Source organism: Meriones unguiculatus, chromosome 10 (genome assembly GCF_030254825.1).
Source record: "Meriones unguiculatus strain TT.TT164.6M chromosome 10, Bangor_MerUng_6.1, whole genome shotgun sequence".
NCBI lineage: Eukaryota > Metazoa > Chordata > Mammalia > Rodentia > Muridae > Meriones > Meriones unguiculatus.
Window position 1 is genome coordinate 89,752,968 of NC_083358.1, and position 114,002 is coordinate 89,866,969.

At 40.1% G+C, this 114,002-nt stretch overlaps 2 protein-coding genes and 1 pseudogene across 4 annotated transcripts; 2 read left to right on the plus strand and 1 right to left on the minus strand.

Annotated features, from left to right (window-relative positions):
- Positions 1-15,737: 15,737 nt before the first annotated feature.
- On the minus strand, positions 15,738-36,321 carry Extl2 (exostosin like glycosyltransferase 2). 3 transcript variants are annotated; one of them, XM_021642717.2, is made up of 5 exons: positions 35,909-36,321; positions 33,054-33,128; positions 22,462-22,889; positions 21,426-21,496; positions 15,738-17,700 (listed from the first exon to the last, which is right to left on the minus strand). In XM_021642717.2, the coding sequence occupies exons 2-5, from the start codon at positions 33,056-33,058 to the stop codon at positions 17,215-17,217; spliced, it is 990 nt and encodes a 329-aa protein (XP_021498392.1). In that variant the 5' UTR covers positions 33,059-33,128; positions 35,909-36,321; the 3' UTR covers positions 15,738-17,214. The 3 variants fall into 3 exon arrangements, with proteins under 3 accessions (XP_021498392.1, XP_021498394.1, XP_021498393.1); XM_021642719.2 differs by lacking the exon at positions 35,909-36,321 and adding an exon at positions 35,795-35,846; XM_021642718.2 differs by lacking the exon at positions 35,909-36,321 and adding an exon at positions 35,207-35,392.
- Positions 36,322-36,353: 32 nt separating this feature from the next.
- Slc30a7 (solute carrier family 30 member 7) lies at positions 36,354-106,261 on the plus strand. Its single transcript, XM_021642703.2, has 11 exons — positions 36,354-36,625; positions 36,838-36,939; positions 47,801-47,914; positions 51,343-51,430; positions 52,063-52,189; positions 58,286-58,423; positions 65,137-65,187; positions 68,036-68,171; positions 90,886-90,976; positions 93,193-93,342; positions 100,559-106,261. The coding sequence occupies exons 1-11, from the start codon at positions 36,546-36,548 to the stop codon at positions 100,604-100,606; spliced, it is 1,125 nt and encodes a 374-aa protein (XP_021498378.1). The 5' UTR covers positions 36,354-36,545; the 3' UTR covers positions 100,607-106,261.
- LOC110551867 (biorientation of chromosomes in cell division protein 1-like) lies at positions 52,866-58,279 on the plus strand (annotated as a pseudogene).
- Positions 106,262-114,002: the final 7,741 nt, after the last annotated feature.

A 114,002-nucleotide genomic window follows, 5' to 3' on the forward strand; every position in this document is an offset into this window, starting at 1 on the left:
AACTGAATCACAAAGTGATGAGGGCCTCCTCTCATGATTGCTAAAGAGGCATGGATGAGAAACACTACAGAGAAGGAAATGCCCACAACTGGGTAGAAAGCAAGATGAATGAACAGGAATAATGAACTCCATGCTCTGTGGTGCCTCAGAGATCATGTTGCCAGTGACAGCACAGAGGCGGTGAACTAGACGAGATAGGATAATTTGATATTCCTCACGTAGAGTGGACATGACAATGAAACAGGGCAACAGCAGTATGGTGCTTTTGCAAAATTGCATAGAGACATTCTGATAAGCATATTTAAATGTAAAATATTCCAGTCATAAGTGAATCCCCATAGCATGTCATATGCCACATGTCATTATGTAACCAAGTAATAGAAATACCTTTTGGTATAAAGTAGGACAAGGAAATCAAGACAATTTCTCTCCCTGAAAGTTGCCAATAAACTTACCACAGCTCTTGTCCTTTCCTATTTCAGACTGGTCTGTGCTCTATACATCCACAAATTAAGAAAAAACACCTGTGCATTTCACTTGGTGGTAAAGAGGTAAAAGTCTTTCTTCCTATTGGTGGCAATGTCTAGTTGAGACAAACCATCCTAATGATGTTTTAAGTAAGTTTTGATTCTACGTCTTAAAAATGTGAACAATAGAACTATAGAAATGAAATCTATAAAAGTCCAAGGGACAGACAGAACCAAAGAGACATATTTTAATTTAATATAAAAAGCACTTTCTAAAAATGTGAACTACCCATAAATGGAAAAAAGCTAAGTGTATTCCCTCTTCTGGAAATATTGTAGCAGTAGCTCAACTCTGTAGAGATTCTATATATAGAATTCTGACTTGGGGCTTAGGACTGAGAGACCTCCATAGCAATTTTTCTATTATCTTCCTCTCGTGTATCTTGGGTAAGGAGAAAGCTTGCAAGAATACCAATCGTGTTCACGTACTCATGCAAGCAGGGGTTGGCGGTTTTTAATCAGACACTGAGGATGTAACAGTGCACAGCCTGACCCAATCTTTTATGACTTTGCAGATAATAAGAGACACAGGCAGCAGGGTAATAAACACTGTTTATACAGATAAACACTGCAACCCTTAACAGTATAAACAGTATAAACACAGTGTTTATACTGTACTTGGGTAGCATATAGCTCAACCTTAAGGAGTCACAGAAGACTTTAGGGAATAGATGACATATAATCTGAAACATCAGCTATTATACTGCATCTGATTGATGAAGACGGAGAGACTTCAGCCATTGTAATCCACTTATATGTTCGATCTTTACCATCAGAACACAAGACTACTGACAGAATATGAAGCTTAGGAGCAGGGCTTTCTATGTGACAAAATAAACTACATTCTCAAAACTGTATTTCAGGTTTTTAGAAAAATCTAGCTCCACTTGCATTCAAATATTCCTTTTCAAAATTTAAGTGCAAACAAAATCTTTATGCATAAGATAAAGTATTCATGACCTCCTCCCATATATCTTTGACACTGAATCTTAGCTAAGAGAAAAAATGTTTTGGAAGTGGATATGGGAAACAAAATTATAAAGGCAGTACTGAAAATCTCTACCAAGTGTACCTGTTCCAGAACTTTCTCTTCTTTGTTTGTTTCTTTGTCTGTTCCCTTCTTTTGTTGTTGTTGTTTCTGAGACAGGGTTACTTTGTGTAGCTTTGGCTGTCCTGGACTTTTTTTTTTTTTTTTTTTGTAGACTGTTTTGTAATTTGGCCTCAAACTCACAAAGATCTGCCTGCCTCTGCCTCCCCGGGTGTTGGAATTACAGGTGTGTGCCACTGCGCCTTGCTCAGATCCTACTCTCTTATATACCATTCTTTCAGTAATTATTTCTGATCGTTCCCTCCTATTGTAGTTCTCCCAAGTCAATGGGAAAGCAATAAGACTCTCAAAAAGGGTCTTAAGAATAAATTAAACTTATCTGTTGTGTAAAGTTTAGCTATAAGTATACATGTAAGAATACTAAAAAAAATCAACAGTCTGATATTAGCAATGTACTAAATAAGAGGGTACATTGTGATCAAGCTGGATCACTTCACAAGTGCAAAGTGGGGACGGAGAGATGGCTCAACGGTTAAAGGCTAGGCTCACAACCAAAACTATAAGAATGCATAGCTTATAACACTTTGGAAAATTCTAGAATGCTACTAATCCAGAGGAAAGATTAAAGGAAGTAAATCTTGTATTTTTTTTTCTTGGAAACTCGGTATTACCCCAAAGAGTATTTGCTAAGAAGAAAGAAAAAGTTCCTAAGTTTGCACTAAGGTTTACTCAGAAAACATAGTTTCTTTTAAAAACAATTTGAAGATTGTCAACCTTTGAGGGTCATATTTTAGTCAGTTTTTAAAAATCAATTATCATTGTAAATAAATGAACAAATGTCCAGCAAATTTAAAGTTCTCAAGATCACCACATTTTCTAATGAAGACAAAAGAAGATGTTCTGAGAATGGCTGCTGACTTCTCCTTTCAGTCATTGTTACCGCTGCAATGTTCAGTCACTGCTCAAGCTGGAACCACAGGAGTCAAAACCAGATAGATCATACTACCAATCAGCACATGGCAAGATCATGACAAGGTCAAAACCAGCCTGAGCTGCACAGTCAACTTAAAGTTGATCAGTCTGGGCTACACGGCAAGACCTATCTTTAAAGAAAGTAGGAGTCCACAGTCAACCTGTCAACAAGGCCACCTTCCAATCTACATGCAGTAACTGCTTCTTTCATCTTCCACCACTGCCGATGTGTGTGTCTCTTTAGAGTGCACGATGCCAGCAGCATTCACATTGCACTAGCTGTGAAAACCAAAATGTCTTCAAACATTGTCAAATGCTTTCTGGGAAGTTAGAAGGCACTGAGTCACCCCATCTCTCTGAGATTATTGCCCATCACTTTATTAGTCTTCTTGCTCCATTTTTACTTTTCTATAATTCACACCCCGTATGGTAGTCAGAATAATCTTCTTGAGGTGTGCAAGAACCCTGAAGGGACATAGCTAACCAAGTTCAGTGCTAATATTTGTCTCTTGGGAGAAAGAATGTGTGTGATAACAAGATGCATACATTTGAGCTCAAGAGCATCAGAAACTCGGAGAAACAAAAAAGCATACAGCTTTGGGGTGGGACAACAGAATATCACCCTTGTCCTGGCTCAGTCCTTTAAGAGCCCTGAGGCCTTAAACAAGCTTACACCCTTCTTGGGCTTCAGTTTCTATATGTATATAATAGGCATAATCATTCCTACCCCCGGGCTGATGGGAGGATTAAATAAGACAACATGTTAAAAATCCCGCATTGTGCCTGACATTAATGTAAGCAACGAGTGATTGGCAGCTATTAAAAATGACTAAGGCGGTAATTGTAAAGTTGAGAAAAGAGGGTAAATCTCTGAGATCTTAAAACTAAGCAGACTTTAAAAACTGATAACTTTATGTTTGGGACTAAGGAAAAAGTGAAGTTCAACTTTTAGATTCTTGACACTGGCAGCTTTGTAGGTAAAAGGGCACAAACACTGTGAACTTCCTGAAAAAGAAGAAAAGAGGGAGAGGTCTCTATGGCAGAAGGAAATCTCTTCTGCTTCCAACCTTAATAGTTCTTCCCATCATCCTGTCTTCCTTCCATCTCACAGAACACAACCTTGTGTCCATAGACCTTCTCAAGTGATACACAGGTCAAATTTAAAGCTCTATTTCAACAGAAAAACTACAACTTTAACTTCACCGAACTAAATCTAGTGTTATTACCAACTGCCAATTTATATAAAAAGAAAAGAAAACTATGGAAGCTAACAGTGCCTATGATATAAAAATTACATTTTGGGCTTGGTGAGATGTCTTAGTAGGGGAAAGCACTTGTCAAACCCTGATGCCCTGTGCTAGTTCCCCAGGACCTACAGGGCTGAAAGACAGAACACATTCTCCCAACTTGTTCTCTTACTTGGACGTGTTTGTTATGCTATGTGCAGGCCCCTCAAATAATATATTTAAGCTATAAAAAACATTTTATATTAATTTGAATTCTCCACACATTTCTCCAAATGGCACTTCGATGAAATGTTAATATTCTATGTATTTCTGGAGTAAGCATCGTTTTAAGGAGTCTCTAGACATCTCCAAATGTATCTGGCAGGAAAAGGCTGAGACTTCCTGCTGGTTCATTACCTGAATCAGACATATGTTTCACTCTATTGATTTGTTGTTGTTTCTGTGTACTCTACCTGTGAGTCGCAACTGTCACCCTGCATTCCTCCAAGGCACACACACACGTGACTTTGTTTTTCAATTGTCCTGACTACTCTTTGAACCCTTTACTTTTCTCCTGGTCTTATGATGTTAGATTGGTTCAAGTACTGTCCACTCACTTGTCCACCATCAACAAACATTACCGAGCAGGGTGTACAATGCTGAACGCCTTGCCATTTAGCACTGACCACTAGCAGCACTTTCTCACTTGAGGGTTATGTTGGAAAGGAAGAGGCTTGGATGGAAATAACCAGACAACATGTAAGTCACTTTGCTCAGGATAAAGCTTTATGGCATGTGCATTCAAAAGATTCACTTGAAGGTAATGTTGAAAAGAAAGGAAATCCCATTAAATGACAGAGTTTGCCAAGATTGGGTAAGCAATATTTGTAAAGCTGATCCTGCATTTTCTAACAGTCTTTGAAACATTTAAAAAAAAAGTGCAAAGCACATTTTGTTCTCTATCTTGATAGATTTAGTATACTTGGTTGGGGAACAGGTGGAATAGGATATTTTCAGTCCTTCAATCACTCATGTAAAGGTATGATGTTGATAATGACATAATGTACAAATATTAGGCAAACATTCAGTTTGAAAGCATTTTGTTATGAGTTGTTGGTTTTTCATAAATTAATACATGACACCTGCTGGCTGATTGTGGAATTTACTTAGCTTATTGAAGTGAAATTTGTGATTCTTACATATACAGTGAGATCCATCAATTGCAAATGTAAAATTCTACATGTTTTGATCAGTATAAATAGCTACACAGCCACAATCATAATCAGGATTAAGAATAGTCCTATCCCTAGAAAGGGGGGCAGGGACTGTCTCTTTTTTTTTTTTAATTTATTTATTTTTATCAATTACAGTTTATTCACTTTGTATCCCAACTGTAGCCCCCTCCCTCATTCCCTCTCAATCTCACTCTCCCTTCCTCTTTTCCTCCCATGCCCTTCCCCAAGTGCACTGGTAGGGAAGGTCCTTCTCCTCATCCCTCTGACCCCAGCCTATCAGGTCTAATCAAGACTGGCTGCATTGTCCTCCTCCATGGCTAGTAAGGCTGCTACCCACTTGGAGGGGGGAATGATCAAAGAGCCACCCCCTGAGTTCATGTCAGAGACAGTCCCAGGGAACCCACTTGGATACTGAACTGCCATGGGCCACATCTGTGCAGGGGTTCTAGATTATCTCCATGTATGGTCCCGGGTTGGAGCATCAGTCTCAGAAAAGACCCCTGGGCCCAGATCCTTTGGTTCTGCTGCTCTCCTTGTGGAGCTCCTGTCCCCTCCAGGTCTTTCTATCTCCCACTTCTTTCATAAGATTCCTTGCACTCTGCCCAAAGTTTGGCTATGAGTCTCAGCATCTGCTTTGATACCCTGCAGGATAGAGTCTTTCAGAGGCCCTCTGTGGTAGGCTCCTTTCCTGTTTCCTGTTTTCTCCCTCTTCTAATGTCCGTTCCATTTGCCTTTCTGAGTGAGGATTGATCATCTTACCCAGGGTCCTCCTTCTTGCTTAGCTTCTTTAGGTGTACAGATTTTAGTGTGTTGATCCTATATTGTATGTCTAATATCCACTTATAAGTGAGTCTATCCCATGTGTGTCTTTCTGCTTCTGGGATACCTCACACAGGATGATCTTTTCCAGTTCCCACCATTTGCCTGCAAATTTCATGATTTCCTTGTTTTTAATAGCTGAGTAGTATTCCATTGTGTAAATGTACACAATTTCTGCATCCAGGCCTCAGTTGAGGGACATCTGGATTATTTCCAGGTTCTGGCTTTTACGAATAAAGCTGCTACGAACATGGTTGAGCAAATGTCCTTGTTGTATACTTGAACATATTTTGGAAATATGCCTAGGAGTGCTATAGCTGGATCTTAGGGTACACTATTCCTTATTGTCTGAGAAAGCACCAGATTGATTTCCAAAGTGGTTGTACAAGTTTACATTCCCACCAGCAATGGAGGAGGGTTCCCCTTTCTCCACATCCTCTCTAGCATGTGTTGTCACTTGAGTTTTTGATCTTAGCTATACTGATGGATGTGAGGTGAAATCTCAGGGTCGTTTTGATTTGTATTTTCCTGATGACTAAGGACATTGAGCATTTCTCTAAGTGTTTCTCTGCCATTTGATATTCCTCTATTGAGAATTCTTTGTTTAGCTCCATACCCCATTTTTTAATTGAATTACTTGGTTTGTTGGTGTTTAACTTCTTGAATTCTTTGTATATTCTGGATATTACAGGGGCTGTTTCTGACATGAACTTAATGGCTGGCTCTTTGATCACCTCCCCCTTGGAGGTGCAGCCTCACCAGGCCACAGAGGAAGAGAATGCAGTCAGCTCTGATGTGACCTGATAGGTTAGGGTCAGAGAGAAGGGGAGGAGGACCTGCCCTGTCAGGTGACTAGGGAAAGGGCATAGGGGGAGAAGAGGGAGGGATGGTGGGACTAGGAGGAGATGAGGGAGGGGGCTACAGTGGGAATACAAAGTTAATAAATTGTAATTAATTAATTAATTAAAAAAGAATAATCCTATCATCTCCCATAGTTTCTGTCTTTGGGAGCAGGTGAGAGCTGATTTGCTTTCTCTTCCAATTGTGTTATATTTTCTAAAATGTCATGTGCATGAAATCATACGGTGTGTAGCCTTTTGCATCTGACTTCTTTCCTTTAACTTAATGCTTTGCAGATTCAGCCTTGTTGTTGCAAATATCAGTAGTTTGCTCTTTTTTATTCTAAGTAACCTTTACAAAGTGAATGAATCACAATGTGTTTTTCCTTTAATAGATAATAGAAATTTGGGCTATTTTCAGTGTACTATTCCCCCACTACCCCTATGTGTGTGTGTGTGTGTGTGTGTGTGTGTGTGTGTACACTTTTAAACTTGGCATGTCATATTTATAAAGCACAGTGTTGTGTTTCAATACATTTAAACAAAGTGTATTGATCAGAGCATGACAATTGCCCTGTCTATTATTTCTGGCATTAGCTGTCGCCTTGTAATGGAAGTATTTAAGATTCTCTCTACTAAATATCTTGAAATGTACAATTAGCTGTTTTCCCACCACAGTTATTTTACTGGGCCACAGAACACTGGAAATTATTCAGCAGAACTTATTCTACCCAACAGAGCTTCTGTACTAGCTAAACTCTCTCTTTATTCTTTCCTCCCCAAACTTTCTTCATCTCTAGTGGCACTGTCTATTGTATAGAAAATTGATTTTTAGTACACATATGTGAAAGTGAGAGCATGTGGTATGTGTCGTTCTGTGCCTGACATATTTACTCAACAAAATGTTCTTCAGGCCTATCCATGCTGAAAATTATGCTTTTCATTCCATTTGTGTCTAAATAGTATTTCAGCATGAAAAATAACACATTTCCTTTACCCATTCATCTGCCAATGGACACTTGGAATGATTCCACAGCTTAGCTATTCTTGGTAGGATAGTATTTCCATAACCAAGGGAGGGCAGATGCCTCTTCAAACACACTGGTTTAATTTTCTTTAGTTATCCACCCAGTGGCAGGGGAACTATGCCCTGAGATAGCTCTGTTTCTAGCTTATTTGAGGGGAACTATACTGTGCTCCACGAAAGCCACATTAATTGCATTCCCACTAAAGTACTAAGAGTAAAGTACTCTTGTCTCCTCATTAAGATTTATCTTGGGGTGTGTGTTATTATAACAAGCCATTCACCTTTTATTTATTTTTTAACCAGGGTGAGTAGATATCTCACTGTAGCTTTTCTCTCTTAGTGATGTTTAGAAATTTTTCATACATTCACTAGTCATTGGTTATCTTCTTTTGCAAAATGCCTATCAGCTCATTTGCTCTTCTGAAAAATGGGTTGTTTGGAATTTTGTTGTTGAGTTCCTGAGTTTCTCACATCATTTGAATATTAACCTTCTACCTAGCAAATATTTTGGTGACATTTTCCCTCATCCTGTATGTTGCCTTTTCACTCCATGGTAAAAAGATAGAAACGGATTGCTTTTTTTGTTGTGCAAAAGCATTTTTTTTTCAATGCAGTTTATTCAGGAACCTTGAACAATCATCTGACTCTGGGGAAAGCCAGCCCACAGCTTAAATAGCCTCTGGGTAGCCAACCCCAGCGTGCCATGTGGGCAATGCAGATAGGTCCACATACATGGAAGCAAGCCAGATCCTCAGCCTTAGCCAAATGTGGAGTTGTTTGTGACAGAGAGCACTCACCATCGGGAAGGTGGAAGGCAGAAACCAGCTCCATCTTTAAGGCATAGCATTCCGCAGCTCTCCACAGTTCCCCCTTTTTGTTTTAAACACATCAGGCAAGAGTAGAGGTCTGATCTCTGATATTAGAAATAGGGACTTTGTACCGATGTTCATTTAGGTGTCATCCACCCAAAGATCATCAGACCCGTCCGATACCTTTTTCTCAGAGGCGGGACCTGGGGCATCAACCCGCATGCAATCAGACTTGCTCTTCTCTGGGTCGAAAGCGGCTGACTCTGAGTGCAGTGCTTAGCCTCGCATCCTGAGCATAACATTTTAGCTTTTTATGGTATCCAACCATGCTTGGGGAGACTGTCCTGCTTCAATGGCTGTAAAGGCCTGAATGATCATGGCTGCATTACACTGTTGTGAGACTCTAATCTTGCATATACACCACAGGCAAACCAAGAAGACCAACACCAGAAGGCCTGCTAACGCTCCCATGCCCGCCCATTCCTTCAGATGATTCATGGCTGCAGCAATCCATGGTGATAATCATGTGGCTAGTCCTGCGTCCACTCTGGTAGAATTTACTGTGATAATGGCCACTCTCAGCTGCTCCATCGTAGTATCGAATTCTCCAGTCCAATTACCTAAAATATAGCTAGACAATTGTTTAGACAGATTTGCAGCACAGGAAAAATTCTCATGTTGTATGCTAGTGACACAAAGTCCAGCATACTTTCATTGACAGCCCGGTTGAGCCATTTGCCATGCCTCGCTGGGTGCCTGTGCCCGTTGATGCCCCTCACGCTATGACTCTCTTCAGACAGAAAAGGGATCTTGGAACTACAGCCGCCACTGTTACTGCCATCTCATTGGCGGCTGTTGGAGCTACCACCGTGGCATTAGCCATGAGTCATACTGTGCAGACTGCTCAGACCCTGAATAATCTTTTAGCCAATGTAGCTCATACCTTAGATGTTCAAAAAGGAATTAATGCTCAACTAAAAGGAGGCTTGATGGTGTTCAATCAGAGGATTGACCTCGTGCAAAAGCATTTTAGTTCTATAAAATAGTCTCTGTATATACTGTTTGTATTTTTTGAAATATATATATGTGAGATATATTTTGAAAAAAATATGAGATCCCTTTTAGTCTCTTTATTAGTTTATAAAGGCATGTCCATTTTATCTTTTGGTGTTTTTTGTTGTTGTTGTTGTTGTTTGTTTGTTTTTTTAAGACAGGTTCTCACTATGTCACTCTAGCTGGTCTGAAACTCACTATTTAGACCAGGCTGACTCAAAGAGTCATTAACGGAATCATGCCACCATGTCTAACTGAAACATAATGTCTTGGTTTTGTTGATAACCATTTTTTTAACCTCAATATTTTCTATTTACTATGATCTTATTCACTGGCTTCTTTGAGTTTTGGGCTTGATTTTCTCATTGCTTTAGTCATATTGCTAAGATGCTCATTTGTTTTTATTCAGGCGGGATGTGTGAATTTTAAACTAGTGTGTGTTATTGTGATATTTTATCACACAGTAGAATTCTGTGTTTGAACCACGCCTTTGATTTAACTGGGAGAGCTCATTAGTGCATCAATTATATTAATGCATGCTATAGCTTATTTACTATGATCAGCCTAGGCCAGGATTCATTATAACTTAATAACATCTATCCATCTATCTAATCTATCTATCTATTTACTGTGGAATGGGGCATGGACATGTTATGGCAAACAAGTATGGATTAATGAACAATTTTAGGTAGTTTCTCTTTTCCTTCCCTTCTGTTTGTTTCAGGGTTTGAACACAGGTCATCAGGATTAGTGGCAAGCCCCTTTACCAGCTGAGCCAACTCACCTACCCTAACTTAATCTCTCTATAACTTCACTGAAGTGGACCATCTTAAGCAAAAACAGGAACAGTGGGTTCTAATACTGCTAATGAAAAGTTTTGCTAAGTCTCCTGGCAGGCAGTTAAACTGACAGAAAACTTAGTTTATTGGGCTGTGCTGACATCTGCTGGTAAGAACGTCAATTCCTAAAAAATCGTGTTTTATAAGTAGGACCTTACTTTAGTCTTCAAAGCCTGTATTTGCATTCTGGGTTTAATACATTAATGGATGTAAATAGAAATTTTTGATTTTTAGTAAATCTGTGGCACCCCTCTATAGGCACTCCATAAAACAGCAGTTCTCAACCTTCCTAATACTGCCACCCTTTAATACAGTTCCTCATGTTGTGGTGACCCCCAACCATAAAATTATTTTCATTGCTACTTCATAACTGTAATCTTGCTACTGGCCTGAATCATAATGTATATTTCTCTGGTTTTTCGTTGTTCTTAAATGACTCCTGTGAAAGGATTGTTTGGGCCCCAAAGAGGTCGAGAACCCCTGTTATAAACAGAAATGATGTTAAGGAGGTAACCTCTCCCGGTCTCCTTGTCTGTCATAGGAAGTTCCACGCTCAGATACTACGGCTCTGGACTGAGGGGCCTAGGCTGCAATAAGGACCTCAAGTTTCAAGAGAGGGACATCCCTGGGTAGTATTTTCTCTTGCTGGAAAGTAAAACTTGGCTGCTACTGTTTCCGTTTAGGGTAGAGCTTCACATACCCCACGGTAGCCTCAAATTTGCCATGTAGCCAAGAATGACATTGAATTCATGATCCTCCTGTCTCAACTTTCCGTGTGCTGGGAGCGTAGGCGTGTGCTCCCGCACACGGTTTATGCTGTGCTGAGGACTGAACCCTGAGCTTTGTGCATGTCAGGCAAACACTGTACAACTTAATGGCATGTCCAGCACGTGATTGCTGCTTTTTAAGAACGACCGATTCAACACCCTGATTTAGATTCATCAAACTTTACAATGAAAAGAGATTTACTAATTGTTTAGTTTGCTTTTCTCTCTCATAAATGAGGAAGGGTAGAAAAGTTAAATTAAATAATTTAGGTGCCTGAAAGGTTCTATGAAAAAAAAAAACAAAAAAACTCTGATGCTCGCTTTCTGGAATCCTTCACTAGATGTGTATTGCTTACGGTTTAAGTCAAAAAAATTATACATGTAAATATGCTTTAAAAATGTAGATTCAGCTTTTTCCAACTCATTTATGCCAGCTTTCTCAAACTTAAGATGTGTTATTTGAATACTCAGTGTATTGTTTATTAATGTAACATTGCTATCTGGCACTTCCAAAATATGCTCCCCCCCCCCCACCCCAGTCCTTCTCAGAAAAGAAAGCTGTATTTCTTCAGATGTGATAATGGAAAGAGGAATGTGGAGAAGTGGGTAGGGAATAATAAGTCAGAATAAGTCATCACTGGAGATGTCTGTGGCTTCCTGATCAGAGATGTGATCCCTGAATCGCACACTGGATACCTTATCAAACAAGCACATTTCCCCTGGGATTTTTCATTCCAATAGGCATTGTCACACAGGTGACACATTAGAAGGCAACTTACATGTGAGAAAGCAGGCTGTGTAGATAATTAACAACCAAATGGACTCCAAACTGATGCCAAGCAGGATTTTTCCCAGCCGTGTCACTGTCAGATCTGCTCTGCTCATTGGTGAATACTTAGCAACATCACCCTTAACATATCAGCGGTGAGCAGCATGCCTCCAGTTGTAACAAATGAAAGCATTTTTCCCAAATTGCCAGATGTTCCTAGAAACACACACACACACACACACACACACACACACACACACACACACACCAGTCTAGGCTAATCCCTGGTATAAAATAAAGCTGCTTTCTTGTGATTAAAACAAAAGAACTACTTAAAAACATCTCAGTCGGATAGTTAATATTTTCTCCCAGAAATAAACAAAATGCTGAGATACAAAAAGAGGCTCGAGTCACTTTTTGATTAGATCAATGCTCATGGAATCCCTTCTGGAGCCAACCATGATGTACTGGCCTATAATCCCAGTGATCAAGAGGCTGGGCCAGGAAGACCATAATTGAAGGTTAGCCCAGATAATAAATTAAAGACCAGCCTGGACTCCAGAGCAAAAATAAACAAACAAATAAACAAGGACATCCCTTCATTGCAGTGGGCCTATCAAAGTATATTTTGGTATTTGCAGAGGTTTGTTCTCTCTTCTATTCATGCTGCACAGTATGATCTTGATACAACCACACTGCACAAGTAACTTTAAAAACAACCTCCTGGCTGCACCACCCTTTTCCTGCGCTTGTGTTAAAGAACACTTTTGTTCCCATAGCACTGCCAAGTTCCTTCTGGTACACAGCATCCTTCCCAAACAAGTGCACGGTGTAAAATTTCAGAGCTGGTGTTTCATCCTCACACTGCAGGGACGGGAGTTCAAGAGAGTCAGAACCCAATGGAAATGTGTTGGAAAATAATTGGATTTTATGTTGTAAAAAACTTTATGAAAGGAGAATAGGGGTGAATAAAAAGTAGGGTGTGTGTGTGTGTTTATCAGTGGGGAAAACAAAATTGGGAGTCTTAGTAAGACAAAAACTGAGAGAGGGTAGTGAGCTCTGTGTCTATATATCAACCTAGAAATGGTTTTCAGAAGAATTTCTAAAGTTGCCGGAAGCTTCTACAGCCCTTGAACTGTCATTGGACACTTCCTTGTCTGCCTTTTCAGCCTTCTCAACATAAAGGTCTGTGAAAGAGAAGTCTTTAAAATCCTGTAGAACTCATAATATAGGATAATCATGCTAAAATCTATACACCTAAGGAAGCTAATCAAGGAGGACCCTGGGTAAGATGATCAATTTTCATTCAGAAAGGCAAACGGAATGGACATCAGAAGAGGGCGAAAACAGAGAACAGGGCAGGAGCCTACCACAGAAGGCCTCTGAAGGACTCTACCCAGCAGGGTATCAGAGCAGATGCTGAGACACATAGACAAACTTTGGGCAGAGTGCAGAGAATCTTATATAAGAAGGGGGAGATAGAAAGACCTAGAGGTGACAGGAGCTCCACAAGGAGAGCAACAGAACCAAAAAATCTGGGCAAAGGGGTCTTTTGTGAGACTGATACTCCAACCAAGGACCATGCATGAAGATAACCTAGAACCCCGTGCATATATGTAGCCCATGGCAGCTCAGTCTCCACGTGGGTGCCCTAGTAATGGGAACAGGGACTGTCTCTGACATGAACTCATGGGCTGACTCTTTGATCACCTCCACCTGAGGAGGGAGCAGCTTTACCAGGCCACAGAGGAAGACAATGCAGACAGTCCTGATGAGGCCTGATAGACTATGGTCAGATGAAATGGGAGGAGGACCTCCTCTATCATTGGATGGGGAAGGGCATAAAAGTAGAAGAGGGAGGGTTGGAGGGATAAGGAGGGGATGGGGGAGTGGGCTACAGCTGGGATACAAAGTGAATAAACTGTAATTAATAAAAATAAAATAAAAATTAAAAAAATCCTGTAGCACTTAAACATTTTATGTGGAATAAGTAGATGACAGGAAAGTAGAAATGGTGAAGTGGTGAATGCTGATGGGAAACAGGTGTTCTCAGATAGACTATTAATAGTGTCACCATGGCAACACTTCTAAAGGAATCCAGCAGTATGTATCAAAACCCATAGAATGATGAGACGAATACCAGTAAATAGATCCAGGTGTTCAATTTTGTTGGACTCCATTTTAAGGGAAATAATCACAGGATATGCTCAAAGATATGTGTGCAAGGTAGGGTTGTTGATCTATCCATTATTGTACAGTAAGACGGTAGCAAGGGAAATGGGAGCATACTGAGTACAGGATCAGGGTTTACTCACATAGTGAAATAACAAAGAAATAGTGCTATTAAAACATCTGTTCAGGGCTGGCAAGATGTCTCTGTGGGTAAAGGCACTTGCCATAAAGCCTAAGAATCTCAGTTTGATGCCTCTAACACACATGGTGTAAAGAGCTAATTGGCTCTTGAAAAGTCCTATGATCTTCACCTCATACACACACACACACACACACACACACACACACACACACTCACAATGTAAAACAACTCTTCCTTGAAAATTATATTCTTAAAAAAAAACCATATACTCAGAAAAATCTATGGAAATATGAATAAAAACATCACTGTTAGTTGGTAATTTTAAATTATTTCTCCAAAACATATAAGCATTTCTCTCTTAACACATATGTATAAATACATCATACAGACATATATACAAACAGATGTCAGAGGCCATATAGATAGATAGATAGATAGATATGGGGTCTTACTCTGTTGCAGGGCTAATCTTCATAGGAATTCTCTTGTCTCAGCCTTCTGAGTGCTGGGATTACAGATGTGAGCCATCAGATGTGAGTCTTTAATTTCTTTACACTGCTGTGAATATGCCAAAACTGATCGAACGAATATGTCCTGCTTTAATGTTAAGAATATAGACACTTGGCCAGTGTGATGGCTCCTGTCTGTAATATGGGAAACTCAGGCAGGAGAGCCATGAATTTGATGCCAGCCTAGATTATTTAATAATAAAATACTGTTTTCAAAACAAAGAGGGGGTAAAGGTATTTGAAATACAGGAAAATAATGAAAACAAAAACCAATTCACCTGTTCCTGTGGACTGTGACACAGATAACACTCTTGGTATTTCACTTGGTAGATGTTGGGTTTTCTAGCAACATCTTGATCATCTGAAATGGGGACAACTTTGTACTCTATCCAGGCACTTGATCTCTCTTATCCTTTAGAACCAATTCCCAATATAACCATGAATATTTTAATCTATTCTCAGTTTTCCAATTTTGAGGTTATATATAGGCAATCCTTAAGAAAAGTGAAGAAACACAATCACAGTTTAGTGAGGAAACAGGGGCTTGAACTAGTTAAAAATGTGGTATCTAGCAAGCATTTTAGCCCAGAGTCTAATGGCAGAGCCTGCAGACTTCACTCTCTTTCAAGGGTGTAGTTTTGCGCCTTCAGGAGTGATTTTGGATCATGTTGGGCATGAAGACTTATTCATGGAAAGATGGTCTTAGAAGGTCTGGCAGGAGTCTTTCTTTTATAGACCAAAATGTATTTTTGTTGATTGTTTCTCTATATATGAGAGAACATGGTATAATTCCCATGCTATAATGTTATACTGAAACTTTAAAACACCCATGGGAAATCAAATATGGGGATATTTTCCCAACAGAAAACTTAACTCCTGGTGAGTATATCAAGTTCTCAACTTCATGGTGAGTAGTATTGTAGAATATGGGAGACATACATAAAATACCACAAAAGCAGTGTGCTCAGCTATTAACACCGAACATGGGAACAGTTGACGTTTATTTACTTGATAGTGGACTACCAACAGGCAAAACTGTACAGCCAAATTCGGAGAAATTGGACAACTGACATGACTTTTAATGAGGTCAAAGAAAAAAATTAAAAAATATATATGTATGATTGCATTAAGACACACACAGACAACCATTGTTAGACAAACAGACACTGAACTGACAGCAGGAAGATCTTGTAGTAGAACTTCAGCTGTCATTATTCTATTTTCACACCTTTGAGAATGAATGTTTAGGCCTTATATAAAGAGAAGAAGTGATACACAGAGGCCTGGTAGAGTGATCCCTTTTAGTAGTTCCGGTAAAGGGTAAACTAAAAGGATGGAGTGGGCAACAGCAACAGTGGTCACCTGGGTACCTCCCAGCCTTCTCCACGATGGCTCAGTTCTTTTTTTCTTTTTTTTTCCCTCACAACTTGTAATTAAAATTTTGTCATAATGAATAGTGTCTTGGGGCTTAAAGAAAAAAAAATCCCCACAAGTTCTGAGTTCTGGATGCAAACATTACTGTGTAATACAGTTATTAAATACCCACAAGATAACCTATGCTTTAATAATAAAGATCTTTGATACTAAGGTTTTTAATTTCTGCTAGCTTCTACTTAACCATTCTTTCAGAGGTTACTTTAGACATATTTATTAAATACATTCTGTAAAATGTAAGAACTAATGCACATTCTCAAGGTCACACACAGTGACAGATTGCAGGAACACACTCCTTGCTGCATATAGGTTGCATATAAGAAACATGGGCTGCACATTTTAGTGATCCATGCAGTGTAGGCTCACAAAAAAAGAAAGAAAAACCAACAATGATAACAAGCAAACAATGGTCAGCCATGAAAACATACCCTCCCAATCACTTAAAAGCAAAATACCAGCACTGACAGCTTTGTCAAAACCATGCTGGGCACAGTTGATACTGGTTAGAAGGGCCACAAAGGACACTGGCAACCAGAAATTTTCCTGGCTTTTGACATGGGGTTCAGACTAAGCTCTCCTCAAATGGCTTTTCCCTATACGGCAGGCATTAATTAGCTAAAGAAGCATTTCAGGCTTCAAATAAAAACAATCAACCTTCACTGAAAAGCTGAAAATTGTCTCTTTTTGAGTCTCTGGTCCTAGAAGCAGCTTGCTGTAGGTCCTTAAGGCAAATGCCAGGGCTCAAACAAATTGGAGAGCAGTCTCGAGATGTAAACAATAATATCACAACCAAGAAGTTACCCTTGGACAAAGCTTTTCACAAGAAAGCCTAGCTGGGTTACCAGCTAGACTGGCTTCTTGGCTTTTGAAGTTTATGGGTTTTATATACTAGAAGTACTGCATATGCTTTTTTCTATTATAGAGACTTGTGGACTAGATAAAACTTCATGGTGTTGTTCACAAAACAAAAATGTCAGCCACTCAAAAATCTCGCAATGTTTTGGGTTTGTTTTTGTTTGTTTCCTGTTCAGATTTTACTTTTATGGTTGGCGTATGGAAAGCCAAACTGGGAAATCATAATGTTGGAGTATTTTAAGGGCATGCTATTATAGATATTAACAAGCTTATTTATACAGTAAGATCTCTGCAGAAAGTGCTCTGCCCGATGCCACATTCCAGAATAGCCATTGGTTTCTTTCTCCAAACTGACCATGTTTATAGGTTTTACAAATATCCCTGAAGGCTTCCCAGTATGCTTGGTGATGATGAAATTCATAGCAATATCATCACAGTTTTGAGTCTCATCGATCAACGCATGGACGGCTGTTGGCTGTTTCTGAAAGAGTTCAAGGTATTTGCTGTTGAAGAAGGAGGCTCCGATGAGCACCATAGAGTACTGGTCACCATTTCCGAACCCAGGTGTCTGCAGCTCAAAACCTCCATAACTGTAGATACCTGATGATGTAGAGACGTGTTTTCTAGGTACAAATCCTACAATCTGATCAGGAAATTGCTAAAAAGAGGAGGAAAGGAACAATCAAATGTGGACAAAGACAAAAATGCTTACTTATTACCAAGGATGTAGCTGATTCATCAAATTTTCCTTATTCTTTATTTCTACATTTTTCTTATTTTTCACTCTAATTTCCTTCAACTCTAAAAAGCTTCATAACTTTGTTTCCTCATAAATGTGTAGCTTAAATTCCAACACAACTAAAACCTCTCTGAAAAATTGTTACCTTACAAACAGTCTCCTAATTCTAACATCTCATCCAAACAAATTTTAGTCATCAGAGAGTCTAGTTCTTCAAAGTTTGCTGTAAGAAATCTGATTGTGCTGGGCTCGGCGGTAGTGCACACTCATAATCCTAGCACTCGGGGCAGAGGCAGGCAGATCTCAGTGAGTTTGAGGCTAGCCTGGTCTACAGAGTGAGTGCTGGCACAGCCAGGATTACACACAGAGAAACTCTCTCTTGAAAAACTAAAACAAACAAATCCCCCCCCCAACAACAACAAATAAAAAAGAAAAGCTGATCTCATTAATATTATTATAGGATATAAGAGCAAGTGATCATTTTGAAAAGCTATTCTAATCTCTTAAGTATTTATAAAATTATACATCCATAGAACTGATAGTCGCGCCCCCCTGCCCCCAAGATAGGGTTTTTTTGTGTAGCTCTGGCTGTCCTTGAATTCTTTCTGTAGACCAGGCCGACCTGGAACTCAAAGAGATCTGCCTGTCTCTGCTTCCAAAGTTCTGGGATTAACATGTGTGTCACTAATGCCCAACTACAGAACTGATTTTACTGCTTTTCATTGCTGATTTTAATGTTTTTGAAAGTCACTATTGATTTAAACAATGTTATATTTTTTGCCCTCTCAGATTTTTATACTCCCTTTTCAAAAACATGAATTTGAATAAGGAAATACAATATAAATTATGTAATTATTTACATATACATACCTATAAGGTACATGGCAAGATCTTTAAAGAATGGATAGATAGTAGCCAAAATATTCTATGAAAGAAGAACTTACGAAAGGTAAGACAAAAAGAAAAAAAAAGCAAACAAAAGAAAACACTGAACTTACAGGATTGACCGTATAAAAGCTTAATTCATTATTGTGAATAGTGTGAACTTCGCCTGGTTTGAGTTTCACCTATCAAGGCTAGGGCTGTGCACACACACACACAATCTAGGCTGAATGAAATTTTAATTCAAAGGGCGCAAGAGTGTAAGGTGGCTGTGCGCACCGTGAGTGGGCGATTCCCATGCCCTGAGAGGTTAGACGGCTGGAAAGGTCACTGGCTGAGGCAGATGGGGGCACTGAGGATTTTGATAACTGTGTTGCTGGAGGCAGAGAGGATGTTCAGGTGATGGATAGAGGAAAAAGGCTAGTAGGCTCCAAAGATGTACCATTCCACACTCCAGATTCTGAAAAAATCTCACAGGCAAGAGGACAGCAGGGTAAGGCACCAAGGGGACGGGAGTACTGTACATGCATCGGCACAGGTGACTGTCTCTCCATCTTTTTTGAAAACACACCAAATGCCTATAGATTGGGAAAGGATCTTCACCAACCCTATATCTGACAGAGGGTTAATATCCAAAATATATAAAGAACTCAAGAAGTTAAACACCAACAAACCAAGTAATCCAATTAAAAAATGGGGTACGGAGCTAAACAGAGAATTCTCAATAGAGGAATAGTAAATGGAGAAGAACACTTAAAGAAATGCTCAATGTCCTTAGTTGTCACGGAAATGCAAATCAAAACTACCCTGAGATTTCACCTTACATCCATCAGTATAGCTAAGATCAAAAAACTCAAGTGATAACACAGGCTAGAGAGGATGTAGAGAAAGGGGAACCCTCCTCCATTGCTGGTGGGAATGTAAACTTGTACAACCACTTTGGAAATCAATCTGGTGCGTTCTCAGACAATAAGGAATAATGCTTCCTCAAGATCTGGATAGACACATTAAAATCTGTACACGTAAAGAAGCTAAGCAAGAAGGAGGACCCTGGGTAAGATGTTCAATCCTCACTCAGAAAGGCAAATGGGATGGACATTAGAAGAGGGAGAAAACAGAGGACAGGCCCTACCACAGAGGGCCTTGAAAGACTCTACCCAGCAGGGTATCAAAGCACATGCTAAGACTCATAGCCAAACTCTGGGCAAGTGCAGGGAATCTTATAAAAGAAGGGGGAGATAGAAAGACCTGGAGGGGACTAGAGCTCCCCAAGGAGAGCAATAGAACCAAAGGATCTGGGCCCAGGGGTCTTTTCAGAGAATGATACTCCAATCAAGGACCATGCATGAAGATAACCTAGAACCCGTGCATATATGTAGGCCACGGCAGCTCAGTCCCCAAGTGGGTGCCATAGTTCTTTGACATGAACTCATGGCTGGCTTGTCGATCACCTCCCTCTTATGGGAGAGCAGCCTTTCCAGGACACAAAGGAGAACAATGCAGCCAGTCCTGATAAGACCTGATAGGCTAGGGTCAGAGGGAAGGGGAGGAGGACCTCCCCTATCAGTGAACCTGGGGATGGGCATGGGAGGAGATAGGAAGGGAGGGTGGAATTGGGAGGGAATGAGGGAGTGGGCTACAGCTGGGATACAAAGTGAATAAACTATAATTAATAAAAAATTAATCAATTAAAAAAAAACAAAAACTTTTAGCTTGGAAAAAAAAAAAGAAAATACACCAAATTATGAAGAGATGCACACTCATTGCATAGTCAGATACTCCTGATCAATGGACTAAAATGGTTCTTGATATTTTATGAATATAATTTTAAGTACCATTTATAGTTCTTTATACTTTTATTCAAATTGCTATAACCAATCACATTCTTTATATTGTACCTGATCCTATGTTTCTATGCAGGGTAGATTGGTTTTTTTGTTTTTGTTTTTTTAACTCTTAAATAGAAATCCCAGAGCTGAAGACCTTTTTGCCTAAGAAAATTTTATTTACAGGGAAGGAAAAAGCTCTTAAAAAAAAAAAGTACCAAAGGGAAAAAAAAGTACCAAACTGGCAGCTTTTACAAGTCTGGCATTGGCAGAGCACCGGTATTGGCATATACCCTTCATGTCCCATGCTGTTATGCTCTAGGTAGCCTTAGGGAGGACTTACTGCAAATCTGATAATCTATCAAAAGTTTTGCACACAGTTACGGATTCAGGTAATTTGTAATGCAGCTTGTAAAGCTTGGCTATTATCAGTATATGTTCATGGGAGAGCTAGCGAGCAATTTACGCTTGTTCATTCAAGCTGGCACTTAGGGAAAACCAAGCCAAAAGGAACACCTGCCGCTACAGTGACACACATGGAATCATTACCTCAGAATTCCTCTATATGGTCTGAACCAGGATGCAATTTTGTTCAGGTGAGAAATGCTTTCTTTTATAACAAATTTCTTACATTGTTAGTACACAAATGCATTTTTTCATTTGAGACACAAATGGTCTGGGGAAAATTTTTCTGTACTGTAGTCTTGGCTGTACCAGATCATTTCATTGTTTTTGGAAAGCTAATTCTACCCTTTCTTCCTATTACACCCAAATGTTAAGCCAACTTTCATGTTGTCTTAATGGAAACTCTTGACTGGCCTATGGTAATTTCATCTATGTTTTAGCAGACTCCACATTAAACTAAGCTGTCCTGATTAGGTATTACATGGATAAAACTTTATCCATACAGCATCATAAAAGATATAGCAACCTTACCTGCCAAATTGAGAAAGCAAAAACAAGGTCCTGGGCACTAATAAGTGTGTCATCATCAACCATTAACACAGCTGCAATGAAAAGAATAAAGATACATTGAACAGACTGGAAAGAAATAAAAAAAAAATGAGTAAGATATAGTTGTGTCTATACAGACCATCCAAATTGAGTATTTTTGAACCCAATCAGTAAATTAAGGATGTATTTTTAAAGGGTTTTTTGTATTAGGAAAAAAAAATTGTGTCTGAGGGGAAAATATTGTCATTCAGTTATAATCCATCAACCCAGAAACTAATGAAACCTTAAAAAAAGCCAACGTACTTTTAAGAAAATCACACCCTGGGAAGAAAAGAGCAACACAAATACATTAAGTATAAATGTCACTGTGCCGGCTGGCTTTATGTCAACTTTACACAAGGTATGGTCATCTAAGAGGAGGGATCCTCCGTTGAGTAAAGGTCTCCATAAAATCAGGCTGTAGGCAAGCCTGCAGGGCATTTGCTTAATCAGTGATTGACTGGGGAGAGCCAACCCCATTGTGCATGGTTCTAGTCCCTGGGTTGGAACCAAGCTGAGCAAGCCATGGGGAGCAAGCCTGAAAGCAACATCCCTCCATAGCCTTGGCTTCAGCTCCTGCCTATAGATTCCTGTCCTGACTTCTTCAGTGATGAACACTGATGTGGAAGTGTAAGCCAAATGAACCCTTTCCTCCTCACGGTGCATTTGGTCATGGTGTTTCGTCACAGTGACAGCAACCCTGATGAAGACAGTCATTTCATGACTTTTTCTGTGGTGAATAACATACACTGTCTATACTATGCCATATAGCATACCATAGTCCCTTTGTTATCATTACAAGATGTATGGGATTTCCTCCCCCAAGAAGCTTCCTGTTGGAGTCTTGGAAACTGCTTCTTAAGTGTCTCAAAGTGTTTTTGTTTGTTTGTTTGCTTTAATGACAGCTTCCCCAAAAGCCAGAAGTCCACCCAGCGGTCCTCAGGAGCCTTTCCAGACTCAGAGCTGAGCTCTGACTCACCATTGGTTTCTAGTTCAGGGAAGACCTGGAGTCGGTTTCTCATTTTGTTTGCGGTTTGTGGTTTGAAGATGACAGGGACTGGATGAGGCCCTAGAGAATTCCATAACTCCTCTGGTCCCTTCTCTCCCACGTTGTTCCATACCACAATCACTTTGTGCAGGTTCGGTACTGCCTGGTAATGATTCAGGAGTCTTAGTAGGAGGTCTGTTCTGTTGTATGTCTGCATGATGAGAGTGAAGGAGTCCAGGGAGGGCCTGCTCTGGGATTTGATCTCCCTGCGCAGAGTGAGCATTTTGTCTTCTTTGATGTTGGGTAGTAAGTTGGTCAAAGCTCCGGCTACGAGCAGTAACACCAGGATGACCACCAGGGAGAAACGAAGCACTCGAATCCCCATAACTCTCCCCGGGAGTTTGCAGATGTGGCAACACCTGGAGTAGAGATGGGAACCAAATACAGTTCACCATGTTTTAATTAAGCCACTGGTCACTCTTATCAGGGATTTAAGTTGAGTTCTCCATTCTTTTGTAAAGCGATTTAACAGATTAAAAAAAAAGTAGTCTTACATTCTTTTATTCTTTAAAATAATACATTTTTATCATTTTTTTTAGAATATCATACAATGTATTTTGACCATATTTACTTACCATCTCACTCCTCCCCACAGCTCCTCCCAGATCCACCACCATTTCCTTACCCCTTCTTGTCCTCTGTTTATTTTTTTAAATAAGCCACGGAATCTAGTTTGTGCTGACCATATGTGCCTAAGCTTAGATACATCCTCTGGAATGTAGCCCAACTCTTTAAAAAGAAAGAAAGAAAGAAGAATCTGTCTCTCCCTCATCCTGAAGCATCAACTGTCAATAGCTCTCAGGGCTGGGAGCACATGGTACCTCCCATCCATGTTAGAATGTTGATTAGCTTGATATTGTACAGGCAGCAACCACAGTTGCTTTTTTCTTCCTCCTCCTCCTCTTCCTCCTCATTCTCTCCCCACTTCTATTTCCCCTCTACTCTTCCTCCATCTTCTCATTTGACAGTTTAGATGCTCACAAGGATTCAATAACTATTCCAGGACTATTAAACAATTTGAAGAATGGCACTAGGCTTTCCAGCAGTAAAATCTATGTCTAGATGCCAGGTTGCTCATCACTGTGGCCCATGGCCTGTGCCTGTATTCACAGGTTGAAGTAGGTGCTTCTGGTGGTTTGAATGAACATAGCCCCTACAGGCTTATATTTGCATACTTAGTCCTCAGTTGATGAACTATTTGGAAGGATTAGGGGGTGTGAACTTCTTGGAGGAGTGTGTTTTCAGGAAGAGTGGGTTTTCAGGTTTCAAAAGCCCACTCCAGGCCCACTGTCTCTGTCTCTCTCCTTTGCCTCTGTCTCTATCTCTCTCTCAGCCTGCTGTCTACAGAGTTGAGATGTAAACCTCTCAATTACTTCTCCAACACCATGCCTGCTTGCCTGCCACCATGTTCCCTGTCATAATAATGATGGACTAACTCTGAAATTCTAAGCAAGCCCCAATTAAATGCTTTCTTTTGTAAGTGTTGTCTTGGCCATGGTGTCTCTTTACAGCAATGAAACAGTAACGAAGACAGGGCTCTTGTACTTCCAAAGACCACATCTCATAGCACAGATCTCAAGATACGGTGATGCACACTGCAAACCCAGTATTCAAGAGCTTGACACAGGAGGATTGCAAGGTCCAGGCCAGCTTGGGCTTCATTATTTATACTAAGACCTTACTGCAAACAAAAGAAAACAGTCTTTAAGAGCCAGCCATGGAATAGCAGCAGTGACCACAAAACTAGAGAGGATAGCATGGAGACTCACAAGTCAGAAAGTTCTACCTAATCAACCTCTGCAATATACAGATGTGAAGAAAAGGTTAAATCCTACTGTCAGTTTTACAGACTTAGAAATGATTTTATGGCTTCACACATTATCATTTCCAGGATTGCTACCTCCTGCTCTAACACTGAGGTTTTTTAATTCCTGCTTCTGATTCCAGACGATTCATTACTCCACAAACCTCCACTATGCTTTTCAGGCATGTCCTTACATTGTATTTTCTGCAACTGTGTCTTGTATCCACTTTGTCAACGTACAATTTTATTCAGCTTGTCGTAGCTGCTGCCATCTTGATATAACCGCCTTGCCTGCATGGTTTCCCAGTACACCATAAACAGAAAAAAAAAAATAAAACAAAAACAAAAAGAACAACAACAACAACAAAAACCAAAAACCAAAACAAAACAAAAATGAGTGGACTCACCAGGCTTTACTTTTAGTCTCTGCTCTAGGCATGTGCCTGAGTATTTAACAGTATCTCAAGATAAAGCAGGTAGAGTCTAGATAGGTAGGCCATATTAGAACCACCCTGTAAATATACCCTTTTGTGACCCACACTGAGGAGCTCTTGCTGGTGTTTCTGCCACTGAGAACCACACTTCTGTGTCAATTTCCCAATAATTTCTGCATCTGCCTGCATTTCTTCATTTGGCCTCATGGAACTTTGGGGCCAGTCCTCACACACTAGGATCTAGTCTACAAGTACAAAACCCAGACTGGAGAAACAAAGTCCAGAGAAATTTGCTAATGAAAAGACTAGATAAAAAACAAAACAAAACAAAAAACCAACCAGGAATTTCTGGTCAACATTATAAAAGTACCTTCAAGTCAACAAAAGAGATTTCTCAGGGTCAGAAGAAATATGAGGGTCTGGAAGGGAGAGACAGTTCTGTGGATCTTCATCCATTAGTCTTGCAAGCCTGAGGATCTGAGTTTGATCCCTAACACTCCTGTGAAAAGCTGGGTGTGGTGGTGAGCACCTGTAATCCCAGCACTGCCCAGACAGGGGCAGCTGGGTTCTTGGTGATTACTGGCCTGTCAAGCTTAGTGGCTGAATGCCATGTCCCAGTGAGATTCCCCATCTCAAATAATCAGGATGGCTAGAGTTTGAGAAATACACTACATGGTGACCTCTACCCTCCCCATACATGTGTGAGTACACACATGTATACACACAGAGAGAGAGAGAGAAAGAGAGAAAGAAAGAGAGATTATGAAATTATAATTATCCATGTGATTGTTTTGAGACAGGGTCTTGGGATAGCTCATGCTAGTCTTGGGTTATGTAGCACAGGCTAACCTCCAACTTGAGGTAACTTGTCTCCTGGGTGCTAGTACTGCAACTGGACATTATTCTGAGGACTATGATCCATCATCTACCCTCTTTTCACCTGTACTGAAACAATCTCTCTTCCTAGACTACACGGCAAATAGATACTCTCATTTATTGCCCAAGACTGATAAAACATGAAAAAGCTCTAAGGACTTAGGACAGAAAATCAGGCCATGGTTGTTTCATGGGTATGGTACAACATACCAACACTACCATCCTTAATACAGAACTATCTTTATGTGCTGGACTCTGTTTCCTTCCACCTTCTTAGAAAGGTACAGTAGTGTTTAAACACACACACACACACACACACACACACACACACACACAGAGAGAGAGAGAGAGAGAGAGAGAGAGAGAGAGAGAGAGAGAGAGAGAGAAGAACCCATCTAAGGTCTTCATTCACATCTGTGGTTGAGCTCAGGAAACTACAGCTAGGCCAACTGTCCCACAAGTAACCCCTTAGGCTAGTCTAAGCAATCTTTTGTCTGCAAAGAAGACACCTTGCAGGAGTGTTGGGTTAAAACACACCAAGACCTCACTTCATGTCAGGAAGTGTGTTCTGTAATGGTAGAAAAATTTCCCTAGTTCAAGGGCAGAGAGAAATAGCCTTTACACCTTCCTTTTAAGCTTTGGACAATGGAGAACTCAGGGAGGACATACATTCCTGTGACGATGTGCTTAGCCACATTCAGCTTAACTTATCTGTGTATTGTTTTGAGACAGAGTCTCTCTCTACATAGCCCTGACTGACCCTTACTGCACAGTTCTCCAGCCTCACCCTGCCAGGTGCTCTGATTGTAGAAATGCACCATCATGCCTGGCCTTAGAAAGAGCTTATTCATAAGGGCATGCCACAGAAGTCCAGACTTGAAAAGTAGTATTACTTTGACAGAACGATTTCCTGAGAGTTTTCAAGAATATTTGGTTTTGGATTATTTTTTGTAGTTTGTTTTATTAAGAAAAGCAATTTTGTGTTTCGTCCTCATGGGCTCACTCTGAGATATGAATAAAAAAAGTAGCCTCAGCTTTCATTCAATTATTTTTCAAGAAGGGTAATCTAAAGCTTTTGAGCACAATATTTTCATTCCATGCACTTTTTTATTAGAACAACACATGCTACTAAGATAATCAACCAACGATACAGGAATTACTAATCTTGATTCCAAAGGCTTGGAAATCCTTTAAGCACTATATTTAAAAGCAGATGTCATTAAACACATGTACAGTACTGCATGGTCACTTATAAACGCACTCACGGTAAAGCAAGGCTTTACCAGCTGCAGTAAAGGACACCAGGATCATGATCTTGGTACCACGTTAGACGGCTGAATTGAAATGGCATATTGTAAAACTTTGATGCATTTCTACCCACTCACTACCTGTCACTCTAGTCTAGAAAAAGTGTTGGCGATTAATTACTATACATAAGTGTAAACTGTTGACAATGTCAAACACTCCAGAGTGAGTGACAGCTTCCCTTTCATTTATACTTCTAAGTTGGAGTTTATTCCCTGTGCCATCACACAAGTTTTCCCTTTCAAACACCTTCTAATCCCCTGCTTTACCTGTAGCTGAAAGGTTTCAGAAGATCTGAATAATTTATGTCTTTAGAGATAGATCATAAATATTTCATTTGGCATTTATTAAATAATGCACTGCAATTAAATTATGGAAATTTTTAAATTTTCAAACAAAGAGCAAGAGAGGATGGACTTTCTAGACTTCAGTACGAGGGGCACACTCGTACTACTCAGTTCGAGAATAGCTGAAGTCTGTTCACTCTATTGTAAGCCCATTGCAAACCTTGATACACTCTGGAGAAAAAGGTTTTTTTTGTTTTTGTTTTGTTTTGTTTTTCTCTAAGGGAGGATCCTAGCACCTCACCCACAGCTAGCTTATGCTCTGAATGGGACATAAAGGAACACATCAGCAAGATGTAAAGAAATAAGAAGTAAATAATGCTGGGTACCTTATTCTTGCTCTCAAGCCCAATTTTCCTCCTTTATTTTTTTTTTCCGTTTTAAAATCCTGTCTGTGTTTATTTAGTGATATCTGTCTTGCTTAGAAGTGGATCTCATAGTTCCTTTCCCTGCTTCTTTTGAGACAGAGTCTCTCTATGTAACCCTCCTGGACTGAACTCCCTCTGTAGATCAGGCTGGGCTTGAACTCAGATCTACCTGCCTCTGCCTCTGTAGTGCTGGGAAAAAGGTATATACATCACCATATCCAGCTCATAGCTCTCTTCGTCTATGTTTTCTGCTCTCGCTCATCCCCATGACCACACTAGATGAGATATAAATAATAAACCCTGCAAACATCAGCATAAAACAACAAGGTCTTTTTTCTCTTCTTGTCTCTGGAGGAAAAAAAAATCAAGGTTCTTCCAGTGATTATTTCTACCTGCACCTATGCTCACACCTTAGTTTTTTATGGGTAAAGAACACATCCTTTTGGTTATTTTGATAAACTGTTATTCTGCACCAGAGGTTTTTTTTTTGTTTGTTTGTTGTTTTAAGCAGAAATTATTGTACCACCCAGGCAATAGCTGCACAAGTCTGGGGAGATGTTGGGTTGTCACAATGGACAGGGAGATACTATTTGCTATCTAGAGGATAGATGTCAGGGGTGCTGCTAAACATATCACAATGACCAGGATAGCACCTGTTATGGTCAAAGTGCCAAGGTGGAGCAGCTTTGCTCTGTGTTTTAACTGCCTCATAAAAGCCACTTGAATGTGATGAGTAAGACTACTTACTAGTCAGTCCTCTGCTATTTGTTATGCTCAGGCATAATAAGGTACAAAGCTGTCAGAGATGCCCCAAATTTTTGTTTTCTCGAGTCAGGGTTTCTCTGTGTAGTCTTGGCTCTTCTGGACTTGCTTTGTATACCAGGCTGGCCTTGAAATCACAGAGCTCTTCTTGCACCTGTATCCCTGAGTGTTGGGATTACAGGCATATACCACCATGACTAGCTGATGCCCCAATATTTACTCGCCTCCCCACACATTTGGACAGGATCTCAGAGGCATTTAAAGCCAGTTTCTTCTTTCTATAGATCAAGACTTGGGGTCTAGGGAGAGACACTTGCCTAAAAGTCATGCAGCTACATTTGGATACACAGCAGCGGCCACGTAGGCAAGGCAAGCTTTTCTGCATATCGTGACTGTCTACTATGGCATGGCTGTCACTAAAGTACCTGGCAAGAAATGTAAAAATTAATTATCTGTGTATACGAACATTTTTCTAGCTTTAATGAGACGTGAACGTTCCATAAAATGCACCCAGCTAAAGAATACGGTTCTGTGTTCTAACACCCTCACAGGGTTTTGGAAACATCATGACATTTTTGCTGTTGTTGTTTTAAGATGGGGTCTTGCCATGTAGCCCAGGCTGGCCTCAAATTCTCAATCTTGTTGCCTCAGCATCCTGAGTGCTGAAAATGCAGGCAAATGCCAATAAGTCATGTTCATGATTTATTTTTAAAACAGTTTTGGTGCACCAAGGTAACTCAATTTCCATTTATCTCATCCTTCCCCAGCCCCAGAAAACTACAAATTTGCTTTCTCTCTCAATGAATTTACCTATTCTAGTCATTTCAATGAAGGGACTACACAATATATGTTTTTTTTTTTTAATCTTACTCTTTTACTTAGCAAAAATATTTTTAAATTTTATACACAGACATAGGCATCTCTGTTTTTGGTATGTATATGTATGTAATGTGCATATGCATTCTGAATATGTGTGAAAGCCAGAGTCTAACATTGGTGCCTTCCTCAATTACTATCTACTTTCTTAACTGAGGAAGGCTCTCTTGCTGACCCAGGAACCGGCAGATTCAGCTAGTCTAGCTCACCAGCTTGCCTCAGGAACTTGTCTCTGCCTCTGGAGGGTGCACAGGGATTAGTGGGCATGCCATACCTGCCTGGCATTTATGTGGACTCTGGGGATCCTTGCATTTGTACAGCAAGGACTTAAACATTGAATCTTATTCCAGGTTCCCCCATTCTGTTTTTACTGCCAGATAACATTCTGTTTATACAGGTATTTCACATTTTTTCCTATCTGTTCATTAATGGGTGGGCATTTTGGTTGTTTCCATATTTGGGATATTATCAATGTTGTTGCAATGAACATTTGCGTGTAAATGTTTATGCAGACATTTGTTATTTCTCTTGGGTAAATGCTGAGCAGAGAAATTGCTGAGTTATGATGTGAGGAATGTTTAAATTTCTGAAAGTGATTTCTGGAAGATCATTATTAGAATTTTTTAAAATGTGGATATACAGTAAAGTAAGAAAGTAAACAATAGACAGTAAATGATGTGAGTCACGAATCTGTGTATGTAGTTAAACAGGAAGGGAAATCTAAATTATCCAAGACGCACTATTTATCGACCATCCCCAGAAGCAGAACTGCTGAATTCTTTTCTCGGGGCTAGTTTCTTCAGACTGGAATAGCAATAATTATGCAGTGAGAAGCTGTAAACAAATATGCCAAAGTAGAGCAGGAACAAAAAAAAAAAAGTCCTCTGGCTCATCAGGTAGAAACACAGTGAGCAGCTTGGCACCTGACAACGAAGATCTGCCGCTTTTATCTCGATACCACAGATGGTAGAAGAATGGTAACTATTCTGCCATTTCGCTGCGAGTTCTGCCCAATACAGCATAGGCGGTTTCTCTTTAGGCTCATTCTCCAGGATATGTACTTACATAAAAACTGATGATTACAGACTGCAGATGCTCAGAAAAAGGCCTTCATCTGCCAGGCTATAAAACCATCCCAAGGTGGAATGCACAGGTCGATTAAAAACGTGAAGCCATGGAAAACGAGAGTGGGAAGAGACAGCTACCGATTGCTTAGTGGCTTCTGGCCAGGTATATTTCATACAAATAACACTGTCCAAACTGAGGCAGAGGGGCTGGTAACACAGAGCAAGCCGACCTCTGTATTAGCCATTTGCCTACAGAGCACTTCCTTCTGCCCATGTGAGCCAGCTTCTCCTCCTTGAGTCTTCCAAGCATCACCAGCACTGTGCAACTTTCCCTCGCTGCTCTCTATCCTGTGTGCTCCTGTGAACTCCAGGCCTAGAGATAGACCTTGTTTCCAGGTAGTACAACTGTGCCTTCAGCAGAGTGGATTTACCTCTTTATTTTGAGCGGGGAATGGCCCTTCCTCTGCATGAATGGGGAGGTGAGAGGACAACTTGTAGGCATCATCTCTCTCCTTTGTGTGAGTCCTGGGGACTGCCCTCAGGTTGACAGGCTGGTGCTTTTACTTGCTGAACACCTCACTGTTCTACTGTGTGGCATTTTGAGGAAGTCTGTGGCAATCTTAATGAATCATAATAGGATCTGGCTCATTGTTTGAGTTGTGCTGTACCTCCTAATAGCTGAATAGACTGAGGGAATCTGTGTTTAAACTGCCCTAATTTTTGCTATCCCTAAAATGTTAATAGAATAAATACGAATGTAAATTAGGTCCATAAGAGAGCACCCAAGAAATGTTTCCCTACACAAAAGATCTGGGCAGTCACCATCATCAGGTGAGAGACAAAAAGAGAAAAAATGTGACTTTAAGCCCAAACCACACAGACCTCTTTCTTTCTTTCTTTCTTTCTTTCTTTCTTTCTTTCTTTCTTTCTTTCTTTCTAATTTTTTAATTTAATTTTATTTATATACTTATTTATTATAATTTATTCACTTTGTATCCCTACTGCAGCACCCTCCCTTGTCTCCTCCCAGTCCCACCCACAATCCCTCTTCTGTCCCTATGCCCTTTCCCTAGTCCTCTGGTAGGGAAGGACCTCCTTCCCTTCTATCTGACCCTAGCCTATCAGGTCTCATCAAGGCCGGCTGCATCACTTTTGCACACACAATCCATGGTGCTCTCTCCTGTCAACAAACATGTATAGGTTCTTACCATGTGCCCAGCACTGTGGAAAAGAGAGGCAGCCATAGCTCCTGCCCTCACTTAGCTTAGGGATAGCCACACAAGTTGTCAGAGCTCTCCTCCCTCCATGCTATACAACAGTTCCAACTGATAGCATTTCTAGTTTTTGGAGAGAAAAAAAAGTGGGGGGGCATACTTTATTTTGTAAATGGGACATCTGGGACAGATTTTGAAAAATACTTCCTGAACCACAGACTAAGTGGTGGGCCAGAATCAAAGTCCTAACTCTTACTTGAGCCACTTTGTACTCTCCCCCCATCTTGCAGGGTTGGAGGGACATTTTCACAGACTAGAGGAGTATTTCATGTACAGAGGTGATGGAGCCGGGTGTAGGCTCAGTGACAGAGTGCATGCTTGGTGTTTGTGAAGTCACAGATAAACTGGTAAAAACAGACATTACACTTGATCTTGGCCAAAAAGGCCAAGATACTGTGGCACAATCTTAGAAAGACCTCCATCCACTTTAACGAAAGAAAGGAAGGAAGAAACTACAAGTATTGATTTTTATCCTAGAATCTGGACTATGATTTCAGTGAATCCACCTTAAGAGGCATTATGGTATTTTCTAGTAGGTTCTGGTTCTAGCCAGAATTTTCCTTTTTGTTTTTTGAGACAGGATCTTGTATATAGCTAAGACTGGTATTTAATTCACAGTCCTCATGGCTTAGCCTCTCCAGGGTGAGGACTGCTTTCATGCCTGCCAGAACATTTAGTTTCAAGAAAACAGAAACACCAATGTAGAAAATTTGAAGCCAGATATAGTGATGCACACCTTTAATCCAAGCACTTAGAGACAGGGACAGAGGCAGGCGGACATTCTCTGATACTTAAGAGGCCAACTTGGGTAGTCAGGGCTACAGAGTGAGACCCTTGTGTCAACAAAACAGAAAATCGAAACACACAAAGAAAGACAAACTCAGACTAAAATAGTGGTATCAAACCAACGTCATAACCTTATATTTACAATAGCAAGAAAAACAAAAAGAGACCCCCAAGTGTCCGTGGATGAATAAATAATTATCCATTTGGGATGTGTGCAGTATATATGGACAACAAACTTTTATTTTCCAGCCTCAAAAGGGAAGTTAAACTATGTGAAACAAATGCTCACACAAAAAGGACAACTATTATATGTTCTCACTTATATGAGGTATTTAGTACAGCCAAATAGGATGGAGACTCATGTTTGCCCAGGGCTAGAAGCAGGTGGATGAGGCTATCTTTTTAAAAATAATTAATTAATTAATTTGTTCTTCGTAGTGGATATAAAGTTTCAGTTTCACAAGATGAAAAGTTCTGGAGATTAGTTGTGCAACAATATAAAAATGCTTGAGAACTGTAAAAATGATTAAGATGATATATTTTATTATATGTATTTTACCACACACACACACACACACACACACACACACACACACACGCAATAAAGAAACAGAATCTGTTACTTACCTCATTGTGTTATTAATTTTTTATACCAGCATTCCTTAGGGCTTCAGGGCTTGATAGAACCAGGCTCTCTTGGTACTGTTAAAAGATATCAAAGAAATTTTCTATGATGCTTTGAGTGACTTTTAAAAATTGCTATTCTATGCTCTAAAATTTACATTTGCTTAATAAGGCAGACAGTATTTTCTTGTTGGCTGATGTTAACATTGTAGCACTTTGTCTTCAGATCTCTCAGAGGGTCCAGAAACAGAATAACCACAGGTCATCCCAGCTACCTAACAGGGACACACTTGACACCAGAACAAGCACATCATGAAGGGAAGCCAAGGACCACGAATATAGTCTGGATCACTATTCATTTCCTAGAGTCACACGCATCTTTACCCTTAGCCACTGCTATAACTCCTTTACTTTCACTAGCACTTCATAGGACATTAATCTGATGTATCTAACAAACCATGAGTCTAAAATAAGGTGCACATAAATGCCAGCGCGGATTACTGAGGTTGACAGATGGCATCCTTGTCATTCTTGCTGTCTGTTATTGGAAAGGACCTGGACCAAGTGGAATTTCCGTCCTTTAATCCTCTCTGCTTTCAGCTCTCAATCTTCAACCACATCTCACTGCCCCCACATATAGTCACCACAATTAACCAAAAGCAACTAATTGACAACATAGACAAATATTTAAAAGTTCACAATAGAAATACATTACTAAGAATGTTTATTACTGTATCTATTTTATAGTCTTCCCTAGCCATTTCATCTTGCAGTACATAAAGGAGCTATGACTACATGCCTCCCAAGTACCTCATTTGACTGGAGACTTGCTAAGTACCGACACCAAAACAGAGTGGAGGGATCAAAAACATTCTTCTCCGAACTCTTCTTTCTTCATGATAAAAATTGTGGGAGTAAAGGAATGGGTTAGCATACAGAGAAAGGCTCATTGAGCCATAGCTGTCTCTGTTCACTGTTTCAAATTCATCTCATGTCAAGGACCACACAATCCTAAAATGCTGGACTAGGTTGTCTTTACCTCTATCTCCCTCTCTTTACATGAACTTGTCCTCTCCATAAAACTGTTCCAGGAGAAGAACTTTAAGTTATCTCGCTTTATAGTCTCCATACCCAACAACACAGGGCCTGAGGCATCCTGGATAGCCACCAAATGATAACTAAAGAGTCAAATTTTGACATGACAACATACATAGGTTAACGTATACGGGGCAGATACTTTCTTAAGATCACAAAAAGAAGTGAAGCACAGTGGAAACAATTTCTATGCCTGGAATTTCCCCTGATTAAACAGTGTCCTATGTCCTTTATATTGCAAACTAGAATGCCTTTAATGCTGAACTGGCCATTACACTGTCCAGGGCTTAAAGATGTGAAACAGCACTGCCACTTTTAGAAAGAAGATCCCCACGAGAAGATCTCTCTTATCTCTTGGGGGGAGAAATATAGATTTAGGAGCTGATAAACTGATAGAGCTGAAATGAAATTTCTTTAAATCATTTCAGAACTATTCAATAACGGGTAATGTGGCTTTCTCCCTAAACCAGTTAAGCAATTTCAGATTTACAGCAGTGCAAGATGGAATACAGTTATTTCCAAAGGCAGAACAAAAAACACATAGGCTCAAATTTCAGCTGACCTTGATGAAAAGGCTGGAAATCAGTTGCTGAAACTTGATTATTCATATGTACCATCCCTACCACCGTACTGAAATAAAGCAGTCTTGAAGAAGAAAAATCAATTGCAATTTAGCCTTAAACTACCCAGTCTGCAACCAGTTTGGGCTACCCCAGCAATGCAGTAGGGTAAAATTCAAAGACTACACGTAAAGAAAAAAAAAAGTATTCATTACAAAGTAAATGCTACTAAGGAAAACAATGAAATATAACCCAAGATAGGCAAAGACGAAAGACAAATGTCTGTCCTAGAACTTAATATATAGAATCAAGCCGTTTTTACCAGCAGCTTTTAAAGATGAACATTCTTTTTTAATTACAAGATATATATATTTTAAATATATAATACAGAATAAATCCTTCCTACACACAAAGTTCCAATAAAAAGGGCAAAACAGGCATAGATCCCAACTGGAAAATAAAACTAAAAATCAAGGAAAGAGCATTGTACAGTGGTCTCACCTCCAGTGCAGAAGACTGCAGTGGGGACAGCAGGTTTATTTGCAGCTTGGCTAGCACAGAACGGAAGGGGAGCCTACTTTGCCCGCCTCTTTCTCATGTCCTTTCCTAAACCGGTATGCCAACCTCTCTGCTGGTCCAATTGATAACCTGGGAATTGCGCCGCCCGCAAAATGAGTGCCTGGAGCAGGGGACAGTCCCTTGAGTGGCCACCCCTCCCTCCCTTTTGGTGACGCTCCACTTCCTGTTAGGCAAAAAGGCATTCCCGAGAAGCTCGGTTTTGTAGTTTCCAAGCCACCTCTCAAAGCCAGAGCCCTTTTCTCAGTTTCCCCTTCTAGGTAACAACTTTTAATCATTCACGTGACAGGCCAGCTGACCTTGTCTAACCCCCCCGCCACACACACACACACACACACACACACACACACACAAGATCCTATTGTGTGTCATTTTACTAGCCCAGGCCCGCAAGGCTCATCCCCAGCGTCCCTCGCCCTGGTGTTCCAGCCAGCCAGCTTGTGTCTGCACCTAATATGGACCTTAGCGACAGCTACTGTTCCAAGGTGCCCAGGACGCTGAAGGAACACGTACGCGTTTGTCTTCAGGGCTGCAAACAGTTGAGGCTGCCAGGAGAGAAAAAGCACGAAGCGAACCTCAAGGCCATAGTCTCCTTGGCCCTCTTCCTAAAGGACTTCTTTTAAATACCTTTAAGTGTTTCTTTTGCAAGGCACTCAACGAACACGTCCCGCGTGGCGCTCTCCACGGGCGGGGTGCACTCCCTCAGCGTGCACCTCGCGAAGCCATCCTCGCACATCCCGGGCAGCGGCAGCGCAGCACGTGGCCGCCTGGGTGGTGATGCAGCCGCAGGCACGACCCGGAGACGAGGTCCTTAGGGGGTTAACGCTGAAGGGGCCGGCGAGGGCTGCACTGCATCCGGGAACCTTGGTGGTCGGCGATCCGGGTGGCTGACAGCGCAGCCAGCCAAGCCTGCGGAGAGTCTGCCGGGGATCTCCTCCGTGGGCTCAGGAGATGGGACACCCGGCTCCGCTGGTGATCCCCAGGCTTGCAGCCCTGACTTTGCGCAGCCCCCCACAGCCCCGCCTCCTCCCTTCGCAAGCCCCGCCCCCGCCTCCCGCTTTCCCGTCCCAGGACGCGTTGCGCGGTCCGGGCCGGAAGTCCCCGAGTTCCCGGGTGTGTGTGTCTGTCTGTGTCTCGCGGCGGTGCGCCGCCGCGGTCAAGCGCTCAGGGGTCCGCGTCTGAGGCGTCATCGCTGTCACTGCCGCTGCCATACCCGAACCACTTCTAGAAGGACGGAGGCCTGGCCCTTCGCCGGGTGGAGAAGATGTTGCCCCTGTCCATCAAGGATGATGAGTACAAGCCACCCAAATTCAATCTGTTCGGCAAGATCTCAGGCTGGTTCAGGTGCGGGGTGCTGTGTTTGCTGGGAAAGGGCTGCCCGGAAGGAGGAGACAAAGCCGGGAGCTAAGGGTGGCCTGAGGTCCAGGATGGGAACGGCACCCTCCTGCTGAGGTGGAAGGAGCATGTAGACTGGGTGGGTCTTGAAAGGGGAGCTCAACTTCAGGGTCCCAGCCACTTGGCTCCTGAGTGCTTCTAATCACCTGTATCGTGCCCAGGTCCATCCTGTCGGACAAGACATCCCGGAACCTGTTTTTCTTCCTGTGCCTGAACCTCTCTTTCGCTTTTGTGGAACTGCTCTACGGCATCTGGAGCAACTGGTAACCAGAGGGGGAAGATGATTGGGGCGGAAGCACAGGGTGAGGGAGACTAGCCACTATTTGCTTAGTGCCACGTAGCTCCTTACCGGTAGGTTCAGGTCTTACTTACCTTTGCCGCTACCACTTTTGCCCAGTTGCTCTCTCATGCCCTCACCAACGGGGATGAGCTGCATTTCTAAGATCAGGGTCTCTAAGGTACAGCCTCTTTGATTTCCTGCAACTCCATCAGACAGGATTGACAGGCCTCCTCCTCATGTTTTTTTTTTTTTTTTTTTTGGCAGATAGAATTAATCTCTTCTCAAACTGCTTGCCTTAGCTGTGCCTCACAAAAACTGGGAGGATCCTGTTAGCTAACTTCCCCATGGGTGTGGCATTTTTGGGATTTCACCCTTAAGATTCTGAGGGGGCGAAATCTGAACGGCCCTGTTCAATTTGTGATTGTCTTTGAATAGCTTTTGAAGAGGTTTGTGAGGAGACCTTTTGCAAAGCATATGCCATTCTCTTTTACAGTGAAACTGTCTCATGATTTTCCTCTTATCTTTACTGCAGTAGAAAATCTCTCATACTGTTTTCTGAGAGTGCCTCTTGAATTGATGGGTTTTGGTGTCATCACCTTTGAGTTTTTTTGTTTGTTTTCTGGTGATTTAGGTAGAGGAGAGTCCAGTGTGACTAAGAAAATAAAGTCACTAGTATTTAAGTATTTGCTGTGGGTTAACTTCTGGGCTTGTGAAATTGCTCTGCAAATAACAAAATGAGCATACTTCTCAACTGTGTAAACTCCATCTGTAGATTTTATTCTCTACTAAGAGAGGGGCTGTAGTTCAGAGTGCTTGCTGCTCCTGCAGTAGATCAGAGTTTAGTTCTCAGTGCCAGATCTGGTGGCTCACAACCACCTATAACTAGCTTCAGGGCATCTGAACCTCTTGGATCTCACAGGCATGGTACACATGTGGCAGACACAGAGAAACAGACAGACAGGTACACACATTTTTGAATGCATACGCACTCACAGACCTGCACACACAGACGCACACGCACATGGATAAAACAAAATGTTAGAAAGAATCGACTAATGGATGGAGGATATAACTCTCGCAGGCTCTTTGAGGGCAAGTTGTATAGGGTCTTAGATGAACATGTGCCATTTATGGATTTATTTTTTGGTTACTTCTATTAAACTAACTTGGTCTCTCTGTCTTTTAAAACCCATTTTCAGAAAACAAAATGATGGTAGCCTTTGTTCTCTAGCTCTGTTCAGTTTGAACAAAAGTAATCGTTTCAGCAGGTATTGTGACATCTATTCTCTGGTGCACACCTTTGATCCCCACATTCAGGTGGCACTGGCAGGAGAATCTGAGTTCAAGGCCAGCCTCATCTACATAGTTACAGGACAGCCAGGACTAAGAGACCCTGTCTCAAAAAACAAACAAATAAGCAGCAACAACAAAACCCAAAGAACAAATCAAAAGCTTCAGTAAGTAGTAGATTGTAAAGATTATTAGTTTTGTTATTGCTAGGGTTCAAAAGTAAAGTAGACATCATTCAGTTTTGATGTATTTAATAACCATTTCAGTTCCCCTGAGAATAATCTGAATATTTCTAAGGATATCTGATAACAGGATTTTTTTAATCTCATGAAGTTAATAGCCTTCACTGTATCTTAAATGTTGAGAGTACTACAGTGGTAACTTATATTTGAATAGAAATCTTTAATTATGAATATATACTATTTAAAATATATTTAACATTTTCTCTTTCTAAAATGTATCATAATTTTGGCATATGTACTGCTTATTCTATGACTACCTTGTAGCTTACATACACATGATTTACTAGTTGCTTTATAGTGCTACCTACTATATTTCTTTATGACTTTTCATTGGCATAAATCACTTCATGAAATACCTTGTTCTAGGGATTCTTAAGAGTCTGAACCACCTATTTCATGGAAAGTTGGGTGTATAGTACCGTTCTGATCTGTAGAGATCACTATAATTACTAAAATCATCATTGCCCAAGCTGCTTTTCAGCATACATCATTGCAGAAGGAAAACAGTGGTGCATGGCTTGCCCTTAGGTGATTTTTTTCCTTCTGCTTTTGAGTAACTCTCTTGTCCTCAGGTGACATGTTTGTCTGCATCCCGATGGTTTATCCTCTCATTGTCTTGATAAATCCCTCAGACTTGATGTGCAGCTTTGTTGCCTGTTGCGCTGCAGTCATTTATCTTGTACCCATGTACATCAAGCTTTGTATCCACAGTTGCTTATTCCCCAATATTGATTTGTGTCAGTGGATATGAAACATAAATCATTTGGTGCTTGGGAGGATTTAGAAATTTGTTGGAGATTGTAGTATGGCTTAATAGTTCTTGTCTATTGTGTGCTAGCCCCTGGACTCAGTCCCTCGCACTGCCAAATACACACACAGACACAGCGCTGTGAGCCTGTAATTCCAATATTTTGAAGGTGGAGGCAGAAAGATCAGAAGTTAAAAATCATTTTGAGCTACATACTGAATTTCCAAAAGGAGAATTTTTTTTTTTTTAATTTAGATCTTTTCATAATCTGGCTTCCTGTATTATTTGGACACCAAATTTTTCAGGTTTTTTTTTTTTTTTAATTGATCATTTCTTTTTGATATTGGTTTGTTGCTATGCTTATTCCTCACCTAAACCCACTTTGTCTTGGTTGTTTTTGTTTGACTTCATTCTTTAAAAATAAGTTTCAGGTGGTTAAACATGAAATAGCAGTTGTTTTTCCCAACATAAGGGATTAAGCCACGGATAAAACATTCCCCTCACAGAGATGAGTTGCAGCCAATATCAAGTGGTTCTGATTTCATTTTTTCACGGAAGAGCTTGGTTATGCTTAGGCTGTGCATTTGATGGGGAGAAGGTGTTTTCAGTGGAAGCAGAGCTCAGTTTTGTGCGCGTTCCCCCGCTGACTGTCTGTCCCCTTTTGACTAGGCTGTCCTCTACTTAAAGCTCCGTACATGTGCCATGTGTTACAGCACCATAGTCAGGCATCTTGGCACTTGGCACAGAGTAGGGGCTTAATATGCATTTGCTGAATGAAAGAATGAGTGATTGAATGTATGGATTCATCTGTCTATACTACTGACTGCCCTGTCATGGGTAACAAAAACATCAGAAAGCAAAAGTTAGATTTCTTTCTTTGGTTCTTAGAAGTTGGGAGGAAAGTGTAGGAATACTATGTTTATTACTTCCTTCCCATAAAAACACTAAACTGGAAGCCATAGTACGCATGCGGAAGACCTGTACAGACTTGTGTAGGCCTTGTTATTTTTCATTCATTTATTGTTGAGTAACTACATAATCTTAAGGTAATATAAGAACTAAATTTTGGGGCATGCATGGTGGTGCACACCTTTAATCCCAGTACTTGGAAGGCAGAGGCAGGTGGATATCTGAATTTGAGGCCAGCCTGGTTCCCGGATAGCCAGGAACAGACTGTCCTGAAACAGACTGAGTTCCAGGACAGCGAGGGCTACACATAAAAACCCTGTCTTGGAAGGAAAAAAAAAAAGAATGTACTTTTGTATCATGAAGGATATTTTTTTCCAGTCTACAGAAAGAAAAACCCAGTAATTATTTAAACAGACAGTACCTTTTTCCCAAGGTGGTTGGCAGAGCTCCACCTCTCCCTTGCACCAGAATACTTGGAGCATAGAAAGAAAGAGGCAAAAAAAAAAAAAAAAAAAAAAAAAAAAAAAAATGTACATCTTGTCTTATATAGACTTATCTGAGTGCTAACACATAACGCTTTCCCTCACACTTTAATCACATGTTCATGCCTAGAAGCAATGTGGTTTACTAGGTTTACTACAGGAAACCATGTAGATTAAGGCAAGCCAAGGCTTTCGTATTCAGAAAGAAAGCGCATATGCACTGGAGAAAGATGAACCCACTTAACATAGGAAGTCAAGGTGCTCTGTTTTTCTTTTCTTCTTTCCAAAGTGACAGCAAGACTTCCAGCACCTTTTATTTGAGTTGTGTGGTGATTCCCGCCCCCCATATATTCTGGTGTGCGATTATGTTTGGCTTTATGTGTTTTCATGCTCGTCTACTATGCATTTGCATCACCATCTATTTAAGAACTTAATTTCAGTTGTATCATCTACTACAGCTGTTGGAAATAGCTCACATCTTCACACCAGTATTTTCACAGAGAATGAGAAATAGAAGGGTTTCCTATGTATTTATCTACTCATCTGTAGATAAGTGACTTTCACATCATGCCTCTAGGTTCAGAGAGAAAGCCTCATATCATCTGCTCTAAGAGAACATGGTGTTCTTCCATTTCAGGAGAAGAAGTAGTTTTTCAGGTTGGGTTACATTGTACTAAATTACCCTTGGAATATAAGGCAGTGGCAGAGCCCCAGCACCACAAAAATAAATGTAAGTCAATAAGTATTAAAAAGAAGTTAGTTGCTGTAGCCTACAGGATATTTTTTTCCCATTAAGGCGATGTTTTATGTCCATTGAATATATAGAAGACAAATTTGCTGGAAAAAATAGCTTGCTGGGGTTCCTACAAATTATGTGGCTTGCACATCGGCAGTTTCTAGTCTCACAGTCGGGAGTTTCGTAGCCGAGTGCCAGGTGTCTACAGGATCGGTGTTCTCCAAGGAATCCGGGAAATATCTGCTCCACCTTCATTCAGGTGGTTTGCTGGTAATCTTTGACATTTCCTTGGTTGTTGAAGCTTTGTCCTCATCTCTGCCTTATCATCACTTGGTCTCGTGTGTGTGTGTGTGTGTGTGTGTGTGTGTGTGTGTGTGTCTTCCTCCAAATTTCTAGATCTTTTAAATAAATATACCAGTCAGGACCCACTGTGTGTGTGTGTGTGTCTTCCTCCAAATTTCTAGATCTTTTAAATAAATATACCAGTCAGGACCCACTGTGATCTCTTCTTAACCAAGTATATCTGCAGTGAACCTGTCTAAACAAAGTCACATTCTGAGGTAGTGCAGGTCAAACTTTAATACGGGACTTCTGTGAGGAGAGACACAGTCCATGACAGTGTTTTAGTAGAGAGATAGAGAGATATAGATTCATACATAGATAGATACATCTATAGATAAATACATAGATACCTAGACACATAGATAATATATTAATAAACGTTTATCTAGAAAGCATCCTGTTTTTAAAGACTGAATTATGATTGGTTAAAAAGCAACATGTACATTAGGAAATAAAAACACAGCCTGGGCTGATGGCACACCCCCTACTTGCATGTAGGACATCCTGGTTTCTGAAGATGTAGAAGATGTAGACTGCGCGCAGCTATGGGCAAGTCATCATCCTTGCTCGGGTGAGATTTTTGATGGTTTAGTTGTAGTCTTGGGGTCACCCACACTTGAGCAAGTAAGCCCTCACTCATGGTCTGCAATAAATAACTCATTGTTATTTCTTATAATTACCAATAAAGTCATTGGCTCCCCACTTTGGACTTAAGTGGAACTGTACCTTTCTTTGTTGTTGCTGTTTTATAAGGAAAAGTATGTCTCCTCTGGGAAAGTATTTCCCCAACACTTGGCAGAGTTGGCCAGAGATGAGTTTGGGAAGAGTGATGGCATCTTTCTTGCTGAGCTTAAGCTAAGGTGTTTGAGGGTGGTGCAGAAAGAATGCAGTCTGGCTGTTTCTCCAGGAGTTGTATGCCCCATTGCTGTAGCAGCAGTCACAGGTCCTGATTCACTTGATGAGATGGGTAGCTGAGGCCATGTGCCTACCCAGAGGAAACCTGCTTGTATAAACAAGAAAATAATTATAACAGGAAATGGGCATAAGGTTAGCCTCGGATTTGGAAAGGAAAGTTAAAAACAAAAAGAGTTGAAGTGTTGCCTTGCCACTTCTTAGGGCTATGGGGACCAAAGGTAAAGTAGATACACTCAGGTCTGTGGTAAGAGCTCTTCCTCGGATCCAGAACCAGGGGAAGAGTTGAGTAGCAGAGTTAAAACTGAAATGGAAGTGAGAGGTGGTGGATGAGACCCAGTTCCCCAGGCAAGATAGTCCAGTTTCCACCAAGAAAGGTGGCTTCAAGGGTGCTTGGGACTAGAACAGAGCTGTAGTGGCTCTGATGGGACTCACGGTGTCTGCTGCTATGGAAGGAGCTCTTATGGATGCATGGAAACCATGACAGCCATTTCCTTGACTAGGTGGCCAGAGCACTGCTGGGTGAGGAACGCTCTGAGCCCTGTGTTGAAGTGTGGATGCCTTGGTCTTCCGTTCATGGGGTGCATTATTTCTGAGCCTTGGATTTGCATCAATTGGTCTTTCTTTGCCTTTATGCCAGCCCCCAGTGTTTTAATTAATGTAACTCTGATGCTTTTGAAATTGGGAAGTATAAGCCCTCCATCTTTCCTCCTCTCTTTTACGATTATTGTTTTATATAGAACTACTGTTTTCTTATGTGAATTAAATTTTTTAGGTTTATTTATTTTACATCTATGAGTGTTTTGCCCGCATATCTGTGTGTGTACCACGTGCTTGCCTGATAGAGGTCAAAAGAGGGTGTTGGATCCCCTAGAACTGGAGTTATGGGTGGTTATGAGCCACCACGTGGGTGGTGAACCTAGATGCTCTGAGAGAGCAGCAAATGTTTTTAACTGCTGAGATGTCTCCAGCTCCCATGCTTCTTTTAATATGAAGTTTAGGATTGGCCCCACACTCTCTCAGTAGGTAATAAACTGAAAATGTAGCTCATTTGGGCAAGTATTGCTCTCTGAGTTCTTGCTGATGTTTCACATGTACTGAAAATGGTGCACAGATGAGCACTGTCCCTGAACAAAAATGACTCACACCTTCCTGAAGCTTTGCTTAGTTCTGAAATGAAGGTTAAAGAACATTGTTTTGTGGGTGCAGGGTGTAGCTCACTGGGAGAGCATATATTTAGTGTATCTGAAGTATGAGTTCAGTTACAAATACTAAAAAAATTTTTTGTTCTTTCGATTTATAAACATGAAAGTCTTCCCATTTATTTAGGTAAACTAATTTCATCAGTATTTTTGTAGTTTTGAGAGTATATGTTTGGAATTTCTTGAATTTATCCTTTAAAATGTTAATTTTTCTTTTGAGTGCTATTGTAAATGGAAATTTTTTAATTTAATTATTGTTCTTTGTTTTCATGTAGGAATGTAAATTATTTTGATAATTTACATTTATGTTGATAATGTTTATCCAGTAAGATTATTGAGTTAATTTATTAACTCAAACACGGTTTTTTTTTACATATTCTTTTAAGATTTTCAATATTAAGATAATAGCACCTACATATCTATATAGATATATGCATCATTTTATTTTTTTCTACTAATCTTAGGAACTTTGATTTTATTTCCTGCCTTATTGCCTTGTTTAGATTATCTAGTAAAATGATAAATAAGAAGTGAAAAGGGACACTATTGTCATGTTCCTGATCTTTGGGGAAAACAGCTTTTCACTATCAATTAAGTAGTCAGTTAATTTTACCATTGAATGATGATGTCAGCTGTATATTTTTGTAGCTGCCATGCAGAGAGTTAAAGTGATTCTTTGTATTTTGAATTTCTTGTGCATTTTTAAATTTTTAAATTTATTTTTATTATTAATTACAGTTTATTCACTTTGTATCCCAGCTGCAGCCACCTCCCCATCCCCTCCTAATCCCAGCCTCCTTCCCTCTTCTTCTATGCCCCTCCCCCAGTCCAATGATAGGGAGGTTCTCCTTCGCTTCCATCTGATCCTAGTCTATCAGGTCTCCTCAGGAGTGGCTTCATTGTCTTCCTCTATGGACTAGTGAGGCTGCTCCCTGCTTAGGGGGAGGTGATCAAAGAGCCAGCCACTGAGTTCATGTCAGAGACGATCCCTATTCCTATTAGTGGGGAGTCTTGGACACTGAGCTGCTATGAGCTACTTCTGTGCAGGGGTTCTAGGTTATCTCCATGCATGGTCCTTGTTTGTAGTATCAGTCACAGAAAAGATCCCTGTGCCCAGATTTTTTGGTTCTGTTCTTCTCCTGTGGGGCTCCTGTCCCCTCCAGGTCTTTCTATGTCCCCCTTCTTTCATAAGATTCCCTGCACTCTACCCAAAGGTGTTGTGCATTTCTCTCACCAGGGATGTTACATTTAATGCAATTTTTTTTTGTCTGTTGAAATTTTTTTGTCCTTTATTCATATGATACATTACAATGACCAGCTTTCATATACTAAGCCATCCTTGCATTCTTGGATTTAGTTGTAGTTGGTCAGGATATGTTTAATCTTGAAGTGTATTACTGGATCTGCCTGCTGGTATCTTGGTGAAGGTTTTTTAATTCATATTTACAAGAGGTACTTCTACACAATTTCTTTCTCTTAATGGTTTGGTCTTAACAGTGATCTTAATCCTAGGGAAGCATTCTCGTATATTCTGTTTTGTCCAAGTGTTTATAAAAGATTGATATTAATTATATTTCTAAATGCTTGTGAATTAGTGAAGCTATCAGTAGGCATTTTGTTGGTGGTTGTTGCTGCTGGAAGCTTCAATACAACTAAATCAATCTTTTCTTAGCATAGGTTTCAGATTAACTTTCAGATTTATGAGATAGTTGCCTCTCAGTACTTTGTTTTTAGGTAATTTGTTGACATATGGCTCATAATTTTCCCTTATTATTCCTTTCAGTTCTGTAAAGTCAGCAGTGTCCCTCTTCATTCTTGGTTCTTAGTGGTAAGAATATTTTGTTGTCATTGTTTTTGTTTTATTTTGTTTTGATAAAGGTTCTCACTGTGTAGCCCATTTGGCCTCAACCGGCCCTTAGCTTCTGAGTTCTGGGATTACATGCTCATACCTGCTGCTGAGTCTTTTTCATGGATCACTTGATGTAAATGTTGCCAGGTTCCTTGATCTTGTCAAAGAATCAACTTTTGGTTTTGATATTTTTTTTTTCCAAAGGAAAAAAAATTCTTAGTTGTCCTTAAAGATAGTAGAAGTAAGCCAAACTTTTTTTCTTAGGTTCTTTGAACATGTTGCCATATTATGTTCTGACTTGGATCATTTCTAGTAAGAGTAATCTATGACTCATAATGTTTTGCCTTTCTATTAAACTTTCTTCTTTTTCTGTTCTTCTTGGTGTCTGTGTAAAGTATATAGGGTTCCCCCCTTCTCCTGTGGGTACTCACTGATTATCCTGGATTGTGATTTATTTTCTTTCAGGAAGTTTGGATAATTCTCAATTACTTCATTTGATTCTTTTGTGTAAACTTTCTGTCTATGGAAATTCTCCTTTTGTTCATGAATGTTCTACAGCTCCACACCATAGTTTTTCGAACATGAATTATTTCTGTATTTGTATTTGTGTTTTGTCTGTACACCAGTGCATGCTTGGTGCACACAGAGGTCAGAAGAGTGGGTTGACTCCTCTGGAACAGGAGTTAACAGTGGTGACCCACTGTGTAGGTGATAACAAATGCTGAGTTGTCTCTCTAGCCCCTAATTACATTTATTTTAAAGTTCTCCGATCTAACATGTAGACCATTTCTGGTTCTGATTCTGTTGCTGGCTTTAGTTCTTGACAGGGAGTCTTTGATAGTGCTCCACATCTTGTCCTTTTACATATGTCACATCATTATTTTATGTTCTAAATATTCGTTACATACTGAGTTTTATATTTAAAATAAAGCCTGAGGTTTATAGTTACTGTGCCCAGAAATGGCCCACCTATTTTTCTTCCTGACCGTTCCTGTGGTAGGGCTTTGAAACCTGTGTGGTCAATAGTTGGTTCAGGTTTGAGTTAGGGGGTTTGTTTTTGCTGATTATTTTCACTAAGTGACTGTTCCATTTTTCTGATGGTGCCTACTGACCTGTACTTAGTATATCATTTAGAGTATTTGAGCACTAGAGGGTTTATTCATCTGTTCTCAGCTTTCAGCAATATCTGCACCTGCCCTGCAGCCAGCTCTCTCTGTGGTCTTGGTAGATTCCTATTGCCATTTCACATGCTTGGTGAAGACATGGTGGTGAGTTCCACTGCAGCTTTAGACTCAAGTGGTCCTCATTCAATGAGTGTCAGAATTCATTTGTTCTTTATTTCTTTTTAAATGAAGAGTAGAGGCTTGTTAAACCTATGTTTCTGGAGGCTGTGAAGTCTAATATGAAGGTTCTGGCATCTGGTAAAAGGGCCTTCTAATTGTATCATAACACAGAGAGGCCATCGCAGGGTGAGACAGAGCTGGTGTCTTAAGGGTGTTCTTCATGTTCCTCCATCTCCTCCTCCTCATCCTGTTTTCCCTCCTCTTCCCTCCACAGCTGAGTCACGAACTGGGAGCGGGACAGTTAGTAGTAGCAGAGTTGGGGCTGAAGAGCTGGCTCAGTGGTTAACAGCACTTGCTGCTCTTGCAGAGGACCCAGGTTCAGTTACTCACATGGCGGCTCACAAGCATCTGTCACTCTAGATGTAGAGGTCTTATACTCTCTTTTGGCTTCCATGGGCGTCAGGCACACATGGGGTTCATATAAATATATGCATATACATACACATACAATAAAAGCGTGAATCTTAAATAACAATAACAATAGTAGACTTCTTTTGCCCCAGGGTAGGAGCCTCCCCAACAGCAGCAGCAGTTTTTCTACCCTTCTCTTAATAAAACTTGACCTTTGCTTGTGACTGGACAGAAAGTAATTCTCATCCTGCACATTTTTTTTTTTTTTTTTTTTTTACCATTCTTAACAGTACTGACCATTTAGTTATAGGATCTTTCTGTTTGTTGTATTTTAATGCTGCCTTAGAAGGTAATTCCGGATGAACCTTAGTTTTTAGGGAGAATGCTTTAACTCTTTGCTTTGTGTTATAATGTATCATTTTATTTCTTCTTTTTCAGCCTAGGCTTGATCTCCGACTCATTCCACATGTTTTTTGATAGTACTGCCATATTGGCTGGATTGGCAGCTTCTGTAATTTCAAAGTGGAGAGATAATGATGCTTTCTCTTATGGGTAAGATATTAAGATATTTTCCATGAACTATAAGATATACAGAAAAATATACAGCTCTTAAGACGATGAGTTTTTAAAAGTTGAATTTACTTGTGTAAGTTGAGCTCTTGAAATGCCCCTCAGGCCTTTCCTTCTTATATACTTCCCTCAAGGTTATATTTTAATTTCCTGGATTAGATTTGCCCATTTTAAAGGTATATGAAAAAAGAAAAAGAAAGAGAAAAATGATGCAATTATATTATAATCCAAAAATGAAAGAAATAACTTTTTAAAAAAATATATATGATCAGAATCTGTAATGTAACTTTATTAGTATACAGAATCTTTTGTTCAGGAGATAAGTCCTTTGGTTTACCAAAGGAGGTTAGGCGCTATATTGCTGATGTATAAAGATTCCTCATAGCCTATTTTTTGACAAAGAATATTATATGAAACTGAACATATTTCTTTTCTTTTACTGAAGAGATTTGTGCTGCCATTGAAAATTATTTCATAACATGGGTTTATTTGTTATTTGGCTTTGCTCTTATATGTGGTGATTTCCATCTCTCTGAATTGTACACTACATACTTTGCAAAGAACTTTGATGAACCAGATTAGAGGCAGAATTGGCTTCCTGCCCCACTGACAAGAAGCAATGGGTTTTTCACTATTTGATTTTAAGCCTCCTGATTTTTTTCTGTTTTGAGGTCATAGAACATTTTCTTAGTATAATTCTGTTCATTTGTAAGCAGAGATGAGAACTAGCATTCCTTTTCAGCTGGTATTCCTTCCCTGTGCATCCCCCTGCTTCATCTCTCCTTCGAGCTTCCTCACGTCCTCATCCACTCTCCATCTGCACTTCCTCTTTGCTCCAACTCATTGGTGCCTGCGTCTCCCTCTGACTCTCCCTCTGGCTCTGCCTTCTGGAAGTCTCCTGTCTGTCTCTCTATCACTTTTCCTTACACCCTCATATCCTTATGCTCATCTCTCCTCACTCTTCCTCTTTCCCTACCTTTCCTGGCTCTCCCTCTTGGCCTGTTTCCTCCACATCTTTTCAGTCTGTGCTTATACTTGTGCCCTCATTTTGCCTTGGTGGAGGAATTCACACATGAGACATGCTTAGGCAGTCTACTTTCACAAATTACACGTTTTAATTCCAAGACTCATCCTGTCAGGTAAACATAATCATCTCACATCATTTGTCTAGTTTTTTTTTTTCTTCCTCAACTAGGTACAGCAATATACTAATGCTAATCCAGCAGTTTATGAGATTGAATGAAACATATCTACCAAGCTAGAAATTGGGAACCAAAAGATGCCTAAAAATTTCTTGCCTTTAAAAAAATAAAAATAAAAAAATAAATTAAAAAAAAAGAAAAAAAATTTCTTGCCTTTGATGTTGAAATTCAGTGAACTAAGGATAAAAAGCTTTCTGTCAAGTGTTATTAGGGAACTAGAAGGCGATATTAATGTTCTTTGGTGTGAATTTGTGCTGATTTATTAAATCCTTTCAGTGTAAATTATAGAAAACCAGCTGTGTATTATTTGAAGTTAGTAAACTTTCCTCCAAAAAAGTTCATGCTTTGACAAATAATATGTGAATTTAATTTACTTGTATTTGTTTGAAAATGGAGTGTGAAATTCATGTTGTGTTAGAGAAACTTGATAGGATGAACTCAGATGTAACTGGATAGAGGACCTGTAAAGAGTTTATTCAGCCTTGAATGGTTGCATATCACTGTGCTTCCAGAATGTGGAGATAATGTCAAGCCCACCTAAGGCTCTGTATTTCCAGGGCATCCTGAGTGGGTTTTGACACATGACAGTATTCTATCAGAAAAGAAAAATGTTCTTTTAAAAAATGTTTTTAAAACGAAACATTACGTGTTAGAAGTTGACATAGAAAGTTAAGGTGGTGGTTTGTTTTATCCCAGTACTTGGGAGGCAGAGTCAGGCAGATCTCTGAATTTATGGCCAGCTTGCTCTACAGAAAAGTCCCAGGACAGTCAAGGCTATATAGAGAAACCCTGTGTTATTTTTAAACAAAATCCCAAATGTTCAATTATACCAATAAAGAGCCAGATGCTGGAGTGAAAACCTGCTAGCTCAGAGAGGCAGAACAACTGACCTTCCTACTCAGCCAATATCCCACAAGGAAAATCATTTCTCTATGCCGTTAAAAGCCCTTCAAACTGAAAGTTCTTCCTTTCTGCTTCCGATGCATCTCCCTATCAGTCCTAAGGACTCCTTCTCACTCTCTATGTTTTTTTCCTATGTTTACTCCCTGTCAACTGATTGTTTGGCCTGTTGACTTGTGGCTGACTATATTTAATCCTGTTTACAGTAAGCAGAAAGCTCATGGAATAAAGGTGTGTGCTAGGGTTGAGCTACACTGCAACTGAAAACAGGTTTTCCCAGTAAAAATGTGATTAAATATCATGCAACAATCCTGTCTTGAAAAACAAAAAACAAAAGAAAGAAAGAAAGAAAGAAAGCCAGCCAAAGTGGGGTTTTTTGTTTTGTTTTGTTTTGTTTTTGTTTGTTTTGTTTTAAAGACAGATTCCTTACGTAGTCTAACTTGGCTGAGGTCTTAGAATCCTCCTGGTCCAGCATGTGTGCTGGGGTTGCAGGTGAATGCCACCACATAGTGTCTGGAAGAGCAGTTTTCATGCTTTTTAGTGTGAAGGAAGAGCTAGCTGACCCGAACACCCTTTGACTAATGTTTAGATATGTAAAAGTAGAAAGGTAAAGTTGTTGCCTTGGCTTTAAGCCAAACATGGCTTATAGAAAAGTGAGACCCTTCCCCAGTGCTTTACTTCAGTAGGAAGCAGTACACTTCCTATCCCAGAGATAAAGAATAGGCATTTAAACATGGTTTCATAGAATGATGTGAAGATAGAGTTATTTGTAAAAGTAGATAAATGAAAGTTTAGACTGAATATTTAGTTTTAGAAAGAGAAAAAAACATTGTATATCTCAAGTTGTCTCTGCCAGACTACAGGGTACTTTACCCTTACTTGGGATCAAAGCTTCCATTTCCTGAAGATTTCACAGCGACAAGGTACAAAGCAGAGCATGAGTTGTCAGAAAAGGAGATACCAGCACATTTAAAACCCAATTTCCTAGACACTTTTTCTTACTTGCTTTGTGCTCTTGCCTGGTCTTGTCCTTTCTGCAGTGAGGAGTCGTGATTTACCTTTCTGTGACAGGCGTTTTTACGCTCACTTATTACCAGGAGGCTTTTTGCCTTCTGGAAGTCAGTGTGTTTTGTGGCATTCACAGTTAATTTTCTCATTTGTTTTTCACTATTATATAAAATGTATTCTGTAAATGCAAAGACTTTGTTGCCACTTAAAATTATGTAATATAGTTTACAGTTTCAGAAATGTATATATGCATTTGGATTCTAAGACATGAAATTCACTGTTTACCTTGCTCTTCCTTAGGTATGTTAGAGCGGAAGTTCTGGCTGGCTTTGTCAATGGGCTGTTTTTGATCTTCACTGCTTTCTTTATTTTCTCAGAAGGAGTTGAGGTATAGTAGATAATCAGTAGAGTCAGGAAATGACTTTTTTTTTCAATGAAAATGTTTTAAAGATGATAACAATAATAGGGAGTTTTTAAACTATCATCTATTGATGTTTGTCTTAGGTTAGACAAAATAGTGTGTGTGTACAGGAGGACTTATGAAATATTTGAAAAAATTGCACATGTATGAAGTATCCTGAGGTGGAAGACAGTACAGTGGCAGAGATGTACAACTGTGACTGAAGTGCTGTCACTGAGAAGTAGAGGTGCAGTCTGAGTAATGGCCTTTTAGGAATTGTTCTTAAAACTATATGGAACCCGAGAGTTTAACTAGTGAACTTTTAATGCTTCATATTCATTTTCTAAGAATGGAAGGAAAATGTGAAGCTTAGTAAACTTAGAGAGAGCAAGAGGAACAGGTTTGGAAACAAATATCCTCATACATATTTACCTGTATTTGGAAACTGATTGATCCTTATCTGCAGTTCGTGAATACTAGTTTGAACTTTTGGCATGTAGTTCTGAACACTTTTACTTCTGAAAGTAAATGTACTAGAATGTAGTACTGCATTATATTGCCAACAGTTGGTCAGTCTGGAGTTACGTCAACGTTGTCTCTTTGTATTGTGTGTTTTCTAGAGAGCATTGGCTCCTCCAGATGTACACCATGAGAGACTGCTGCTTGTTTCAATTCTTGGATTTGTGGTAAACCTAGTAGGAATATTTGTTTTCAATCATGGAGGTCATGGACATTCTCATGGCTCTGGTATGATGGTTAGAACTATTTGTTTCTTCATTTTTTAACAGTTGTGTGTATGTCCGTGTGTGTACATGTTAGAGGACGACTTGAGAGTTGGTTCTCTTCATCCACCAAGTTCTGGGGCGTGGGTTCAAGTCTTCAGACTTGAGGACAGATATCCTTGCCTGTTCCCATTTCTTCTTTTGCTTCTTCTATATGCCTGTTTGCCTGCCTGTCTGTCTATCTGTCTATCCATCTATCTCTCTATTTCTGTCTTGCATGTTACTGTCAATAAATATTCTAGAAAATGAATAATTTTAAAGTTACAAAAGTATGATGTCTAGATATTCAGAAATGTCTTCCAAGCCATCCCTTGTACTTTTCCATAACTCTCCATCCCAGTGCCTGTCAGAGTTTTTATGCACATTATCATATTGGTACACATCACTCCAGACTTCTATTGTCCTTCTGCTTTATGTAATATTTAATTCATATAAAACAACAGGAGAAAACCACATCTAGTTACTAATTTAAAATGTGTGTATTCGTAATTTACTATATGTGTTTTAATGATCTTTTTATTGATAAATTTTGACCTACTATCTTGCAGTTTTTATTAATGCATGAAATCATTTTATTGTCATGGACTCAGATTGCCAGTGGCTGCAAAACACTCCATGGTATGAAGTCAGGCCTAGTGCATATGTACAATCCCAGCGCTTGGGTAATGAAAGCAGGAAGATTAATGCTAGCTTCAGGCTTACCTGTTCTCTGTAGTGAATTCCAGGTTTTCTAGGGTACATAATGAGACACTGTCTCAATTACAAAGCAAAATAAAAGTCAAAACAAACAAAAAATAAGCCAAGCAATCAACCAAACCAACCAACCACACCAACAAAAGCCCCTCGAGAATCAAAGGTTGTTAAGAGAGCATATGAAGCTGCTGTGTTGCACAGTTTAGATCTAGAGCATCTCCATCATTACAGTTAGTTCTTTTGCTGTTTCTGGTTTTCAAATTGCCTTCCAAAATGACTGTCACTCACATTTACCTCTAAAAATAAATGTAAGTATTAACTTTGTCCCCAACCCACACCAACCTGTAACTTTATAGGTTAAAGTGGTTTTGCTCACATTGATACAGGTGGCTTCTAATTTTTTTCATGTCTCTAGTAAGTAGTGAGGTTGAATGTTCTGCTAGTATGTTCCTAGACAATAGCTGTTTCTCTGTTGTTTTTTTTCCCAGTTTGTTTATAAGTTACAGTACTGCTTCTAGTAGTGCTACTTTCCGTTGTCCTATGTGTTGTAAATATCATTTCCCAGTTGATACTTGTATTTAACTTTTTATATAGGGGCTGATTTGTGCTTTCTCTGTGACGGTTAGCATTAATTGTCACTGACATAGCCTGTAATCTCCTGGGAAGAGTTTCAGTGAAGGTCTGTGTACGTTAGGTGGGCATGCTTGAGGGGGACTGTCTCAGTGCAGGGAACTGATGTGGCAGTGCCGTTCTCTAGGCTGGGTTCCTGAAACTGAGCTTAGCACCAAGCTAGCTCACCTGTGGATGTGATAGAAATAGTTGTTTGAAGTCCCCGTCTTGACTGAAACCTAGCTGTGCAAGCTAAAATAAACCCTTTTTTCTCCATAATTGCTTTTACTTTTTACCTTTTTCAGAATATTTCATCACAGTGACAGAAATGAAAGTATAACATAGTCTGATTTTTGTCTTACTTTCTTCCCCCTTTGGTGTATGTATACTTTCTCTTCTGTTTCAGGGATTTCCTATTCCAGGGCCGTGAATATACAGTCCTCTATATTAATGCTTTTGCTTTGGTCTGATGGTTTTTTGCTACCTAGTTTATTCTTCCATCTGCTTATATTTATTCTTTGTAATGAGCAAGTCTAAGATATTTCCCACTTGGGAGGAATAAGCATTTTTCCAGTCATTTTCTTAAGAAAACTTTGAATAATTGTCCCGGGGATAACAGCTTCTAGTTCAGATGTTTCGTAAGTTAATTCACTGTGTACAACGCTCTGCCCAGTGTGTGTGCTTTTGTTCTCTTCTCTTCCTTGAATGTCATTGAAATGCTTGCTTGTAACCCATCAACATAGTTCTCTACTAATTGGCTTGTGCACTACAAACAGCATTGTGGACACAAACTTAGTGCCTTTGTAGCTGTTTTGCTGATTTTCATTTTTCTTTGTATGGGTTTGAACTACTCTCTAATGTCCTTTGATTTATCCCAAAAGCCCTTTAATATTTTGAGAGGCCAGGCTTTGTTCATCTGTATTGCCTCAACTTCTCCTTTATTTTAAAGGGAGTTCTATAGACTATAAAATTTGAGTTCTATACCCTACCACTACCATTTCAGTATCTATCCACTGCGTTTTGGCCTCTAGGATTTTTCTTTTGTTTGTTTCATTGTTCATTTATTTACTTATATACTTATTTATTTATTTGATGTGTGTGTGTGTATATATGTGCTTGTGCGTGTATATGTACATATGCATGCCATGGCACTTATGTTGACAAAGCTGTTATTTGGCATGTGAAGGAACATCCAACATTCTATTTGCTTGTCAGCTTTGCTGTTCCATATCCTTTCTTCTTCTTGCACCATTTGTCCGGGAAGCATCATCCTTGGAGCAGATTGTAGACAAGCTATCAGTCTGCACATGTGTGAACATGCTCATGTGTAATGTTCAGCTAAGACCGTGAGTCAGCCTGAGAACACATCTAGACAGTAGGAGCACTATCTGTAATTCCAGTGGTTGGGAGGCTGAGGCAGGAAGATTGTTAGTTCTAGGCCAGCCTTGGGCTGTTGCTGCTGTCCAGAAGACACACCAGAGTCCCCCTCTCTGTGCGACACTGTTGTGTTAACTGAGACAGGAAGAAAGAAGACAGGACCCACCATTGTCTGGTCTTCCCAAGGGCTGCTCTGCAAATCCGAGATTTCTCTGGAGAAGTGAACCATTAGTATGAGGTGCTGGTGCATATCAGTGATGCGGCAAAAAAGATGACCTTGCAGATTCTCTTCTTAGGTTTGGCTTTCATCAACTGTGCTGGTTCTGATAGGACTGAAGTTGTTCTGCTTGGACTGTGATGGATTTCTTGACTGTGTGGTCGTCAAACTGTGGTAATTTTCAACCATTGATTCCTGTTTTTCTTGTGTCTTAATCTGACTTGTATTTTTTTTTCCAGTCCCTTTTTTTTCTGCTTTTGAGAGTATGATCTTTATTTACCTATCTGTACATTGTCCACAGTTGTAGCTTAGAACTCTTACTGAGTCCTTCCAATGGCTGCTTTATTTTGCTTTGATGCTTTAATTCCAGAATGTTTGGCATTTTAAATTGTTTTCTCTTCTCCTCTCTGTACTCCCCCCATATGCATTTTTCTGGTTTTAGAACAGGGTGTTGCTTTATAGCTCATGCTGAGCCTTTAATTGCTGCTCTTCTTCCTCAGCCTTCTGTAGAGGTATGAGCTACTACACCTGGTTTTATAATTTCTTTGCTGTTATTGTTAGTGACTTACTGTAATGACTCTTTACACCCAGTTTCTTTTTTCTCGTCGAATATGTTTATAATAGCTGTTTAAAATCTGCCTACCAAGTCTGTCTCTGGTCCATTTCAGAAGTCTTCAGTTAGCTGTTCTTTGTGTGTGGCTTACTTTCCTATACATTTGCATGGTGCATGCCTGGACTGATTGATAAATCATATGTTTCTTGTAGATGGGGCCATTAAGTTATCTGATGGTTTTTATTTTAAAATCCTTTTGGAGTGTGGAGTGCCTAGTACCCCGCTGCCTCCCACCCTGCTCTCTCCCTCGTCGCACCTCCTCTGTGTCTGCACTGTGTAGCCTGTGGCTCCCAGAGGAGCAGCAGGGCGTGGGGTTAGTGCAGACTCAGGGTGCAAGGCGCAGCCTTGGCGCACAGTGTGGGAGCCGGTGTGTGGGGAGGCTTGAGTGGGACAGGATGTCCAGTCTACACTGCTTCGCTGCCTCCCGGAGATCCACAGCTCATCGCCCTCATAGTGGAGCAGCTCAAGAGCCGTGGCCTGTTTGACAGCTTCCGCTGGATTGCCTGGCTGATGTGGACACCAAGCCAGCTTACCAGAACTTTAGGCAGAAGGTGTATAACTTGTGTCAACAGATCTGGACAAACAGCAATGGAATCCTGCATTGAACAAGATCCTTTCCAGACAAAAGGTGCAAAAAGAAAGTTTCGAAATGGGCTGAGTCAGAGAGTGGTTCAGTCAGGCTTGTTGGAAGCAGGAATGGACAGGATCATTTCTCAGGTAGTGGACCCCATACCAAACCGCATCTTCAGGCCACAAATAGAGCGAACAATCCAGGGATTCCTGGATACTCAGAAAAACGGAGCTGTGCCAGCTCCCCCTCCAGAACCTGAAAGCCAGGACCGTCCAGTGCCATCTCAAGACGCTTCCTAAGAATATGTCTGATACCTTTGGACAGCTCCATATAATGAAGGAATGAATTCCTGTTTCATATGAATTTAACGTTTGGCCTTGACTGGGGTGGTGTCCATATGGATAGAGAGCAAGTTTGGCGATGGGGCTGTTGTCCATACTTGCCATGCATAGCACTGCCTTTTAACCAGCCTGTCAAGGGTGTGGTATACTCCAGTAGACACAGATTTAAGCACTATAGTGATGACCTGGGTTGTCCTGAACAAATCTTCATTCTTGAACACAGACTCTGCATGTGGATGTTAGCGCCCGTGCTCTGCTGCATGCAGGAGGCAGGCTGGAGGCTAGGGAGTTTGGACAGCAAGAGTCCTTGGAAGCAGCTCTTGGATGGTGGGTTTGATACTGTTGGTAGAGTTAAGGGCTGCAATGTGCAACAGTTAGCATCGTAGCCTTACGATGATTGTGACCATCCTGTGCTTGGCGATTTACCTTTTTCAGAGGTAGCATTGGAGCCCTGGAGTGAGTGAGAAAGCCAGGACTTGGGGTACAAGAAAAGCCCCACACCCTGTGTTCTGATGGCTCCCTAGCCACAGGGGCGAGTTACTCTGGGTGCTCAGTTCTTATGTTTGTGTTTTTAGAGAAACAAGTGCTAATAAATAACAGACATTTTACAAGTTAAAAAAAAATATCTTCCTTTTGATTTTATCCTGTCCTACTAGTGGTCATACTTAAATAGGTATGATTTAGTAGTCACTCAGAGTTTAGTCAATTTCCCTAACTGACTTGATTGTAAATCTTCCTCTTTGGCAAAGGGAGCTTTGTGAGAAAGTACATCTTTCCACTCTACTTCCTAGTTTACCAGACAGTCCTAACTTTTATTTCTTGCTTGCTCAGAGTATCAAGGTCAATGAACAATGATTGGCAATTTCTTGTCTTTCAGGTCTTTGCTAGGTGTGTACATAGCCTGTATACACTTTCAGGATCCTAGGAGTGTGTTGCTGCTTTTCAGAGTTCTTGTGGACTCTGTCTCTCTGAATTTCCCTAATTCATAGTGGCGGCAGCTGACTTCCACTGGAGTTTCCCACTGTTGTCCTAGTGCCTGGGCCTTAGCTGAGCCCTGCATCTGGGAGACGCTAGGAGACTGGAAACTGCCAGTGAATTGCACTGCTGGACAAAATACTGAGTAACCAGAAGTTAGTGCTTTAACAGTACACCAAAAGCAATCTGATCTCCCTGTTATCTACAGCTTGGTGGCTTTGGGTTGCTTCTCTCCTGGTCAGGGGAGGGAAGACTGTGTTCCCTTCACGTGGCCTCATAGCTGCTTTTGCTAATGGCTTTCCATGTATTCTGTCGTTCTTATTGCCAGAGCTATGACATGGTGGCTTTATTGCTTTTTTTTTTTTTTCTGTACCTTTGTGATTTTGAAGATGGGTGATTGGCTAAGATCCTCTTTCCTGCCTTCTGGAAGGCAATCTGAGGTGCAGGTCTCCTCTAAATGCTGCTGGATTTGCCTTTCTAGACCTTACGAGTTTATTCCTGTGCTCCATGGTAAAAACTCGGGATTGTTTGAGTGGACTGGCAGTGCTTATTAGAAGCAAGTGGTTGCGGCATTGAATCTGGAGTCAGGATTCTTCTAAGTAGTGTTATTGTAATCTGGTATGTGCTTTTACATATCTTCTGTTCAAATATTCTTTGTCTTCTAGGCCATGGACACAGTCATTCCCTCTTTAATGGTGCTCTAGATCACACCCATGGCCACGAAGATCATTGCCACAGTCATGAAGCCAAACATGGACACAGCCATGATCACGCTCATGGACACGGACACTTGCATTCTCACGGTGAGTGCAGCCAGGGCACCTACAGAGAGCTAGCCTTCCAGACAGGACGGGTTAAGTAACTTTGCCTAGCTAGGGGTCTTTCAAAGACACGCATTCAGCCCCTAATACGTTTGTCTAACTGGTTTCCAGGTTTAGTTTCTTTTTACTGTACTGTAACATGAGAGTAAGGGAGTAGATGTAATTTTTTCTGTTCTTTTGTTTTCTAGTGAGTATAACAATAAAATGCTAGTATTTTGATTGTGAATGGGAAACAGTTGAAGCTTAGCAAATGAAAAATTATAATTGTTTTAAGTCTGACAAGGCTTTTTGCAGTTTGTGTTATGAAAATACTAGAAGTTTTTCAATTTTTACTATAACTGTTTATGCTGACTGCTTACTATTTAATTTCCTTCAGAAATCTTTCTATAATAGTAGGTACTAAGTTTTAAAGTATTTATCAACATATTTTATTTCAGATCATTTATTTATTCACGAGTTACAAGTATAGATTAATAGAACTGCTTAGGTAACACAATATGAGCATATCTTAAATAAATTATGCACTTTGGTCTACTGGCCATATGGACAGAATACTGAACTTTACATCTGAAAACAGTGAGAAGAGCCTTAAAGATTGGGTATTCTAAGGCCCAATGTTGTAGTCTTCAAAGTCGCAAAATTTCTTATTGAAATATGATTGCTAAACAAAATGCTGTGTACATTCAATGCTTATCCCTTGATCTCAGGAATTAGTTTATCCCTGTGAAGCCATTGCCTCTGTTTAAGCTACAAGCATCACTACGCATTATTTCCTCCCACCCTTTTATTATGTATTCATTTATTTAGATTAGAGCACAGCACAAAAGCTACCTCACCTGGCAGTTCGAAGAGTACAGTACCATGTTAGCAGTAATTGCTGCAGTGTCATACAGGCCATTTTTCAGTCTGACGGATTTTTCCTTTGAGTTATTTGAGTTCTTCCTATATTTTAGGTATTAACAGTCAGTCAGTTTGCACTGCCTCTTTTAATCTATAATACGCTGTTTTGAAACAGTTATACTGGCAGGTCTAAACCTTGATTTTTCAATATTTTTGCTCATATACATTATTTCAAAATAATTTTGAAAAATTGCTTATTCCTCACAAATTTTTAACATAATTTCTGAAGTATTTTTGCAAATACAAGCAAAAAAAAATGTAATTTTTGGCACACAATACTTTAATTATTTAAACGATTAATTGACTTACTTGATTTGGCCTTTTGAGACAGGGTATCAGTCTGTAACCCTGGCTGGCCTGGAACTCATTACACAACCACAGGCTGGTATAGTTCTGACTCTGCCTTCTTAGTGATGGGTTTCCAAGTGTGCTCCTTATAAGTAATATTTTACGGTAAAGCATCTACACGATTCTATAGAACATTGTCCTAGTTTGCTTTCTGTTGCTGTGATAAAAACACTGACTAAAACCAACTTGAGAAGGAAACCCAAGTCTAGAAATGGAATTTCAAATCTCGTTGCCTGACATGTGGGACTCATGATCTTCTGGGCTCAGATAGCTCCGCTTCTCCAACTCTTGTCTCATAGGCTCAGGCAGGCTCCTCTTCACACCTGTTACTGTCCTTGTCAGATGTCTCATGGTCCTAGGAGCTCCAGTTTGCTGGGTCTCTACAAAAACTGAGCTGGTACCTTCACTAATGGCCTGATGGTCTCTTCTCACCGACTACCACCGTGCCATATGATGTCAAGCCTCGGCTTCACCCCCATAACTCCTTCAATCCTTGGGTCTCTGCTCAGCTAAGACTAGCCTTCATCTTTTTGCCTTTTCACAGTACCAAGCCAAAACTGCTTTTATTACCCATTCAGTGCTGTAGCTTTTATGTTACCAAAATCAGTGCCATGTGGGAAACTCTTGCACATTATCAAGTTTGGCGATAGAGCCTTGGCCTTCTTTGGGCCACAGCATCTGTATGCTGACCCTGAGCAAACACTTCTCATAAGATTTCATCTATGATTCCAGTCTCTTCTTAATCAAAGCTGATTCTTCAGACCTAGCTAACTAGCATCAGTTGTCCCCAAAAAGCAACAGTTTCAGTTCCACAGACTCTCAATCCAAAATGACGCACGAATGGTCCCAATAGTCTTTACTTCCCACTACAGTTTCACAGGCCACACTGCCCTCCTCCACATTTTACTTGTCAGTCTTACTTTTCAAGCTCCTGTAACAACTTAAGCTTGGAGCATTCCACGGCCTTTACAGCCCAGTTCCAAATCCTCATTCTCCCCACAATCCTCTCCAAACATGACTAAGCCCCAATTTATATCGTAATTTGTTTTCTATTGCTGTGATAAAGACCAGGACCAAAAGCAACTTGGGAAAGGGTTTATTTCACCTTACAGCAAGGGAAGTGGTGGCAGGAACCTGGAGGCAAGAACCGAAGCAAGCATACTCACTGCCTCGGTGGTTTGACATGCACCAGCCAGAGCCATAAAACAATTATAAAGCCCACATCACCTGATTTCTCTTTATTTTCTCTATTTCATTTGCTTTCCAGAAGTTCTTATTAATGGAGTGTGCTTGTATAGTCTTATCTGATCCCCTGTCGTGCATCTTAGCAGTAAGCTGTAGATAAAGGACTGGGGAGATGGTTCAATCGTGAACCATATATGACATGCCTGCCTCACAGTCTGCTCCTCAGCACACACATAAACAGCTGGAGCCTACACCTCCTGCCTCCATCCTGGGCGAGTAAATACAGGTGGATCCCTGAAGCTCACAGACAGTCTAGCTCAGTGGTTCTCAACCTTTCTAATTCTGGGACTGTTTAATACAGTTCCTCATGCTGTTCTGACCCCCAACCGTAAAATTATTTTGCTGCTACTTAATACAGTAATTTTGCTGCTGTTATGATATGCAATATATCTGATACACCACTCCAAAGGGGATTGGGAACCACGTGTTGAGAACCACTGGACTCTAGCTGCCTAGATGGGCTTCAGGATCTTAGAAACCTTTCTTCAGAAAGTACATGTGGAATGCAATGGAGGAAATCATGAATGTTGAGCTCAGGCCTCACACTCATATATACATACTCATGCTAATGTGTATACAGCTTGCATACAAAAATAATATAAATTAATAAATGAATATGAACGTAAATTTAAAATTCTTCTTCTCTGTCAACCTAATACTTCACACTCAGACATTTCTTTTACCCATAATTATTGCAGTCATTAACGACAAAATCAAAGTAATCTTGTCTCAAATTTTGTTAGCTATGAACTGTCAAAAGACAGCATTTTATTTGAAATATATTTTGAAATTAAAGAATGTATTTGATTTGTTGCTGTTTAACTGCTTAAGTTCTTCATATATTCTGGATATTAGCCGTCTGTCAGATATAGGGTTGGTGAAGATCCTTTCCCAATCTGTAGGCAGTCGTTTTGTTCTGATGACAGTATACTTTGCTTTACAGAAGCTTTTCAGTTTCATGAGGTCCCATTTATTGATTGTTGCTCTCAGAGCCTGTGCTGTTGGTGTTCTGTTCAGGAAGTTGTTTCCTGTGCCAGTGATTTCAAGGCTTTTCCCCACTTTTTCTTCTAACAGGTTTAGTGTCTGTTTTTATATTGAGCTCTTTGATCCATTTGGAATTTAGTTTTGTGCAGGGTGATAAGTATGGATCTATTTGCATTTTTTCTCCATGTAGACGTCCAGTTAGACTAGCACCATTTGTTGAAGATGCTATCTTTTTTCCATTGTATGGTTTTGTCTTCTTTGTCAAAAATCAGGTTTCATAAATGTATGGGTTTATTTCTGGGTCTTCTGTTCAGTTCCATTGATCCACCATTCTGTTTCTATGCCAGTACCATGCAGTTTTTATTACTGTTGCTCTATGGTACAGCTTGAAATCAGGGATGGAGATACCTCCAGGAGATCTTTTATTGTAGAAGATTGTTTTAGCGATTCTGGTTTTCTTGTAATTCCATATGAATTTTTCTTTCAAGGTCTGTAAAGAATAGTGTTGGTAATTTGATGGGAATTGCATTGAATCTGTAGATTGCTTTTGGTATAATGGCCATTTTTACTATATTAATCCTGCCAAGCCATGAGCATGGGAGATCTTTCCATCTTCTGATATCTTCTATTTCTTTCTTCAGAGACTGGAAGTTTTTTTCATGCAAATCTTTGACTTGCTTGGTTAGAGTTACACTAAGGTACTTTATGTCTTTTGTGGTTATTGTGAAGGGTGTTGTTTCCCTAGTTTCTTTCTCAGCCCATTTGTCTTTTGTGTATAGAAAGGCTCCTGATTTTTGGATTTTGTATCCAGCCACTTGGTTGACGGTGTTTATCAGCTCTAGGAGTTCCCTGGTAGAATTTTTGGGGTCATTCATGTATACTATCGTATCATCTGCAAATAGTGATACTTTGACTTTTTCCTTTCTGAACTGAATCCCCTTAGGAGAAGGGACTACATCTGGGATACAAAATGAATAAATTATAATTAATAAAAATTAAAAAAAGAAAAAAAAAGAATGTATTTGAGTGAGGTAACTGAGAAGCAGAAAGACACACATTGTATATACTCAGTAGATATTAGACATGTAATATATGATAAACATACTAAAATCAGTATGCCTTAAGAAGCTAAGCCAAAAGGATGACCCTGGGTAAGATGCTCAATGCTCACTTGGAAGGGCAAACAAGATAGACTTTGGAAGCAGGAGAAAACAGGAAACAGGACAGGACCCTACCACAGAGGGCCTCTGAAAGACTCTACCTAGCAGGTTATCAAAGGAGATGCTGAGACTCATAGCCTTACTTTGGGGAGAGTGCAGGGAATCTTAATGAAAGAAAAGGGAGATAGAAATACCTGGAGGGGACAGGATCTCCACAAGGTGACCAACAGAACCAAAAAATCTAGGCCCAGGGGTATTTTCTGAGAGTGACACTCAAACCAAGGACCATGCATGGAGATATCCTAGAATCCCTGCTCAGATGTAGCCTATGGTAGCTCAGTATCCAAGTGGGTTCCCCAGTAAGGGGAGCAGGGGCTGTCTCTGATATGAACTCAGTGGCTCGCTCTTTGATTCCCTCCCCCCCCATTGGGATGCAGCCTTTCCAGGCCACAGAGGAAGACAAGCCAGTCCTGATGAAACCTGATAGGGTCAGAGGGAAGGGGAGGAGGACCTCCCCCATCAATGGACTGTTGAAGGGCATAGGGGGAGAAGAGGGAGGGAGGGAGGGTGAGACTGGGAAGAGAAGAGAGAAGGGACTTTTAAAGGGGACCCAGGAGTGATGAGCTAATCTCTGTTCTGATTGGGGGACTAAGAGGAAGCTTCATTGGCCCAGGCTAGGTGGCTAGTCATTTTAAATCAAATCATTGGAAATTTAGCTATAGATGGTCACTTTTGTAGAGGCATGAGTTGATTGGCTCAGTTTTGCCCTGGGACTTCCTGGGTATGGAGACACTCATACTGCTTTGGCTGGTCAGAACCTTGGTGAGTTGCTTGGGAGCTGGACGTAAATAATGGTTATGTGTTTGACTGTCAGTTGGCTTTCCGGGGCAGCTGCATCTTTCAGGAGGGTGCTGTAGAATGATACCTCTCTATCCTGTGCTGCCTCCTGCTTTTGTATCTCTGCTGTAGTGTTGCCCGCACTCTCCAGTGTGGTTCACTGCTGTGGTGCTCAGGTGTGGGGCCAACCTTGAGCCAGTGACCGCAGGCAGTCAGCACTCATATTCACAAAGCTTGCCTCGTGTCCTGATTATCCTTCTACACAAATGCTGTGAACCTTTTGCCACTTCTGTTTGTGTATTGTTTCATTACAAAACTGATCAGTAGTTTCTAGACAGTTACATATGGAAATTATCATACTTTTTATCTTCATCATAACGAAAATCTTTATTTGTGTTCTCGAAAAGGAACTTTACTAAGAGAATGACCCCCCAAAACACACACATTTACCTATTGAATATATCTGATCTAAAATTTTGAAAAAATATTTTTATATTATGCTTGGCGGTGCATGTGATTATGTCATTTAAGTTGTCTGCTTTCCTCTTCATCCTTTCCCACAAAGTAAGTTAGCAATGAGCCCATGTACTTTCACAGTTTGTATTCACTTGTTGACAGCCCAGGTAAAATCTTTTGCAGCTCACCCCAGGCCAGTGGCACACAGCCTTTATGTCCTTTGACTGCAGGGCACATCTGTGGCAGTAACTTTGCTTTTGTGCTTGTGGACAAGGGACAGTGCGTCAGGTGGTTCACGGGATAAAAGGCAGGATTTTAGTAAAGTGGCTGTCGTCTGTGTAAACAGTAGTACAGCCATGTGGATTCTGGTCCAGTTACCTCGCTGTCAGTCCTGGTTTTCATTCATGGCCTTCAAACACTAAGTAGTAATCATTCTCTGTGAACTTTTCAATTGTGAGAGTATTAGAAGATATTTTATTATTACAATATTGCTAGATTTTCATAATGTTTTGAATTTCTTGTGATTTTTATTTTTAGTACAATAATTTCTAGAATATTCTATACGATTGTTACATTTTAAAATTGCCCTCACTAAATTTACCTCTATTCAATTACTTGATTAAATTAAAAAATAATTTTATAGGTCTAATATGACTGTACACTCACATCTCCATCATATAGATGACCAAAAGAACTCTGAATTGCAAACATTTGGATTAGGAATTGAAGAGATATTTTAAAAATAACTTACCTTATTCTCCACAGATGGCCCATCCTTCAAAGAAACAGCAGGACCCAGCAGACAGATTTTACAAGGTATGTTAGGCAATTGTGTTTCTTGATTTATGAAACTGGCTTCTTAGTTCCCAGATGTCTGGAGTTCTCCTTTAAGGAAAAATTAGTACACGGTAGTCATAGTTTAGATGTTAGTCCTCCTAGTAAATTTACACACACACACACACACACACACACACACATTCTGAGTTGAATATATTGGCAATATTTTGTCATGTGGCTTTTTTTCTCAGATTTAATTTTAAAAAGGCAAGAAATTGAAAGACCCTGCTAAAGGTAAGTACTAGACCTGACTCTAGTGACTCAAAGTTGGTATGTTTGCTTTCCTAGGATTATTACAGCTTTCCCAAGAATAACGTTCACTGTGGTCTTAACTTGTAGGAAAATTTAGAGCTAAAACTGAAATTCAGTGAGACCTTTGTCGTACCTCTTCAATTAATGGTCCCTAACAGAAGCCTGAACAGCAACTAGAGAAAACCAGTCTGTCTGTGAACTCTGGTGGTTTCCTTTAAAGGCTTGTGAACCAGTCTTTCTCAGTTTCCCCCAGACAGTATTGTCACGGTTTCCAAGTCCCAGCTCCCTGCTTCATGCTGTTTTTAACTCAACTGTGGTCTGGTTTTCTATTGGCTTTAGATCCAGCTTGTCCTGCACGTGTTTCTTCTCTACTGTTTCGTGGTCTAATTCTTGCCCTTTGTGTTTCTCTATACTGAAGGGTTTATTATACCATAAGGCTTAGGCTGCCTTCTAGTCATCAATTTTCCGTTGGAATTGCTTTTTAAAACAGTGTTTATACATTTTTGATGAAATATATCAAGTGCCATCTTAGCTTTGATAATAATTTATATTTAGTTATGAAAAATCATCATAAACGGGAGGAAAAAACTTGATGTAGACTTTTATTATCTTTTGTACAAACTATTCTGAAAATGAGTTTGTGTTTCTGAAATACATGAGTTTCTGGATCTCAAGAAGGCCAGGAGGAGGCTGAAGGACAGCTGTTACTGCCTGGTACAGACACTCACATATGAGCATTTTGAGCAAATACAGTTTTTGAACTGTTTGCTTGGCCTCAGTTCAGTTTCTAGTGTACCAAGTTTTAGAGGTGTTTGATTATTGGTGTGTTACAAATTTTGTATGGTTTTTATTATATATGAGTTAAACATACTTTATATGTTTCTTTAGTGAGTTTTTTCATGAATAGTTATTATAAAATAGTAGTTAATGATGTGTGCAAATAAAGCCCACTTTCTGGCTATGAAATTACATGTAGGCAGGGACTTTCCAATCTCAAGAATATAAAGAACAAATTATTTTCCTCTTTTTTTCATTATTTAGAACTATTTTTATTTCTGTTCCTACCAAAACACAGATTGGAGAATGTAAAGGCTTAAAACTATGTTATCGTTCTTGAGAGCTTGTAATGTAGGGATTTTCAATTGTATTGATTTATATCCATCCTTTTCCTTTTTATTTTTGAAAGTAACGTGGTTTTGATACATATATATATATTATATCCATATATATATTATATACATACATATATATTATATATATGTTACATACACACACATGTATATATGTTATTCTTTGGTATTTAAGGCACCATAGAGAAGCTGGTTATTTATAAATATTTGCCAGTGAAATAAGCATCTCATTTTTATTTGACAAACAAAGAAACATTTCTTATAGACCAACTCTGGGGCTGGTGAGGTGACTGTGTAAGGGCACTTTCAGCCAAGCCTGACAACCTGCATTCAATCTTCAGGCCCCTTGGGATGGAAGGAGAGAACTGACTCCCATAAATTCTGCTGTGCCCTCCGCATGTGTGCTGTGGTATGCACACACATTTACACACACACAGAGATAAAAACTCTGCAGATTGGTCTGCACAGCTTAAAAAGGAATAGGGCCACGAGGCCACAGTGCCATTTGCTGCAGTCTGCTGTGAGTTACACAGTGGCAGGTGAAGTGTCTCTTCTCAGCAAACGTCAGGATTCAATGGACTCAGTAGTGTCCAGATTTTAAGCTGCTATGAAGTTTTCTTTATTTTAAATCTGCATGCACTTACCTTTCATTGTTCAGGGAATGTGGCATGAATTTCTTAGTTGGTCACATGTCTGCCATCTTAACCAGTTCCCGTGTAGAGCAGGTGATGGTGCTGAAGAACCAATGGCTTTTTTCTGATTAAAGTACACTTAAGTTTACAGATGTTTTGCTGTGTGGTAAATTTTATTCATTAAAGAGCTACATGTTGAATGAGTTATTGTCTTGGGTATTTTAAAAAAGAACTGCGTATACAATTTCCTTGTTGAGATTTTTTTATGGTCCTACAATAGTACTTTCTAGTCATTTAAAAATGTTCAAATACCGCTTTTTTTGCATAGTGAATCTGAGGGATAGTAACCGATTTAGGTCGTGAAGCTTTTGGATAGTTATATCAGGTTAAGTAGACTTAAGGTTCATATGAAATCCTAGTCCTAAAGCAATACTTTTAATCACCAGCAGAGGGCTCTGTGTATACGTGTATTCAGTATTAAAATGGTTTCTTAACCAGTGTTTTTCACCCTTCCCTTCCCAGAACAATTTTTTATTTTTAAAGTAAACGCGAATGCTCATGAACAGCGTTTGAAAATTAATCTTCTCTGATCCTTTATTTTTATTGTTGTAGTATGATCCAGTATAGTCTACCAGTTAGATGTTGAAACTGGTCAATATGAAAACAGTTATGTCAGTTCATAAATATTCTGTCATGTAGGTTCTAAGTAGTCAGTACTCCTCCTGCCTTTTCTTTCACATGTATGGAATTTTGAGTATAGTCCTAAGAAATATTTCTACTTTACAATTCTAATTTCAACTTGTTTCTTTCTAGGTGTATTTTTACACATTCTAGCAGATACACTCGGGAGTATTGGTGTCATTGCCTCTGCCATCATGATGCAAAATTTTGGGTTGATGATAGCAGATCCTATCTGTTCAATTCTCATAGCCATTCTTATAGTTGTAAGGTAAGTGGCGAGTTACTACTGTATATTACTAAAGTGAGAGGGAAGCAATACAAAACTACCTGCTTAGAAATCTCCAGAGCAGATTATCGTTATCTTTACATTTCATAGATTGTTCCATGTATATCTTGCCTGGAGTTTTAACATTCCTTTTGGTTTTTGATACTTAAGTCTTTGTTCATAATTCAAATCTTAAATCATTCAGTGTATCTATTGAATAAAATATTGGTAATGTAAACTACATTAACTAGAGGATTATGGTTTATATCTAGATCTGACAATGTCAAACTCTTAATACCAGTGTTGCCTCTGCTAGAACCATCTTGAATGATAGTTTCATTATTCTTTTCCTCACCGACCATGATGCTAGTGCTTTATGAAGGCATTCTATGTAGGGTGTCCATCCATAATAACTATTTTCTGCACTGCAGCATGTAGTAATTATTATCATCCAAGGTCCTTTTTCCTAAAACACACCTCATTGTTGGCTTCATTTTTGATTAAAAAAAACAGAAGTATTTTTTTTTTGTTTTGTTTTGTCTTGGAGCATTAATTATTTAAAAATTTTTATAATATGTCTCAGTTGGATTATTCTCATTTCTGCATATCTCTGCTTCCTGTAGAAGTTTTTGTAGTGAGAATGGATACTGACAAGAAGTGAGACTGTAAGACTATTTCTTACTCAGAGTTGACTAGGATTGATGTAATAGATTGCAGTGGAATTGCAGTGCTAAAGTTAGAAGTGGTTGTTTTTCAGTTTCTGCCCTAAAAATAGGACATATATTTTAAACATGCAGATTACTCTTAACTATTTGCACAAGGAAGCAGGTGTTGTCTGGAAGACTTGCTAAAGCTCAGACTGCCTTTTCCTTATCCTTTGGAGGTCTTACCACACTTGCCTGAATTAACTTGGATGTAACAACCTCCTGTCTTGCTGTTAGTGCCTTGAGTGGCATTTAGTTTTGTTGTGTATTTTGTCTTAGTTACTCCTAGAGGTTCTTTAAGGTACGATTAGTATTCCCTTTGCTTTGTCTCTACTCTTTGTCACTGGAATTCTGGCCCCTGCTGCTGTGGTTTGCTTGGAAAACTATGATGGCCTCTTTGTCCTCTCTGTCTTCTTCTAGACTTCTTATGCAGCAGTGACATTTCTTTGATGAGGATTATGTGACATGCTGCAATTATCTTATTCTTCTTTGATTCTTTGTCTCAGAATAAAATTCAAAATCCTTAATGAGACTCCCTGATAATTGTTTATTCACTAACCTCCCCTTCCCTCTCTCCTGCTCCACCTCAATTCACTCTCTTCTCAAATTCACTCTCTTCTCCAGTGACAATCACTTATTTTTGGTTTCCTAAATATGCTACGAACTCTCTGCTTCCCATTTATATCTCCTCTCTCTAAACTCTTCTTGTGTTTAATGACACAGCCTTTCCCTCAGCTCTCAGATGTGTGTGCCCTAACGCCACATCCTTCCTAGGAAGCTTTATCCAAATAGTACTCCTCCAGGGAACCTTTCTTGATTTGCCTCCCAAGCTGTGAAGTCCTTCTCTGTGTCACCTTCTACCACACTCCCCTTCCAAGGCATTTGGCCCTCTGTCCAGAGTCTGCCCCTGTGTCTCTGCAGCTCTGTGGGGCAAACTGGTGTCCTACTGTTTTAAAGTGACTGTAGCGTTCCCCTAGCAATGAAGTTGGTACACTTCTGATTGGTACCAGAAGAACTTGGACTTTTTTTCATCCAAAAAAATTGTATTTTCTCACTCCAGGTTGGAAATTCTTATTCATTTATTCTACAAACAAAAAATAAATAAATGCATACATCACCATAAGAAACTTATCTTACCATGATGTCATATACAGTTTTAAAAATTTTTATAAACTGCCTTCAACAAGTAGCTCCTTTTATTAGCCCTGAGATCCCTGCTGTTTTGATTTGATCTTACCACAGGGGAGAAGCAATCAAATCAATAGATTAAGACACCCCGTTATGAAATGATTGTTTGTGTTGTCCAGAGTTAAGATAGGACCTCATGGTGGTCACTGAGATGGCAGCTGAGACTGAATGATAAGGGAAGTCTGCAGATCTCACTGTCACTGAGAGCTATCCTGCCTAGGGAACTGCTGATAAAAGGGCCGAATGATAAAAACAGCTACTCTAAAGGAGGCCAGTGTGGCTGAAGCCCAGGATGTAAGAGGAGAGTGGTTTGGGATGAAGCTGAAGAAACACACCAGGGAAAATTACAGGGCTTGGAGGGCAGATTTAATTTCAAGTGCAGTGGGAAATCATAAGAGAGTGACCCTTGGTCCATATGTTTTGTTTTGTGGTGCTGGAGACCAAGCCAAAGCCTGGGTGGATATGCTAGCACCCACCACTTATCTGCAGCCGCCTACCCTGATTCGTATTTCTTAAATTTATTTTATGTGTTCGAGTGCTTTACCTGCATGTTTGTCTGTATACCATGTGTACCATGTTTTACCTGCATATATGCCTGGTACCTTCAGGAGGTCTGAAGAGCTTGTTGGAGCCCCTGGAACTGGAATGTTCGATACTTGTGAGCCACCAGGTGGGTGGTGGGAACTGAGAAACAAGTGCTGTTAGCTATAGAGCTGTCTCTCCAGCCTTCTGATTTGAATTTTTTAAAAAAGTAGTTTTTAGCTGGGCATGGTTACCCCTTTACTCCCAGCACTTGGGAGGCAGAGGCAGGCAGATCTCTGTGAATTTCAGGTTAGCGTAGTTCCAGGTCAGCCAGTGCTACATAGTAAGATCCTGTTTCCAATAAACTAATTAATTGAGCAAAATAAAAGAAAGAAAGAAAAAGATAAAAAAGAAACTATTTTAATTGGAGCCAGGTTGCCAGGGATACAAGCGTGAACAAGTAGACCATCCAGAAAATGCCAGAATGGACAGGGGAAAGGGCACAGAAGCTAGTTCTAAATCTCTCAATGCAGAGACCTGAATAAAGCCAGCAAATGGTGTAGAGCTGTGAGATTTGCTCCTGGATGTGGGTTGTGTGGGCCGGGATTAGGTGGATGGGGGTTGTGGAGTGCCTAGAGCTCCTGCCTGGGCTGGACAAGTTGTGACTGAGAGGGGATTGAAGAAGAGACGTATCCCCTCCCTTTTGAAGGGCACTGCATATCAGTGACCATGTTCTGCCCACTGCTGGTTTGAGATGCTGTGTTAGGTACTCAGGTGCAGTCTCTCAGTAGGCACTGGGCATGTTGGCATGGGATTGCTGTCATCACTCAGCTAACAAAAAGCTGAGTTTCAGGTCACAGGATAGAGGTTGGCTGGCAGCAGTGCCACCACACCACCCCTTCCTTCTCCCTGGAAATGCCGCATAGTCCCTGGCTCCTCCCTCCTAATCCTGGTGTAGCATCAGTTCCCTTTTCAGGATAGTGTTTTGAGCAGCCTCAGTGAGACAATTATACAAGTACGACTTCTTTTTATTTTCGTTTGTGTCCTATTGGTCAATTTCCAAAGATTTTTAGTTTTCATATACTTAATATATGAAACAAAAGGAAGGCATCCTGGTTATAATATAATTAATTACTGAAATGTATGATGTGGCTTTTGACTATGTAGTGATCTTACCTCTTTAAGACAGTGGATAACTTTAGAATATCTGAAAGTCGTTTGGCAAATATAGTGGTACCTACTCAACTGGGCAGTTGATTGCATAGCAGATACCTTACCCTCATGGAGGAGCCAATAAAGCAACCGCTATACAAGTGGATAAGAGGACATGCACAGCACAGTGCACTTAGGTGGGAGAGGCGTGAACAAACCAGAGGCTTTGTGGAGAAAGTGTTTTCTACAGAAAGGAATAAGCAACCCCATCAAACGCTCTTGGAGTGATTGGTCGTTTACACCAGACACTGGGGAGAGCGGTCAGAGAGTATCAAGAGATAGCCTGGGGAGGGGATACCCAGGGCCAGCTCCCTCTCAAAACCTTTCCCTGTAAGGGAAAGCGTGATTGCCTGGCAGCACCCAGGACCCACTTTGAGGTTTGTGGTCATGAATTTTGTATAAAAACAATCAGTATGGGTGTATATTTCCTGTAGTCTTATTTAGCTACTTGGTTATAGAATAATACAAAGAATTGGCTTTGGTAGCTGTGCAGTTTTGCCAGATGAGTGCTGCTGTAACAGGGGACAAGGTAGGGATTATAAGAGAGGGAAATTAACTGAATAAATCCCTACTCATAAATTGTTAACCAGCGCAAATCATACTCCATGATTGTATATGTGTAAGAGAGAGAGGGAAAAATGGGATTACCAGCAGCACCTAGGACCCACATTGATGCACTTAAATTCAGGTAGAGCGCTCATACACATAAAATAAAAATAGATGTGGCATGCTTAAAATCGAGGTCTAAGGTCTAGTCAGCGAGAACATCATTATAGAGACCAAAGGATGGATTGTGTGGGGGTACTTAAACCAAGAATAATGAAAGAAAGGAGTAGAAGTGACAGGTAAAAGGCCAGTTGCTCAACTCTTCAGGGACTGAAGGGGAGTGACCAAGAATGCGTCTCTGGTATTCAAATGGTTAGATGGTCAAATGATTTGATGGAGTTGACCTTTAAGCGAGATGTGATGTGTGTAGTGGGAGGATGCAGGGTGACTAGAGACCTAAAATAGAAGTAGTAAGAAGTAGTAAGCCCCGGAAGCCTACCTAAGAGATTCGAAACTGTCTAAAGTACCAACTCGTATTACCTTTCCCTAAAGCCCGTGTATGATAGAGCCACTGTCAGCAATCGTAGGATAAAGGAAGCACCAATCCACTCACAAAGCTTACTTCCTAGCATTGTATTGAGCCTGTAGGTGCTGGGCATGGTGACAGGAACCTGTGATCCTAGCACCTGGGAGGCCGAGGGAACAGACCTCAGGTTTAAGGCCAGCCGGGTAGTACAGCAAAACCTGTCTCAAGAAAAACAGGGAAAAAATGTTTTTCTTTCCTCTCTTTTCCATGTTCTCTGTGTTGTGTTGCCTAGGTAAGGTGTGTTCTGGAAACCTGCCCTGTCCTTTCTTGTCTGACCAGACTCAGTTTTCCCTCTGACCGTGAAAGTCATTTCCCACAGTTGGTTTTCTCTCAGCATTGCCTGTCACAACCAAAGCGTAGTAAGAGCTTATGGATAGAACTGGTTTGTGCTGTGATGAATTGTGTTTCCCAGTAAAGAGCAGTGGGTGGGATGCAGCAGTAAGAGAAGGATTTTATTTCCTGGAAATCAACCTCGGGTGAGGTTTACGGTGGTTTGTTCCCTTCCTCTCTGCCAGGAGTATGAAAATTGCAAGGAAGAAGAAAGCCAAATAATCAGTTAGTTGTGTCGTTGCAAGTTTTAAAAGATTGATTTAGCCTGATTGCATTAGCCACTTAAAAAGAAAATTTGCTGTGCTTAATGAAAATATGTAACAGGACACAGCAGTGCACGCTGTTACAGTTGTCTTTCTGAAGCCTGCTAGATTTTTTTTGTCAGTTTTTTCCCATTAGCATCCTTATTGTGCTTTGTGCTTATTAAAAACAAAAACATAATCATGTAGATATACAAATAAAAGCTTTGTAACCAAAAGAATGTCCTTTTGTTTGCTATAAGAAGTTTTTAAATAATACTTTTATTTCTTATATTGAGGGGAAAGTACTCAAGTTTTCAAGACAAATTTTACAGGCTTAGTAATGATAAGCAATGTTTGTAACTAGAGGTGAGAAATAAGAAGGCTGTGCATGAAGAAAAACAAGTTATGCAGTTGACATTTCATGTAAGTGATCACAACTATTGTTTATACATAAATTATTTGACTACCACTCCAGGTTGGGTAAATTGTAATTGATTCTAAATATTTGTGGTTTATAATAAGCAAAAAAAACACACACGTAGGAAGCTACTCTTACCGTCTTATAGTCATATATGAGAAATTGTAGGCATTTTATCTTCTTCAGAAATGTTTTTGGGTGTACCCTAACAATTTCCTTTGTGGTTTGGCTTTCAAGTGGATACATTAACTATTCTTTGGGTAATGTGAGATAGAAGAAAACAGTCTATCAGAGTTTTAACTGCTGCTTGTATAATTTTTCATGTTATAAAACTGAACAAATTGAACCCTGTTACCCAGGAGTTATATTTTTAAATCATATCTAAAGCCACTGTACTGAGAGATAAAGATTGCCTGTTAAGTCTAACACCCTTTCTCAACTAGTATTGTGGGAAAGGTCCCAGTACCATAAGGCATCTGTTTAGAGGTGATGAGCGCTTTGCACCTGCGCATCTAAAAAGTGCTGGGCCTGTGTTACCCATGGGGAACTATGTAGTCCTCACACTGGTCGAGTGTGGTTCACATGAAGAACCCTAGTTAGGAAATGTTGTTAGAGAGGGCCTTTGGAAATATTGAAAGAAACCAAATGACTCAGTAATGCTAAAGAATTTTCAGTTTAATTGTCTATTATGTTATGCTACCTTTTGAAAAAACATTTAGTAATTTTCATTGAATAACCTTTTCCTAGGTTCTAAGGACACTATACAGAGGAATAAATCAGTCTTTGCCTTTGTTAATCAACCATGATGGATATATTTAGAAATTTGTAATTTCAGCAAACTCTCCGTTTCCTTTTTTTGTCTTATATTTATGGTTGCGAGCCTTGGCTGAGCCATCTCACCAGTCCTCCATTTTTTTTTCTCTCTACACACCTACATACATACACACAGAGGAGAAAGGGGGAGAAAGAGAGAAAGATTCTAAATATTCCTCAATTATTAGTATATGCACAGGGTTACAACTACCCTCTTCTTAGCTATTTCTGGATAGGATTGTATCCTGGCGAATGAAGAAGGAGCAGGTTTTGGTTAATAGATCACGGTACAGGAGTGAGTTTTGTTTTCATTTGAGGCTCCATCTGTGATGACTGAGTTTTGTGGGGTATAGTAGCCTGGGCTGACATCTGTGTTCTCTTAGGGTCTGCATGATCTCCATCTAGGCCCTTCTGGCTTTCATAATCTCTGTTGAGAAGTCAGGTGTGATTCTGGTGGGTTTGCCATTATATGTTACTTGGCCTTTTTCTCTTGCAGCGTTTAATATTTTTCTTTGTTCTGTATATTTACTGTTTTGATTATTATGTGGCGGGAGGATTTCCTTTTCTGGTCTGATTTATTAGGTACTCTGTAGACCTCTTGTTTGCTTACAGTCCTCTCCTTTAAATTAGGGATTTTTTCTTCTATGATTTTGTTGAAAATACTTTCTGGGGCTTGCAGACGGGAATCTTCTTTTTCCCCTATTCCTATTATTCTTAGGTTTTGTCTTTTCATGTTGTCTTAGATTTCTTGGATGGTTTGTGTCAGGAAATTTTTAGATTTAACATTTTCTTTGATGGCTACATTGATTTCTTCCATTGTATCTTTCATATTTGAGATTCTTCCATCTCTTGTAGTCTGTTGGTTATGCTTACCTCTGTAGTTCCTGTTGTCTTCCCTAGGTTCTTTCCATGATTTCCTCCATTTGTGTTTTCTTTAATTTTTCCAATTCTATCTTCAGATCTTGCACCATTTTGTTGATTTCCTTCACCTGTCTATATTTGCCTCTTTTTCCTTCAACTCCTTCACCTGTTTGTTTGAACATTCCTCTTTTGTTTCTTTCAGTGATTTAATCATTTCTTCTCTGAAGGCCACAAACCATTTAGCTACATCTTCCTGTAATTTTTTATGGATGGCCCAAATCTGTTTAACTTTATCTTCCTCTATTTCTTTATGCATTTTATATGTTTCCTCCATTGTCCTCTTGATAAGCATAGATGTAAGGTCATCTTCTTGAATTTCACTTATGTTAGGGTGTCCAGGGCTACTTCCCCTAGGATGACTGGATTCTGGAGATGCCATATTACTTTGGCTTTTATTGGTTGTGCTTTTATGCTGGCCTCTACCCATCTGGCTGTCTCAGGTGTTGGCTGTTAGTTTCTGGTGCCTGCTGGAATCCTGGGGTGGGGAAAATCCCCTTGTCACAAAGCTGGTTGTTCCTGAAGGAGGCCTCCTCAGCTTTTTGGTTATGGTCACCCCAATCGGCCGCAGCTCACCTCAGGTGTATGGACCTGTGTGGTAACTGTGGTTATTGGTAGCCAGCAGGGCTGAACTCTCAGTAGGATAAGTCCTGGAGACAGCTGCCTTGCCACTGAGTTTCTTGCTCTGAATTCAGTGAGCTGCTTCCACTGCTCTTACACTGTGTTTTCTGGACACAGCCCTCTTGAAGAACCCGGGAGCCCGTGGTTTGGTCAGTTTAGCTAGGGATAGCTGGTTGCACTGTGGAGCAGCGTCTGGAGGCTGATCCTGTGGATCCCAGGCTTCTGTAGGTCTGAGGTTGGATCTCTGTGCCCCAGTACCCAAGTGGTAATCAGTGGTGAGCACAGCACTTGTGATAGGATGCTAGAGCCTGGAGCCTGCCAGAACCCAGAGCTGTTCCAGAGCTGTGTGTCCTTAGGTCAGATCTGAGGATTCCCCCACTGTGGGCTTTCCTCCTGACAGGAAGACCCAGTCTGAGGTGTTTGGGGATCCATAGTTATGTCTGGGACGGTGAGTAAAGCACACAGGCGCAGGCAAATGGCTCTGCGATGGCGACTGAGTGCTTGCAGGAACCTGGGAACTTTTCCTAAGAACTTTTCAGGTGGGTTGGGTCAGCTGAGTGTCCTGAGGTCTGACCTGATGTTTCCATCACTGTGGGGTTTCCTCCTGACAGGGAAACCCATTCTCAGGTGCCCTGGGGCCCATGGTTCTTGTGGGTCAGTGAATTGGGCGTGTAGGCAGGTCTCTGGGATGGCGGCTGAGTGCCTGCTGGACCCCGGGTCCTTTTCCAGGGATTGTCTGGGTGACCTGAGGTCGGTCCCTATCGCTTCCTTCACCATAGGGTTTTCTCTTGACTGGAAATCCCAGTCTCTGGTGTTGTGGTACCCACAGTTCCATCTGGAATGGTGATCAAGCACACAGGTGTGTGGCTCTGTGTTTGCGGCTGAGTGCCTGCTGGACAAAGGAACTGTTCCGGGGTTTAGCTGGGTGACCTGAGAACGGACCCGATTGCTTCCCACACCATGGAGTCTCCTCTCACTGGGAAACACAATTTCGGGTGTTTTAGGGCCCAGAGTTCAGTCTGTTGCTTGCTGTGCAGTCACTGCTGTCCTGCTCCTCAAATACAGGGTCTTCCCAGTGCCACCATCTTGGATCCCCTCCTTTCTAAATTTTATGATTATGTGATGAAATGACACAGGATACTTCCAGCATGTTTTAAGCCAAGGATAATAGGAGATGACATAGTAGAGACTGCTCTGAGATGTAAAGTGAGTTTTCAGAACCAGAGGGCAGAGATTATTAAATAACAAAGAAATCTGATGTTACAGATTTAAATAGAAAAAGTCAAAGCCCTTCAGATGTGAACTGCAAGGATGTAAGAATTGCATCTTTGCTGTTTACTGTTTATTAAAAACTTAGATATCTTCATATGATAGCAAATATGGAAGTCAGAGGTTACACCTTGTTCAAGCATTGCATTGAAATATTTCCTGACTGAGTACTCAGACTGCTTCATTGTGTATGGGGAAGAAGCAGGATTCATTGCTTAGAGATGCATCCATATCACGTATACTATATGAATATTTGCATAGTCCTTCCTTTTTTGTTTCATGTTTTGTGTGCTCATGCCTGCCAATATTAATCAGTGTTAAAAGTTTTTAAAAATCCTGCTGTTACAGACTCAGTTATATAACTCCATTATGAAGCTATTCAGTTGCAGGCTGTTGTCAGTTGGAGGATTGCATGCTGTGGTTTCCTATTTGTAACTTGTGTTGGAAACTTAAACTGTGTGTGTAATATATTTTAATCCAAACCTTTGTAGTTGAGATTCAGCTCATTGGAGTTATGGAAATTACTTCTGTATGACTTGTCAAAGCTCATCTTTGTTGACAGCCCTGGTGATCAGATCACACTGTCAGAGAGTGCTTTCCATGTGAGAAACTCGTCTTTCAATTTTTACACTTGATTTTTGCCTAAAGGCTGAAAAGTAGTAAATTTAAATAAGAAGGTTATCCCATGACAGCATTTCACTTGCAATGTGTGCAAATCTAGGCACAACACTTTTTAAAGGCATTCACGTGGTAACTATTTCATAAGAACGTCCAGTGCTTCACAAAAGTCAATTTCTTTGGTTTGATGGGTTTGTTTTTGTTTTGAATAAAACTGTTTCCAAATTAAAGTAGAGTATAAAGCATCAGGAGAAACAGCAAGGAACCTTTTCCGCTAAGTCATCCCAAGTGCTCAGTATTCCCTAAATTATGGAACAGTAATATCTGAGCTTTGAAAATCTCTTCCCAGGTTCATTCATAGGGAAGCTGCCTCAGTGGTGCCGATGATGGAATTTTGTTTCCACTGGAGTGGCTTGTGTCAGTTTCTGACAATGCTCTGGGATTATCAATTTGTCAGAGATATTTTCTATGTCTTGATTTTGGGGCTCAGTCTGATGAGTTGCATCTTCTGCCTTTGGTATGTCACGGTGCAGACTGCCTCTGGATAGGGAGTGAGCCGCCGTCGCCTGTGAGCCATCTGGCTTCCCTTCCCTCCTTGCCCTTTGCCAGCACCTACGGTCAGGAAGCTCTCACTATCAGAAAGAGATTTCCTGACTGTCGCAGCAGACTGTTTTGTATGAGGATCCTGATGCTAACCATGGCAGCCTGAAATTCAAGGCTTTTACATTTTAAAATCAGTCCTCTCAGCCTTTCTCATTTGAAAAGGAGGCAGCTTTATTTAAGATCTGTGTTGCATAAATAAACGAATAAACGACATTGCAAGAAGTACGGAGTTTTACTGTTGTTTTAAGAGAAGTTTCATTCTTCTCTCAAGAGTGATGCATTCTTTGTCAGGACCTGGCAGATAAAGGAGAGGTGGTTAATGAGATAGAAATATACAAATCCAACTCCAGAATTCCTCATTTCTGACCACTGCTCGCTCTTAAGAATTATCACAATTTTCTACTCTCAGATTTGGGTCCCCTGGTTGGTTGTTAGAGTAAGGAAGCTCCCTGTACCTGGTGTTATGCCTCCCTGATGCTGAGCCGTCAGGGTAAGTGGAGCAAAGGCAGGTGCAGCCAAGAGTGCAGGGGGTCAAGTATTTGCCACTCTCAGGCCCCGGAGATGTCCACGGGGGCCTGGGTCCAATCTGTCCTAGTTCACAGGTTGTCCCCTCTAGCTTGGGAAGCCTCTTAAGTCGATGTTCTGGCTTCAGCCACCCATCCACTCACCAGTCTTGGAGTTTTGGATATTCTGCCCTTCAGAAACAGTGTGCATTGGTCGCTGCCATCTTGGAGCTCCATGCTCAGGTATACAACAAGGGCATTTGCTCAACCATGTTCTTAGCAGCTCTATTTGTAATAGCCAGAGCTGGAAAGAATCTAGATGCCCCTCACAAAAGAATGGATACAGAAATTGTGGTACATTTACACAATGGAATCCTACTCAGCTATTAAAAGCAAGGAAGTCATGAAATTTGCAGGCAAATGATGGGAACTAGAAAAGATCATCCTGAGTGAGGTAACCCAGAAGCAGAAAGACACACATGGTATACACTCACCCCTAAGTGGATATTAGCCATATAACATAGGATAAATATACTATACTCCTAAAGAGGCTAAACAGAAAGGAAGACCCGAGGGAAGATGCTCAATCCTCATTCAGAAGGACAAATGGAATAGACATTAGAAGCAGGGGAAAATAGGGAACAGACAGGAGCCTACCACAGAGGGCCTCTGAAAGACTCTTACCGATTGAGGTATCAAAGCAGATGCTGAGACTCATAGCCAAACTTTGGTCAGAGGGCATGGAATTTTGTGAAAGAAGGGGGAGGTAGAAAGACCTGGTGGGACAGGAGCTCCACAAAGAGACCAACACAGCCAAAACAAAACAAAACAAAACAAAAACCTGAGTCCTGGGAGCCCTGCAGAGATTGTACTCCAACCAAGGACAATGCATGGAGAGGACCTAAAACCCCGGCTCAGATGTAGCCCTACACTCAGTATCTAAGAGGGTTCCCTAGTAAGGGGAGCAGGGCCTTTCTCTGGCATAAACTCAGTGGCAGGCTCTCTGGTCACCTCCACTTGGGGGTGCAGCCTTGGCAGGCCACAAAGGAAGACAGTCTAACTAATCCTGATGAGACCAGATAGGCTAGGGTCAAATAGAAAGAGAGGAGGACCTCCCCATCAGTGGACTAGGGGAGGGGCATAGGGGGAAAAGAGGGAGGGAGGGTGGGATTGGGAGGAGAAGAGAGGGATACAGCAGGGATACAAAGTGAATAAATAAGTGATAAAAATGAAAATGAAAAACAGCAACAAAAAAGAATTATCAGGGAGAAAGCATAAAACTCTACCTTATATTTGTTGCTTTTATTAAAGGATTATAAGATCGCATTATTTCATTTTTTTCTCTTTTTTTCTACCCCAGAGATTTTAAATCCTGGCACAGTTTTCTGTAGTATTATTTGGTCTGAATTAGGAAGGGAGGAGTGGGGAACTGTTGACGACTTGAATTGCCCCAGGCTGGTCAGTTATCTCACAGTTTCCATGAGCAGTATTCTGGGCAGAGCCTAGCTGGCTTCTGTGCTCTCAGGCCTCACAAAGCCCTAACTAATGTGTTGGCTGGGGCTATGGCCTCATCTGAGGCTCAGGGTCATCTTGTAAGCGTGTGTGGTTGTCAGCAGAAATCCTGAACTTGCAGCTGTTGAGCTCATAGTGGCCTACTTCTTCAAAGTCAGCAGGGGAGCAGCTGACCTCAACCAGTGCTCCAGTCCCTCTTTTAAGGGCTTGGCTCAGATTAAGTCGGGCATACCCAGGGTTTTTTCCTTGAGGAACTAAAAATCAACTTATTTGAGCCTTTGTTACATCTGTCAGTTGACTTTGCCTTAATCATATTTTGCTGCATTGAAGTAAGTCACAGGTTTGCACACTTATGAATAAAGGATTATATATCTGAGTGACTCACTGAGGGACACTTTTATGTTTTAGTCTAGATTTCTTTTTCAATTTTATTTATTTAATCACTTTACAGCCTTATCCAGCCCCCTTCCTCCTCTCCCAGGTCTACCCTCATCTCCCTGTACCCCCTATTCTATCCTCTCCTCAGAGAAGGGGAGGACCCCCATGGGTCTCAACCCACCCTGGCACCTCAAGTCACTCCAGGAATAACTACATCATCTCCCACTGAGGCCAGACAATGACTCCCTGCTAGGGGAAAGGGATCCAACGGCAGGCAACAGAGTCAGAGACAGCTCCTGCTGCCATTGTTAGGGGAAACACATGATGACCAACCTGCACATCTGCTACATATGTGTAGGAGTCTAAGTCTGGCCCATGCAAGCTCTTTGGTTGGTGGGTCAGTCTCTGTGAACCAAGGGTCACTTAAAGGTATGTGACTCTCTCTCTCTCTCGTTTTCTTAATATCCAGTCAGTGTGGATGAAGGCAGATGGTGTATGGCTAACTAAGTAGAATTGCAGAGTAAAGCACAGGATACCACGCTCTCCTCAGGGTCTCTATCATGGTCTCACTGTTCACTGAACTTTCCTGTGTGGTGTTTGTATGGTCTCAAGATGTTTTCCTGTTGCAGCACTAGTTGACTCTGGTTCATTGAAGTAAGTCAACATATTGGTATCATTCGTCAGTGTTTGTCAAAGCTGCCAGTAGTGATTGGCAAATCCATTCCTGGGGGCCTCAGATTTATAGTTTGTGAAGTGACTTTGAGGCTACAAGAGTTATGAATTGTCTGATATTTATTCGATTGCAAATTAATTATAATTCAGAACATTAAGTGCTGTTTTCAAAAAGTATTCTGGAAATTATGTGTAATTTGTATTCATTCTGAGAGTGCAAAGTTAACTCAGTATTACAGAGTTTATGCACACTATTTATCATTAAACAATTAGCGAGGAAGCCACTCAGTCATTGCCAGATATGCCAAAGAGATATTTGAAAACTGAAGTGTCCCTTCCATCCTTCCCTCCCTCCCTCTCCTTTTTTCCTAGCTCTCTTCTTCCCTCCTTCGTTCCATCCTAGACTACATAGTGAGTTCAAAACCAGCCTGGATATCCTGGCTCAAAATACAAAGTTATAAAGGGACTGAGGATATTGCTCAGTTATTGAGCACTTCCTCCCTTTCTCCTTTCTTTTCTTCCTTTGTTTTTGTGTGGTTTGCTTTTGAGACAGTGTTACTTTGTAGCCCAAGCTGGCCTAGAATTCACTCTAATCCAGATGGCTTCTCATCCTCTTGTGTCCACCAAATGTTAGACTTACAGGTGTGAACCACTCTACTGGACTTGATTACCCATTTTTGATTAAAAAAAAAAAGACTCAATATGCAAATCAGTGACTGTCACCTTAACATTAGTTATATACATCACAGTCCTAAAGCTACTATCATTGTTAATATTAGACACATTCATTCCTACCTGTTTTCTACTTTCATTTCTTTTGCTATGTTGAAACACTATAACCAAAAGCAACCTGAGTAGGAAAGGTTTATTTTCCTTATACTTCCAGGTCACAATCCACCATTGAGAGAAACAGAAGACTTAAGGAGGAACTCAAAACAAGTCGAGTATATAGCTTAGTTATTGAGTAAGTTTCTAGCATGAGGAAAGCTTTAGGTTCAATTCCCAGCACTGAAAAAGAAAACTGAATGTTAAAACTAAAGAAAAGAAACCTTTTCAATAGCAACAACAAAGGTAATATGAAGATAAAATATCTAAAAATTACATGGGATGATTAACAGTTCTAAAACCCACAAAAGTAAACTTGAGCTGAGCCTGCAACACTTTCAGAGAATCAACATCACAAATACACCTATAGTTCTTATGCTTATTTACACATTTGAAATGTCTAATAATAAACATTCTATTAGGTCTTTCTATGTTTTCTTCTGTCCTGTCTGGAGAAGAGTTAATAAAAGCTGACTGTAAAGTTGGTAAGGGAAAACAAGCACAAGAGCTAAGAAAACTCTGCAAAGTAATAAAATATGATCTTTATAACTAAAACTAATCTTGCCTGAAAAAGCAGGTTAACTTAGGAAGCAGATCAGCGAGTCTAGAAGCAGAACGCATGTACTGTGGAAATGCAACACCCCAGATTCATACCTTTTGACAGTGCCATTGCCTTGTGGAAAAAGGTGCCCTTGGAATTGTATCTTACATTCTAGACCTGGAGAAACTGTCAGTGACTTTGAACTATAACAGTAAGGTGTAAACCGTATTAGTATGAGAAGAAGCCATGGCTGGATGACTTAGCCACATGAGAGTGCTAGCGATGGCTGTGGCTCAGACCTAAAAGGGAATTGTGAGTGAGTTGAATTGTAGTGGGGAGAGGGGGCCATGATGGTTCAGCTGGTAAAGGCCCTTCTCAGCAGGCCTGAGAACCCGAGTTCCATCCTGGGATGTCCATGGTAAAAAAAAAAAAAAAAAAAAAAAAAAAAAAAAAAAAAAGATCCAACCCTCATAAGTTGACCTCTGACCAGCCACACACATACACACAGAATAAATAAATTAAATATAATAAAATTAATAAATAAAAATTTAGCAAAGGGAACAGCTTAAAAGGAAAGCCAGAAGGCATAATTAACCTGGAAAAATACGACTGGAGTAGAGACAGCCTCTAAGAATAAGAACTAAACTAGGAGCCATGTATGTAGCTCACTGGTGGAGTACTTGCTTCATATGTCTGAAGCCTGGGGTTAATCTCCAGTATGCCAGAAAAAAAATGTAAAAGACTAACACGGAAAAATAGGCAGAAATGTAAGTTTATTTAGTTCATGGAAAAAATATGCTACAAATGATAAGTTTGTCTGTGCACGTGCTCATGTCTACATATTCCTGTGAGTTTGGATGCATATGTACACGTGTGTATGAGGGTAGCTGGCGGCCTCATTTTTTCTTAGACACAGGTCTGGATAGGCTAAGCTGACTGGCCAGCAAGCCAGTCTGGAATCTGCCTGCCTCTGCCTCCTTGGCCTTGGAACTGCAGGTGGCACCGCCACACCTGCCTTTTTATTTTGTTGGACCTCGGAAATGAACTCGGGTCTCAGGCTTGCCCTGGAGATGTTGAACTGTCTCCTCAGCCTACAAAGGACTTAGGAAAATAGTTCAGTCCCACCCAGAAAACAGCAACAATGGCAGCAGCGACAAGAAGACAGATTCAAACTGCAACTAAGACAGCATGCCTCATTAATCAGGATAAACTTGCAGTCTTGTGGTAAGAATATGGGCAGAATAGGCCTTTTAATGTACTGATGATAGGAATAAGAATTGTTAGTGTACATAGAAATGTTGCAATACTGGCATGTATGTAATCAAGCAATTCCACACTTAAGGATATATCCCCGAGATAAATTAGCAAAAATATAAAAGGACATATTCATAAAGTTATTCTTGTGGCTGTGTTTCTAATAGCAAAATATTAGAAATAGCATAGATATTTGTTAGTAAGGAAGATGTGTGCAAGGGAGTTCTAAAAACAAAAGAATATAGATAATGTCTGGTGATGTGGTCTGATTTCTAAGATACAGTATTCTGAGAACAAGATATTCCCTGAGAAGCACTGACTATTGCCATGTGATATAAAGATATAGAGTATACATTCTGTGAGAGCTCTGCAGGCACTAAATAAGAAGGAAACTAACAAGCATAATCTACGTATCTTGGAAGAGAAACATTAGAGGGGAAAAAAACAAAGTATATATAACTTCCTCTAGGGAGACAGAAGGGAAGATATTTAAGGTGAGACTAAATACATTTTAATATCCTTTTTCTGTAAATTTCAGTATTATTGTGTATTTTTGTAATGTGTGTGAGGTAAGTGTGTCACTGTGAATATGGAATTCAGAGGACAACTTTGAAAAGTTTTATGTGCGTTTGCTGGGCTTGCAAGCAAATGCCTTTGCCTCCTGAGAGTCTCGGTGGTCCCTTGATTTTCCTTTGACCTGAGAATCGTTAACAGTTTTAGCCTTTGGAAAAAATAAACAAAATTTAAAGGGTAGAAAACATACTGGCATGTTCTTCCTTTGCTTCCTGCAAGAAGAAAAGGATGACCTTTATTTCTTCAGTTTTAATGTTTGTTGTTATTAATCTATGGGTAGTTTAAAATTATATACTTCTAGGTACAGTTTGCATTAAGATTACTTTGTCCTCTTGCTTAATTTTCACCTGTACCTCCACAACTCCTGGTTCCAGGGAACCAGCATCTAGTACAGTGTCGAAATTAGAAACCCGCTTTGAAATTCTCTTATACACATTCAGGGTAGTTTCTTACTTTTAAGGAATGAATTAAAAATAGATTTCTTTGCTTCTTACTTCATATGTGAGCCTTACTTCTAGCAAATGTGCAGCTTCTGAAATCAGCGCTTGACCCTAGGAGACCTAACTGGAGAAAAGCTGCAAGCTGTTCCAAAGCTTGAGTCTTGGCCTCGTGTCACTAACAGCTTCTTACCAGCTATAACAATCCACAGTTGTTTTAACCCCTTAGAGTTGGTTTTCCATCAGTAGAGTTCAGTCTCAGTGATCCCCGCAGTCTTGCCTTCAACGGAGATGCTGTGATCCCAGCATTTTCTTGAGGTTATTTTGGGCTGTTGTGAAGATGAAATTTGACAATTTTTATGAAATCCCCTTAAAAACTGTTAAGTGCTATATAAATAAAAAATACTATTTTTTACTAATTTGATGTTGTACGCTGATATATTTTTTTTTTTGTTCCAGAGAGCAAATACACGAAGTGTTATAACTATGTCCCAGAAGCTTAGAGAAAGGGGCAACCTCTTCCTGACTGTGGGGGCTCCGTAGCGTCTGTTATTGCCCTCCTCACTGAGTAAGCAGCGCACACTGTATTGTGCACTGATCTAGACCACAGGCTCCAGAAGCCTAGCATAGGTACACGTGCTCCACATTCCTAGGTGGGGCCGTTTGAGAGATCTGTTCCCCACTAGGTTTATGAAGTTCAAGATTAATAGTAGTCATCCACGACCATGGACTGATTGTACTTGTTTACATGCCACCACGTATCTAAATGTACCTTGCAATACTATTAGAGATCAGATGTCCTTGTCTTCTTTTGCCCATTAAAAGTTTTTGAATGGGGGTAGGGAGATGGCTCACTAGTTAAGAGGACTTGCTGTTCTTGCAGAGGTCCCATTACCTGTAACTCCAGTTCCAGGATCTCCAGCACTCTCTTCTGGCCTGTGAGCACCGGCCCTGCACATGGTGCACGCTTCATACGCACACACGTACACACAGAGCTTTTTTAGTCTTTTAGAGGATAGTGGAAAGAAACACTTGACCTTCAGATTTACATTAATTTAAATTTTTCATTTCTCTTCTCTCCATGCTTATGGATTGTAAGAACTCTTAATAATGAGGAGGAAGCATTCACTAAATAAACCAATTCACAGGGTTGCCTCAAGAATCATATGGGTAGCCAGGAGCAGTGGCATACACCTTTAGCCCCAGCACTTGGGAGTTGGAGACAGATGGATCTCTGTGAGTTTGAAGCCAGCCTGTGAGTCTAGGACAGCCAGGGCTACACAGAGAAACCCTGAAAAAAAATATATATATATATATGGGTTTGAGGAGCTTTCATTCTTTTCTGCCTGCCTCCCTTCCTTCCCCTCCTCTGCCCTCCCCTCCCGTCTCCTCCCCTCCGAAACAGGGTCTCCCTTGAATGCATAGAGATTCACCTGCCGCACCTTCCCAAGTGCTGAAATCACTGAATTGTGTTTTAATTATCGCTAGATATTTGTTCTCAGACTTAATTACGTAAACTCTGAGGTTTTAAATTAGGTTTTTAACTAATTAAGAACAAACAACTCTGATCGTTCTTTGCAGGTTTTCATAATGTGCATGCCTTTAAAGAAAGATTTAGATTTCTTTATTTTTATTTTTAAGTGTGTGAATGTTTGCCTACATGTTCCACATGCATGCCTGGGGCCCAAGGAGGCCGGAAGAGGACAGTGTGTCGGCTAGAGTTTCATAACAGGGTTGTGAAGCGCTGTGCAGGAACTGGTGCTGGTCTTCAACAAGAGTACCAAGTGCTCTTAACTTTTGTGCCATCTCTCTAGCTCCACTGACTTACTTTTATTAAAATGTGTCTAAGCGTGTCTGTGTTATGTGCACATCCATGTGAGTGTCCATGGATCCCAGACAGATGTGAGTTGCAGGATGTGAATGCTGGGAGCTAAACTCAGTTCTGCTCATTCTGCATGAGCAGCAAGTGTTCCTAATTGCTGAGCCATCTCACCAACCTCAATATCTTATTTACATTATTTATAGTTTCTGCTAGATTATCTAATTTACTGTTGAAATGTGATGAAAATCTTACCCTAAAAGCAGTATCTGAAGTAAAACTTGAATTTTTATTGCAAAGTTACTTGCAGGAAAGAGTAAATGTTGCTCATTTAACCTGCTATAAGGCTTTGAAATTAATTTGATGTTTATTGTATGATTATAGATTTATGTTCAGCTTTTGAAGAATGAAACCATTACTTTGTTTTACTGGTAAATTCATGCCTGATGAGTCATCCCTTGTCATTTATGATAGGAAAATAGCATTCAGTTGTGAAAGCTAGAATTGAGTTAGTCAACCAGAAGCGAGCCTCTAATTGTTTCCACATGCTTACTTTTACTTTTCCTGCATGGTTTGGATGCAGCTCTAAGTCTTAGCTCAGTCAGGAATTTGCTAAGCTTGTCTTTTCCTCCATATCCTTTCATTGTGGCTAGATAGATCCATGCTAAAATCAATTTTATGATTCCCCATTATGATAGTTAATCAGAAAAATATGGGCAGAAACTCCTGAGCTAAACACGATTTTAAAAGGCAAAAGCAGGAGCTGCTACAGACTTCTTTTACATCTTCAGCACTTGGAACATGACCTTGGCTCGGAACTGTATCTCCCCCTGTGAGTGAGCAAGCACTGTTTCCCCAGCAGTTGGGTGTACTACTACAGCCCCTACGGCGAGCATTCTGACACCTTTCAGATTGTTGTTTGGAATGTCTGTGTGCTGAGGTGAGGTGCTTGCGGTAATGTAACAGCCATCCCAGCTTTCTTAGAAGGGCACAACAGAAGAGGAAGTAGTTGACCTTTTCAGTAGGTAAAGCTTTTTCTGACTTACCCTTCTTCTTCTTGAGAAATGAAAATGAAGGCAGGAAAAAAAAATGGATTAATTGTACTTTAGTCACTTCATTTCTTTTTTCCCAACTCCTTTATTTTACCCAAGGAACCTTCGCCTACTTCTTAATAGTATGTACCATAGATAGAAACAGTTGTTGCTCTACAGTTTAGGTGGCTAAGTTAGTAGCCAAATTCTTAACTCTCAAACTCCTTAATTCTATCTGGAGTTGTTTTTTTTTCTTCCAACCTTCTCTGACCTAATCACTTCTGAAATGTGTCCTGGAAAGCACATTGTACTGTTTCATATGTCGGCCATCTGTTTGTGTTTCTTCCATAGTGGCTAGCATGCATTATTATCATCTAGTCTTTGTAGCTCAGGAGGCTGTGGGCATGGCAGAGAGTTCTCACAAGGCAGCAATCAAGTTGTCAGCCCAGGCTGGAGTCTTGCAGAGGTCAGCTGAGGAAGAAGACACTTCTAGGCTCCCTCAAGCTGTTGCTGACAATCTTCTGTTCTTTGGGGCTAGTGAACTAGATTCTAGCTCCACAGCAGAGGGGTCCCTTCTTCCCTTGGCCCATGATCCTCTTGGTTAAAGAGCTCACAGTATGGCAGCTGTGGGGTGGCAAGTGTCAGCTATGTCAGAGGCCAAAGTGTTAAAGTTAATCAGGAGGCAACATTTCAGTACTAGTTTGGGAGCCATCTTTGAAGCTGCCTACCAACTAGCCTAGAAGGCTGTAAGATCAGATGCCAAGGAACACATAGAAGGCTAGACTAATAGACCAGGTAAGAGCTCTGAAATCACTGTGCCAATGGAGTAGGAAGAACTAATTAACAACTATCTTGGGTGTAGCATCAGGGCAGCGTATTAATTCATAGAGCACAAAGGCTATACGGGTTAAGAAGGGCTCACAGATGATATTTAATTCTTGGTTCTTATTGCTACCTTACTAAACAAATTTTTTTCTTTACTTAAATATGACTGAAACTCCTGCCCACATTGAAATTGTCATCCTTACTGCTACCTTGTCTCCATTAAATAATTTAGGCTTGTCCTCAACCTGGCTGTCATTCTGTGTTTTGCTATATTGTAAGATACCAGTTATTTCTGCCTGTTTAACTCTCCAGTCTTTGTTCCCATGCCATTCTTCTTTATTCAAAAATCACTCTATACTTAAAAGTTGAGGAATAGACTTCTAATTCTTTTTCTGTGTCCTTTTCTTTTCTTTAATCTAGATTCTAAAATGCCTGGTATCTGTGTATCTTTCAGTCATTCAGCCAACACTTATCACGGGCATACTTGGTGACCAGCACTTTACTAGGCCTCCTTGGGAATATGATGGTGAGCAAGCAATGCCTCTGTTCCTTTTGGTCTGCATTAGTATTTCCTCTTCCTTCTCATCTGTCAGAAATATCATTAGTCCTTTAGGCACAGTTGTGAATATGATGGTGAGCAAGACATCGCCCTTGTTCCTTCTGGTCTGCATTAGTAGTTCCTTTTCTCTTCTCTTAGAAATATCATGAATCCTTAAGGCACGGTCCCACTTCCACTCTTCTGAGATGCTGAGGGTTCACAGGCATGAGTTCCTGTGGTCCCTACCCTCCGGCAGCTGTGTCCAAAAGAATTCTATATTTGACATTTGGAGATTGCATAAAGTTAACAGTAATCAGTGTTACAGTTTTTAAGGGCAGTGAAGCTATTTCTGACTTTGCCCTTGGTCTATAGTCAACAGTCAAGCAGAGTGCCACCCACCCTCTGACTTACTGGAAACACCTGCAGAGCCTTGCAGACCTGTAGACATCTGGACCTTCCTTAGATATTCTGATTCACTATGTCAAAACTGAAAGCAAAATTAGCTCCAAGGTGAATTTTACATCTAGCTAGATCAGGGGGTTATTGCACTAGCATCACTCTTACCATTGTGGTGCTTTTTATTTTGTGTTCACACAGTCATCCAAATAACCTAAAGCAGTAATTCGAATGTTGGGTGAAGCTCTCCTGTGTCAACACATAGTGACCTTTGGGCTTCATTCCTAGAGGTGCCCTCAACCATCTGTGGGAGAAAATGGGCTTCTCTACATTTTAAATAATGAAAATATGACTTACAGGGCTGGGATGATGGGCTCAGTGGTACAGAGGACCAGAATTTAGTTCCCAGCGCCGACATTGGATACTCACAACTGACAGCCCCAGGGTACCTGAAGCCCTCTTCCAGACCTCCTAGGTGCCCACAGGCACAGGTGCATGAATATATATACACTTACACACATACACACAACACAGAACACACACACACACACACACACACACACACACACACACTTCTTAGATCTATGACTGGTAAATAACCAGTCTTAGAAACTGTAGATAAATCATTGGATACAATGGATGCATTTTCTTCAGTTTCTTTAATAGCTTACTTATTCTAAGAGAAATTTAGAATAAAGACTAGTAGATTACTTTTTCCTGAAACTCTAAATAATTGTATTCTATTCTTTAAAGAACTGTATATTACCATTTTGCAAATAGGAATTGTTAAAATGTGGCTTAATAAGTTTTTTTTCCCTTTTAGTGTTATTCCTCTTTTAAGAGAGTCTATTGGAATATTAATGCAAAGAACTCCTCCCTCGTTGGAAAATATACTTCCCCAGTGCTATCAGAGGGTAAGTTTTGCAAAGCATGGGATTGTATGTTGTTTCCAAACTGTTAGAGTTTTCGTCATTCATGAATATGTGTAGCATATGAATATAATTTGATCTTTCTTCCAAGACTGCATGATGACTATGAATATCATCTGTATAAACCCAAGTAAATTCATTAGAAAATATTGAGCTTTACTAAAGAAAATGTATATACTGTACTTACCTAGAAATTGAGCTATTACAAAGTACAGAATATGGGTAACAGGTGAAATAATATAGAGTCACCTGTCTTAGCCAGTGTTCTGCTGCTGTAAAGAGATGCTGTGACCAAAGCAACTCTTACAAATGAAAGCATTTAATTTGGGAACTTGCTTGCAGTTTCAGAGGGTTAGTCTGTTGTCATTATAGCAGGGAGCATGGTGGTACACAGGTAGGCATGAGCAGTACCTAAGCAGTACCTGAGCAGTAGCTGAGATCTACATCCTGACCTCAGGCAGAAAGAGAGACAGAGACAGACAGACACATGCATAAGCATTCACATGCAGACACACACTGGGTCTAATGTGGGCTTTTGAAACTTCAAATTACAAGCAACAAGTGCTCTTACTTCCTGAACCATCTTTCTAGTCTTCTGGATGTTTTTTGTTTGTTTGTTACATTGTATTTTGTTTTTTTTTTTTGTTTGTTTGTTTGTTTTTGGCATCCACTGTGTATCAGTCTTTTCTAAAATGCTGGAGACAGATGGTGAACAGAGCAAGACTATGCTTTCATGGAGCTTACAGTCTAGTGGGGATAAAGTAAATGTTAAATGATGTTGATGGTAAGAAAACATCAGTGATACACATGATGAAAAATGAAATAAGAACATGGTAAATGTGGATGGCTATATCAAGACTCAGCAAGGAAACTGAAATCCTGATGACCAGAAGTGTCCAGCCATATACAAATCCTCAAGAAGAATGTTCCAGGCAAAAAGAAAACCACTAATGTGAGGCAGCTATGGCTGGAACTAATTTAGTGTATTTGGAGAATAGGAAAACAGGTTTTGCGGCTGCAGCATGATAAATAAAGGGCAAAGTGACTGAAATGTTGGAAAGAAGGCAAGGCCAGATGTTAGGAGGTCTTGGTCATACGAAGAGGCTCAGAGTTCTCTCATTCAGTGGGAAGCATCTGGAATGCTTTGGGGCAACGGCAATGTAATGAATCTTGTGCTTTAACAAAATTGTCATATGTGGAGAGCATCTTCTGGGAAAAGCTGCCTGAGACTACTGTCATTGGCAGCAAGATGGAGGGAAATTTACATTGCGGTGTATTTTTGGAGGTGGATTGCATTAGTAAAGGGGAAAGGAGCGTGTCTCACAGCTTGGTCTACGAGGCTGAGACTAGGGTGGGAAGGGTTTGAGAGCAGAAAGTTATTCCAAAGTAAGATTCTGTTTATTTTATATTAAATTTGAAATACTCGACAGACATTTAGGGAGAATGCCAGCTAAGTAGCACATCTGCAATTGTGGGCACTGACTAGGACTGAAAAGATTTCAAATCAGGTCAGGGAAGTAGCTCAGGGGTAGAGTGCTGTCCAGCCTGTCCAGGCCTTGGGTTAGCATCTTGGAAGTTGGGGTGTAAGGATGGGAGACTGTCTGAAGCATTGAGGCAGCATATGGTGAAGACATGTTCTGGTCTCTTGGCTCTATTTCACCCACAGAGCAGAGCCAGAAAAGGAGCTCAGGGGGCTGTGAAATCAGAAGAGCAGAAAACAGTCATTTCACTCTTAGGCTTTCTTTGCTGCATTTCCTCTGTTTACAAAACTATGTCCATTCTGCATCAATATTCAAAATCATATCTTTAATAGAAGAAATGTCCCTCTAGCTTATCTCATTCTAAGTATGTATTGATTTCTATCTTTTATTTCCTCCCAGTCATTTCTGTGCCCCACTTTATCATTCCTTTTCTAGCTCTGTAGCTTGCCGGTGCTTAACTTCTCTGATCTATGTGTTGAAATTAGAACTTCCCTCTAGGTACTCTTGGGTATCTTGACAGATTTTGATAAGTGTTTGTTCGTTCTCTTTCCAGTGTGTTTCAGTGTTGCCTGGAACATAATGACTACTCCACAGGCATTTGTCTGAACATCTCTTTCTAAGTAGGGGGTCGAGTCGAGCTTTCTGACTTGCTGCATAATCGTATTTAGGAGGGAGGGCACTGTCTTGGATCTTGGCGCTGACATCTGCCCCATATTCCAGGTGCAGCAGTTACAAGGAGTGTACAGCTTGCAAGAACAGCACTTCTGGACGCTCTGCTCTGACGTTTACATTGGGACCTTGAAGCTCATAGTAGCCCCTGATGCTGATGCCAGGTGGATCTTAAGCCAAACACATAATATTTTCACTCAGGTATGACTCGTTACAAACCTCTTCTAAGAAACTTACATTTTTCTGTATCTTTTTAGCTATAAAAATCCTTTATTTAATCACATAAAATATAGAAATTACTAAAGTAAAAGAAAAATAAACATTGTTTTCCAATCAGAGTCAAAATTTAGAAGGTCTTTATTTTCCTTGATGGTTTTTTTGTTGTTTTTTTTCCACTTTCAGTGCTGGGTATTGATCCAGGGCCTTCCACTTTAGTTAGTACTGTTGGCTGGAGTCTAAGCATTCCTCTAAGCAGAATTACTTTTCTGTGATATGTGTGTCACTGCGTACATATCTTTTTCTCTCCTTCACATCTTCAGACATAAGCATAATATGCAGTCCAGTTAGAGTCAAGGCTTTGTATGAATTAGAGAGTCAAGCTCCTCATGAGAGACATACATGCCTAGGTTCCTTATTAATGAATTACGGACAGATCTAATGTTATTAGGATTTATATAATCCTAATCTTAGATGCAATTCAGACCCCGCTCTCCTTTGTGCTGGTACCACCTGTTCAGAATTTTAACAGCTTTCTGAGCAGACACAGTATATAAATGTGTCTGTCTGTGTAAATGTGTGTCATCATGGCTTTCATAATGAAGCCTCTGAGGCCTATGCACTGTGTTTAAAGACTTCTTATCCTGGAGCAAAAGGAGAACAACGTGGCAGTAACCTGTATTCTGCCTTCTCCAGGCCACTGTCCTCCCCTTTATCCTATGTCTTCTCCCCTAGTGCTTCAACCTCACAGTGGATTTCTATGGGCCTCTGGGCACCCTGCACATTCCCAGCTTTGTCACTGAGTCACAGCTTCCTTGTGAAGAGGAAAGTGTTTTCTAGTTTGGGAACTGTGCTAGTAGCAGCTGTCTGTTGGGCCTGCTGCTTGCAGTAGCAAAGGGAGGCCTCCCGAACCTAAACCTGGCCTTTGGAAATGGGGGAATATGAACGTTCCTTCAGCTGCCTCTTCTGTTTCAGAAACTACATTTGGCTTTGAATATTTTCAGCCTCTTTTTGTCAGCGAAGGTCCTGACTAATTGATTTCATTCCTCGTAGCTACCAGGTATTCCCTTTGAGGCTCTAGCTGTGAGGGTGTTCAATCCACCCAACCTGGGAGGGGTGGGGCCACATCTCTAAAACAGCTTTGATCCCTACACTTAATGATTTTAAAGTTTTTTTTTAATCTTTTTTCAATTTTAGTTCTCATATACCAGAAGAATTTTAAATAATTTATTTCCTTATCTGCACTAGCAATGCATGTCCTTGTAGCGTGAGTAAATGTCAGGGCTCGCTGTAATAAATTTCATTTCATGAAATATAAATTTTTAAGTTACTTTGTATTTTAAGTTAGATCTTACTCCTAACTCTCACCAAAATGAAACCCAGTTTGCTGCTCCTTTGAGGGGGAAAATCATGATGAGTGAGCTCTCTCAGCAGTAAAGGCTTGTTGGGAGGCCTGGTGAACTGTCCTCTGATGGGAAGAGAGAAGTGACTGCTGCCTTTCCCAAACCCCACACACGAGATAAATAGATGGAAAAGTACCTAAATCCATTTTTTAAACTCACTGATGCTTTCTTGTATGGAAGCTTCTAGTGTTGGTTCTAAAGGAGGACCTCCTGCGAGTCTCCCCTGTGTGTTTGTTGAACTGTGAGTGTCTTTCTTACAGCTGACCCTGAGTAGGAATGTAAGAAATTGGGTTTGGTTATTGAAATTTTTCTTTTTGTTTTGTTTTGTTTTCTGTGAAAGCTTGTATTAAAACAAATGGAGCAGAAATCAGAGAATTGTAAGTTTCTATTTAGTTGCCCAATGCTAGGTCTCTGTAATTTTACAACTATGGGACGTTATCCTATTTATTATCATTTTCAAGAGTCACCAACTTCTCTTAAGCTACCAAAGAAATGGGCTTCTGTGTAGAAGTGTGGTGTAGAGGAAGGAGCTGCGGCAAGTCACGTCCGTGCTCAGACCCCTAGGGAACAGTAGTTCAGTGCAATCAAGTGTGAAATTCTTCCTCGCTATCCATCTAAACTAATTTTCAAAAGCAATTATCAGTTGATAGCTAGGGGACAGAAAGGTGTGTGTGTGTGTGTGTGTGTGTTGACTTAAAAAGAGAACAGAAAGTGAGGCTCTGGATTAGAAGGCAATTCAATGGTCTATGGCTTTTGTTTTAAACCAGCCAAGATCACTTTATAATAATGGTATATTCACAATTATAATCACAGCCTTAAATTTTGAATATACTTTGTTTTGTTAGAAATAATGTTTGAAGAAAAGAGTCTTATATGTTCAAAGAAAGATCTAGAATATGCCTGAGGTTCATTTTCTTCCTTGGTTCCTCAAAGCACAAAAGACAGCCAAGCCTACTACACATTCTCTCCTGGCAGAACCCCTACTTCATTTTCCATCATTCCCCACTGTGCCTGTTAAGTCCTGAGCCCTAACTTCCTAAGCCCCCAGCATCCTGAGCCCCCAACTTCCTGCTTCTGCCTTTTGTGCTCTGTTCTCTGACCTCAAAATAGAAGTGAACAGTTGTATCCAGGAAGGACTCAAAAAGCCGCCTCCCAAACACAAGTCAGAGTCTTTAAATTACAGAAACCCTCCGCCTCCTCCAGTCTCCTGTGTTCATAATCCTCCCTTTCTCTGACCAGTAGCCTCATCAGGTTTATGTTCTCCACTTGAGTGATATGCACAAAAGAAAGACTTGTCTTCCCTTCTCTAAATTGGTTTCTGGTTTTCAACCTTTTTTACCTCTTTTTTTCCTTTTTGTAATGGGCTTTAATGTTAATGCATATTGATTTTGTTTGCCTGTTCTGCAAGCTTTCTTAGCCATTTTTCTCTTATCTTTCTTTATCACGTGTATCTAAAATTCAGGAGGCCAATGAGACAGCCATGGGATTGTAAGTATCCCTAGGTTTGCTGGTTTGCATTAAATCATATGGTGTGAATGTCCATTGACTGGTTGGTAGTAGTGGACACAGTAATGACAGCAGCAGTGCTGGCACTGACAGCCCGTTACGTGACAGGGACTATGGCAGGAATTAACGTATTAATTTCCACAGGGTGACTTACTGAACAAGAAACCAGATCTGTTTTCTTTCTTTTTATTTATTTATTTTTGTCTTGGGGTGCTAAGTAAACACTGAGCTGTACCCTCAGCTCTTGGCTCTTCTCAGTGTCTCACTAAGTAGCCCAGGCTGGCCTTGAACTTGCTCTGTTGCTAGAGTAGTTTTAAGGTTGTAGTCCTCCTGCTACTACCTCTGCTTCTGGAGCACTGGGATAACAGGTGTATCACAATAACCAGTTACATTGTTACTCCTGACTTATAATTTAGTCATTTATTAACATTTTATTCATTCTGTAGCATCTTTCATGGAAAAGTAAGATACTTTTGAGTGACTTCATTTTACCCTTTTAATGATTTTTTTTTTTTTAAGGCATGGTCCACCATGTGTGGCCCATTTTTCTTTCTTTCTTTCTTTTTCTTTTGTTTTTTAAGATTTATTTATTTATTATGTATACAGTGGTCTGCCTGCCTGTAGGCCAGAAGAGGGCACCAGATGAGCTACCATGTGGTTGCTGGGAATTGAACCAAGGACCTTTAAGAAGAGCAGCCAGTGCTCTTAACCTCTGAGCTATCTCTCCAGCCCTAAAGATTTTTTTTTTTTTATGTCTTGGTGTTTTGCCTGCACTTATGTCTATGCATTGCGCATGTGCCTTTAGCAGAGACCACAAGAGGGCATGAGATCCCCGGGACTGGAATTACAGATAGTTGTGAGCTACCATATGGGTGCTGGGAATCAAACCTGGGTCCTCTGGAAGAGCAGCCAGTGCTCTTAATCTTTTGGCCATCACTCTAGCCTCCTTTTTGCATTTTAAAGGGATAAAGACATGTTTAGTAAAAAATTCAAGCAAAAATATATCTATGGCTTTGGCCCATGGAGAATACAAGTAAAACGACAATTTCTGTAGTCATATTCCTGATTGTTTCTCTAACTTTAACCTCTGTTCAAAAACAAATATTGTTTGGAGATATTCCAAGCGTGCAGCACCAGGCTAACTTTGGGGTAGAGGCAGGGGCAGTGAACTTAGAAGCTGCACACTGCTGGGAGAGTGGTCATGTTTTCCTGCAATTAACTCTAGATCACTTTGTATCAGGCAGTAGGTCACTTGTCAGAAGGTTTCCTGGAAATTTGGTTTTCTCTTTACGTTGAAGGAAATTGAAATGGACACTAGGAACTGGATAGCCAAGCTGCCCATCCCACTGGGACAAGTGGATGCAGCAAATGACTTCTTTATCTTTGCTTTTGGACTGAGCTTTTGTGGAAAGCTGTTATCCCCTCTGGGGACTGATACCAGTTTGAGTAATTAACTCATGATTATGCAAAAATAATTTATCTAGCTCCTTTGTTTTTCTTTCCTCTTCATTGCCTTGGGCTACTCATTTCTTATTACTGTGTTCCCCATGTTAAGATTAGGTAATGAAAATAGCAGGCAATGAAAGGAACCCAACTGTTTTGCCCATTTTGTATTCATTAGTAATTTTGTTTAAAAAGAAAAAATATCAAACAATATGTTTAAGCAATATTTTTATTTTCTATTAAGATTATACATATAAGAATTTTTCAGAATAGTTAGTTCCTCAATTATCCCAGGGCCATCTGGACTGAGTAAATCGAAGCTTATACTTGCCTCTCTAGTGTGTGAAATTTTTTTCTCATACATTCAGTACTGATCTAAACAATACCTACTCTAGGCACTGTTTATTAGCTGCTTGTTAAGCATTGGATGGTACATAAAACTTCTGCAAATTGGTGGTACTGATTTTATCAACAGTGTTTTGCAGTGAGGAAAACTGAACTTTGGTTTTTATTTCTAGGTAAAGATAATACAAACTCTAAGTTCTTCTCCAAAAAGTCTTTCAGCCAATGTAGGAACAAGTTCATTTTTGTGTAAGCTAAGTAACAACAGTTGTAGCTTGCCACGGAAAGGCTTTTGGGAGGAGGCAAAGAGCATGTTTTCTGTGCTAACAAGCTAGGGTCTGTCTAGTTTTTTATTCCACTGAAGCTAGTTCATGCATTCAGTAGTATTTATTGATGGCTTGCTATGTCCAGATGTTACTGAAGCTTCTGGGAGTCTGGAATGCCAGAGGAGACAACTCTGTTCCTGTTGGCGAGATTACGTTATAATGGGAGAACAGAAACAGTAAACACACTGAGTAAGCTTTATGATCTTCAGTGACAGTGTGAGTGCTTCCAGAGTGTAGCGGTCACACATTGACTTGACAAAGTGGCAGGTGTTTGGGTAAGAGTGAAAGGAGAGGAGGACGGGGCTGTGTGAGGTACCTGCCTCCTCTTAAACAAGCTTTGTGTTTTCTCTATGGCATTCTGTCTGACAAATGGTGTTTTCTTCTTTTATGTTTCCTTTTTCCCTCTTTTTTTTTTTTTTTTTTTTTTTGGTATGCTCAGGTGAGAGGCTATTGCTTAGAAAACAATAAATGTAAAAATAAATACTTGTATTGAAAACTGAATGTATTTTGTGGATGTAAAATCAGTGAGGCTTGTCTGGGTAGGGTATGATGAGAATGTCTTGTGGCCATCTTAAGGAGCATAGTTCACGGGAGGACCAGTATCAGTGAGGGGAATAAAAAAAGGGAGGAGGAGTAGACAGTAAGATAAAACTGGAAGTCAGGAGCCACATCCCTCAGCAGCATGGTGGCCATTGTAAGGAATAAGGGAGATCAGCTGTTGGATGGTGGGAGGCAAATAGGGATGCTTGTTATTCTAGTTATCATACTGAGAATAACCAGAAATGTGAAAGCCAAGCAAGGGGCATTGACAAAATCTAGACAAGAGCTGATTGTGGTAGGTTCAAAATGATGGCAATGTTGTAGAGTGGCCAAGTTCTGGGTTTAGATAATTATTCTGGAGGGAAAGCCACCAAGCTTTGCAAGTAGGTTGAGTATTGAATGTGAGAAACAAAGAGCTTTAGAAGCAGCAGCACTGAGGGTAGGTTAACAGGTTTGATGGTCCTGTGCTGCCTCTTAGATACCTCTAAAACAACTGTCAGGTAGTTGCAAGTTCCAGTCTAGACATACAAACATGGAGTTGTGAATACATACAGCCTGGCTATGGAGATCATTAGAGAACAAGTGTAGAGAGACAAGCCTTTTGGTCCGTCATTGTTTATTGCTCAAAGATAGAAGAAACAGGGAAGGAGACTTGACAGTTTGACATGTGAGTGACCAGTGACTATTCTCTGGAAGCATCACAGGGGAAAAGTGTTTGGCACTAGGAGATTGATAATATGTATGTATGTGTGTATATATATATGTGTGTGTGTATATATACACATGTATATATATGTACATATAATATACATATGTATATACATATGTATTATGTATATATATATACACATGTATATATAGAAATATATGTATACGTGTGTGTGTGTGTGTGTGCGTGTGTATGTATACATTGTTCCCGATAATCAGGACTGAGAATTGGGTATAGAGCGTATGAGCAATTTGGAAGTTGCTTGACAGTTCTAGAAAGTAAAAAATTAGGGTTGAAAGACTGCAAGAGCAAAGGAATAAGAGACAGTGAATAATGAACATGTTTTGGGACTTTTATTTATCCATGAGAGCAGAGATTGAGACTACCAGGCAAGAAGGGATATTGGGTTATGTAAGAGGTTTTTTACAATAGAAGTTATAGTATGTTTGAATACTAATAGAAATGACCCAGTTGAGAGAATAAAATTAATATGTAGAAAAAAATGGGGGGAAATTTAGAGAGCAGTGTCCTTGAGTAGCAGGATCATATCCCAAACTGAAGGAACTGGAATGTAAAATAAGGCTGCAGTTGTTCGTTGTGATTGTTAAGGGCATATGTTGCCATAGGAAGACTAGCCTGTGGCAAACTGGCCCCAGTGGTGGCTGACTAACCCTGTCACGTCCTGACAGTGACGACAGGTAGACAACGCCATCGAATAGCACAGAGGCAGGCCTGTGACTAGTGGCATGGATTTTTTTTTCTATAGTGGTTTGACAACTTAAAATGAAAATAGACTATTTCTTAGAAGCAGAAGACAAAAATAATTCAATTTTTAAAGACAAATGAGTTGTTGCTTGCTTTCTGATCACTTTTCTGGAATGTTCACTTGTTGGAGGTTTTATAGGTTTGATCTCATTTTTCTAACTTTTCAGGCTGGAGTGAGGCAGCTTTATGTACAGATCGACTTCGCAGCGATGTAGTCAGTAAAAAGAAATTGAGGACCAAAATTTTCCAGTACTGTACAATCCAAAGCATTGTGCTACCCAGTGCTCTCAGCCAGAGACGCCACCACTACAGCTCGGAAGCCCCAAGCAGTGCAGGTACAGTCGGCCGTGTGCTGGAGATCACAGCCCAGACTGTCGCCTTGTGTGCTTTTCCCTCCAAGCCATTCTGATCGCTAAGGTTTCTGGGTTTGTTCTAGGGTGTTGGGTTATCTTTTCCTACCCCCTGGAGGGGGTGGTTCTTGCTGATCACCTTCAGCCCATCCTTGTCATCCTACCCAGCCAGTGAGAAATTCAGACCGTGGGCCTCCAATCCTCTGAATGTCTTCACTAAAGCTGCTGGACACCACTGCTTTTACTCCCACAAGACCAGTGTTGTTTTTACAAAAAGAAGTCTGTTCTCTATGTAATGTCACAGTTGTTGACATTCTTCCATGTAATCATACGTTTGTAAATTGTTTGTAACTTGCAAACTTACCAACCAAACCATATTGGGTTTTCAAAGTGCCTTTGTATCAGAAATATATTTGCCAGCATAGAAATGTACCATCAAAGGTCATATGTATGTGTTTTTTTTTTTAAATGGATATTCTGTAATTTGTATAAAATAAGACTTGCTAGTAACCTATATAATTGTCTTTGTGTATTTCCAGCATAGATTTAAATATATTAAATTTCTTGTCTTGTGAAAAATGACATTATTTTGCTTTATGAGAAAATCCAGTGACACATTAAGTTACTTTGTAGGCTGTTTTCAAAAGTGCAAATACATTAGAAAAACTTACTTAGAGCTAAAATATCTGCTACATTACAGATTTCTACAAAAGCATTCACCTGTCTGTGATAAATTTTCCAGTAGCTTTCCTTGCCATTTTTATGGATTCTATTAATGATGAGAAAAAGCACCATAGGGATGGAAGAAATAATTGTGACAGGGTTGTTTTACATCTTCATACTCTTTAGGTGCCAAGTAGTACAGTTTGTTTTCCTGGTTTTTGCTTGCACAAATACAAATGACTTCGAGGAATTGTAGGGCAGCGTTTTGACTGAGTATGAACTACTGTCAATACAGAACGAGTGTGATGATGTGAATTTTTTAACATGGGTGTCTTACAAATAGTTGATTTTCTAGTCTTGAGTATGTGAAAAGTAAAACTGTGATGGACATGATGATGCACACTTTTAATCCCAGCACTCGAGGGGCAGAGGCAAGAGATCTCTGTGAGTTCAAGGCCAGCCTGATGTATGTAGTGAGTTCCAGAACAGCCAAGGCTACATAGAGAGACCCTGTCTTAAATTATACATAAATTGCAATTTGAGATGACAGGTGCTTAACACTCAAGTAAGTATTCTTGATGTTTTCTGAAGATATGCTATTTGAGTGAACATTTTCCCATTGTACTTCATTTATCCCAACAAATATTTTCTTTAGTTTAAATAAATTGATGTTGCTAGCAAAAATTTAAAAACCTTTCAAGGCAAAAATATAAAGAGTATAGATCAATGATAGGCACTTTATCAGTAAGGTGGCAGAATTTACTGTTGTTTTCCCTGAGTTCTCGAGTACCTTTTCTCCTACTTCTGACCTACAATTTACAAACTGTTGTGCATTAGAAGATGCAGTATTTTTCTGCAGCAGAATGCCACACAATGTCCATGGTACCCATTTGGTAAATCACGTTGTAATTTCAAAGCCTATTTGCTTTCTGCCAGGCACTTCTAAAGTGAAGAATCCCTGCAGTAGATTGTGTTTGGCTGAAATAAATGCTGTAGTCTCTCAGGAGGGAATGTACAAATGGAAATGTCCTCTTACTGTACCTCTTTTTCATTTCCATTCTGAGTAGTTGAGGTCCCCCAGGATAACCTGTAGGTTGGGGGATACTGCTGGAAATTGCAGGTCTAGATTTCCATTCTGAGTAGTTGAGGTCCCCAGGATAACCTGTAGGGGATACTGCTGAAAATGGCAGGTCTAGATTTACACGCTATTCCTGGTGACTGTTGACATTGCACATATGGAGTCAACAGTGCTGTTTGAGATTTACCAAATCTGCTTTCCACTGGGCCCTTAGTTCCAAGTTTTTATCAAAATGTGTCATTCTGTTTAGCTAGACCCTCAGTGCACATATCCGTGAATGTTGCTGTTTCCTTTGTCAAAGCATAGAATATGTTTGATGTGAAACTAATTTTGCAGTTTGTTCTAAGCGTGCATAACATTTATCAGGCTGACATTGACATTTTTAATTAAACACTGGTATACCTGTATGTGAACAGAAACAACTCTTCATAGAAAAATGCTTGTCTTTTAGTGTTCTTGATACAGATGTATTACTAACAGGTAGCTTCACTAAGAAATACTACCTGGTTATAGTAATAAAATAAATTTCAAATGCTCCTAACATTAGCTAATATTCTTACCAAAAAAAAAAAAAAGCCAGTCTGTGTGTAAATTTGCCAAACTATAAATAACCAAAGTTTTTTGTTTGTTTTTCTGAATAACAAGCTTACATTTTTTAGGGAAAGTTTACTTTGCCAGATAAACATCCCCAACTAGGTGTATTTTTAAAGACTGATTGTCTTACTTGATGAAGAACCTGAATCCAACTTTCTCATTTTGAAAACCCCCTGTATGTCTTTCTGAAGGACAGTCTCTAGTCATATGTGGGTTATTGTTCCTTTACTGTCACCCACCCTCTTCTCTGGAGGAGGCATAAGAGCATGGCAGCAGGTGACATTGTGATTCCCTTCATCTAGAGTCTTCAAAGCCTACACATATGTACCAGTAACCAAAATACTCTGACTTCTGTGTGCCTCTACAAAGCAGCCAAATCACTAACCCACAATGTAGTTCATCAGAACTCTTGTGTTTTAACAGATGGGAATATGGGAACCAAGCTGGTATAGAATGCTGGGATTTAAGAGTAAGGCATTACTTGCTGTAGAATTTCACACCTAAGCAAAGACTGTGCTGGGTACAGTCTGCTTCTACCTCTCATTTGCAGATGAGAAACCAGAGGTCCAGAAAAGCTGTCATTTCCTTAAGATTACAGGGGTAAGTGGTGGCAAAGCCAAGGCTCAAATGTGATCACCCAGTCGAGAGTTCTTTACACTGTACTGTGCTGCTCCCGTGTGACGTTGCCATTCTGTAAATATGACAAATATGGCTTGTAAATAAAGAACTCTGACCTCTAATTTTGGTTCATTAAGGCACTTTATAAATGGAATGTTGTCTGTTTTCATATATAATTAAGAAGTTTAGATTATTTCCGTAATACTTGTGGAATAGATTACATTATTTTTTTATTTTTCCAAAACCAGCTCTTGACTTGAAAAAAGAAAAAAAAAGTACAATAGATACTTTTGTGAGTAAATTTTTATTAATTGCCCAGTGCTCAGTCCAGCTTAATGCTGGGTTCCTTCCTTTCCTAATTTTGCTCAGATGCTGTAAACTGGTTCCTTTTAGACACCAGGCTGGTTCACAGGTCATACCATTTCACCCTACCTGCACACTCTTTTTCAGTCACTGGAGAGTGTTTTCACTTTTAAAATTCCCAGAGCTTACAAAGTAAATATGTGGAACACATCTTTTGCTTCAGTCAGGTAAAGTTTGAAATCTTAATCAGAACTACAGATATTAGGCCACTGCTTTTGAGTCTTCGTAAATGCATTACCTTGGCCAATATAAGTATTTTTTTTTTCTACAAAAAGTCACCAGTTTTGAAACATTATTTTCCAATTCATAAGAATCTTGGAGGTCGGTTAATTCTCTGAAAAACATTCATTAAAAGTTTCATGAAAGACTCTCAAGATAGGATTCCCAGAGGTCACCTTAACGGTCTCCAGCATCGACTGGAGACAGTGAAAACTTGTGCATCAAGGATTGTTTGCAGAAAGGTAGCAGAGGTGTAGCTCGATTGAAAGGCCTAATGGGTGGGGCTTTTTTGATGTGCTCCTCTTTGGTTTATATTCAGCCATTTCCTAACTGTAGATAACACAGAAAACAAGGTTGATATCCTGTGCTAAGTATATATCCCAGCACTTAGTGGCTTTTCTCATTTTTCTCACGTTTTTATGAAGAGAATTTTGCGTGATTTTATTAACTTGAAATCTAGCTCATGATTCTCATAGCATGAGGAAGGAATCTGGTGAGTCTGTAGTACAGCAGCAATTCAGTCTTTTCTGATGACTGCGGTTTTACAAGCCAGTCAGCAACACTTCCAAGATCCAAGAAGCTATAGCTGTTCTGGGTAGACTCCTGGAAAATGAATGAACACTCGTGGTGCCGTTGCTATGGGAGTATTTACAAACTGCCTCCAGCCTTTTTCTTCTGTGCTCTAAGATGTTTGCTTTGTAACTTGGCCACGGATCCAAACTCATGCTGTGGGGAGAGGCACTAGAACTCCTTAAGTCCATTTAAAAACCAATAGGAGAGAGTTTAGTTAGAAACTAAACTGCTCGGTGACTGACTGACACTAAGGATAGTGTCCTCTGTGCCAGCATGAAGAAGAGAACATCATTCTCTTGAATGATGCCCTCAAGAACATCATTGGGGAATCGTCTGCCAAGAAGCACAGATCAGTTTTCAGAAGGACTGAGTATAGTCTCTGATTTACAACACTGCATATTACTTAAACCTTTTCAACAGAAGATAGCTATTCATAAACAGAAGCCTGAGCTTTCACCACTGCTTTGAACATGAATTTCTAATTTTGATCATGATGTTAGAAAGCATAAAAAAAATATTTGTGCTTTTATTACCCTCCCCCCCAACTCAGTGGGTTTCTGCTTACATGCTCATGAAATGTTTAGTTACCAGTAACTCTTGGTAGATGGTAGCACATACAGACAGAAGCCGACCTCACGCAGGACACACTTCGGCACTTCTGGGATTTTGTATAGGCTGGTTTCCATGCATTCTGCCTCTTTCCCCAGGCAGTCAGCTGCTCAGACTTTGGTTCCCACCTTCCATGTTGTTGGGGATTTGGCAAAACTTGAGACTGTGATGTGACCTTCTGGACTGCGTACACAGCCCCATAGGGGATGGTGTTACCTCCTGTGTTTGGGTGAATTGTCATTTTGCTTTAAAGACTATCTACTCTCCCCAAATATTTTGTCATCCAAAACTCTCAGAGGTATTCTTGAAGGTGCTTGTAATTGAGCAATTTAAATTGTAATTGAGTGGTTTAAATGTCCCTAGAATATACACTTACCTTTTTTGTCGGTTCCCTTTAAATTTTTTTATATGTTCTCACCTAATTTAGATATAATGTGAAGGAAAAGTTTCCTGATCCCTTACTCATGGACACATGCACGATTCACTTCCCTTCCATTAATGGTTGTAAACATATAGCCAATTCTGGATTTGGGGTTGATCTCTTTTTGTGAAGATGACACATCAAACTGTTTCTAAAAATGTTTACATACAGGCTAGGTAGGAATGTCACATTTAAAGACTAGGATGGCTTGAAAATGCTACAGTGGTCGATTACCACTTGCCCAAGTGCACTACAACACATCCACAATCTTTCTACTTGCACACATTCACATATGCATTTTGTTTAACTGCCATGTGTTTCAAAATGATCATATACAGCTGCATTGAAATCTTGTTTTCAATTAAACTTCTGTTTACAATTCTTCCTGAGTCATGTCTCTGAGTTGGATAGCCCGGGAGGAACACCTGCAGAATCTACGGGAGGGACGAGATGCTAACGTGTCTTCACACTGCCCAGAGCCTCTTCCTGCATGCTCTTCCTTTAGCTCAAGTCCCTTTAGTGTTCTTTGTTGAAGTTTCCCTAGTGCTGGGTTGTGCCTACCTCACTGTTTGGGTATTCTCAACAGACAGGAAGCTGACCACACATCTCAACACCATCCTACATGACCCTTCTAAAGCTCTCCCCCTTGTCAGTGATTTGCTTTAAAAATAACTTCTGCCAGGTGTGATGGTATACATTTTTGATCTCATCATCCAAGTGGGTCTCTGAAGCCAGTCCAAGTGAAATAGTTTCTTCAGAGTGCTAGGGCTACAAATTAAGACATTGTTTCTAGATAATTTTTAAGTTGTTTTTTTTTTTTTTTTTCCTTTCAGAAAAATCTTATGCCATCTTGTCAAAGGGAATCTTATCAGGCCAGCCTCTTGGCTGTCAGTCCTTCCTGTCCTCTAGGGACAGTCCTTCCTGTCCTGTGTCCTCTTGGATTCTCAGAGTGGAAGTGTCTGACTCTATAGCTCCTAGCACTCTGGCTTCACTTGTTTCGTCAGAGTTCTGTAACAGCCATCAGTGACATGTGTCATGCTCACATCTGAACTCCCATCATACAAAGTCAGAACAGAGATAAAATTTTACCATCCAAATTGCTTCTGAGTGACTGTTTTATTCAGAATTCCTTATAGAATCCTTGGAATTGAAACATGGCTATTTCTACTTCCTCAGCCTCCTATCACAAAGTCCTTCTCTTCCTTTGAAATTTTTGGAATTCTCCTTTCCCATTCCAGGAATACTACTGGATTCCAGGACTTGACTGAGAGCAGAGTCAGGTTTGAGAACTCATCTTCCTGCCTCGTCTGGGCCCAGCTCTATCAGGTCTGTTTCCACCCCTCACAGAAAGAGCTGGCATCTTAGCAGGGAAGGTGAAGAATCGACAGGCTGGCCTTTCGCTTGCTCTGCCTGCTTCTGCTCACCTTGCTGGCCCTGCTGTGCACTGTACCTTGACTGATGAAGTCTGGAGCATCTGTTGGGGAATGTCTGCTTTTGCTGTTACCTAGAATTAGCCTCTACCATGGCCTGTGAACAGTTACCACAGCCTTCTCAGCAAGCATACAACAGCTGTAAACAGAATGGCAGCAATTTACTATTTTGCATTCTATTTCAAGGAAAAATGGAAAATTAACAGCACTTTGATGGTTCTTTTGAACACTGTCAGCTCAATGTAGCCCTACCTCCAAGCTTTCAAAAGAAAAAAAAATCTACCAGTGGCTAAGAGTGGCTGCTCTTCCAAAGGATCCATGTTCTGGTGCCCTCTTCTGGGCTACATGGGTACTACATGCATGTGGTAAACTTGCAAGAAAACAATCACAGGTGTTAAAATAAGTAACATATTTAAGTCTACCATGTAGTTGATGCTTGCCTGTGTCACCAACTTTAATAGACAATTCAACTATATCTAGGAGCCTGATGAGGTACAACTAAAATTCATATAGCCCAGCACAGTAGGCAATCAAATTACTGGGGGGGGGGGGGGCTAGCCAGAGAGATGGCTTCGCAGATAGAAGGTTTACTGAGCAAACATAATGTTGTGAGTTCGGATCACAGGATTCACCCAAAACCTTTGCCATGGCCACACTGGTGCCTATACCCCAGCACAGAGAAGAGTCACTGTAGCTCACTAACCACCAACCTAGCTTCATGTTTCATGACAGACTGTCTCAAAGGAATAAGCCAGTATCCTCTGCTGGCTTCCACATGTGTGCATATACCACACATACATACAGACACCTAACATAAAAAGAATTATGAATTTAAATCTTTGAAAGCAGTACTGTATAAACTAGTAAGGTGAACCTTATTTTTTGTTTGTAGGCCAGCTATTGCTAAACCTAAAAGATTAAAAATAAAGCAACACAAAACTAAAAACATTCAAAAAGGTAATTCCTGAATTTGGCAAGGAATATTATCTTTGAACATGTAACACTTTATGAACATATTTATATTAAGCATATTCATATTTCCATGTAAGCATAGATAAAGTTTCATGGCAATTCTAATTACAGCGTCACCATTTTCTAACTTCTGGAAATGCGATCATCTAAAGTTTTAAGTAAAACAGGGACTATCTGATGGCTTCACCTTGTCGTCACCCTAGGCAGTGAGTTAGATCACCGGTGTTCAACTTTACAGGAATTCTCTACGTCATGCTACTTCCCCTTGAGTAGTAATTGGTATAAAGGTCATGTTGGCTTAGGAAGACTCCAAAAGGCAAAGCGAGTGCATCTGCAGTCCTGTTAGCTTGAGGAGACTTGTCAGAGGCCATACTCTGGTGACTGGCCAGCGGCTACGGAAACCACCAGAAGCATCGTCTTGTGGAGAGGGCAGATTTTCAGACTGGAAAAGCTATGGCTTCAAAAATAACAAATTTCTCTTTCCTTTCCACATGGGGGAGGATGCAGTCCCACTCAGGAAAGTATGGAATAAAAAGAAATTAGAACACCAGGTTCCTGGCCAGAGGATGAATGGGGAAAGAGAGCCCGGCTGAGAACTGTGAGGAAGGGGCAAGAGTGAGGGGCACAGAAACCCAGGAGAACCATGAAAATAGCTTTGTGAACCCAAGAATCACCTTCAAACTATTAATGCTTTGATGGTGATCCTACTAAGCAAACTAAAAAGCCCTACCCCAAACCCCCAAGTTCCTGACTGAGTAGAAAAAACTATGCAGGGCCAGACCCACATCTCTGATCAGTGTAAAGCCAAGACAGACTAGCAGTTACACCCTGCCCTTCATCACACTGCTGGCTTAGGAGAGCAGAAAGGCTGACTTCACCATAGAATTTTAGAAGACTTGGGACCTTATAGATTATTTTCAGACTATCCAAGCTGAATTCCAGATGAGTTGACCAAGCACTGCAACAACATCAACATTGGAGTAACCTAATAAAGACCTTGATGTAGCCACTATAAAAATGCGTAACCTCACAACTGTGTGTAAGAAACTGGAGATGAGGGCTGTGGAGATGGCTCCGTGGTAAAGAGCTACCGTTCTTACAAAGGACCCAGGACTGGTTCCCATGTGATGGCCTCACCGTGGTCTGCAACTCCAGTTCCAGGGGATCCAACATCTTTTTCTGTCCCCTGTAGTCTGCTACATACAATTTACAGTTGTACCCACATACACATAAAAAAATAATCTTTTAAAAGTGGAAATTTAGGACAGTAGACAAAATTTTAAAAGCATATAAATGAACTCAATAGCAGTATGGAAAAAGCAATAACCTTGAAGATTGAGAAAATAACCCACTCAGAACACACAAAACATTTTAAGAATAAAACAACAGAAACAGAACAGAGCTCAGAGACTTGGGGAAAAAGAAATGTCTACTAATCCTATTATTTGATTCATCAGAGATCAAAAGAGTGTAAAGCATTCAGTGTAAAAAAGTATTTGAAGAATGGCTGACATAAACACACATTTGCTGACATAAATGTATAGATTCAAGATTATATTATATCCTAAATGTGATAAACCCCAAAATATCCACAACATATGGAATTTCAATCAAAATCTCACAAGCATCACTGCCAGTACCAATAAGGTCATGCTATCACATATGTAAAAAACAAAGAAGCTAGAAAACAAATTTTGAAGAAGTTAAAGGAAGTACACTACTTCTTTTTAAGATTTGACCCAAAACTTAAAAAAAAAAAAAAAAAAAAAGGCCTCAAGAGGTTGTGACACTGTGCTGTCTGTCTCAACAAAGACTAATGGGCACACAGGACTTGAGTTTAAGTTGCATTTTACTAGAATCTGTGATCTGAGGTGGCAAATTAACATCTTTTAAATAAGCAAGCTTATGTCTAGTCTTCAGCTAGCAGTGTTTGGGGAAGCCTCTGGGCTGTGTTAAGTAACTTGTCATCACTAGCAAATGCAATACAAGGTTTACAATTCAGGGGAGACAGTCCATCACAGTGTGTGTGGCACTGTGGCAGAACCAGCTCCTTGTCTGTGGCAGCATGAGGCTGGTTGCTCACATCTTGGTGGATTAGAGAAAGAGAAAGGAAAATTCTAGTTTAGGTATCTTAGGTATCTATTGTTTTCCTTTTCCCCTTTTTGTTTGGTCCTGAGCTGAAATCTATGGTACTGCTCATATTCAAAGTAGGGCTTCTCTCCTCACTGGACCTTATGTGAATATCCATCCAGACAAACCTAAAAGAGCATGGCTGATAATCAATATTGACTATCAAAAACAATTAAAAATGTATTATTTTTTTCAGAATTTCATATGTGCATACAATGTATTTGATCACATTTGACTGTCACTACCTACCATCAACTCCTTGTGCATATTCCCCATATATCCTTCCTGACTTGTCGTATTTTTTTTTAATCACCCATTGCCCAGTTTGTACTGCTCATAGACACATGGGTATGTCATCCACACTGGGAGTACAGACAACCCACCAGGGACTACATCCCTAAATAAAATTGAGTCTCTCTCCCCTAGTAGTCCATAACCATCAATAATTCATGGTTGATGAATCAACCATGCACTACACAAGAACTTTTATCTGATGAGAATTGAGAGTTACATTTGTCTGTGGATGTAGAAATAACTATTTAGAATGCATTTTGATACTATATCTATTTAGAAAAAAACAGCAGTAGCTTCACTCACGGAATGTCTGAGCTTCCCAGCCCTGGTATAAGACAAGAATTTCCTCCTATGGAACAGGCTTTAAATCCAATTAGAAAGTGGTTGTTTATCCCTATAACATTCATGCCACTATTGCACCCACAAACATATCTTGCTAGGCCAGTCAACAGGCAGTTTCTTACAGAAGTAAATGTACTCCTACGCTACAAACTAGAAATCCCATTCCTGAATGTCTCTTCTAGAACTACACAAATGCCTGTATGTGGATGCTTTAACAATTCTCGTTATTACTAAAGAGTAGAATGTACAACTTAAATATCCCTTAGATGATCACTGACTAAACAAACTGCAGTCTTGACACGTAAGAGAATACTACTAGCCAGTAAAAAGGAATATACTCTTAATACCTGAACAGTTTGCATGAATCTCAGGACCACCATGGTTATATGGAAGCCATGTCTTTTTGTTTTTTTCACATTCTCAAAAAGGAAAACTATTGAAAAAAAGAACAGATCAATGGCTTCATGGAATTATAGTTGGGGTAGAGGGTAAATGAACAAAGATAATCATTTTTGATGATGAAACTGTTGTATATCAAGACTATAAGGAGTCTATCATAGTTTTCACTGTATCATAATTTTTATACTTAAAACTAGGTAAGGTGGAACAGCATGGGAAAATACTTGCCTAGCATATACAAAAAAAAAAAAAAAAAAAAAAAAAAAAAGCCAAGGCTGTGGGATCAAACATCCACTTCCCCAGTAGTGCAAAATCAAAAGCAAATCAAGACCAAAATCGAAGACAACAAAAACCATTACAGAGCTTAAAAACTAGTAAATAGGGGCTGGAGAGATGGCTCAGAGGTTAAGAGCACTGGCTGCTCTTCCAGAGGTCATGAGTTAAATTCCCAGCAACCACATGGTGGCTCACAACCATCTATAATGAGATCTGGTGCCCTCTTCTGGCATGCAGATCTACATACAGACAAAACATTGTACACATAATAAAGAAATAAATCTTTAAAAAAAACTAGTAAATAAACACCAAATATATAGATACATTAGAAAGTATATATACATAGAATATATAGAATGTGTGTGTGTATATATATATATATATATATATATATATATATATTTATTAGAATTTCAGGACAGTAGACTCCAACACTGATCATCTCTCTTTACATTGTGAAGAGTTTTCATTTTACAGTTAATTTATACTGAGATTAAAAATACAGATTTGCCAAATTGAAAATAAATACATAAGCTTAAATTTCAACTTCAAATTACAGTTGGTGAGCGCCCATCTACAAGCACTCTTGCTGGCTTTTCCAAGTAACTTCAGCTTTTATCAGTTTTAACTGGCAGGTATGGGTTTCCTACTTATTTCGCTTGAGTATACTGGATCAATGTATTGATGTTTACTAAATGTAAGGACACTTTGGCTGTCTCTTCCGTTTTTCTGCTCCCTTTGTCTCTCTCTCTGATCTACCTACATGCTTTTTAAAACTGTTTGATACTGGAGTTATTGAGATGGCTCAGCATAAGCGCTCGCTGCGAAACCTAACAATCTTGAGTTCAAGTCCACCAATCCACTTAACAGGCTGTCCTCTCACCTCCAAACAAGCACTGCCACACGCATGCCTGCACACACAGTCGCTCTTCTTCACAGAAAGTATAGAAATCTTAAACTTGACACTGTCCCCACGGCATTATAAAACTGATTGATTTTCTCCCTTTAGTCTTCTTCCTTTGGTTAGACAATTTTTCTTCCTCTGTACTTTGCCTAATTTGTTTTTGTTATTATTTCCATCTCCTGGATATTACTCATTATATTAATTCATTACAATAACCTTTGTCTTTCATCCACACACAGTTCTAACATGCTGCTCTTTTAGATCCACTGACCCCAAAGTGTAGGCATGTCAATGTCTATTACCCAGCATTCTTCCTTTCTGGTAAAAAGCCACACCTCATATTGTGTTCTATAGCCATTGTTGACAGTATGCTAATTTTTGACACCATACTCTGAACCATCTTAAACTTTGTTCTAATAGACTACTTGCTTATCACCTTCATCCTGTGGAGGCCTAACTTCACATTATATGAAACGTTTTGTCTTAATACTTTAGTCTCAACCCTAGTCTTTCCTAGTACCTGGCCATCCTGGGCTTCTGATAGAAAGCCCACAAATTTTTCAAGCCTTTCTACTTGCCAGAATTCAAACTTCACACCATCCTCTCTCACAATGGAGAGCTGTGTCTGTTTCTTTAGGCCCCTGGCCTGGCTTTTCACCTGGATTCTTGCATCTTCCTACACATACACAAAATAAGGAGTTAGCTGAGAGCTGAGAGTTTAGGACACGCAGATCAGAAGACCTGGCATCTTAACTTCCAGTTCTGAGCTCGAGTTGGAGCCCACAGTTCCACCCACCAACCACCTCATGCCACTATGACATCACCTTGGGTGAACTGAGATCTGGGAATGCCTCAACAGGAAACGCCATATAGGGACACTTCTCAGCCTGCTCTGTGACTCCCCAGTGTCTTCTGAAAAACAATCACACACTGTAACAGAGTTTACAAGAGAAGGGAGTGTGAGCTATTCAAGTACCAAACTTACAAGTCCTTTATTTTCAAACTTTTAAATGTTTGGTTTAACACCTCTGAAGAAAGACTTAAGGTACTTGTTTCTTTCCTCTTGTGTGCACAGCAGTCTAAAAATAGGATGTTTTTACCTATTAAAATACTTCATCCCAAATGAAATGTCAAAATAGTTTCTAGCTAACACATATATAATACCAGAGACGGGGTCTCTGCACGTGGCCTTGGCTGTCCCGGACTCACTCTGTAGACCAGGCTGGCCTTAAATTCAGAGGTCTACCTGCTTCTGCCTCCCTGAGTGCTAGAATTACAGGTGTGTGCCACTGTGCCCAGCAAGAAAACATTTCAACAAATATTCATGAATATACTGAGCAAAACGGTCAAGTTGATTAGGCTATGGAAATACTCAT

Coding starts and splice junctions, on each gene's coding strand:
- Extl2 (XM_021642717.2), bottom strand. Junction 21,497..22,461: donor CCCTGAACTAGAAACCAATG/GTGAGTCAGAGC, acceptor TTTTCATTGCAG/CTGTGTTAATGGTTGATGAT. Junction 17,701..21,425: donor TTGCTTTCTCAATTTGGCAG/GTAAGGTTGCTA, acceptor TCCTCTTTTTAG/CAATTTCCTGATCAGATTGT.
- Slc30a7 (XM_021642703.2), top strand. CDS start 36,546: ATGTTGCCCCTGTCCATCAAGGATGATGAGTACAAGCCACCCAAATTC. Junction 51,431..52,062: donor TTTTCTCAGAAGGAGTTGAG/GTATAGTAGATA, acceptor TGTGTTTTCTAG/AGAGCATTGGCTCCTCCAGA. Junction 65,188..68,035: donor CAGCAGACAGATTTTACAAG/GTATGTTAGGCA, acceptor GTTTCTTTCTAG/GTGTATTTTTACACATTCTA.